General features: G+C 34.2%; 3 protein-coding genes and 2 long non-coding RNA genes across 14 annotated transcripts; 2 read left to right on the forward strand and 3 right to left on the reverse strand.

The window, feature by feature from the left end:
* Positions 1 to 13,367: 13,367 nt before the first annotated feature.
* Positions 13,368 to 19,961, reverse strand: LOC147384029 (uncharacterized). 4 transcript variants are annotated; one of them, XR_015173141.1, is made up of 7 exons: positions 19,409 to 19,961; positions 19,160 to 19,308; positions 17,405 to 17,532; positions 17,097 to 17,274; positions 15,435 to 15,586; positions 14,443 to 15,270; positions 13,368 to 13,716 (listed from the first exon to the last, which is right to left on the reverse strand). XR_015173141.1 is itself a non-coding variant. In XM_086426935.1 (4 exons), exons 1-4 carry the CDS (start codon positions 19,417 to 19,419, stop codon positions 17,200 to 17,202), a joined length of 363 nt encoding a protein of 120 aa, XP_086283061.1. In that variant the 5' UTR covers positions 19,420 to 19,960; the 3' UTR covers positions 15,622 to 17,199. The 4 variants fall into 4 exon arrangements, 1 of the variants encoding a protein (XP_086283061.1); XR_015173140.1 differs by having other exon boundaries at positions 13,368 to 15,270; XR_015173142.1 differs by having other exon boundaries at positions 13,368 to 15,270; positions 17,405 to 17,490; positions 19,409 to 19,958.
* Positions 19,962 to 26,708: 6,747 nt separating this feature from the next.
* On the reverse strand, positions 26,709 to 48,280 carry LOC147384030 (uncharacterized). The gene is made up of 3 exons (XR_015173059.1): positions 47,983 to 48,280; positions 47,734 to 47,882; positions 26,709 to 27,003 (listed from the first exon to the last, which is right to left on the reverse strand). It is a non-coding gene; the product is annotated as an uncharacterized LOC147384030 (long non-coding RNA).
* LOC147384031 (uncharacterized) lies at positions 29,864 to 46,786 on the reverse strand. Of its 6 annotated transcripts, XR_015172876.1 has the most exons (8): positions 46,231 to 46,786; positions 33,814 to 33,922; positions 33,268 to 33,384; positions 31,500 to 31,622; positions 31,230 to 31,351; positions 31,007 to 31,107; positions 30,535 to 30,670; positions 29,864 to 29,935 (listed from the first exon to the last, which is right to left on the reverse strand). It is a non-coding gene; the product is annotated as an uncharacterized LOC147384031 (long non-coding RNA). The 6 variants fall into 6 exon arrangements; XR_015172875.1 differs by having other exon boundaries at positions 31,007 to 31,351; XR_015172872.1 differs by having other exon boundaries at positions 31,230 to 31,622.
* A 9,756-nt stretch (positions 48,281 to 58,036) lies between the features above and the next one.
* On the forward strand, positions 58,037 to 80,426 carry LOC147384032 (V-type proton ATPase subunit a3-like). Its single transcript, XM_086426725.1, has 18 exons — positions 58,037 to 58,310; positions 60,504 to 60,548; positions 71,723 to 71,845; positions 71,927 to 72,034; positions 72,496 to 72,606; positions 72,700 to 72,873; positions 73,544 to 73,681; positions 73,987 to 74,094; positions 74,294 to 74,401; positions 74,495 to 74,643; positions 76,084 to 76,237; positions 77,435 to 77,595; positions 77,700 to 77,906; positions 78,212 to 78,395; positions 78,493 to 78,576; positions 78,668 to 78,861; positions 79,628 to 79,687; positions 79,827 to 80,426. The coding sequence occupies exons 1-18, from the start codon at positions 58,170 to 58,172 to the stop codon at positions 80,029 to 80,031; spliced, it is 2,454 nt and encodes an 817-aa protein (XP_086282851.1). The 5' UTR covers positions 58,037 to 58,169; the 3' UTR covers positions 80,032 to 80,426.
* An 8,068-nt stretch (positions 80,427 to 88,494) lies between these two features.
* On the forward strand, positions 88,495 to 102,794 carry LOC147384033 (putative methyltransferase PMT7). Of its 2 annotated transcripts, none has more exons than XM_086425419.1 (7): positions 88,495 to 88,903; positions 94,253 to 94,667; positions 95,026 to 95,315; positions 96,139 to 96,522; positions 99,773 to 100,019; positions 100,111 to 100,249; positions 102,206 to 102,794. In XM_086425419.1, the coding sequence occupies exons 1-7, from the start codon at positions 88,744 to 88,746 to the stop codon at positions 102,362 to 102,364; spliced, it is 1,794 nt and encodes a 597-aa protein (XP_086281545.1). In that variant the 5' UTR covers positions 88,495 to 88,743; the 3' UTR covers positions 102,365 to 102,794. The 2 variants fall into 2 exon arrangements, with proteins under 2 accessions (XP_086281545.1, XP_086281546.1); XM_086425420.1 differs by lacking the exon at positions 88,495 to 88,903 and adding an exon at positions 92,486 to 94,032.
* Positions 102,795 to 144,179: the final 41,385 nt, after the last annotated feature.

Raw genomic sequence — 144,179 nt, forward strand, 5'->3', positions numbered from 1 at the left:
AAACCAAAATTCATGTCTATTGGATCCACAAGCACAACTACACCATGAATGCCTTGGGTGACGAGGTGATGTCAGCATGATTTTTCTCGAGATTTGTACATCAGTAAGGAGGTGTGATTTATATCGAAACAAATTAGGTTTTTGGATTTTTATAAAACATGGAAGTAATTCAAATTCGAGATAAATCCTAATCTGGTCTTTATAAATAAGACCAAATCAGAGCCAAAGCTTCTCATCTCATTTCCTCTGAGATCATCTTCTCTAGTTTTCTTATATTTTCTATTTTTTAAGTTTTTAGGTTAATTTTGTGGAAGCTTTATAAATAGAAGGATACTCTACCAAATTCAAGATCAAGATCAATAAAGATAATTTTTTCCCTTCCCTAATCTCGTATCTTTTATTTCTATTATGATTGATATGATTTGTGACCAGATCTCCGTTAGAGAGGTCAATGAAATCCTAACAAAATCATCTTAAAGAGTATTTATTGTACGTGAATGTTTTATTATGATGTCAGTTTCTTAAGTAGTAATCATTAAATGGAATAAATAATCGTATGATTCTGATAGTTTAAATTTAGATAAGATCAAGTTAAATTATGCTTAATTAGAGATTAAATATTTTATCTTTGATTTTTTCTTATTAAATATTTTCCTAAAATTTTAGAATAATATATTTCATCTTTCAATCCAATAGCGTTAGCTTTGTTAATTGGATTGAGATAATAAGAAATAAATAACTTGATAAGATGAATTATTTTAGTGGATTGGACTGATCTAATTTTTTCATTGTGAAACACATTCCTGCTTATTTTAAATTAATTTTAATTTAATTCTTTTGCATACTTTGACCTGATTAACTGTTTTAAGTAAATAAATTGTTGGATCAACGTTATCTTTGTGGATCGATCCTTGATTACTAAAGTTTTTATATATTTTTGTTTTGCTATTTTCATTGATAATCTACATCAAACATCACCCCAACTTTTACTTACTATTACTATTTTTTTATTTGGTGTGTAATCAATAAGATTTGGGGTACCAATAGCAGCTCTCTAACTTTATGTATAAAAAAAATATTGATATAATTAAAATTAATTATTCAACTAACAATTTACAAAAAAAAAAATGATTTAAATAATTTTAAATTGGTTGGTAAAAATAATTAAATTTTTTTAATAATTTAAATATTTATTTTATAAATAAAATTGTGATTTTTTTTTTCATTTCATTTTTTGTGTGTTTTTCTTTATTTTGTTTAATTTTATTTATAAAAGAAATATTGATTTTGTTTGATTTGTCGTGTGCTAGCAAATCGTTTTTCAAGGAGGAGGGGGTAAGAAAATGATTTGCCATTAATAAAAAAAAGAGGTGTTCGTGAATCGTTTTTTGTGTAAATTTAGAGTTTTTGATGCATCAAACACTGAAAAATTGTCATTTTTCACGAAATTTCAATTTTCTCCTAATTTTCTATGCAATCAAATATACCCTTAAAATAAATGTCAAATGTATTATACATTATATTATGAATACATTTAGGCAACCAACGTTAGGGAGTCAACGTTATCTTATATGGCTTAAAAGTTTTTGGTTAAGTTCATTTTGTGATGACGATCTCTATGGTGATGAAATCATCCTGACAAACAATCAGCCTAATTTGAAACTTTTAAGTCCATAAAAAATGGTCTACACATTTTCAATTAAAAATTGACGGTCCACAATTTCTAAACTATTTTTGATGGGGTTAGAAGTTTTCAAATTGACTGATTTTTTGTGAGGATGATTTTCTCACCATAGATATCATCCTCACAAAAAATCAGTCCAATCTGTAACTTTCGAGTCATATAAGACAAATGTGTTGGCTGTCGAACCTAACTCACACACTTATATATGTCTAAATATTTATCATTTTTTTTCGATTTTTCTCATTTCTTTATTGTTTTCTCTATTTTTTTTCGAAGTCCTTTTCGTCTTAAAAATGTACTCCAACTTGGTGACTATGATGGATTCTAATAATCATTTTGAATATGATCAATCCAATAATTTGAGGTGTTTGATTCAGATTGTACATCATGATTCTCAATTTTGATTATGGATTGTCAAAATCGGATTATAAAAATTGATTTCCATAATCTAAAATCTCGTTTGGATAAAATTATTTATGAAAAATGATCTTGTGGGAAAAATTATCTAATTACACTTCTTGAGATTGAAAATGTGAGTAAAATACATGTCCTATAGAATTTAGGTAATTCAAAAAGCAGAAAAAAATATAATTCACTTGAAAATGTGGAAAAAGATGACATTTAGGTCATTTTCTAGTTGTTTTCAAATGAATTGTATATTAAGTAGTGTGTTAAGGTTAATATTACCCAAAAAATTATGACAATTTTATATTTTTATTCTACAAACTATTATTATTTTTGTTGTTGTTATTAATAATTATAATTATAAATAATTATATATTAATATTTATTATTATTATGCTTGCTGTTTTTAATTTTATTACTGCTACTATTGTTAGTAATTATAATTATATTGGTATTATTATTAGATATTATTGTTATTAATTATATTATTATTAAAATAATTTTATCATTATTGTCATTATTATCATCATCATTATTGTTGTTGTTGTTGTTGCAAGATGTATTTCAAGATCGTCATAAGTTTATAGCCTGTGACAATAAGAAAAAGCAATCTAAAAACTGTTTTTGATTCTTAATTATGAAAAAATCATGTCAATATCTGAACCAAATGATGCATCAGATTCTAGAATTCAATTTTGAGTAGAATCAAATTTTAGAATCCAAAACAAACACCCCTATTGTTTCACACCAAATATTTTTAAATTGAGTTACTAGGCTATTTGATCGATCAACGACCCAGCATCTCAAAATACTCAGTGAAAAATTAACATCATGTATCTTGATATTAGGTAAGCAAAGTCGTTAAATGACTAAAAGCTTTTCAAATCTTATACTCTTTCTTTCAGTTATTTTGTTCTTCTTCCTTATTATCATCACGTTCTTTCGAAATCTTTTTTTTTTCTTTGGATGATTTTTACAATTCTAATTCAACAACACTTCATGATTAACTACAAAACTATCATTTGGCGATAAGTATTATTTTTAAATGACTTATTTAGACACATTGGTAATTATATTAGGAATTTCAGATCATATAAGATAAATAATATTATTAGGTTGGGATTATTTTTTTTTATCAGTAAGCTGGGGTTGTAGTATCCCGTCTTTTTTTTTTTATAATTATTATTCATCTAACTCGAACATAATTACATGATAGATCATCAATTTCAATGTTCATGAGTTCTTGAGGCATTGAATCAAAATCCTCTACTATAAAAAATTCATTCCCACAAGTTCCAAGCTTTGCTAAAAAGTCTACCGTTCTAATAGTTTCCCTCTAATGGAAATCAAAAATGCAATTTTGAAATAAACATGCCAAAATTTGAATTTCCTCAATTGTTTCTTCATATGAAAAGTAAGGTGTCATCTATTTATTTAAGAAATTAATATAATACATTGAATCCGAACAAATTTGGATTTTAATGTATCATTTTCCTTTTACAAGCAACATAGGTTCTTTTATTGTTCGTAATTCTATGACAATTATATCATTATCATTCATTGAAGCCCATCTTGCTAACAACATCAGACTAACATGATTTCTACCAATGAATCCAATACCCACCCCCGTAACTGACACTGAATTATATGTGTTAATCTTCACAAACCCTTCTTGAGGACAAGACCAAAATATACTCATCAAAAAGCTTTGCATAAATGTTGTCGAGCAATCCCAACTATTTAAGAATGAATGACTCCCTTCATTAAGATCATTTTTAATTTCCACTCCATCAAAAATCCTAACATCCTCTCCACTTTTTGAAGAATATAGTATTTATCATTTACTATACCCTCGAAAATTCAATTATTCATTTCCCTCTACAAGTGATAAACTAGAGCACAAAATCTCAAGTTCAACATATTATGCACCATTTTGCTTGAAAATCAAATATTTGCAATTACCAAAAATTCTTCTCAAGATGTATCCACACCCACTCTACTAATCCTAAACTTCAAGAGGATTGTTCTCCATAATCATTCGCTAAACTCACATTCAAAGAAGATATGATCAAAAGGCTCCAATGATTTATAACATAAGGGACACCATGAAACAAAAGTAAAACCTCTTTTATGTAGATTATCCACCGTAAAAAGTCTTTTGTGCATAGCAAACCATATTATTATGGAATATATTAAAATTCTCCATTTATTTCACAAAATATTTTTTTAAACTACCTTTGATCTCTCCCTATCTATAACAACAAACACACTTTTAAAATAAAACAAGTCACTACTAATATACTTCCACATTACGTTATCCTCAATTATTAAGTAAAGGATACACATTTATAGCATCTACTATTTCTTTCTTTCGATTTGGGTCCCGTTCACCCACATACCTCCCTCCTTCTTGTACAAACTCACTTACCTTTGCATAAATTCGACTTCCAAAAAGATGAAATACTCTATACCCAAAATGATTAACCAAAGAATCCCCACTTAACCAAGGGTCCGTTTACATAAACGTATCTTTTCCATTACCCACAAAAAATTTAAGATGCTTTAACAATTTCTCCCTAACCTAAAAAATTCCCCTCCAAGCCAAAGAAATCATTTGCGGTGGTTAACATCGTCACAAATCTGAAATTTTCAAGTATATTTGTCTCATCCATGATTCCTATAAAGATTTATTCTCAACTAGGTTCCAAAAAAACTTCATCAACCCAATTTTGTTCCACACCCGAAGTCTTCCAATGACAGGACCTCTAAATTCCATAGGAGTACACACTCTATTTCAAGAAATAAAATGACTAGATCTATTTAAAATCGAACCACTCCAAAGGAATTTATTTAGAATTGACTCCGTTTTTTTAAGAACACTAATTGGAATACTGAAGGAAGACGACCAATGGATTTGAAAACTCGACAAAACCCAGATTTAATAAGTTCTAATTGACCAGTATAAGAAAGAAAATTTGATTCCCACCTTGAAATCCTTTCATACACTAACTTGAAAAAAAAATAAAGACAAACCCAAGTAAGTTATGAGAAAATTAACCTACTGGAATTCAAGACAATTTATGACATTTTCTTTGTTAGTACAACCATTACTAAAAACACCACACTTTTATTTACTTTAACCTCAAGACCCAAACAACTATGAAAAAGGTCAATAGATTTTCTCAATATTCACGGAATCAAATATCATTTCTAGAAAAAAAAAAAAATATCATCCATAAAAATTAGATGTGAAATTTTAAAGACCCTTTGGATTTTAGGAACCTTAATCAAATGTGAATAAATCCTTTCAGAATAATTGAAGAATTAATTTCATTGCCAAAGTAAATAGATAAGGAGAAGATAGTCTCATTATCGCATACCACGATCGCTCAACAAATAATCATGGGACGATCTATTAATTATTACTGAAAATTTAGTGGTCTTCACACATTCCATTACTAAACCCACCCAAGTAATAGGAAAATCCATTTCAATAAAACTAACTCTACGAACCTCCATTTCACACAATCATAAGCTTTTTGGATATCTATTTTAGCACATACAAGTTGTGGATAGTTGGAAAGATGAAAATTATGGACCATCTTGTGGACCAAAAGAATATTATTTGAATTCTTCTACCCTTAATAAAATTCAATTGATGGAGACTCACCATAGATGAGAGACATAAGGAAAGTCTATTCATTAGTATTATTGACACATGTAAAGAAAATTACAGAGAGAAATAGACCAAAACTTATCTAAGTCTTGGCATTTTCTTTTTTCAAGATCAAACAAAGAAAGTTGATTCACATTTTATTTTATATGATTTTTGTAGGATGAAGGACTGATATTTTTATTGTGGGAAGAATATCATAAATAAGTAGATGGATATCGTGGACCTTATCATAAGTCATTTAGATCCTACGAAGAGGCTAACATGCATTTTATTAAAGATAAATGTATTCATTATGGACTTGAAGATCAGTTCCTTGAAATGAAACATTTGAATGGATGCAAGAGGTTCCAACCATACTTTCTAATTTCTTTAGTTGTTTTTATCTTCTCTCTATTCTTGATTATGTATTTTCTTTAAACTTAACAGATCATTGGACCAAAACTTATTTATGTATTTTCTAGGAAAGCTTTTTTATGTTTTTTCTTAAGTTTTTTTTGCTTCTAATATTGTAATATATTCAACTTTCAAGACATTTTGTAGATTAGAACTTTTGCATATGTCTAACCATCTTATGTGTTGTGAAATATGGTCTCATTGTTAAGTATTTGAAGCATAAAATTACTGCACTATTTGCACATAATGTAAGAATGAATGATTATCTCATTTGAGTGAGGGATTACTAAAACTTTTATTAATTCATGACTCATTTCAAATTGTGACAAGGTAGTGTATGTGTGTGTTAGGCTTTGTTGCATGTTCCAGTATTTCTTTAGTATATGTATTGATATGTTTCTAGTTGTTAGCATGACTTCTCGAGTTCATTTTCCTCTTTCATACCTACATAGCATTAAAAAAGTACTCTATGGATAGAGTTATGGATGTTTATTTCTGTATAGTGTTAGAGGTTGGCTGCATTGTTCGATTACATTATTACATCGTTACATCCGCTCTTTTAATTTGTTTATGTTGCTTCAGTCACATAACACTGAAAAAACACATTAAGGTAATCTTCAGTATGTTGAAATCATATTTTTTTTTACATAAATAAAGCCATCCTTAGTAGAATGATAACACAATCCTATATGCTAGATAAAAAGTGTTAAAATCAATCTTTAAACATAATATTTGAAGTATCTGTATGCCTAAGACAAATACAATGCCAATTTTGATTGAAATGAAACCTAGTACTTAAGGAGTCAGAGCTAGTTTCAAGACTCAAAATTCATTAACAAAGAATTTCTATAAAATTGAACTGTACTTTTAGTCCTGGATAAAAAACAATTTCATAGAAAGACTAAAACCTTAGTAACATGGAAATTAGACTCTTGATGCCCATATTAACTGCAAGATCTCTAATGTTGTCAATAGTATTGGTAAAGGTCCAATATTTTCACCATTTTGTATGAAAAATATATTTTTAGTTTGTACATAGTATTCAATCTTTTCCACGAGATCACTAAATGGTCACATAATAAACTAGAATATCATACTTTTAATAAGAATTACCAACCTGAGTTATACACATCATCGTTCATTGCTATTATGCACATCATAGTACATGGTTCGGTAAAATTGCCTAAGTCCATGGCCAATGAGGAGACCCTTTCACTATATCCATGAAAACCAAGGTTACAATCTCTTTTCCTCTAAAAACAAATTGAAAAAAAATAAAAATTATTACAATTCAGACTAGTTATTATAAGATATGGTCTTAATAAAAATTGTTACAATTCAGACTAGATATTACAAAAGTTGTTTAGCAAAATAGTTTTATGCTCAAAATCAAGGATAACAAAAATGAAAAGGAAGTAATTTCTATCCATCTTACTAACCAAGGCCCTACAAAAGAAATTTCAATGGCAAGCTAAGATTGTCATATTAGATTTAAGGATCGTTATAATTTATAAATTAATTATAATTTAATAGCGTAATACTTACACAACACACATCCAAAGTGTTGATAGGTAGATTTGAGAAGCTCTAGAATGAAGATTTGTGACAAATTGATCCTTGATAGGGGAGCATAGATATAAGTATTGAATATGTGATTCAGCGATGATGTTAGCATTAGTTGAAGTACTCACATGACACACATGAGGGCACTGATAGATAGACTCTAACAAACTCAAACCTTGAGATTTAGCAATAGAAAATTAGTTTATATTGATTTTTGATGTGGTGAGAATGATAGAAACAAGAGTTATTTTCATTTACAGGGAAACTATTAATACTTGGCATACAAACAATGCATTGACAACTATTGTCTAACAACATCTAGGCATTGACAATTAACATCTAACTACCTCCAATATGAAGATTCCCTAACCTAAAATAAATTTGTATCAATCCTTGATGGGGCATTTTTATCTTTAACTCTTATCATGTTAAAATATTTCATACGTAACACACAGATTGCGCATAGACAACTAACGTTTGACGACCTCTACTAGAAAGATTCTCTAACCTAAAATAAATTTGTATCAACCTTTGATGAGGTTTTTTTTTTGTCTTTGAACACTTGACACATTCAAAAATTTCCTTTTTGCCTTAAAGAATTATCTTTCGAATTGCCCTAACAATATTTATTCTTTTTAGATTTCTCATTTGGGGGCACATTAGGTAGGCTAGTCTCTTACCAATTATAAGGAAAATGGGATGAAAATAATATTTTTTTCTTTCAAAACTTGAATTGGTTTCTTCTTTTTTTTTTATATATATATAAAGATTTTCTTGATACACACTTTAAAGATTGTAACATTTAGTATTTTACAAACATGCATGCATTAGCTCTCATGGATAGTCATGATTAATAATTTTGTTTAATTATAAACTCTTTATGTATTTTAAATTTTTTATTGAGTACCTTGGTAAAATAGGTATTTTTGTAAAATCAATACATGTGGTACCACAAAAGAGACTTTTCCAAGTGGCAAGCCTACGTACCGATTGTTGGGATATGATACGATGTATTGCAATATACCTTGTTACAATGCATTACATTGATTCTTTTGATTGATTTACAATTGACCCTAGTTAGGGTTATATAGAAAATCAAGAGTATTCATAGTTTGAAACAACACCAATCAGACTGATTTGTCAGCCAAAGTATTTATTTATAGGACTGTCACTGGACCGGGTTCGGGTCAGACTTTAAATGGCCGGGCATTTTAAGGTTAAAAAACTTGGCCCGAACCCAACCCATCTAAATATTGGGCCGGGCCAGGTCTGGCTTAAGAAATAAAAACCTTAGTCAAGCCTGGTCCACTAATAGCCCCCCTATATTCAGGCCATTTGCGGGCCGGGCCAAATCCGTTTTAATTTTACTCTTTTTTGTTATATCAAGACCATACCAAATAAAAATAAATTATCAAAATAATATTTTATTATCATATTTGACCAAATTAATTGCATTTTATACAATAAGATTTTATAGGCACCATTATTAATTTATAAAAAAATTAATATATTTTAATATAGTAAATGGGTCAGTCCACCCAACTGGCCTACATTCAAAACCCAAACCCGGCCCTGCAATAAAGTGGGTTTAGCCGGACACGATAACTAAATGGATTAAATTACCTTGTCCATGGCGGGCTGGGCCAGATTGGGCCACAACTTGGCCCATTGACAGCCCTACTAGACACACATCAAGGCCCTTATAGCTGGACGCAAACAAGCTAAAACCTTAAGATTTAGCAATAGGAAAGTAATTTACATTGATTCTTGATGAGGTGAGAGTGATATAAAAGTTATTTTCATTTATAATCAAAATACTCATATGTGGCACACATACATCACAAATTAAAAATAACTATTAATAATAATAATCAAATCTATATTATTATAAAATAAATAATAACAAAGTAAAAATTACATAATAATAATAATAATGAAACTTATATTACTATTTTATTAGAGTAATGTTAAAAGAAAAGATAATATATAATAAATAATAAAGAATTAGAATAATTATAAAACTAAAAATAATTAATAATAGTAAATCCTATATTATTATAAAATAAATAATAATAATAATAATAATTAAAAGAAATAAAAATAATAAAAATAATAAAAATAAAATAAAAAATAAGAATTTATCTTCAACCTTAATTAGGAATTGTGTTTGTTTGAAATTTTAGATATGTAAGGGTAATTTTGTCAATTTGTTAGAATCGAACAATTAACAGTTGTCGTCTAATGAAAAGCTTCTGTTGAAAGTAGCTTCTCAGACTTTGGGTTGCTACTTCTCCTAGAAGACAAGATTTAAGCTGAAACTCGAAAATGTAAAGAACATACCCTAAGTATCTGAAAGCGCCCTCGATCCGTGGGGTGCGCGGATCCGTTTTTGACCCTTGAGATTTGGGAGTCGCCACCTAGTTATTACGGTCTAGGAACCGGATACTGACTCTAAACAGATAAAAAAACTAATCTACTAAAGAAAAATTGAGTTCAGAGATCACATTACGGGGTTGGAAGGTGTTAGGCATCATCCTTGCCCGGCCAATACCGGTCTCTACTTATCCCAAATAAGATTACATTGCTAAAAAAAACCTAGATAAAAAAATAGAAATTTTACCTTTGATACGCAAAGATCTTATTCCCTCAGATCCGACAAAAAATTGCTCATTGTACCATACTCCTTGCTTCGTTCTGTTCCGGATTTGATTTCTGATCTCCGAGGGAAGGTATCTCTTTATTGGATCTGGATTCTTCGAATTTGTTATGGATTTTGGAGTGTTTTTGAAGGGCTTCTATGTATTTTTCAAGCAAAAATTGAAGTATGGGTGTTAGGTAAGGAGTTTGGGCTTCAAAATTAAGGTTTGTGGGAGGCTAGGGAAACTTTTTGACCTATTTCTCTTAAGATTTTTGACTTGATGCGAAAATAGAGTGTGAGAACCCCTATTTATAGATTTTTTTAAAGGTTGATTTAGATAGAATTAGTGTTTAATTAGAATTCTTTTAGTTAGAGTTGTATTTTAGTTAGAATTATTTTAGGTAGAGTTGTATTTTAATTAGAATTGTTTTAGGTAGAGTTATATTTTAGTTAGAATTCTTTTAGGTAAAGTTATTATTTAATTAGAACTCTATTAGGGTTTTGACTTTTGGTCTTATTTGATTGACTTTAAGATTTTGACTTTAGTCTTAATTGATTGACTTTAATACATTGACTTTAGTCTTAATTGATTGACTTTAGTCTTTCTTGATTGACTTTAATACCTTGACTTTAGTCTTGCTTGATTGACTTTAATTTTTTGGAGAACCACCCTCTATTATATCTTTAATTCTTTGAACCCCAAATAGAGGGGTCCTTAAAAAATATCTTGTGAACCCTCAACAATTTTACCTGAGAGCTTGATTGATCAATTTCTTTGGTTCAAAATTTTAAATTAATTTCATTAATGTTTCACTTTAATTATTTAATATTTTATTTATTAATTTAGAAAAATTTTATTATAAAAATTGTGAAATTATCGTTTTGCCCTTAGAGATGACTTTTCGCATTTTAAGTCGATTTTTAATGTTCTAAGATGTTTTGGAATTAGTTTTTCGTAAGGAATTTAATGGAAATATTGATTTGTATCATTTATGAAGTTTTTTGTGTGAAATGATCGTGAACTTTATGAGGGGCATTTTCGTAATTTTTTTAAATTCTGTTAAAATTGGCGGAATGATTTATTTAGTTTCGATTTGTTATTTTATGTGTTTGAATGAGTTTTCCTAATCGTAACGTAGGCTCTAAGGTTGTTTTGATGTTAGGGGTATTTTGGTAATTTGATCAATTTTAGTGATTTTTATCGTGAAGATTCTTTTTGGTCTGCAAGATGATGATTTATATGTTTCTGAGGTCAAATTTTCCTAGCGTAGTGTGATTTCTACAATTTTATCAGTTTGAGATACCTCTTCTGGATTTCTGAAACATATCTGGTAACAAAATAAAGCATTTGAATAGACATCCATCATTGGGAACCGTTGCGACTGGGTTGACGAGTTGATTAATCAGGCGAGTGCAAAAATGGGTGTCTACAGTATCTGATCGTCTTCTCTAACAAACTCAGACACTAATGTGGTGTCTCCTTAATAGACTCCGACAATCAAATTTATACAATAATCAACCTAGTAAATTGTAGGAAAAAATTGGTAAGAGGAGAGAGAATATTTGATTTTCTTGTCTCATTTCCGTCCCCTTGGATGGAGAGGCATGTCACCTTTTATAGACTTGGGTGGGTAGTTATGAGTTGATTCATTATTGCTTAATTCATAACAACTCACCGACTAACTTATGCTAGATTGTAACTGATGATCCTATAATTGCATTAATATCCACTAAATTTTTATAAAGTCATCACTATTTGTAGTGGGTTTTATTAGCACAATAGTCGAAATTCAATGTAAACTAATTTCTCATATTGACTCAATCGACGTATGCCCTTAATATTTGTTTGGATCAGTTCGCCAAATTGATTGGCTGTTTCGACGACATATGGTTTAACTCTTAAATAATGGTAGAGGCTTACACTTGATTAGTTAAATTATGTTAATTATTGCAAGGTCTAACTTTTTATACAAGAGTGTAGTAAGTTGGGTATTCATAGTTGAACTCTCTACATTAATGCATAGTGAGAGCGGCTAGCTTTATTGAACTCTCTATACTCTTGCGTGGTGAGTGGGGCTAGCATGGCTGTATTCCCTACACTCTTGCGTAGTGAGTGGGTCTAGCTTGACTGAGCTCCCTACACAAGAGTGTGGTTAGCTCGGCTAGCATGGTCAAACTCCTTACACTTGTGTGGTGAGTTCTACTAGCTTGGCCGAACTCCCAGTCTCGAATGTATGGAGTTGGGTCACACGCTCTTGTTGTTTGGACACAAATCTTGAGGATCTTCAATCATCCAATATTTAGAATCACGATGTGTAAAAATTTGATTCCCACAATTTCCCCCTCTTAAGGTATAAAATCTAGTAGGATTTTATAGGCTAAGAAATATATTTTTAAGTAATGGAGTTGGATTTTTAACACTTGTTTTGTAGTAGCCATTGAGAATTGTTCCTAAATAGTTTTGATGGGAAATCAATCTCCAATTAAGAGCATGATTGACGCCCCGTTGATATTTTGAAACAAGATTGCCTTGAGGAAATTTGGTTATGTAGTCGGTCTCCAATCATGGGCTTGGTTGTCGTCTCATCGATCCTTTGAACTATGGGTTGCCCCCTAGACAATTCAGTTGTGGAGTTTGTTTCTGATCATGAGCATGGTTGTCACCTCGCCGGTCCTTCGAACTGAGAGTTACCCTTAGACAGTCCGGTTGTGGAGTTAGTCTCCGATCGTGGGATTGGTGTTTGTCTAATCACTAGTACAAAAAAAAAAAAAAAAAAAAACTTTAGACATCGGAATAAAATCCGATGTTTATTCGACTGATGTCTTAAGTCTTCAACTTAAGACATCGTTTAAAAACCAATGTCTAAAGTAAAGTAAATTATAAAGTTTTATCAAAATCAATGTCAAAAGTTTTTTATTAATAATTTTTCAATTTTTCTGGACCTGACACCTGTATCTGAAATGTACCCAACCAAAAAATATTAAGGCACTGATAAAATTAAAAAAAGGACTTAGATTAAGTCAATAATTTACAAAATTACCTAGTAGTACTAAATAAATTCTTGAAAATATCAAAAAAAAGAAAGATCAAATTAATAGTACAAACAATTCCACACCACACTACAAAAATAAACCCATGACATACTTCTCAGTCCAACTCGTTGCAGTTGTCTCGTGCTTGCTTCAAACATTCAAAGATAGGTGACTTCATCTTCATCTTCATCGATCTCCAATAAGCCATTAATTATATTGTAACAGCTTTGTTGGCAATCTCACACATAGTCCTTTGACCAAAGCTCCATTGGCAATCTCATACACTTTCTATTGATGATTCAATGGAGCTCACAATTAGCAAAGCTATAAGAAAATGGTAGTAAAGGCAGAAACTATTGATTAATTATCAAGAATTATGGCTAAGGCAAAGATTCTTAATTTAACAACTACAACAGTGATTTTCAAACAACCAAAACAGAATACATCACTAAACACATGTTGTTTACAAATTTCTTTCTTTAGTAATGGATAAAAGTCTCTTATATTGAATAACATTGGTGCATCAAGCCAGTATATTTAATTTTATTGGACCAAAAAATAACTATTACACATTTTACTTATAAGAAAATCATCTAATAACCTACGATCCAAAGTTACACTCAAGAATCAACTCCTCATTAGGATGTAATGACATAGCCTAACAGCCCCATAATAAAATAAATCTAATAGGTTTTAAGGAACCTTTTCAAGAAGCCAACATAAAACCCGATGTTGCATGTATTCTTATGAAAGGGGGAAGCACCCATGTAGGACACATATCGGATTTTGACACTCCAATGATTAGTGCATGACTTCAGGTTTTTTTTTTTCCGGTCCAAATGGCATATCTCCTGCCACATGAAGGCATTACACAAATCCCCTTTTCCACAATTCACCCATGTAGTGAAGCAAGAAGTATGTTAGACTCTAGAGTTCAAGCATCAAACATTTAGAGTTTCATGAGTAAATGATCATCCCACTTAGTCAAGGAAAAAGGCATATTAAAGTAGGGCAATTAATAGGATTATATATTAAATTTGACATAAATACCTTGCGTAGATGTGTTTTGAAACTCGCTCACCAACTCCAACAGTAGAAAGAGAGAGAGGGTGTTGATGAAATGCATCAAATCATTGAGAAAGCAAAGCCAAACAAAGAATGTGAAATAATTGATTCTAATTTTTAAACATGGAGGGCTTCTACAATTATCTATATGAATATTTGTTTATTTTCCTTATTCAAGCTTTCACCAAGTCGTCTCATCACGAACTTCTATTACACCCTTTAAAATCGTCAGACCCAAGCTTCTAATGGCCTCTACTATCTCAAGAAAATGGATCCGTTCCTCACACAACATCGACACAGTTGACCAGGCAACCTCTATTCAGAAAAAAGATAAGAGGAGAAATACAATTATTTTTTTAAATATGATTGTTGGTTGATTGAGCTTACTATGTTGTAAAATACATATGAAATGAGGAACATATAAATTTTTGAGAAAGAGTTCATGAGATAATAGTAAAAATTGAAGTCATTTTCTACAGACCACTTGTGACAAGTGTTCAAAGGAAGATGTTGGCCTAGTAAGATGTTCCCTAGGGCATTCTATGCTTTTCTATGTTTTCCAATTAGATATTGCATGTTTTCTAAGTTTTAGTATAATTGCACATTGCAAAATCTAAGTAGATCTTCTTGGTGTTAGTCCAATTGGAATACTTTTATCATTCAAACACTTACCAACATTAGAGTTTTCAACTTGCTGAGGAGTAGACCATGAGGGGTTGTCAAAATTTGTGGATTGATTTTGGTTGAAGACAACCAAAAAATCATCCTTAAGAACTTTATCCTCTCTACATTGGGAGTTGACTAGATTCCACTCTGAAAATTTTCAGAAAGAGTCATAATTAATAAAAATAAATAAATATTGTAATTGCAGTATTGAATGTATAAGAATATTTTCTTGGTGTGGGTCCAATTAAATTATTTTCATCACTACTTGGAAAAAAATATGTAATTGCTTTCATCATCATTTAAACGCTTACCAACAGTAGAATTTTCATCTGGCTGAAGAGTATAACATGAGAGGAAGTCAAAATTTGTTGATTGATCTTGGTTAAATGCAGTAAGGTCATCTAGAAGATCATCCATATTAATGAGTTCATTGTGCCACGTTGAGAGTCAATTAAACTCAACTCTGAGAATGAAGATACAAGGAAGAATTATGGATTATTTACAAATTAGGGATATCAAAAAAACAAAAAACTAAAAGGCAAAAATTTTCAGGTAGAAACTGTTTTTTCCTATAACCTTGCTTCTATAAAAGTGAGGTCAACCTTTATCGTGTCCAGAAACATATCAATCTCATGATTTCCATTGGATATAAAACCAAATTGGTGATTGCAAGTGATGTCTATTTAAAAATAAGGCGATGTCTAAAGTGTTTTTTGTAGTAGTGAATACACCAAGTTTTATGCGTATCTCGAGGGAATTCGTAGGTCAAGCAATAGAATTTTTTCTTGAAGTTGGAGTTTGACAAATTCAATTGCACTATTAGATCCGCAACGAAAAAATAATTAAGATAGACTATAAGTTTGTGTAAATCGGAGTTTGGAATATAGACTTATTAAACGAAAAAAAACAATTATGTTAATGACCTTTCGGCTCTTTAAATATTAAACCTAATAAAATTTACAGATTTTCTGCTCTCGTACTTTGTGCCTCTAAAAATTAAAACCCTAGAGAAATCCTAGCCTCCACATGTGAGTGAGATATGTTTCCGGTAGTTGATGCAATTCCTGACCACGACATACTTTGCCACATAATTCACAAAAAAAAATTACATAATTTAAGTATTATTGTAACGACATTCTTGGACAGTGATCATGAAGTTTGATTTCGAATCCTAGTTTGAATAGGATTACGTAATTTTTTTTCAACAAAGATGTGAATTAGGAAGGATTGATTCACAAAATCTCAATCGGAGATTGAATCTTTTTACACCCCATAAGTTTTCATTTTTGTTACCCGATATATTGACTACTTTGAATTATTTCTCAATGATATCCCATAATTGAGGCAATTGGTTGAATCCTGTGAAACCATTTCATAGGTCATTGATATATATTGTACGTAATAACTTGCATGCTTGAATTCTATAGGTCCATATATGCACAAGTGAATCAAACTACCAAGATTAGGAACGATATTATCTCTACCTACCCATACAAATTGGACTCATTCTAACGTGACGAACATAAAAAAAAAAAAACCATGAAAGCAAATTCAAATGGAGCAGACCAATACTAGGCTAATGTGGCACAAACATGGAACCATAGATCTTTTTCCTTGGGTACACAACTACACATCCCCATAGAAGATGTGCAGTGAAAAGAGACGATCAAGACCAAGGATAGCCAAACAAGGAACCGAATACAATAAATTACCTATTTAGAACTTGAAGTTGTTGTACCCTCTCACACTAGAAAATCCATCTCCTAAGCAATGGTGGTGCCATGGATGAAGCTAGGTTAAAGGCATTCCTGAACCTTAAACTAGTATCTCCATGACCAGTTATGAGTTCTTGTTGGTCATTGATTAATTCTTATAGTCAAATAAGAATAGACTACCAATACTAAATAAGCGAGGTCCACTTTCCAACACTATATGTCAAATAACTAAAATGAATACAAAATAAAACCTCTTACATGTATAAGTTGTTCGGCATTCTGAACTTGAGATGAAGTGCCCTTAATTTCCACAAGGAACCCATCAGGCAACTCTAGACCATCTGGAAATGAGACGGTATCTCTACTGGTATGACTCTACATTTTCTCTCCCAAGGCCAATGATGTCCTTCGCATGCAAAAATGGTATTTTCATTATCTGCGTAATTTGATTGAAATGAAGCAGCAGTTCAGAGAATGGCATCACAATCGCATTGAACCACTAGCACAATTAACGATACCATTTAACTTCATAAAGATCATATCTTTACCAGAATGAATAAACTGACCTGAGTAATTGCAGGAGGAGCAACATCTCCAAGTCCCGAAGAACGTAGTCCAACAAGTGCAGGATCTTGTCCATACAACGATATGCCTAATGGAGAAGCAATGTGAAGCATCAACTGTATTTTATTACCTTGAAAAATGGACCCGTGACTTTAATTAGCACAAAATAGTCACTCAAATAGAAATAAACAAATTTAGGTCGTACAAAAATTCACTCTCTTTTCAAAAAAAGGAAATATTAACATGGCTTGTGATATTGGAAAAATACCCATATGAAACCAACTCCACATCTCTTTTGTGACCTAAATGGCATAATAACTACAATTGTCATTAGATCATAGCACTGAGGAGATCAAAAATTGATTTGATAATAATCAGATTTAATCATGATATACATTCAATACAATCTCTAATTTGATAGGTTCCTTATTTGATCTTATTCATGTTTTGATATGTAAACTAAACTTAAATCTCATAACCGAAAGATGAATGAACGAGTACTTCTCAGGAAGTCAGCAATCATAGTTTTATTCTCGCTTACTGCTAAGGAGATTTTATAGAGTTTGAAACTTTAAGGCTAGTATAATTTGAAATATGGTTTGACATAATCGGTCCTTATCAAAGTCAAAACCTTTAGCCAAACCCTAAAGTGTTGGATTAAATCAAAACCACAACAAAAAAATTTGACCGCATACTTGATTTTTATCAATTGGATTTGAGAATTTTCTATCCCAAATGTCAATTCATCAGGCATGTTGAAAATGGGCTCGAATATTCAAACACCAACCTAGCTGAGTTATAGTGTTTTTATTTACCAAAGAGTAGGAACTACAATATGGGTTAGAAGTCCTAAAAGAAAGTGGAAAATGAACTACCAAGTTGTGTAACTAACTAGAATACTAGAGTACAAAATCAAGTTTTTTTTTTCTATTATTTATTATTTATTTTTATAAATATAAAATTATAGTTGGTGAGCGAGCATAAACTATATGTAATGTAATTATAATATAAAAAAATAATTTCAATTTATTTGGACATTAATATATGTTTTAAGTGATAGTATGTAAGGAGATAAGATCGTCTACTATCGGGAGTTGAATTTGAAACTCAACTCAAGTTTACCAACACATATCCCATTAAGCCCAAATGACAATGGTTTAACTACTATATTAATGAACACATGTATTTCTCTTTTATAAGGTGTTCATTTTAATGTAGTTTAAATTATAGAAAATAGGTTTGAAAAATAACCTTAACAATAAAAAATAAAATGCAAATTAGAAGTAAAAAGACCATGACACAGAATTTACGTGATTCGGTAAAATTGCCTACGTCCACTGCCAATGAGGAGACCCTTTCATTGTATCCATGAAAAGCAACGTTACAATCTCTTTTCCTTAAAAAAAATTTGACAATTCAGACTAACATTGATCCGTACGTTATGAAATGGAGGAGTCCTCCCCAATGATATTTCTCACCACACAAGAAACCTAAATTGATGCTTAGCAAGAAAATCCATTTCTAGAACTTTATCTCCCTTTGTCCAATTGAAAAGGAAGTAAAGTTGGTTCCCTCATAAGTATCAATGCATCAATTAAAAATTAGAAGATTTCCTTCATTTGGGTTCAATTGGATTCTTCTTTGTGTGATTTGCTTTTCACACCAAGCACTAGACAATATAAGATTCAAAAACAAATATCGAAGTTGTTGATCAATTTTAATATTTCAATGAAAATTATTAAGATCAACAAACGTACCATGTGATGAAATAGCCTTGGAAGCCAGGATCGGATCTATGACCTCATAATTAAAACACTTGTTGTTTAGCGAAACAACTTTATGCTCAAAATCAAGGATAAAGAAAATGGAAAGGAAGCGATTTCCATCCATCATTCTAACCAAGGCCCTACAAAAGAAATTTCAATGGCAAACTAAGATCATCATATTAAACTTAAGGATTGTTATAATTTATGAAATTAATTATAACTCAATAGAAAAATACTCACACAACACACATCCAAATTGTTGATAGGTAGATTTGAGGAGCTCTAATCTGAAGATTTGTGGGAAATTGATCCTTAATAGAGGAAGAGAGATATAAGAACTGAATACGTGATTCAACGATGATCTTAGCATTAGTCGAAGTACTCACATAGCACACATGAGGGAACTGGTAGATAGACTCTAACAACTTCAAACCTTGAGATTTAACAATAGAAAACTAGTTTATATTGATTGTTGATGTGGTGAGAGTGATAGAAACAAGAGTTCTTTTCATTTACAGGGAAAAACTCATACTTGGCATACAAACAACGCATTGACAACTATTGTCTAACAACTTCCAGGAATTGACAACTAACGTTTGATGACCTCTAGTATAAAGATTCCCTAAACTAAAATAAATTTGTATCAATCCTTGATGGGGCAATGTTGTCTTTTAACTCTTAACACATTCAAATATTTCTTACATGGCACAGAGACTGCGCATTGACAACTAACGTCTGACGACCTCCAGTAGGAAGATTCCCTAACCTAAAATAAATTTGTATCAATCCTTGATGGGGCATTTTTGTCTTTTCACTCTTAGCATGTTCAAATATTTCATTCGTGGCACACATACTGCGCGTTGACAACTAACATCTAACAACCTCTAATAGGAAGATTTCCTAACCTAAAATAAATTTGTTTCAATCCTTGATGGGGCATTTAAAATTTTCCTTTTTTGCCTTAAAAGAATAATTTTTTAAAATGCCCTAACAATATTTATTCTTTTTTAAATTTATCCTTTAAGGGCATATTAGGGAGAGTACTCTCTTACCAATTATAATGAAAATGGCATGAAATGAATAATTTTTTTTCTTTGTAAAATTTTAATTGATTTCTTCTTTTTCTTTTTTTGTTGAAGATTTTCTGGATATACTCTTTAAAGATCATAACTTTTAATATGTTACGAAGATGCCTTCATTAGCTCTGATGGATAGTCGTGATTAATAATTTTCTTTAATAATAAAATATTTATGTATTTTAATTTTAATATTTTTATTGAGAACCTTGACAAAATAGGTAGTTTTGTAAAAGTATTGTACTGCTTGGTAATACCACTAAATAGATTTTGTCAAGTGGCAAGTCTACCAACCGATGGTTGGGGTATGATATGATGTATTGCAATATACTTTGTTACAACGTATTACATTGATTCTCTTGATTGATTTATAATGGACCCTAGTTAGGTTTATATAGAAAATCAAGGGTAATCTTAGTTAGAAATAACACCAATTAGGCTGATTTGTTAGCCAAAGTACTCACTTGATGCCAAGGTTGTCAATGGATCGGGCTGGGCCGAGTCAGGTAAGGCTTAAAATGGGCCGGGCCTTTTAAGGCTAAAAATTTTGGCCCAAACACCAGCCCACCTATATTCAGGCCATTTGCAGGTTGGGCCAAATCTGTTTTTTTACCCTTTTTTATTGTACCAAGAGCATACCAAATAACAATAAATTTATCAAAATAATATTTTATTAACATATTTGACAAAATTAATTGCATTCTAAACAATTATATTTTATTGGCACCATTATTAATTTATAATAAAAAAAATATTATTTAATATATTTTAATATAGTATAGCAGCCGGACCACCCAACATGCCTAAATTCAAAACCAAACCAGACCCTATAATAAAGCGGGCTTAGACCAGCCCCATAACCAAATTAACTAAATTACTAAACCCAAACTCGGTCCATTGTAGGCCGGGCCAAAACCTGGCCTATTGACAACCCTACTTGACACAGGTCAAGGAACAAACTCAAACCTTGAGATTTAGCAGTTAAAAAGTAATTTATATTGAATCTTAATCAGGTAAGAGTGATATAAACATGAGTTATTTTTTTTTACAATCAAAATACTCGTATGCGGCATTAACAATTAACATCTGACAACCTCAAGTCCAAAGACTCGTAACTTAAAAAAAATTGTAGTAGTCCTTGATAGGGCATTTTTGTCTTTTAACACTTGACATATCAAAAAAAAATTATTCTTTTTTCTCTTTTTATTTGTCAAAATTCCCTAATAATATTTATTCTTTCTTAGATTCTTCATTGAGGGCACGTTAAGTTTTGCATGAAAATCAATAAAGAAATCAACACAAATAAAATTCACCACAATAAAGATGGCGAAAGCAAAATATAAATTGATTAGATCCAAACTTAACTATTCAATAATCTACAAAAGAAATAGAGAGTGTACTTCAAAGGATTCAATAAGAGAGAAAGAGTACGCCAATCTCTGTCGCCTTGAAGTCATCTCCATCACCTTAGTTTTAATCCATCAGCCGTGATATATGCAATGGCCTTTTGGGTTTGGAATGGTATTTAGGATTTGTAGAGAGAGAGAGGGAGGGATGGTTCAAGGTTTGTGCACATGAGAGGGAGAAGGTTAGGAAAGTGAGTGAGAAGAGGAATCTAGTGAAGGGTTTTGTTCTAAACCACGATGTGGGTGAAAATTTTGTTTACCTACTCCTTAAATTACGTATTGTAAGATGTTTGATCTACATTTCGTCCTCGATGAAAGGCTAAGTATCCGATTGTCTTCTTCGACGACCTAAGACACTAGTGTGGTATATGCCTAATAGATTTCGATGATCAAGTTTGTATAAGAACCAAACTAGTAAATTGCAGGAAAAAATAGATAAGAGAGAGAGAGAATATTTGATTTCCTTCTCTTTTTCATCCCCTTGAATGGAGAGGCATGACTACTTTTATAGACTTGGGTGGGTAATTAAGAATTGGTTCATTATTGATCAATTCGTAACAGCTCACCCACTAGCCTATGCTAAACTATAACCGATAATCTCATAATTGCGTTAATTACAACTAAATTTTAATTAAGTCACCTTATTTCTCAAGTTGACTAAGTTGAAATATGTCCTTTCAATTAGTTTGGATCAGTTCATCAAGTTGATTGGCCGTTTCTACTACATATGATCTAACTCTTAAATAATGGTAGAGGCTTATACTTGATTAGTTAAATTATGCTAATTATTGCGGGGCATAACTTTCTACACAAGGGTGTAGTAAGTTGGGTATTCATGGCCGAACTCCATACACTATCTTATAGTGAAGGCAGTTAACATGGCTGAACCCTCTATACTCTTGCAAAGTGAGTCGGGCTAGCTTGGCCGCACTCCACATGCTCTTGTATAGTACATGGGGCTAGCTTGGTTATATTCCCTTCACTCTTGCGTGGTAAGTGGGGCTAGATTGGTTATATTCCCTACACTCTTGCGTAATGAGTGGGGCTAGCTTGACTGAATTCCCTACACAAGAGTGTGGTTAGTTCGGCTAGCATGGTCGAACTTATTACACAAGAGTGTGGTGAGTTTGGCTAGCATGACCGAACTCCCACTCTCAAATGTATGGAGTTGGATCACACTCTCTTGGTGTTTGAAAACAAATCTTGAGAATTTTTTGTCATTCAATAATTCGAATCACGACATGGAAAATTTTGACTCCCACAATTTCCCACTCTTCAAGTATAAAATCTAGTAGGATTTTGTAGCCTAAGAAAAATCTTTTAAGTTAGGGAGTGAGATTATTTTTTAACAAATGGCATATCTCCAACCACATGAAGACATTACACAAATCCCCTTTTCCACAATTCACTCATGTAGTGAAGCAAGAAGTATGTTAGACTCTAGGTATCACTTGTACAAAAAGACTTTAGAGTTCAAGCATCAACCACGTAGATTTCCATGAGTAAATAATCATCCCACTTAGTCAAGGAAAAAAGGCATATTACAGTGGGGAAACTAGTAGGATTATATATTAAATTTGACATAAATACCTTGGGTAGATGTGTTTTGAAACTCGCTCACCAACTCCTATAGTAGAAAGAGAGAGAGGGTGTTGATGAAATGCATCAAATCATTGAGTTACAATGGAGTACCTAAAGGTATTGCACCCTCGGGGTGCCATATCGCCATGTTCATTCTAGTTGCCTCCATTTGTAAACTTGGACGGCTTCTACAATTTATCTATACGAATATTTGTTAATTTTCATTATTCAAGTTTTCACCAAGCGATAATCAATTGATTAATTAGAAATTAGAATGATACCTCAAAAACAATGCATGCCCAAGTTGTCTCACCATGGACTTCTGTTACACCTTTTAAGATCACCAGACCCAAGCTTCTGCACAGTTGACCAGACAACCTCTATTTAGAGAAAAGATAAGAGGAGAAATACAATTTTTTTTAAATATGACTGTTGGTTAATTGAGCTTGCTATGTTGTAAAATACATATGAAATGAGGAACATATACATTTTTGAGAAAGAGTTTATGAGATAATAGTAAAAGCTGAAGTCATTTTCTACAGACCGCTTACGAAAAATGTTCAAAGGAAGATGTTGTTGGCCGAGTAAGATGTTCCCTGGGGCATTCTGTGCTTTTCTATATTTTCCAATTGGATATTGCACATTTTCTAAGTTTTAGTATAATTGCACATTGCAAAATCTAAGTAGATGTTCTTTGTGTTAGTCCAATTGGAATACTTTCATCATTCAAACACTTACCAACAGTAGAGTTTTCAACTTACTGAGGAGTACACTATGAGGAGTTGTCAAAATTTGTGGATTGATTTTGGTTGAAGACAGCCAAAAAATTATCCGAACTTCATTCTCTCTACATTGGAAGTTGACTAAATTACACTCTAAAATTTTTTCAAAAAGAGTTATAATTAATAGAAATTAAAAAAATTAAAAATATATATATGGGTGGGGTTCCGTAGACACATAAAGCTACTCATAAAGCAACAACGTTTTTGTCTTATATTGTTAAAAAGGCTCGGAATGGGCTGATTTTTTGTGAGGATGATCTCTGTGGTGAGGGGATCATCCTTGTTAAAAATCATTACATTCCAAAACTTCTAACCCCATCAAAAGTGATTTAAAAAAATTGGACAGTCTAAAATTTTTCAACTTGTAAACATGGGGCTAGAAGTTTCATAATGGGCTGATTTTTGGCAAGGATGATCTCCTCACCATAGAGATCATCCTCACAAAAAAATCAGCCCATTCCAAACATTTTTGCTCATATAAGACAAAACACGTTGAAGCTTTATGAGTAGCTTTATGTGTATACGGATCCTAATCCTATATATATATGGGAGCAGTTCGGCAACCATAAAGTTTGCCAAGTTTGGTGCCAAACATTTTTTGTAAATCACTTTTGACGGGGTTAGAAGTTTTGGAATAGGCTGATTTTCTATGAGGATGATCTCTACGGTGAAGAGATCATCCTCACAAAAAATCAGTTCATTTTGAAACTTCCAACCCTAGTTTACAAGTTGAGTGGACCGTCTAATTTTTGTAAATCACTTTTGATGGGGTTAGAAGTTTTGGAATAGGCTGATTTTTGATGACGATGATCTCCTCATCACAGAGATCATCCTCACAAAAAATCAGCTCATTCCAAAGCTTCTAACCCATATTTTGAAAAATGTTTGGCACCAAACTTGGCAAACTTTAGGGCTGCTGAACCGTCCCCTATATATTTATATATATTGCAATTGCACCATTGAATATATAAGAAGATTTTCTTGGTGCAGGTCCAATTAAATTATTTTCATCAATACTTAGAAAAATATGTAATTGCTTTTATCATCATTTAAACGCTTACCAACAATAGAATTTTCAATTGGCTAAGGAGTATAACATGTGAGGATGTCAAAATTTGTTGGTTGATCTTGGTTAAATGTAGTAAGGTCATCCAGAAGATCATCCATATTAATGAGCTCATTGTCGCCACATTGAGAGTCAACTAAATTCCACTCTGACAATTAAGATACATGGAAGAATTAAGGATTAAATACAAATTAGGGATGTAAAAAACATTAACAGGCAAAAAAATTCATGTAAAAACTATTTTATCCTATAACCCCGTGTCTATAAAAGTGAGGTCAACCTTTATCATGTCGAGAAACATACCAGTCTCATGATTTCCATTGGATATAAAACCAATTGGTGATTGCAAGTACCTACAAAATCCCTTAAATTGTATCTGACTAAACCCAGGTATTGTAAACATTCGCTCATTTCCATCATGTGATGTCTATTAAGAAAAAATAGGGTAATGTCTACATTGTTCTTTGTAGTAGTGAATACCCCAAGTTTTTATGCGTATCTCAAGAGAATTCATAGGTCAACCAATATGAATTTTTTTTAAGTTGGAATTTTACAAATTCGATTACACTATTAGACTCGCAACGAAAAATTAATTGTGACTGACTATAAGTTTGTGTAAATTAGAGTTCGGAACATAGACTTATTAAACAAAAGAAAACAATTATGTTAATGACAATTACGACTTTGGGCTCTATAAATATTAAACATAATAAAATTTACAGATTTTCTACTCTCGTACTTTGTACCTCTAAAAATTAAAATCCTAAAGAAACCCTAGCCTCCACAATATGAGTGAGATGCGTTTCCTGTAATCGATGTAATTCCTTAACACACTATACTTTGCCACATAATTCACGAAAGAAATTAAACAATTTAAGTATAATTGTAACAACATTCTTGGACAGTGATCATGAAGTTTGATTGCAAACCCTTGTTTGAATAGGATTGCATCATTTTTTTCAACAAAGATGTGAATTAGGAAGGATTGGTTCACGAAATCTCAATCGGAGATTGAATCTTCTTACACCCTGTAACTTTTCATCTTTGTTACCAGATATATTGACTACTTTGAATTATTTCTCAATGATATCCCATGATCGAGACAATTGGTTGAATCCTGTGAAACCATTTCATAGGTCATTGATATATATATTGTACGTAATAACTTGCATGCTTGAATTCTATAGAGGCATACATGCACAAGTGAATCAAACTACCGAGCTTAGGAACGACATTATCTTTACCTACCCATACAAATTGGACTCATTCTAACATGAAGAACATCAAAGAAGAACCCATGAAAGCAAATTCAAACGGAACGAACCAATAAACTAAGAGTGCTGATTTTCTAACTACAAAGTCTTCACTCGGTCCATACTAGGCTGATGTGGCACAAACACAGAACCATAGATCTTTTTCAATGGGATACACAACTGTACATCCCCATAAAAGATGTGGAGTGAAAGGAGATGATCAAGAGCAAGGATAGCCCAAACAAGGAATCGAATACGCTAAATTAGCTATTTAGAGCTTGAAGTTTTCGTACCCTCTCACACTAGAAGATCCATATCTCCCAAGCGATGGTGGTACCAAGGATGTAGCTAGGTTAAAGGTATTCCCGAACCCTAAACTAGTATCTCCATGACCAGTGGCCATCGATTAATTCATATAGTCAAATAAGAATAGACCAATAATACCAAATAAGCGAGATTCGCTTTCCAACACTATATGTTAAATAACTAAAATGAATACAAAATAGAATCTCTTACATGAACAAGTCGTTCAACATTCTAAACTTGAGATGAAGTGCCCTTAATTTCCACAAGGAACTCATCAGGCAATTCTGGACCTTTGGAAATGTGACGGTAGCTCTGTTGATATGCCGAATATACTTTACATTTGCTCCCCCAATCCCAATGATGTCCTTCGCATGCATAAATGGTATTTGTATAATCTGTGTAATTTGATTCAAAAGAAGCAACAGTTTAGAGAATGGCATCACAACCGCATTGAACCACTAGCACAATTAACAATAAGCGAAGAAAAAATAATAGAAATGATTGAAAAAAGTGAAACAAAGTAAAAAAAAAAATCTTGCACTCTCAAATAATTTTTGGGAAGAGTTTCTCTTCTGCAGAAAATAACTTAACATGCCACTAGCTTGATATAAAAAAATCAGCTCAGATAAATGCTCCAAACCCCTAAATGTGATGTGTCAGACACCATTTGACTTCCTAAATATCATATCTTCATCCTTGACACCACCACTGCTTGGGAGATATGGATCTTCTAGTGTGAGAGGGTACAACAACTTCAAGCTCTAAATAGGTAATTTAGTGTATTCGGTTCCTTGTTTGGGCTATCCTTGCTCTTGATCTTCTCCTTCTACTCCACATTTTTTATGGGGATATCTAAACTTGAGATGAACTGCTCTTAATTTCCATAAGGAACCCATCAGGCAATTCTGGATCCTCTAAAAATGTGACGGTAGCTTTACTGGTACACTGAATATACTCTACATTTGCTCCCCCAATCCCAATGATGTCATTTGCATGCATAAATGATATTTTTATAATCTGTGTAATTTGATTCAAAAGAAGCAACAATTCAAATAATGGCATCACAACCGCATTGATCCACTAGCACAATTAACGATAAGTGAAGAAAAAAATGATTTAAAAAAAAGTGAAACAAAGTATATAAAAAAAAAATCTTGCCCTCTCAATTGAATTTTGGGAGTTTCTCTTTTGTAGAAAATAATTTAACATGTCACTAGCTTGATAAAAAAAAATCAGCTCAAATAAATGCTCCAAACCCCTAAATGTGATGTGTCAGACACCATTTGACTTCCTAAAAATCATATCTTTACTAGAATGAATAAATCGACCTGAGTAACTGTAAGAGCAGCAACACGTTCAAGTCCTGAAAAACGTAGTTCAACAAGTGTAGGATGAAGAAGCAGTATGTAACATCGACTATGTTTTATTGCCTTGATAGCACAAAATAGTCACTCAAATATAAATAAACAGATTTAGGTTGTACAAAAATTCTCTCTTTTCAGAAAAAGGAAATATTAACATGTCTTGTGACATTGGAAGAATACCCATACCAAACCCACTTCATGTCTCTTTTTGGACCTAAATGGCATAATAATTACAATTGTCAATGGATCGTAGCACCTAGTAGATCTATATTTGGTTTAATAATAATCATACTGAATCATGAGATACATTCCAATCTATGATTGATAGGTTCCTTATTTGATCTAATTCATGTTTTGGTATGTAAACTGAACTTAAATCTTATAATCGAAAGATGGGTGGAAACTAGGACTTCTCAAGAAGTCAGAAATCATAGTTTTATTCTCACTTACTGTTAAGAAGATTTTATGGAGTTTGGAACTTTAATGCTAGTATAATTTGAAATATGGTCTGATATAATCAAGTCCTTACCAAACTCAAAACCTTTAGCCAAATCGTAAAGTCTTGGATTAAATAAAAAACACAACAATTGGATTTGAGAAATTTCTGTCTCAGATGTAAATTTTATTAGGCATGTTGAAAATGTGCTCGAATATTCCAACACCAATTTGGCTGAGTTATAGTGTTTTTATCCACCAAAGAAAAGGAACAACAATGTGTGTTAATAGGCCTAAAAGAAAGTGCAAGATGAACTACCAGGCACTACAAAATATGAGGTATTTAGAGGCGGTTTTAAACTGCCTCCAATTTCGACTAAACCGCCTCCAATATATTTAAGGGCGGTTTAGTAAACCGCCCACTATAGTGGCGTCGCTGATTCCTTTTAGTGGCCGACTAAGGGCGGTTTTAAAACCGCCTCTAAATAATGATTTAAGGGTGTTTTTTATATTTTTAGAGGCTATTTTAAAACCGCCTCTAATAATAATAATTTAATGGCGGTTTAAAAACCGCCTCTAAAGAATATGTTTTAAGGGCGGTTCTTATATTTTAGAGGCTATTTGAAAACCGCCTCTAATAATAATAATTTAAAGGCAGTTTTAAAACCGCCTCCAAATATTGTTATTTAAGGGCGGTTTCTACATTTTAGAGGCAATTTGAAAACCGCCCCTAATAATAAATTAGTTTTAAAAAAAAACAACATTAGAGGCAATTCAAAACCGTCTCTAATGTTGTAAAAAAAAAATTAATAAAATATTCATTCCAAAATAAAACCTGCAATTATATAAAGAAAAGGAACTGCTATTGGCACCCCACATTTCACTTATCACATGTTTATAAAAAGATGTCACAACCTATAAATGTGTTGTATGGAGATCTACGCTACATAAACTACAATGTACCAAACATATATCTACGAAATCCAAAAACAAAGTACGTATTCACGAATATTTTCACTATAAAATAAGAGGCAACTCTATGAATTATAAACAAAATAAGTAACTCAAACATTGATCGATAGACAACACTACCTTTCTAATGGTGTGATTTTTATATAGAACTAAACTAGTTCCCTTTGGAGCCAACCCATACTTATGTACATCAACCGATATCGATGTTACTCCTTCAATAGAAAAATTGCTGGGTAGAACCCTTTGAGTGTTGGATCGACCATCTTAGCCAAAGCATCAATGTCATGGAGCTAAAGCGTCACCCATCAAACCAAAGATTGCTCCAATCTCGGCCTTGAACTGTCAAGGTGCACATCCCTATAGTAATTAGGAAGTAAGAAAGAATGATATCAGAATATCATTTCATCTCCAAAAATTTGTAGTGAAATCATCTCTTGTATAATAGATAGCTTTACCTGTCAAAGGTTTTCGAAAATCTTAAGTCATCCATACACACATCGATTCAAACTTGAAAACCTGAAATCATCTATACACACAAGTGTTAGACTTGCTTTACCCACATATCTTTTGTTATTTTTAATATTATTATAAGGAAATTCTTTTTGCTATTTTCTTTTATTTTTCAATACAACTTTTTTACTTTAATATTACTCAATGTCAAATCTTTGGATTCAACTGAGCCTCAAGCAACAAGGATCCCATACCCATACCCACAACATAGATATACAAAGGGATATGAAGGGTCCAGGAAACATGGGTTTAGACAGTTTTCTCTACAAACAAATGTATGACAGAAAAAAAGTAATAAATAAGGTTATAGTGGAATATGACAGTCGAGTTACAAGAAGACTCCATGCACATACATCAAATGTACTGCGTAAGTGGGGTGGATTATATCTTCCTGTCCTAACATCCTGACGTTATTATTCCTTGAATACAGGAATATGAAAAGTTTAACATAGTGACTATAATAACAACTTGGTGCAGTAAAGATTGACAAAAGAGGGTATAATGAGTAACACCTAACCAGTAACATACTTCCAACATATTTCATTTTTTGATAATACATAAGGATATATTTTGGTCATGCACTAGAAATGAAACTTTGGAAGTATGAGTTTTTACCTGATGTTCTGCATTTGGAACAAAGCTTGCCAACCCACAATTTGAAAGGGGAGGATTGAGCTCTATGTCCAGTAAAATGTTGGCTGATTTGAAATTCTTGTGAACAACAGATGGTGAGCAAACTTTATGTAAATACCTGAATAGATTCCCTTTTGTAAGTACCAAGCAATTGATGAGTATCATTGGCAAAATCAGAACTATTACTTTGTAAGGATAAAAATAACAATGTTCAAACAAATAAATCAACTGAACAAGTTCTTTTAGGAATGCCAAAAGAACACTCATAAAAAATAAAAAAAAAGCTCCACTTTTCCACAACAAACACTAGGGGAAAAAAATAGTGCAATCTTCCTTCTTACGTTCTCATTAATAATTGTTATAATGACATGAAAGTATAGTCCTACGAAGGAGAAGATTCACACAATTTAAACTAAACCAAACAAGACCTGATGTATGTAGGAGAAATGTATACCTTTCCATCATCAAATTGAGCCTCATAAATACGTCCGATAGACCCTTCCCCAATGAGGTTTTCTACGCTGAAGCTGTTTGTAGCCATCTGTAGGTCAACAACTGAATACACCGTAGCATTAATGGGTATTGCATTAACTTTCTTGAAACCGACAGGCATATTTGAAAAATCTCACATACTTCAACCACGAAAACCAAACTAAGCCAAGGTATAAGAGACTGACCTTAACCAACTTTTATGTGATAGCACCAGATTAGAATCTAATTTGAAAATGTTGTTGGCCCTACCTGAAGCTCAAAATGAGTACTTATAACAAAACTATTTGTATGAAAGAACAAAACTGACCTGCATCATATGTAACATCATAATAACCTCTGCCAATTAGTACTAGCTTTCGCAAGAAATGATGATTACAATATGTACCTAGAATTTTAATTTTATTTTTGCTTACACAAGTGTCAATTGGAAGAAAAAAATGAACCATATCACTTACAACTATTGAAATATTAAATTGTGAAATTCTTGAATAATGAGAAGGTGAAAACTTATTCATCATGTTCCATTGACCAACTACTGGCAAGCACTCCTTTTCTTTTCATGTATCATGGTATTTAATCTGCATGAACAATACAACCAATCACGAACCATTAAAAAACCTGAACTGAAGTGGCAAAAGGTGGTTCCATATAATAGAAAAATGATATCGTGCAGATAAAAATTGTTGCACATTTACTACCCTGGGTGTAGGCAGAATGTGTGCTTCAACTGAAGTAAGTTTCTCACTGGTTTGGATGCCAAATTCCTTTGCGTAAGGGTCTTGATGGTAAGCATTATGATTAACAGTCTAATAGAAAAAATAAGCCTTAGGGCACCATACCCAAGAAGATTTTTCCATCATACAACATCTACGATATGTTTCTTAACTCAAGAACCCTCTTACTAAATGTAATAAAAGAACTAGTAGATCTGTTAAGCCCAAAATTCCAAAAATGCAACAACAAGTGCACTACCTATCTAAAAGGTTGTAGCCCGACTCACTGCTAAAAATAAAAAACGATTCGATCAGGTTCGAATTGGGCTTAGGTCATCAAGTATTGAAATAATAATATTTACTAGTTTTGTTTCCTGGGCATTATTAATGCATCTTTCATGTAGACAATAGGAGCCTTAACCAAAAACAGAAAGGGTTAAGATCCTCTATACTCAGCACAAGAAACTATTTTGTAAATTCACTTTGTGATGATTTTTTAATAACAAGAGGCTTTACTCACGAGAAAGGTCTCTTCTTTTGATATATCTCTAGTGTGCTTGGAAAATTTTATGAGCATTTAATCTATTACTACCAACATGAAAAATAACACTTCCTTTACTTTGTGAAATTAGTGAGTCACCCTTGACCATAGGTCAATGATGTTGACTCTTATTAAAACTTCATGCACCTTTGAAATTCATCAACTAACCAGACTAATAACAAGAAAAAATGTCCCATAAAGTCACAATTTATATGCCTATAATAATGTACAAGAAGAACATGCAAGCCTTGTGAGGGACGGGTGCATTTTGTAATTTGGCTAGGGAATCCAGACATTGTTGATGGGGTTCAAACACATTAACTTTCCACAAGTAAATGATGTCGATCAATGGTGAAGAGGATCCTTAAATTTTGAGAAGCATAGGATGCCTGTGTTCCACCAAGTAGTACTGAATTTCCATAAAAGCTTTGCTCAATCAATGAACTCAGGAAACAAAAATTCCATGTGGCACACTTTCCCTCGGTCAATGACCCCATGTAAGCCCCACTTCTTGGTAGACCAATATGGCAAACACTAAGCCTAATTGGTGATTTCCAACTATTGGAGTTGAGCATTCTTTTTAATTATAGAACAATAATTTATCCATAGACCATTATATCAATCCCAGGATGGAAAAAAAGACACCTGAATCCTATGAACAAAATTTAGTCAAGTGAGGTCTTACATTCATTCCTCCAGCAAACATAACAGGACAGAGTGTGTGTATTTTGATAGAATAAAATTCTGTCAAAAAGAAAGAGAAAACAAAATAGCAATAAAAAACAGAAGATTACAAGGCCCTTATGCATCCCAAAGCAAATCCCACTTAAAATGATAGGACATTGTTTGCCTAAGAAGCTACTGATAATAGCTTGTATGGAATTACATTTTCAACTTTCTTAAGCCACATTATATGTATGAAAAATAAGATAATGAGCAAAATACTAAATATTTTAAATAAAGACACACCTGTAAAATGTCAAGCTCTCTTTCTTGAGGATGCTGACAATTCACCTTCAGCAGAGCAGTAATCTGTCTATCATTCAATTTCTTGGAGGATCTTTGGCCCTCCACAATTTTGCATACCTGAATTCTTTTACAGATAATTACCTTTGCAACATTGCCAATAGTAAATCAAAAGACAAAATAGCTTCAATGTTCACAGCAGCAGGTTTTGATGAGACATTTCTACTAATAACCCCATTTGAGAATGTCCCAAGATAGAAAACTAGCAAGAAAGAAGCAAAATCATATTGAGGGCAGAGTGTCACTTGTGTGTACACCTAATCATTCTCCTTTTCATTGGATTGGAGAATGAAAAAAATTATAGTGTGCAAGCTATTGGATTGGAGAACAATAACGCAAAACAACATATTCCACATCTAACAGCTGGGATGAGATAATATTGTATTATTTATCAATGGGATTATGACATTAGTGTTCTCATCTAAATTATGAACTAACCCAAGAAGTAATAATCAAAGGAAGGATTATTCAGCATGTAAAGCTAAGTACTTGATGGTTAGTCAATGCTGCATAGAAGGGATTACGAGAATCACCCCATCACCCATGTGGGTATTGGTCCCAGCCTATGTTCCTTGTTATGTAGCTTGGACAATTGGCCCTGCCATCACCAATCCGAGAAGGTTAGAAGTTTTCCTCGAGTTCAGTATTGACTTATTAAGGACTAGTAGTTCACAAAGTGGCAAATTGTGCAGGTTCAATAGGTCTACGTCCCACACCCTCATGGTTGCTGGGCAGAATGACAACCAAGTAATTAACTTTGCCAAATCAAGAAAAATGTGAACTAAAACATAAAATTGGTATCTATAAAAATGATTGCATGCTCCCTTAAAACCCCCAACCAAAATACATAAATGTAAAATTAGTCCAAATACCCTATTCAACATGTCCAACCAAAAAGAGGTATAGACAAGAGAAAATGTTGTGGATTAGCTATTAAGTTTCAAAGTTCTCCAATTTTCGATATGAGAGAGTGTATATGACACACAAACTCTTTTTTAAAAGTTGGAGTGTATTAGCTATTAAGTTACAAAGCTCTCTGATTTTCGATCACCCAAAATCAGAACATAAAATCATCAAATTTCAATTACTTCCAGTATCAGTAAAACAATAAAGGCAAATTAATTCAGAACACAATTATATTAGTTAGGAGCTATTTCAATTAAATTTCAGAATAGTGTTACAACTGCAAACAAACGTCCCCTAAGGAATTTCAATCAAAAGGAGAATGTTTCATCCTCATATTATAACTGTCTGCATAAAGCACTGTACAAATGGATAGAAACAACTAAGGACCATTACCCCTCCAATTTATTAGAGAGATTTATCATTCCAACATTCCTCTTTTCTTAATTACCAAAGTAAATGGCAAATAGTTGACAAGGGATGGTAAGTAATTGAATTTAGAGAGATTTGGGAAACTACTGCAAAGATTGTAGGTAAGGAATGTGAGGTTCACTTTAACCTATTGTCTACATTATACAATCATCAAAGTAGATATCATCTAACCCATCTTCTACTTCGAATGGCAATAAAAATTCCATAAGGCGTATGAAAAATGCAATATTGGAAGACAAAAATGGTCGGTCTATATTAGGTTGAAAGCTAAAGAGCTTCAAAGTGCTGTTATACAAATTGAAGGGGAAAGTAAAAAAGACTAAGCAGAAAAAGCCCCATCCCAGCTTTCACCCATTTGTGACGTTCTTCAACACTTGCAGAAATTAAACTAGATGAAATGCAAGATGATAAGCTAGCTACTACCTTGACATCCCAATCATTGAAAGCTCTTCAAAAATATAAAACCCAAGCTCTTTCTACAGGTACTTTAATGGCCATGGGTGAATATGAATCAAATTACGATCTGTGCCTTAGGGAATTCTCTAAGTCTCTAACCAGTCTGACCTATAATTCGTATAACAATATATTTGCAACCTAGGTTCATCGCCTCTTGTAGTGGATGTTGTGAATTCCTTCCTCCATAAATTTTTTTCGTTGAAGAACAAGTTACCGTGGTGAATATGAGCCGCATAAGACAGGACGATCAGGAAACACTTACTGATTTTGTAAGGCGTTTATGTCAGGCTGTAACCAATTTCCACGAACCTGTAATGGCGGATTGTTTTATTGACATGTGCATTTCGGGCATGGAGCCTATTTACAGAGCGCACTTGGAGAATCTATGAATCCTAAGCTTCACTAAATTGCATGATGCCGTCAAACGCAAATGGGTACCCAAAAGCTAAATTTTTACACTTAAACCCACAATGATTAGCTTAAAATTAACCTAAAAAGTCAGGAAAAATTAAAATAATATAAACAAATAAAAAGAATGGGAATTTACAAAAGAGAAATCATGGAAAAATGAAAAAAAAATCAAACTATATTATAAAAAGAATAGAACAGAGATCATGGAAAACAAAGGAGAAATCAAAATAAAGAGAAAGAAGAAGAAAAAAACGATTTTTTCTCACTATGTTTGTGTTACCAGCAACATCTTGGCCACCATCTATTTAAATCTATATGGAGAGAACTTCACAAAGATTTTAACTAAACAAACAAACTATCCAAACAAAATTAAAGAAAGAAACAAGAAGAGAAAAATACTGTAAACATTCATCAGATTTAACCTTAAAAAACAAACTAAAATTCATACCTAGTGTGGGGGGAAATTCTTGAGCACGGACACGTGGCTCGATCAGGGGCCAAGATTAATGATTAGAGGTCGTGGCTCGGTTTATCAATCCCGACGAATGCATGTATTCGAAGATCGGAACTGTGCCATCAGCTCGTAGGTCGGTCTGACAGATGAGCCTGCAATAGACAGCCAATTCTAACCACCCACGTCATGTCAGACCAAATCTGACTTTCTCAGAAGCGATAGGGCAGTTGCAACAACTCCTGCAGCTGACATGTCAGGGAGTAGGCTAACTACCCCAAGTCACCTCAAGGGGTGGCACAGAAAACGAACAAGTCGAACACCTATATAAGGAAGAGGATTATGAGTAAAAGAGGTTCGAATTATTCTTCTCTAAGCACATTACACTGATCAATTTGGCTAACTTGATCGTCGGAGTGGGCTGTTTTGCAGGTCCCCCCGAGCTTAAAGAGAAGGAAAGTGTAGTGCCATTTCGAGCATCTACAATTTGGCGCCGTCCGTGGGAAACTTACAAGGAGAAAAACGACCAATATGGGAAGAGCTAGAGGCGAAAATCGTGGAGAGCCATCAAATCCACTACCAGCAGACTCGCCCCCAAACGCGCCGGATCCAATGCTAGCAATGTACAATTTACTCACAGAGATGAGAGAGGAAATGCGCAGGGGATTGGAGAAACAAAATGATGAGATAGTGAAAATAAGAAAGGAAAACGAAGAGCTCAGGCAAAGGTTAGGCGAGCGTGCGGAGACCGAGGAAGGCCCAGGGGCAGAGCAGAGTAGCGACCATCCTGTTCGAGCGACAAGAACGGAGGTGGATTGGACTGAAGATTCAGCAGCAGTAAAAACGCAGCAGGGAAGCTCCGAAGTTAAAGAAACCATGACGAGGAAGGAAGTGGAGGAGATGCTCAAGAGGAGGGATGAGGAATTCGCGCGAGGAAAGGATCCCGCGCAAAAGGTACGGAACGCAATTCGGGAACTCAAAGGGACACCATTCTCGCAGGCGATAATGAAGTCAGAACCACCCAGGTCGTTCCACATGCCAAAGTTTGAAACTTACGACGGGACGCGAGATCCCATGGACCATATACTGCATTACAGAAGTCAAATGGTGCTGTACCAAAATGATGATCCGTTGCTCTGCAAGCTGTTTCCGTCAACCTTGAGGCTCGGGGCCATGATGTGGTTCCAGGCCTTACCAGTCGGGTCCATTACGAACTTTTTCGAGCTGGAAGAAACGTTCGTTGGGCAGTTCGTGCACCTGCGAAGGAAGAAGGTCGGAGTTAACACTCTATTTAACCTTCGACAGGAGCCCGGGGAGAGTATTAGGTCGTTCATAACCCGTTTTCAAACGAGAGCCCTGGACGTAGAGGGCATGGACGAGGCCACAACATGCGCGGCTTGCATCGCTGCGGTGATCCCGGGAACACGGTTGCATGAGTCCTTGATCAAATCTGATCCTACCCGTTTAGAAGATTTGTATGCGAAGGTGGAAAAGTACATCCTGGTGGAGGAATCTGTGAAGGGCAGAAGAAGAAGCACCTAGACAGTGGCTAACAGCGAAGGAGGAGTAGGCGCTTCAAAGGTACCGACCCGCCCTGGAGTGGAAGGAAGTAAGAAAAGGCGGAGAGATTCGAACGAGCAGTCATGGTGGAAAAGAGGCCGGGTGTATACCCCACTCAACGAAAAACTATCCGTGATACTGAGGCACATAAGGGGGGAGCCCGATTTCGTTCAGCCGCCACGGGGGTATAAGGGGAAACCCGGGAAACCATTCTGCGAGTATCATGAGGCTGAGGATCACCCTACTGAGGACTGCTACAGGCTGCGCCATATCATCCAGGATATGATCGATGCAGGGAAGCTCAAAGGTTATGTTTCTGCGGGAGGAAGGAGAAGTGGGGAGACAACCGAGAGAGCTGAGCGAAAGCCCGAGCAAAGAAGGCCAGCTAAAGGAGGACGTCGAGAGACAGAAGAGCGCAGGATAATTCATACCATCACAGGGTTATTAGGGGCCGAAATACCGTCTAGGCGCAAGATTCGGGAGAGGGTAAAAAAGATCCGACATATGGTCGGGGTTAACAGTGTGGCGTCAGGAGTACGGGTAGTTGGAACGACAAACCACGGAGCAGATCCCCGGGCAATCGTATTCACAGAGAATGACCTAAGGGGGACGGCAGGGCCCCATCAGGACGCGTTAGTAATCGCGCTTCCAGTAGGAAACGTCGAGCTCCGAAGAATACTCGTGGATTCGGGGAGCGCGGTGGACATTCTCTTCCTAAGCGCGGCTAAGAGAATGGGGGTTTCAGGAAGTTTGGAGCCAACGCCGACCCTCGTCTATGGGTTCAACGGTGCCGCTAGCAGTTCGGTGGGAGAAATCACACTCCCGATTTCAGCAGGATCTAAAGTGGTAATGACAAGATTTGTGGTAATAGATGCAGACTCGGCTTATAACGCGATCTTGGGCCGGAGATGGATACACGAGATGAAAGCAGTCCCGTCAACCTATCATCAAGTTATTCGTTTCCCGGGTAAGGAAGGAATAATGGAAATCAGGGGAGATCAGGAGATGGCGCAGAGGTGTTTTCACCTGGCTTTGAAGCAAGACCGAGGCCCCGAGGCCGTCCCACCGAAGAAGAGAAAGGTAACTCCAACTGTTAATGAATCTTCGTAGCAATTACAGAAGTAGCCGCTGCGCGAGCAGCGAGTAACAGTTGAGGAAGTCGAAACCGTGGATCTCGGGGGCGATGGAGGACAGATAGTTAGTGTTGGTACCACGATGTTGCAGGAGGAGAGGGCAGCACTACTCCAACTCCTGAGGGCAAACAAGGATGTATTCGCATGGTCATTGGAGGACATGCCTGGGATAGACCCGTCGGTGGCGTGCCATAGATTAAATGTTGATGAAAGCTTCCGACCTATTAGGTAGAAACCACGGAGGCTGTCGCCGCGCCTCAGGCAGGGGGTGAATGAGGAAATCGAAAAGCTTTTGAAGGCCGGGTTTATCAGAGAAGTAGAGTACCCAGAATGGATAGCGAACATAGTAGCAGTGCCGAAGAAGGATGGAAGGGTGAGAGTGTGCATCGACTTCACGAACCTGAATAAGGCGTGCCCAAAGGATAGCTTCCCGCTGCCAAGGATTGATAGGTTGGTCGATGCCACTGCTGGACATGAGAGAATGTCGTTTATGGACGGATATTCGGGGTATAACCAGATCCCCCTAGCAGTGGAAGACCAGGAACGGACATCATTCATTACCGAGCAAGGGCTGTTCTGTTTTAAAGTTATGCCGTTCGGTTTGAGAAATGCCGGGGCAACCTACCAAAGACTCGTGACAAAAATGTTCGAAGGATTGATCGGGAAGATTGTGGAGGTATATATCGACGATCTGTTGGTAAAAAGCAAGAGAGCGGGAGACCATCTGGCAGACCTTAAGCAGACATTTGATCGGCTGAGGAGTTTCAAGATGAAGTTGAATCCGAAGAAGTGTGTCTTCGCCGTTTCCTCTGGGAAATTCCTCGGGCACGTTATCACCAGGAAAGGGATCGAGGCAAACCCAGACCAGATCCGGGCATTGGTAGAGATGCCGAGCCCCGCTAACCAAAAGCAGGTGCAGAAGTTGGCAGGGAGAATAGCTGCGCTAAACAGGTTTATCTCCCGGGTATCCGATCGATGCCGCCCGCTCTTCGCGTTATTGCAGAAGGAGAAGAATTTTGCATGGAGTACGGAGTGCGAGGTAGCCTTTAGCGACCTAAAGAGGTATTTGGGGCAGCCACCGATCCTTAGCTCTCCGGAAGAAGGAGAGGAGCTGGGGATTTATCTGGCGACCAGTCCATCATCGGTAAGCTCCGTTCTCTTTAAAGTTGAAATGGGACGGGAATATCCCATTTATTACGTTAGCAAAACGTTGGGCGTATCGGAGGTTAAGTACACCAGGACGGAGAAGGTGGGATTGTCGCTCGTTTACTCGGCGCACAAGCTCAGGCCCTACTTCCTTTCCCACCGCATACGAGTTGTGACGGACACCCCGCTGAAAGAGATGATGCACAGATCCGAAAAGTCAAGGAGGATGGCGAGGTGGGCTGTAATCCTCGGAGAGTACGACTTACAGTTTGAATCCCGGACAGCGATAAAGGGGCAGGTGTTGGCAGATTTCCTTGCGGACTTCCCGGTTGAGGATCCTAACTGGATAGAATTGGAAAATGAAGACGAAGGGGCAGAAGAAGTGGAGCTATGGGACAAGCAGGCAGGATGGAGAATTTTTGTCGATGGATCGTCAAACTACTCAGGCTCGGGGGTGGGAATAGTAATTGTAACACCGAGCAATGATAGATTGGAAAAGGTCATCAAACTCGGGTATGGGGCATCAAATAACGAAGCAGAGTACGAGGCAGTCATCCACGGGCTAAGAATGGCGAGCGAGTTGAAAATCGGCCGGGTAAAACTATGTACCGACTCCCAACTTATAGCCAACCAATGCAATGGGAAATTTGAAGCGAAGGATGAACGCATGGCGAGATACCTGATCTCAGTTAAACGAGAGATTGAGAAGTTCGACCGAGTGGAGATATGCCAGATTCCCAGGGATGAGAACAGGCATGCAGATTCATTGGCATACATTGCCTCAATGCTAGGGGAGACGGAGGGACGGTCTTTACCTGTGGAATACCTGCCTAAAGCAAGTATCGAACATGTGGAAAGGGAGTGCGCGCAGATCGATAGAACGACGGGATGGATAGAAAAATTCACTCAGTATCTGCGCTCAGAGGTTCTGCCAGCAGACAAGGGAGAGGCCAGAAAGTTGCTTCGGCAGGTCGGTAAATACACTCTCGTTGGGGAGGAGCTGTATAGAATGTCTTTCGGGGGACCACTTCTTAAGTGCCTTTCTAAAGAAGAGTCCGAGCTCATAATGGCGGAAATCCACGAGGGAATCTGCGGCAATCATTCGGGAGGACGGTCACTCGCCAATAAGGTTATCAGTCAGGGCTATTTCTGGCCGAGGATGCAGGAAGACTGTAAGAAGTATGTAAAGACCTGTGATCAATGCCAAAAACATGCCCCCATGCATCTGCAGCCAGCCAGTGAACTCCACCCTATGAAATCACCCTGGCCGTTCTCGATATGGGGAATGGACATTGTGGGACCTCTGCCTCGGGGAAAGGGGGGCAAGCTATTCATCCTAGTAGCCACGGATTACTTTACTAAGTGGGTGGAAGCTGTTCCCCTTACACGGATTCGGGAGGAAGAAGTTATCAAATTCACGTGGGAGCATATCATAACGCGGTTCGGGATCCCTTATGCACTAATCTCGGACAATGGAACTCAGTTCAAGGGGCAACCGCGTGCAATCGTACTTCAAGGAATACGGAATCCGTTCTCTGCAATCATCGCCAAGATATCCACAGGGAAATGGCCAAGCTGAAGCATCAAACAAAACAATCCTCGCAAACTTGAAGAAGAAGCTGGAGGAACACAAGGGAAGATGGGTAGACGAGCTACACAGCGTCTTATGGGCATACCGAACCACGGCAAGAAGGGCGACAGGTTTCACTCCGTTCGCACTAGCCTATGGAACAGAAGCTGTCATTCCCACCGAGATACAGATTCCTACAACAAGGACGCTGGTGGCCGAGACAGAATTCAACGACGAAATGGTGGCTCGGAATTTGGACTGGTTGGATGAGACGCGGGAAAGGGTCATAGAGAGGTTGGCACGGTACCAACAGGTGTTGAAGAGATCTTATGACCGGAAGATACGTTGCAGGGAGTTCAAAGTCGGAGATATGGTGTTACGAAAGGTATTTTCTAATACCAAGGAAATTAATAGTGGGAAGCTCGGCTGCAACTGGGAAGGACCGTATATTGTGCGAAAGGTCGGGGAAAATGGCGCTTACTACTTGGAGACTCCGACCGGTGATGAAATTCAATCACCATGGAATGTATTCAATTTAAAGAAATACTATCAATAAAGTCATCTTTGCCCAACAGCCCTGCTATCTAAGGAAAAGCCTCGGCCCCTCCATAGGAGCCGAGCCCAACTGAGGAGTTGGTTCGGAGGAAAGCCTTGGTCCCACCACGGGGACCAAGCCCAACTGGGGAGTTGGTCTAAGGAAAAGCCTCGGCCCCTCCATAGGAGCCGAGCCCAACTGAGGAGTTGGTTCGGAGGAAAGCCTTGGTCCCACCACAGGGATCAAGCCCAACTGGGGAGTTGGTCTAAGGAAAAGCCTCGGCCCCTCCATAGGAGCCGAGCCCAACTGAGGAGTTGGTTCGGAGGAAAGCCTTAGTCCCACCACGGGGACCAAGCCCAACTGGGGAGTTGGTCTAAGGAAAAGCCTCGGCCCCTCCATAGGAGCCGAGCCCAACTGAGGAGTTGGTTCGGAGGAAAGCCTTGGTCCCACCACGGGGACCAAGCCCAACTGGGGAGTTGGTCTAAGGAAAAGCCTCGGCCCCTCCATAGGAGCCGAGCCCAACTGAGGAGTTGGTTCGGAGGAAAGCCTTAGTCCCACCACGGGGATCAAGCCCAACTGGGGAGTTGGTCTAAGGAAAAGCCTCGGCCCCTCCATAGGAGTCGAGCCCAACTGAGGAGTTGGTTCGGAGGAAAGCCTTAGTCCCACCACGGGGACCAAGCCCAACTGGGGAGTTGGTCTAAGGAAAAGCCTCGACCCCTCCATAGGAGCCGAGCCCAACTGAGGAGTTGGTTCGGAGGAAAGCCTTGGTCCCACCACGGGGACCAAGCCCAACTGGGGAGTTGGTCTAAGGAAAAGCCTCGGCCCCTCCATAGGAGCCGAGCCCAACTGAGGAGTTGGTTCAGAGGAAAGCCTTGGTCCCACCACAGGGATCAAGCCCAACTGGGGAGTTGGTCTAAGGAAAAGCCTCGGCCCCTCCATAGGAGCCGAGCCCAACTGAGGAGTTGGTTCGGAGGAAAGCCTTGGTCCCACCACGGGGACCAAGCCCAACTGGGGAGTTGGTCTAAGGAAAAGCCTCGGCTCCTCCATAGGAGCCGAGCCCAGCTGGGGAGTCGGTTTGAAGGAAAAGCTTTAGCTCCTATACGGGAGCCAAGATAAACTATGGAGTCTAGTTCGGAATCGGAGCTCCGGTTCTTTGCTAGCATCAAATCCATGGAAAAATCCTATGATCGAACCTAAGGAGCTAGGTATAGGTAATTATTTCACTTGTTTCTTAAGCAATAGACCTCAATATGATAAACAAAAAAAAAAGAATGCAGAACAGCAAAGGACACAAAAATTTCAGAAAAATATCTATTCATATATACTTTCGTTGATTACATATGGGATTACAAAAATGGGTCACAAAAAGGGGAGAAAGTAAAATCTATACATCTGCTTCGACAGTAGCCACGGCGTCATCGGGGGCCTGATCTTCAGCTGGGGCAGTTGGTGCAGCTGGGGCTTCAAGACTCGGCTCGGGAGGAGCAGTTTGTGTGGCTTCTGGGATCACTTCCGGCCTCTTTGCCGCGGCCTCAGCTTAGCCTTTAGCTTGTTGTAAGCTGCCTCCCAGGCTTCCTCTGAAGAATCTAGCTGGGCTTGGAGGGAGTTAAGCTGATCTTGAAGCGCTCTCTCCTGCTCCGCCTCCTTTGACCTCACCAGCTCTTCCAGGGAAGAGATCTTCCCCTCCGCCAGGGCCAGCTTGTCTTTATTCTGCTCCAGCTCGGATAGTGCGCTATCCAAGCTAGATTGGAGCTTCTGGGAGTTGGCCGCAGCCGCATCCCTGTCAGCTTGTAGCTGAAGAAGGCGACCTTCCGCGGACCGAAGGCTGTCCACGGAAGCATCGCGGGATTCCACAAGCTTGGCCATGGCGTGTTGAGCCTAATCAGGAAGAAAGAAACTGCGTTAGAGGAATGAAGGAAGAATATATATATGCAGCAGATTAGAAGAAAGGAATTAAGTAACTTACCACGGCCAGGGCTCGGAACGCGTCGCGAGAGAATTTCGCCGAGTCTGCAGCAAAACTTCGGCGAACCTTCTCGACGTCGCGCGGGAGCGCAGACGCATCAAATACTGCCCGGGCTATTTCCGGGTCGGATAAGGCAGAGTCCTTATCAGACACCGGCCTCCCCCGGATCGTGGGTTGTACCACCCATGGAGAGGGAGGGGGCAGGCTCCCCCTTCGTGCCGATCCAGCCGACGACGCCTGTGATGGCTCGGCTGGATGGATGGGTTCCTCGGGTGTGGGAGGTGGTGGCAGCTGGAGTATTGGGGCCGGAGAACGAGGCCCCCTCCTCAACCTCTTGAGAAGAGGTTGGTGTTCTTCTTCTTCTTCTTCGTCTATTAGGGCGGCGCGCCTCATCTCGGTAGCTCCTGTAGGTATGGCGGGGGGGACCTCGGCAATGTCGTCCTCGGAATATGAGCCGAGGATCGGTGGAGGGCGCTTAGATCGAAGCGCCATGTCGGATTGGCGTATGGTGGGGGGAAGAAGAGCTGTCACCCGGTTGTAGAGTTCGGGGCTTGCAAGGAGATGAGCGATCACCACCGACTCCCCGGGGAACTTATCCTTGATCGGACCTGCAGTATCGTTCAACCAACTGATCAGAGAAACGCAGAAAAAGGGCATGACAAGAATCAGGGCGGGAACAATTAGTAAAGCTCACCTTGGGGGTTGAAGGATGAGAAGGCAAGAGGGGGAAGCTCGTCCCCTGGAGCGCTTTCCCATTGCCCGGCCATCTGGATCGGGAACAAGAACCATTCCTTGTCCGAGTCCGGCAGCTCGACCAAGGACGGCTTCCCTTTCCTCTTTGACAAGTAAAAGAAGCCCGGCCTATTCGGGCACTTCTTTAGGGCAAACTGGGCCCTGATGTCCCAGAGCCCGAGCTGAAGGCCCTCCTCCAAACTTATGTTCATGTGCTCAAAAGCACTGATGAGACGGAAGAAGTTTCCGCTCATTTGGCCAGGGGCCCTCCTATAAAAGTTTAGGACCTCCCGAGTCAACCTACTTAGAGGGACTCTGAGGCCCGCTCTTAGTTGCCCCCAGTGCACCACTGTGGTGCCCGGGGCACTACCTCTGAGCAGCGTGGCATCATCCGCATAGGACATGCCCACGCTGTCAGGGATACCAAATGTATCCCTAACCAGCTCAAGGGGAGGGCAGGCGGGGGAATAAGATTTCCCCCTGGCCATTTAAAGAAAGGAAGGGAAGGGGTGAAGGAGTTTAGGAGGAAAGGGAAAGGGGCCCTGGCCGCTGTACCTTTTTCTTTTTCTTTTTCTTTCAGTCCTCTCTGATTTCTTCCCTCGCGAGAAGGATGGATGGATGCTTCTAGTCACCGGTCGTGCAGCGGCGCTGCGAAGGCAGGAGTAGGCGCGCGAGAGGGCAAATGGGCAGCGTAACAGTAAGGAAAGCAAGAGTGAGAATGAAAGTAGGAGGTGAGGGGGATATTTATAGACAAGGAAGGCCTCGAGATGCGCGTTTAGGATCAACGGACAGGGTTTTCCCAGGTCAATAATGAGGCATTAAATGCTGAGAAACCCAATACGACCGTTCGACCCTTTACACACGAATCGATGCCACTCTCCGGGCGCCACGTGTACTCCTTGTAATAATTGCGCCGTTTAAACCAACAGACAGGGCGCGAATTGCGATAATAGCCCAACCGACCGCCGCCCTCGAGAAGTGAGAACGATATCTTTATTCGCCATAAAGATATCATTAATCTTAGCTGAGACCCAATGAGACGCATCCACGTGTCAATTTTTGTTATTAATATTCCCGAGTACCCGATCATTCTGACCGAGCCCACGGGAGGGGGTATTGTGGGGGGAAATTCTTGAGCACGGACACGTGGCTCGATCAGGGGCCAAGATTAATGATTAGAGGTCGTGGCTCGGTTTATCAATCCCGACGAATGCATGTATTCGAAGATCGGAACTGTGCCATCAGCTCGTAGGTCGGTCTGACGGGTCTGACAGATGAGCCTGCAATAGACAGCCAGTTCTAACCACCCACGTCATGTCAGACCAAATCTGACTTTCTCAGAAGCGATAGGGCAGTTGCAACAACTCCTGCAGCTGACATGTCAGGGAGTAGGCTAACTACCCCAAGTCACCTCAAGGGGTGGCACAGAAAACGAACAAGTCGAACACCTATATAAGGAAGAGGATTATGAGTAAAAGAGGTTCGAATTCTTCTTCTCTAAGCACATTACACTGATCAATTTGGCTAACTTGATCGTCGGAGTGGGCTGTTTTGCAGGTCCCCCCGAGCTTAAAGAGAAGGAAAGTGTAGTGCCATTTCGAGCATCTACACCTAGAAAGTGCAACAGACGAGCTGGTATGAAGTTCTTCGAAGATGATGATGGCAATGAACTTTGTTGAAGACTAGGTTGAGATGAACTTCTTTGATCATTGTCGTCGGATGAGATATATAATCGTAAATTATAGAGTAAGAGAGAAGAGAACAGAGGAGATGAGGTGAAGCCGTCTTCGTCGTCGTCGTTGAGTGGAGAAGACAACGAAACTAGGGTTTGGGGTTAGGGCTTATAGAAGAGAATAAGGGAGAAGAGAAGAGAAGAGACCCAAATAGAAATCTGAGTCGTCGTCGTCATCGTCACAATAGAGAGTAAGAGGGTTAGGGTTTTCGTCGGCGGTTTCGCAAAATTGCCTCTACTACTCATCCCTTTGGAGGCGTTTTACCAAAAATCGCCACTATTTTCCGATCGTTTGAGGCGTTTCTCACCAAACGCCATTGATTTAATCTGTTCGGAGGCACTCCATGTAAAACCGCCGTTGATGTACATATATAGGTGGCGCTTCACTAAATCGCCCAAAAAACAGCCTCTAAAACCTCTTTGTTTTGTAGTGAGGTTGGATAACTAACCAAAATCCTGGAGTACAGAATTAAACTTTTTTTTCTATTATTTATAATTTATAAATATAAATTTATAGTTGGTGAGCAAGCATAAATTATATGTAATGTAATTATAATATAAAAATAATAATTTTAATTTATTTGGACATTAATTTATGTTTTAAGTGATAGTATCTAAGGAGATAAGATTGTTTACTATTGGGAACTGAATTTGAAACTCAACTCCTTCAGCCAGTTTACCACCACACATCCCACTAAGCCTAAATGACAATTGTTTAAGTACTATATTAATGAACTTATGTATTTCTCTTTTATCAGGTGTTCATTTTAATGTAGTTTAAATTATAGAAAATAGGTTTCAGAAATAACCTTAACAATAAAAAATAAAACACAAATTAGAAGTAAAGAAACCATGACATAAAATTTACGTGGTTCGGTAAAATTGCCTACGTCAACAGCTAATGAGGATATCCTTTCACTATATCCTTGAAAACCAAGGTTACAATCTCTTTCTCTAAAAAGAAATTGAAAAAATAAAAATTATTACAATTCAGACTAACATTGTCCCGGACGTTATGAGATGAAGGAGTCATCCCCAATGATATTTCTCACCACACAAGAAGTCTTAATTGATGCTTAGCAAGGCAGAATATTTCCAGAACTTTCTTTCTTTTTGTCCAATTGTAAAGGATATAAATTTGGTATCCTTCATAAGTATTAAAGCATCAATTAAAAATTAGAAGATTTCCTTCTTTTGGGTTTAATTTGATTCTTCTTTGTGTGATTTGCTTTTCATACCAAGCACTAGACAATATAAGATTCAAAAACAAATATCGAAGGTTGAATAAAGATTAAATAAAGTGCTAGTAAAGAAAAGAAAATATCATAATTGTTGATTAATTTTAATATTTCAATGAAAATTATTAAGATCAACAAACGTACCATAAGATGAAATAGCATTGGAAATCGGGATCGGATCTATGACCTCATAATTAAAACACAAGTTGTTTAGCGAAACAACTTTATGCCCAAAATCAAGGATACAAATAATGGAAGGGAAGCAATTTCCATCCATCATATTAACCAAGGCCCTACAAAAGAAATTTCAATGGCAAGCTAAGATCGTCATATTAGACTTAAGGATTGTTATAATTTATGAAATTAATTATAATTCAATAGAAAAATACTCACACAACACACATCCAAATTTTTGATAGATAGATTCGAGGAGCTCTAGTCTAAAGATTTGTGGGAAACTGATCCTTGATAGAGGAAGAGAGATATAAGAACTGAATACATGAGGGAACTGATAGATAGACTCTAACAACTTCAAACCTCTAGATGTAGCAATAGAAAACTAGTTTATATTGATTGTTGATGTGGTGAGAGTGATAGAAACAAGAGTTCATTTCATTTACAGGGAAAATACTCATACTTGGCATACAAACAACGCATTGACAACTATTGTCTAACAACTTCCAGGCATTGACAACTAACGTCTGACAGCCTCCAGTATGAATATTCCCTAACCTAAAATAAATTTTTATTAATCCTTGATGGGGCAATGTTGTCTTTTAACTCTTAACATGTTCAAATATTTCTTACGTGTCACAGAGACTGCGCATTGACAACTAACGTCTGATGACCTCCAGTAGGAAGATTCTCTCATCTAAAATATATTTGTATCAATCTTTGATGGGGCATTTTTGTCTTTTAACTCTTAACACGTTCAAATATTGCATACGTGGCACACAAACTGCACATTGACAACTAACATCTAGCGACCTCCAGTAGGAAGATTCCCTAACTGAAAATAAATTTGTATCAATCCTTGATGGGGTATTCACAAATTTCGTTTTTTTGCCTTAAAGAATAATTTTTCAAAATACCCTTTGTTCTTTTAGATTTCTCTTTTGAGGGAGTATCAGGTAGAGTACTCTCTTACCAATTATAATGAAAATGGGATAAAAAGAATAATTTTTTTTTTCTTTCTAAAATTTTAATTGATTTTTTTTATAAAGATTTTCGTAATATACTCTTTAAAGATCGTAACTTTTAATATTTTACAAATATGCATGCATTAGCTCTCATGGATAGTCATGATTAATAAATTTCTTTAATTATAAAATCTTTATGTATTTTAATTTTACTATTTTTATTGAGTACCTTGACAAAATAGGTAGTTTTGTAAAAGTATTATCTTGTGATACCACAAAATAGATTTTGCTAAGTGGCAAGCCTACCAACCAATGCTTGGGATATGATATGATGTATTGCAATATATATTGTTACAATGCATTACATTGATTCTCTTGATTGATTTACAATAGACCCTAGTTAGGTTTATATAGAAAATCAAGAGTAATCTTAGTTAGAAACTAAACCAATCAGACTGATTTGTTAGTCAAAGTAATCACTTAACGCTAGGGTTATCAATGGATTGAGCTGGGTCGGATTCAGGTAAGGCTCTAAATGGGCTTTTTAAGGCTAAAAAACTTGTCCCGAACCCTGGTCCACCTATATTCATGCCATGAGCAGGTTGGGCCAAATTTGTTTTTTACTCTTTTTTATTGTATCAAGAGCATACCAAATAACAATATGTTAATCAAAATAATATTTTATTATCATATTTTGACAAAATTAATTGCATTCTAAACAATAATATTTTATGGGCACCATTATTAATTTATAAAAAAATTATTATGTAATATATTTTAATATAATATAGCGGGCCGGGCCACCCAACGTGCCTAAATTCAAAACCCAAACCTGGTACATTGTAGGCCGAGCCAAAATCCGGCCCATTTATAACCCTACTTGAAACAAGCCAAGGCATTGATAGCTAGACTTGAACAAACTCAAACCTTGAGATTTAGCAATAGAAAAGTAATTTACATTGATTCTTGATCAGGTGAAAGTGATATAAACATGAGTTATTTTCAATTACAAATACTCTTTTTACTGAATAGTGAAAATAAGATTCGATTGATAAATGAGAGATTTTCTGAGAATTGGGAGTTGCCACTTAGTTTAGTTCTAAGAATAAAAAATAACTCTAAAATGGATCCGGATTAGTCCACAGATAAAAGAAATGGGTAAGTGATCAGATTACAAGTTTCGGAAGGTGTTAGGCACCAAATCCACCCGATCGAGATGATTGGTCTCTACTATGATTTAAAACTATCCTACGGTTAACATGTAAGGGATAGAGTTAAACTAGGGTCCAATTTCATCAATTTATATCGGATTTGCTAAATGAATCTTTCAGCCAAGATACCTCCAAATATTATATGATTTCTCGATTTTCACACAAAAGAATTTTTTTTGAAAAAGTTCTAATTTCATCCCATGTTTAAAGTTCACGTGACAATATTTTTCAATTAAAAATCTACATATGCAAATATTTTCCAAATAAGATAAAATGGGAATTTGTGAACATTTTCAAATTAGAAAATGTTGATTTTAGTAAGATTATTAAATAGGTAAAAATAGTCATTTTGTGAATTTTCAAATTAGAAAATTATGAATGAGAAATTTCTAAATTGGTAATTTATGAAGTTTCTAAATTAAGAACATGGAATTTCCTAAATTAGAAATTTTCAAGTATGAATTTTCCAAGATACACACATGAAATTTCCGTATTAGAAAGTCATAAAGTTCCATGAACATGAGATTTCTAAATAAGAAAAGTGCAAAATTCCAAAATTAGAAAATTACAAAAAAGAGAAAATTATGAACTCATAGTAACTCAACAAATCGGCAAAATTCAATATCGCACAAAACCACCAAATTAATGAAATATAAATATACATGAATATCAAAATTCGCCAAAATCAATACCATGTAAAATCATCAAATCGCAAAAATATGATCATATATGGAACTCAAAATTGGCAAATTGGAGATTCATACATGTCGATTTTCTAAGTTGTGAACATTGTGAATACATAGCAAATCAACGAAACAAGAGTTCATACACATACATAAAATTCTTGAATGTTCACATTAGAAATGCATGGCAAATCAGTGAATTGAAAATTCATCTATGTATGTAAAATTTTAATATCAAAATGTTAGAAACATGTGGCAAATCAGTGAATCAAAAATTCATTTATAGGTGCAAAATTCTTATATCAAAACTTTATGGATACATGGTAAATCAATGAATCAAAAACTCGTGTATATATGTAAAATTCTTGAATCCAAAAAATTATGAGTACATGGCAAATCAATAAATTAGAAATTCATGCATATATATATATATATATGTAATTTTTAAATCCAAAAAATTATGAATATGTGATGACCATCATGAACACGTCAATGAATGTCGAACAATCATTAACACAAAATACAAAATGAGAAAATGAGGAGAAAGAAAAATAAAAAGATAAACAAAAATAAAACCACACTTACCTTTACGACAGAATGGTGGCTACTGTGCTTTCCTTCAGGTGCAACCCAGGCCAACTTGTAAGTGTCGCACCAATAGAAGATGTAATTTAGGGATAAAAAAGAGAAAAGAGAGTTAACTTTGAGGCAATGAAAAGAAGGAGAAATAACAACAGTAATTATTGTCGAGATGTTGTAGAAAAAAAGAAAGACGAAGAGGACTGACGTTGGATGTTTAAGAGAAAAAAAAGTGATGTTGTTGTGACATTCAAGAGAAGAAAAAGATGGAGATATAGCTATTATTGGAGTGCTCGAGAGAATAAGATCAAAGGGCAGAGATGTTGCTGTTATATACCACAGAAGAAAATTAAAGGGATGTTGCTGCCATTGGGGTGTTCAAAAGGAAAAAAAAAAAGAGTGACTGCGTTTTTTCTTTTTTTAATCTTTTTTCATTCCTTTTTTTTTTCTTCTTTCTTCTTCTTACTGTGTTTTTTTTTTCAGAAGATGTTCTTCACCTAAACAGCCAGTCGAGAGAAAGAAAAATGGCTAGAGTGAGAGATAACATGGGGGAGAGAGTCAACGTGGGAAGTGAAAGCAAGTGTAAACGGAATGTAGGAGAGAGAGAGAGAGAGAGAGAGAGAGCCTATAGTAGAGACGTCTAAAGGAGATACCAAACGTGGGAGAGATGGAGAATGAGAGCCTATAGTAGAGACGTCTCTCTAAGAGCGAACGTGAGAGCTTTTATAGAAAAAATGTTTTTATTTTTTTTCTTTCCTTTTTTTTTTATCCACGTTTTTTTCTTTTCCTTCCTACTTTTTTTTTAAGAGAATGGGAGTTGCGATCCTATGCTACTTATGACTTAATAGTCCTCCATCGCTTATGTCTTGATTGGTTGATCTTAAGTCTATTTTTAATCTTGAATGGTTGATTTAATTTTAATTGGTTGATTAATTTTTTAATTCAACTTTTAACTTGATTTTGATTTGAATTTTAATTGGTTAATTAATTTTTAATTTAATTTTGATTAAATTTTGATTTGAATTTTTAACTTTTTAGATTTCCAATGCACATAATTCTTTTGATAAATTTCTATCATGTTTTCCTAATAATCAAGGTCTCTAGATCAAAGTTAGACATTGAGGATGTTTAGGCCATTTTTGTGATTTCTCGTAAATTTTTTCGTTTTCGTTGAGTTGAATCCCATTAGACTCGAAATCATATTCTAAACGCAATGAAGGTACTTTCAAGATTTTTTGGAGGTCCAAGATTCATGAGAGGTATTTTTATCATTTTGTTGATTTTTACAAGTTTTTATGAATTTTGGCATGAGGTTTCCTTCAATCCCAATGTGATTATTTATAAGTCTTGAAGTTTTATTTTCCTAGCATCGTGAGGTCTTCAAATTATCAAAATATGTAGTAAACCTAAGTGTACATACTTGCTAAATCGGGTGTAAGGTGTAACGATCCTAAACATGCATAATTTTCTATGTCGAATCGTAATGAGTAAGGGAGATAAAAGGACTAGAAATGGGAGAAATCAGAGACGATATTCTCAAGCTTTCGAGTTCTTTGTGCTCATCATTAGGAATCCACTACATCGCAGTGACAAATTGTCGAATTAGGCAGATACAAAAATAGGGTGTTTACAATTAATGGCACATTAAGTTCTGAATGAAAATCAATAAAGAAATCAACACAAATAAAATTCACTACAATAAAAATGGAAAAATCAAAATATAAAATATATTTTGATTAGATCCCAAACTTAACCGTTCAATAATCTACAAAAGAAATCGAGAGTGTACTTTAAAAGATTCTATAAGAGAGAAAGAGTAGGCCAAAATCTCAGTCGCCTTGAAGTCGTCTCCATCACCTGAGTTTCAATCCATCAATCGTGATATATGTGATGGTCTTTTGGGTTTAGAATGGTATTTAGGGTTTGAAGAGAGAAAGGGGGAAGGGTTCGAGAATAGGGTGCAAACATAGTTGAAGGGGAGGCATCGTGCGTTGTTGCCTGATATGAAGGTTTGTCGTGGTTTGTGTACATGAGAGGGAAATGGTTAAGGAAGAGAGTGAGAAGAGGGATCTGGTGAATGGTTTTGTTCTAAAATACGATGTGGGTGAAAATTTTATTTGTCCATTCCTTGAATTACGTATTGTAGGATGTTTGATCTACATTTCTTCCTCGATGAATTTGGCCGACTTCTCCAATGAAAGGCTAAGTATTCGATCGTCTTCTTTGACAAGTTGAGATACTAGTGTGGTATCTACCTAATAGATTTCGACGATCAAGTTTATACAAGAACCAAACTAGTAAATTGCAGAAAAAAATATATAAGAGTGAGAAATAGAATATTTTATTTCTTTTTCTCTTTTCTATCTCATTGAATGAAGAGGCATGACTCGTTTTATAGACTTGGGTGAGCAATTATGACTTGATTCATTATTGCCCAATTCATAACAGCTCTCCCACTAGCCTATGCTATACTATAACTGATGATCTCATAATTGCATTAATTACAACTAAATTTTAATTAAGTTACCAATACTTGTAGTGAGTTTTATTAGTGTAACAATTGAAACTCCATATCAACTCATTTCTCGAGTTAACTAAATACAAGACCATAAACATAACATGCTAGAATTCTCTTTGGGGAGTGTAAGGTGGTGGCCACCTAGCCTATTTTCAAATCAAATGCATCAATTTATTTAGAGAAATTATATTGACACTCTAACTATTTCTTATTACACCAAGATTACTAAAATTATATTTCACTTCCCAACTAAAACTAACATATGCCATTTAAAATAGGAATTAACATTTTCACATCAAAATTATCTTCATAATACTTGCGCAAGATTAAAAAGCCATAAATTGCCAATATCAACAATAATCAGTAAAAAAGAACAAGTTGACATAAATGACGGTTGTATACTCCTACCTCTTGATGTTGATCTCATGTTCTTCGTTCTTCGATATCTCTCCATCAACTAGGAGAAAATATTCAGACGTATTGTTCTTTCCTCAAGTAAAGAGTGATGTTTGTTAGGAAATTAATGTATTGACAATCTTTTGTTTCCAAAACTAGTTGAGTCTAGTCATCTTGAAGTTGGAGATCAAATAGAACCACAAGTCAAAGTCAAGTGTGAAGTTAAAGAATTCTTTCAAAGCTATTCAATTCCATGTATAAGATGCTAAGTGACTTAGATATCTATTAAACTATAGGTGATTAGAATCTTTTTAGTTAGAAAGTCCAATCTTGTATTGAATGTTTAAAGAAAAATTTGAAAACTAATTAATTGACCTTTTGGTTTGATTAATATGTCAAATCTATCTTCAGCTCACGAAAAATTCCTAATTTTAAGAATTTAAGCCCATGAAAAACTCTTTGATCTCTTTTTGTAAAAAAGACTTTTGATCTAGGATTTAAGGACATTTTCTTAGAAAATAGCTCACAAGAAATAATTTAATATTCCGAGTAACCCGAGAATTACTCAAACTATTTTTCAATCTTATATTGATGAGCGTTTGAGAGAGTTCAATCAAACAACTAAAACAAGATTCAATTTGTGATTAGCTCGTGAAATTGAGTGTGTGGTTCATGGATTTAGATTGTGTTGGTGATCGTGATTATATGAGTGATTTGTGGAATCAGATCATGAAGTTCTACAAATGGCGTATTGAAGCAAGAAAAGATGTAAATTGTGCATTCGAGTTTGTCTATTGTCTTGTGCGTGAGTAACTTTGGTAAACTCATAATTCTATAGTGGATTGTTCTGGACGAGATCCGGTGATTTTTTTTTTCCAGAAGGATTTTCCATGTAAAAATTTGGTGTGTCGTGATTGCATGAATCTCTGATTTATTTTTTTGCTTTATATTGCTATCAATTAGATTTGGCTAATTGCACAAATTAATTTAATAAAATTCTATAATCATCAGTTAAGGAGAATTTCAATATTCTTACCTAGTTAATTTTTGATTTATTAAATTTAGTTGTGGTGTAATAAGCAGAAGTTGGGGCGTCAATAGAAGTTTTCTTTATTAAATTTGGTGGATGATGGACCACCAATTAAATGAGACTTCATTAAAAAAAAATAGTCATGTCAAATAGTCTAATTATGTAAAAACTATTTTATTGAATGTCTTTTTTCCTTTATTAATTCTATTGTTATTTGTCTAATTAAATGAGTCTAACCATGCGTGAAACTTAATAGATTGTTCAGAATGGGTCTGGGATTGTTTGTTTTTACTTAGTGACCCATGCACAAAGCAGGTACAAGTGCAAGAATGGGATAATTTGAGACAAGCCGCTTGACTCCCACCTAAAGGTGTCAATGGGTACCCAACTACCTGATGTAGTCGAAATCAATCAATCAATTTTGGTTCTAAAATCGTGGACCCGATCATTTTAGGGTGATCTGGTCCTAAAATGATCGGGTCCGATCACGGTAGCTATTTAAGGGCTCGATAAGCATCAGGTCTCCTTTGGTACTTGACGTCGGTACCTAATTACTACATTTATTTTATTTATCACATTTATAATAAAATTAGTGGTTTAGATAAATACCAATCAAGATATACCTTGAATTAAATATATTTTAACAAAAAATAAGTATAAATAGAACGTGAAATCTTTAATTGTTACCTTCTCCTTAAGTGAATGTCCATTTGTTTTCTATATTCTTATTCTACTTCAACATCAAATAAATGGTCCAACAATAAGTTTTAATATTTAATTCTCAACGTTTCATTGTTGATTTTAACTCTCAACCAAGAAATTAGAAGTTGGATTCTTATATTTATACATAATTTTACTCTTTTTATCGAATATATTTTTATTTTTCTCATTGGAAAAAACATTACCTACCTTAATAGGTACTCGACTTGTATCAACTATTTGTAGGGTCAGTTATGGTTCCAATGATCTCATACCTAGAATCGAAACCAAGATTTTATTTAAGTTTCAATTATGATTATATCGAAAATCGACCTGTTGACACCCTTCCTCCTTCTCGAGCCTTATTCTTTATTTAAATGAGTCTAGTCCTTCCCTTCATGAAACCTAGTGGGACCTAGTTTTACTATCCAAACCCAAACCTTAGTAGGTTGGCTAAGATCCAACCAATTCATGACCATATGATAAAGGTTAATATTTTCTTCTTTCTTTGATCCAAGATGTCCAAATTATAGATTAAATGGAAGGTTTATAATAAGTCTAATTCACTTCAATTGTATGATTCTAGTAATTCTAGTAATTATTTTCTTTTTAAAGGGGCGTATCAAATTGATTTGTTAACTAAAGTGGTCTCACACGTGAGATCCATTGCTGATTGGTGGGGAGGTGTTGTCGGTCAGCTCGGGTGAACAGTCGTCCCTATATCTCACCCTAAGGATTATTAGTACCCAAGTAATCCTCTTGAGACATTCTTTTGGCACCCTAAAAATTTCTTATTACACACCAATTATTAAATAATTTTTCCTTTTTCATTAAAAAATTAACACATATCACTTGAAACAGAAATAACATTTTCACATGGTAAACCTCTTGAGAAATTCTTTTGGTACCCCAAAAATTTCTTATTACACACCAATTACAAAAATTATTTTCCCTTTTCCATTAAAAAATTAAAACATATCATTTGAAATAGAAATAACATTTTCACAAATCCGATTTTTCTTTATAATACTTCCACAAGATTGAAAAAAAGCTATTAATTGCCTTCATACTACAATAACCCATAAAAAAGAGTAAATTGTATAAACGACGATCGTCAAATTTGATCTTTGTTTTTGATCTCGTTCTCTTCTCTTTTTCCATCTCTCTCCATAAATAAATAAATAAAAAGAAGCAATTATCTGGATTTATTAATTTTGAGAAAAACTTTCCTTACTCACTTAGCAAATTTCAAATCTTATTAAGGGTTATGTTAAGTTCAAATGAATTACCATATTGGCAATTTAAAACCACAACCGTCTAGATTTCATGGAAAAACTCGAATTAAAGAAAAAAAAAAAAACAATTTTTTTTGGGCATTATTAAAGATCTTTTAAGGTTCTTAGAAATTTTTCCTCAACATCCATGTGGGATCAGATCATGTTTTTATGCTCCATGATTAACTTAACGAACCTTAGTAAGATTTGAGACCTTATTAAGTTAATAAGACTAGCTTACTCATTAGTTTTGGGTGATTTAGACATGCCCCTTATGTTTGTCTGAATATTAGAGATACCTCTCTATGTTTTGAAATTGATAACATGCATCTCTTGACTCCAGTCTTCTAAATAGATTAAGAGGAAAAGACTCAAATACCCTCATATTTAATCACTAGTCAAAATCTATATTTTTCTTTTCCAAAACCAATTATCTTTAAGTTCTTCAACTCCAAGATACCTTTAATCTATTCAACTTTATTTCATCCATCATTTTTTATCTTGCCTCGTTTTATAAAACATCTTAGATTTTTCTATCTAAAATCTCATCATTTTATATTTTCTCTAAAATTGAATCTTGCCTTAAGATTTTAATGTTGAAGACTTAAAGTAGATACAATCTTCAAATAGACGATGAGGTTTAACATTTGTATCTGAAAGAGATTGAAGATGATTGATTTGGAGAAGAAAAATCTAGATATTTGACTAAAAATTAAAGATGAGGGCATTTATTTTTCTCTTAGTCTATTTAAAAAACTGTGGTCAAGGATGAATCATCGGAGGGTCTCTTTACTATTTTATCTAAATCATCCATGACATTTTATTTTTTTTTAAATTTAACTGGGATGTAACAAGTAAAAGTTAGGGTGCCAATAGAAGATCTCCACCTCTTTTAAGAGGCTACGGGGCGACAGGTCACACGTCCCAGAGAACACAGATCCAAAGCAATAAAACGAGAGATCTAGAAATTTTGGGGGCGAAGGAAGAAAAAAAAAAAAAATCTCAGTTTTTGGGGAAAATTTTCTGAGAATCAATTGAGAGGGCAACAGCAATGGGGGAGGGCGGTTGTTGTCCAACCATGGATCTGTTCCGCTCGGAGCCGATGCAGCTGGTTCAGCTCATCGTCCCCATCGAGTCTGCCCATCTGACCGTATCGTATCTTGGAGATCTTGGTCTCATTCAATTCAAAGATGTAATCATCTCTCTCTCTCTCTCTCTCTGTTATTGATCTTGAATTGTGATAGTTCGTGTTCTTGATGACTTTATGGTTAATTAAACCCTCGATTTGGTTGAAATTTATTTATTTTTTTATTTTTTTTGGGGGGGGGTGGTTTCTAAGCTGAACGAACCATTTTATTATATCTCAAGTCTCAATTAGGTTTTTTTGATTAATTATTATTATTTTTCCCTCAATTTCTGATTGGTGATTTTTTAATGAATTCGTCAGTTTTGGAGAGCAATATGGTTCCACATTCTTGATCGTGTAGAGAAATATAATCCAGGATGATTAGACCCTAAAATGATCTTTTTTTAATTTAAAAAAAAAAAAAACTTTTTTCAGTGGTCTGTTGTATTTCATGCCATTGAATCCAGTCAATAGTCACTTGTGGAGTCAATCTTTGTATAGGTAGAAGTATTGTTGCCTGGTCTTCCTCTATGCTGAGGTACCTAGATTGTTAAGGTATCAAGTACGCATCATGGGAATCAATTGGAACTGATTATGCCAAATTTAAAGTTCAAGAAAATTGTTGTTTTACTTACCTGTTATTTGTGCAATTTCAAAGACTTCAAAATTGATGCTATAACTGGTTCCGAGTCTCCGTTTTGAGTGAAAATGCTGTCTCTTCCATACAGCCCATAAGAACACTCCACATGGAGAAAAATAAAAATGCTAAAGTGACTTCCTACGACACTGCACTGATGTGGAGGCGTGTTGAGAACCATAGTTGTTTTTTCTCGAGATACGAGTGAAAAGTGATTCTGAGCACATTTCCACATCAGCTGTGTTGAAGTCAGTGTCCCATGCAGTAGCTCTGGCATTGTTTGGATAAAATTTATCTTGGGTGTTCGGGGGTGGAGAGTAAAAGAAGGCAATTCTCATTCTTCTATATTGGTCAAAGGGATTGTTGGTTGAAAATATGATGGTAGGATTTATATTGGATGATCCTGACTCCTAATTTGAGGGAGGGCTTGGTCATTGATTGATCATACATGGTAAAATTTTGATTAAAAAGGCTAAAAGTTGATAAACGTTAACCCAAATCCGATCCAAAGGAAATGGATGGATAACTTTTCTAAGATAGGACATACATATATTCAGGACATGAACGATAAGATGCCCATTGGAGAGATTTAAAATAAATAAATAAGTAAAACTACGTATTTTGGAATTGTTCTTCACGAATTGCTTACCCTCAACATTGTTGTTTGACAAGTTTAGTATAACCACTGTGATGATTCACAAGTTGTTAAGTGTATCCAAGGAGTGCTTTGACAGATGATCCCTTTTTTATTCCAAAAGAAGCCTTTAGTGGATGCAAACCCTGGATGAGAAAGCAGGAGCTAACCAACTCCTCTAGACATCCACCTCTGAGTTTGGCATAGTGTTAAAATTCCTGAATGGAGAGACAAAAAAATCCCAAAATAATCTCCTCTTGACCTCAATGAAGAAGTAGATGATTGCAGATTCTCTAACCACCTTACTCATGGACGAGAAATCCGCAATGAATCCCTTAAGACTGATAAGGTGATTAACAGTAAGATCTTGTCCAACAAAGCCATCCAAGTGAAGCACACCAATTTGGAAGGAATGTTTGAGCCCCACATAACTGTCCATGTTTGAAGCAACTTGTCTTCATTTTAAGGAGAAATAGGGAAATTACTGGCGGCAGTGATTTCCCTTCTATTCGACTTCAAATGCTATTTCAGGCTTTTAGTTGTTAATGTTTGATTATCACTTTTACGATCATTTGTGTTTCGTTGGTGCTTTATAGAGTCTTTTGCATGCACTATGATGTGGGAGAGGTGGTGCTTGATGTGTGTGGCAATTTGGACTAGTTGAGGTTGTTTCAAGTTATTGGTGTTGCCCTCATACTTCATTATGTGTTTCTAATTTTTGAGATATCTTTAATCCTCTTTTTTTCAAGACTAAAACACAAGAAGCTTAATTTACTTGGTTGAAGAGTCTGGATTAAGTTATGAGCCAACTTATAATTCAGGCTCTTATTGATTATGAAGTTAGTTTTGAATTTCTTAATCCGGTCTAGTTGCCAAATGTGTCAAGCATAACTATTAAATCGTGCTTTAGGTATTTTCTGCTCTGCTTTTCTTTTTCCTTTTTTTTTTTCCATTCAATAGTTTTGACAAATTTTATGTATACCTTCAGCTCAATGCAGAAAAGAGCCCCTTTCAGCGGACATATGCTACTCAGGTACATTATGCTCATCCATATTTAATTTGTTTCTCTTATATTGTCCTAAAATTGCAAGGTGTCAAATAATTGTTTCATTCTTGCCCTATATGCTGATTTACTTACAATTAGTTGTTATTAACTTACAATTAACTTTTATGTGAGCTGATTCTTAATCCTCTCTTCCTAACAAATCCATAATGACCTACTAAATCTATGTGGTTTTTACATTGGAATCTTATGATACCTCAATCTAAACAAAGTGGATTTTGATACCTAAATTATGTTTGAGATGTTCGGAGTCTGTTGGGACTTTCCAAATAGTTTCGTAGAGCTCTTGCTTAATATGATACACTATTGATTTGGTTGGATGAAATGGACAAAGCTTGATTGGAAGATGATTTCATTTTGAGTGGGTGGTGTGTTAGGAAAAAAGAAGCATAGTCTCTGAAGATTAGCACTAAAGTTGTCAGAAAAAATGAAAGCATCATGCATTAGGCTATCGTCCTCAAGAGTTCAATGGTGTATCTTTGTCAATTTGTGAAGAATTTGGAATCCTTGGCCTTGGTAATACTTTTTTTTTGTTGTTGCTTGTATTAAGCCAATGAGTCTTCAAAGGAATTTTCTTTGGGGACTTTGTTGCTAGGTGGGATATGGTTTGTAATTTGGAGGAGGCTTAATTGGCCCTCGCTTCTTTTTGATAAGTTTGTATTTTGGGGCCATCTTGTCCCATTTTTTAAATAAAATTTTAACTTATAAAAAAAAAAAAAAAAAAAAAAATTTCCCGTCGGCTCTTCGACATCTCAAACCAGGGAAGCCGATCAATATTCCAAGGAATCATCAAAAGGGGGAGGCTACTTTAGAGACTGATGTAGAATGGAGTAAGTGGCGATCAAGGCAAAATAAATCTTGGGATGAAGGACGACAATTCCTAGTGACCCATTCTCGAGGGCTCCTAGCCATAATGTAGAGAGGAAAAAAGGTGGAGATATTCAATCCACTCGTCGGGCTAATGAGCAGTAGATGGAATCAAAGGTTGCCAGCTTAGGTCAAATTTAGACCACGGAAAGCTTCTGATAAGGGATTGGTTGAAGTGTGAGGTAGACATATGATCAAACATGTTCTTAATGATTGTGAATCAGTAGATAACCTAGAAACATCGGTTTCTTCATTTTCATTGCAAAGTTTGGGATATATTCTGGCTCTAAGGTGACGGAAACACAATATTCAATTGGAGATACAACTTGTGACATATGAGGATAGGGTTGTTGAAGCTAGTAGAAGATTATAAAATACTCATGGTGACATCTCGATAAAAAAATTGAAATTAATTACCGTAGTGAGTTGATTCCTTAGCTTATTGGCTAAAGCATAGAGCACGTAACGGTACAAGAATGGGGGTCGGGAACTTGAGAGCACCATGTTCAAAAATATCTTAGGGTGTGGAGTGCCTTCAGAGCATTATATATTAACTAAATATGTCTACCATACATCCACTTTTTATGAGGTTTTTGACCCTATTTAAATATTAACTTGGTCCTTGCTTGTTTTTCATTGCTTTATATGTTTCGTCACCACTTATTCTCTTATACTAAAACAATAAAAAATTCTTTTTTTACAGCTTAAAAATGACAATCTCTAAGAAAATAAACAGTTTGATCTAATGGAGTTATGCTTTTGAAAATATATCTTTTTTTAAAGACTTTTGAGAAGATATCATGTGCTCTATTCTTGTTGATATCTTATTTATTTTCTCACTCATCCCATATCCATAGCTTGTTGAGTTTTCTCTCACCTTTGTTATGGCTAAACTAGTATCATTAATCTTGCTATTCAATCAATCTCACAACTTCCAACTAGGTGCATCCAAACAATTCTTGATCTATATTATTACTTGTTGGTAATAAACATTTGATGTATTCTTAACAATTGAAAGTTTTTTGTATTTGATTTAAGCATAATAAAGAATCAAGATTTACTAAAAATAGAAGAAAAGTAGTTAACAAGGTGGATGAAACACAATTATTCATGGAGAATGGGTTTCTAGGGATCCAATATTTAGGAGCGGGGTTTGGAGAAGGATCAATTCCCAAAGCATCAATGCAAGGTTTGAGAGCAAGAGCAACACCCCTGATAGAAGGATACAATCACTTAGTTTCTAACGCAGATAGGGTAGTCACAAAAAAGGGCATGGCTCGCAATGATTGAGCATATTCAGTCAATAAAACTGATTTCAAATGAGGTGTCAAATTTTGTTCAATCTGTGATGTTAATTTTTGTTAATTTTTTGAAACATCTTGTAGGTGTAAGGATAGGTAGATCGATTGGTGACATAGAAATCTATAAAAATTGATCAAGTTTCGTTTGAACATTAAGGGATTTAATCAAAAGTAATCAAGTGTAGATGTAGATAAATATGATGACTAAGTTCTAGATGTATAGTTGCTACCTCAAAGTGCAATCCACAACAAAAAGAGGAAAGGCCTAAAGGAACCAAACAAATGCGACATTTGTTGTTCCATGCAAAATTTTAGTTGTTGTTGGATATTGGGGGTGATTGTAAACGTGCAACTTTGTTGGATATTGGGGGTGAAGTTATTTGATGGGTTTTGAGGGTTAGGAGAAACGTTTTCTGGGGGCGGATATGTGGCTGTTGGAGGGTAAGGGATTTTATTTTGAGGGTATAGGAGTGATGCAATATGGTTAGAAGGTTGAGAGAGGGTGGTATGAGGTGTGGGAAGTGGTACGGTTTGGTTAAAACCAAAATTATGGGTAAGGTTCTGGTTTTGAGGGAATTTGGCTTCTCTAGAAGAGTTTCTAGGGGCTGAATTATGAAGGGAGTTGTGGGAGGGATGGTGGGAATCTTTTGGGTCTTCTTCTCCAAAAGTTTTCTTACCTTTTTCCTTCTCAATGGTGTTGAGAACCATGCCTTGAACACGAGACTCCAACATAGCCATAATTTTGTTGGTGATTCTTTATTCAAACTTCTCCAATTTGGCTTCCAATTGAGTTTCTAGATAAGATTCTGTGATAAAATCACTTTCACCATCCATCTTTTGTGGATCGTAGTAAGAGCTCTGATACCACTTGACGTAGCGGAAGCGTGTGAATCAATAGATTCGATAGATCGTGTTCAATGGAACACTCAAAATCAATTTGAATCAATAGATTCAATTGATAAACAAGCAAAGGCTTGAAAGAAAATAAAGTATAAAACTAAAAGAAGTAATTAAAAGAGAAAAGATAATTGAATTGATTTTCGGATTTGAAACTCCTTATTATAGATAACTCCATCATAACAACTTGTAATCCTATTAAAATACTAAAAATTAATATTCCTAACCTATCTATAACATAATACTAACTTTCTAATCCTATTAGAACTCAAATTGGAGACTTCTAAGCATTTCTAATTATAGTATAAATAATAAAAATGAATTTAAAACAAATTAGAAACTAACAAGGAATTGTACTCCTAACATAACTATGAAATAAAAATCCTATTAGAAGTAGAAATAGAAATCCTACTAGAAGTAGAAATAGAAATAGAAATACTAGTAAAGCTCTAACTAGGATTGTAGATGTCCTACATCAGAATGTGGTTCCAAGATACTAGCATGGTAAACAAAATAGGTGATTGATTCCCATTTTGTAGAGAAACCTAGCTTTTTGTTGTGGTGGAAAATGAAAATGCTCAAAAGGGCCATTTTTTATAATGAGGTTTTATTGGAAGAGGCATATAAGATTTGCGATGTTGTTGTTGACTTCTGTAAGAGTTGTATGCTAAGGACCATGTGAATCACCTATGTCTTGTCAACATCGTCTTTGTGTCCATCCTTGTGGATTTGAAATGATGGTTTGAGATACCCTTTGAAGAAGATGAAATTATCTAGTTATTATGGGGATTTGTGGTTACAAAGCCTTGGGATCTGATGGGTTCTCAATGACTTTCGAAAATCTGGTTGGGAAATTATCAAGGAAGACCTGATGTTGTCAATTAAGGACTTACAGTTTTCTTGAATTTGGATCGAAATCTACTTTCATATCCAATCCCAAAGAAATTCAGGGCGTATGAGTTGACAGATTTTAAGTCTATAAGTCTTGTCAATTATGCATATAAGATCTTGTCCAAGTCTTAAAGTGTGTCCATCCTTTAGATTATTAGCCATGAAGAAGGATATTTCACTCAGTGATTGAATCCTTCTATTAGGGGTGCCTCTCTCGCTCTCAAACTTTGGTCCGACACTTTGGGAGCTAATTTTTCTCCATACTTCTCTCCCAAAATATTGGATCCCGCTTCCAAATGTTTGAAACACATTCTCCAGAAACACGTTTCATCCATTTTGTTAATTGTTTTTTCTTGTTTTAAACATACCTTGGTTTTTTAAAAGTAGTGATTGTCACAAAATATTTGTGATTATAACTATTAGGAGGTAAAAATGGTTTAATAATGTAAAAAAATTAAAATGTTACTGAAATTGAAAAATCCATTAAATATTTTCCAAGTACAAGAAAATTTCAATTGTGCAAAATATATTAAATATTATTACTAAAAAATAACAATATTGATTGAGAGCTATTTCGTTGTACCTAATTAATGGTTGTAAGATTGATAGAGTTGCAACATCGGTGATAATAGTCAATTCATTAGAAGGATGAGTGGAAATGCAACATGCTATAAACATGGGATGAGTAAAAGTATAATTCAGTTATGAACAAGTGGAGCACATGATTCTCTATTTGAAGGAAAGATCAATGAAGGGAAATTTGTTTGCTTTCTTAAAGATATTGTCATTTTCAAGTTATAAAAGAGAATTCTATTGTTTTAATACAAAAGAATAAATAAAGATGTAATAGGTAAAGCAAATAGGTGAAAAAAAAAAAAGACCAATTTAATATTTGAGTAGTGTCAAAAGGTTTGTGAAAATTGAATGTATGATAGGTATGTTAATATATAACGTTTTGAAGGTGCTCCACATTGTAAGATATTTTTAAACATGGTGCTCCCGCGTTCCCGCTCTCGTGCCCGTCCTATGCTTTCGTGAATAAGGACTTTCGTCAAGGGTTGTTAGATTTAAATGTTGTTTGATTACCAAAAAAAAGATGCATTGATTCGAGAAGGAGATATGGAAACTAGGGGATCGTTTGTGAAATTCTTGAAAGAAATCCTACGATCATGTTAATCGAGAGTTCTTGAGGTATATGTTTTGTTGGATGGGATTTGGGAATAGATGGATAATCTAGATTATGAAATGTGTTTCCTCCCCATTGTTATCAATCCTTGTGAATGGTAATTCAATATGTTTTTTTGAATTTCTGGGGAGCTTAGACAAGGCTTTCCATTTTTTTATTATTTTTAATTGATTTTGTTGTGAAAGATTTTGGTTTCAACAAGGATGGTCATATGGTTTCTCATCCTTGGTTTGTTGATAACACTTTTGTTTTATTGGATGTGGTGAATGATCATATTTGTTTTCTATGTGTTCTTCTAACAATGTTAGTTATTTTATGGAACAATGAGGATGGTAATTGCGAGTTTTATAATGGTGATGATTTTAATGGCAACTAGACAAATTCTTGTAGGTTTTATAAATTAATCTAATTAATTAATCAGATTAATCATATAATCATAAGATCTTGTAATATAGAGTAATTTAGTAAAAACCCCCAATGAAATGGGTGATATTAGTGCTACCCCCTTGCGAAATGCAAGATGCCGTCTACTCCCTTGACTTTTGTTGACTTGGTCAAACCGTTAATTAAATGATTGTCAGTTAATAGAGGTGGTAAAATGTCCAAAATACCTTTGTATTGAAATTACGAAAATATCCTTCGAGTAGAACAACCCGACTATGTTCGATCTAATCTTTCTAAATACAATAACCTTAGGAACCCCAATTGTTTTTAACACTATTTCTCATTAATTTAAATGTAAATATTGTAGTTTTGAAGCTTAATCTCATCGTTTCCAACCCTTTCTCATCATTTTTAACTTAATTTCATATTTTTCAACCTAAAATCACTGTGTTCATCTCAATCTCATTGTTTTAATCTCATACCAAAGGCATTCTTTGATCCAATGCTTAGAATTTCCACATGGAACACAATGAAATAAAAAGAAACAAAGAAAAATAAAAAAATCGAGAGAAAATACGAAACAATGAAGAAAATGAAAATAGAAAACCCCCTCCTATAAATATTAATATTAGTTCTATCCCCCTGCAGTTTAAAACAAAAACTTTTTTTTTAATGATTTTTTTCACTGAAACATAAGCCTTGAGGTCAAAATTGTTAAAAGAGCTCATATAAGAATTCAAACCTCCACCTAATCCACGAAAAATGAGATTTTTAACTTGATTAATCAAAATCTAACCCAAAATCAAAATTGGATTCAAAGATGTTAATGATAGTGTTTCAAAGCAATGGGTTTAAGGAATAGAACCCTAACACTCTTAAGAACATTCGAACATTAGTGGAATAAGTGAGATAATTGTAAAACCCTAACTTCATCCTCATCTTCTTCAAGAAGGTGAAGGTAGGGGTTTCTTTTAATCCAATGGTGTAAAATATTTTGATCGAATGGTTGAGATTAGATTAGATTTTTTACTCTTTCAATTAAAAAATGGTATTTTGGTAATTTAAATGCTATAAGGGTAGTTTGGGTATTCAAAAATTAGATTGTCAATTGAACAAACGTGGGTAATGGTTTGACCAGGTCAACTAAAGTCCAAAGGGGTAGATCTCATCTTGTATTTTGTAGGGGGGTAGCACTGATATCGCTTATTTCGCATGGGGTGTTACTAAAATACCCAATAATATACCATAGAGATAGATATGAAAAACAGTAAATGAGAGATACCCCCAATTGGACTAGCATGAAAATCCCATTCTGTATGTTATCTAATAATCGTACAAAAGGTCCCTACTACAGATCTTTGCCTTTCCACCTCTCTCTATTTAAGTGGTTAGTTTGATTCGGCATTGGCATACAAGGCTACAAATTGAGAATGTTGAAAAGTTCAAATGAGAGAGAGAGAGAGAGAGAGAGAGAGAGAGAGAGAGAGAGAGAGAGAGTAATGGCCTGAAGTTGAGTTTTGAATCAAGTGGGAAGGAGAAAAAATAATTTCGCATGTTTGGTACATTTCTTTAAGAATTGATTTTTCTTTAATGACTTTTGGGAGAGCCAATTCTGAAAATATAATCAATTTCAAAATAATGATTGCCGAGGGTAGATCTAAAGATAGTGGACCCACTTATCAAAAAAAAAAAAAAAATGTGAACCCACTGAATAAGATTTTATCTTTAGATAGAAAGGAATAAGTGGAACGTTTTGATAGTAATAAGAGTAATAGATAAAGCGAAATAAACAAATTGTGAAAAGTTGTCAAATGGGAAGCGATCAATTTGAGTCATAAATTTAAGGGTAACTGACTCAAGGAAGGTGGTAAACTTTTTTATGAGAGGAGGTTATATAGGTAGTAAGAAATTTGAAGGGAGATGGAGTATGGGGCTCAAATGATTTACTGATCTATTTTTTTAGATATGTTGGCACATGATAGGTGCAACTATTAGGGGTTGGTGAAGTAGGATTGTTTTCTCAATTGCAGGAACAAGTGTAGTTTCATTACGTTCTTGAAAGTTGAGGGGGCGAGGAGTTAAAGATTTTGAACCATCAGCCTTGTGGGGGGTTTATGTAAAATCATTTCAAGGTTCTATCAGCCAAAATGAGGTAGCTGTTTTGAGTCGGCTATATTTCTATTCCAAGGGGCCTTCATGATGGGTAGATAAATCCTTCATGGGGTGTTTATCCACAAAATGAATATGTTTGACTCTCTAGAATCTGACTAGAACCTGAAATACTTGTAAAATTAATGTGGAGAATGTGTATCATCACATTAGTAGGTTCTTTCTAGACTATATGTTGATTAAGTGGGGTAAGAATTTATGCTAAATTCCTCCTTTTTGTATTGGTTAATGGGTCCTCCTTTGGCTTCTTCTAAAGTTCTATGGTATTGGACAAGGGGATCCATGGTCCCCATTATTATTTATAATAGTTGTAGAAGCTTGAAGCAGAATGTCTTGCATGTTATAGTGGGAGGGGTGATTATGGGGTTCAAGTGGTGGGTTGCAGATCGATTATTTCTCAACTTCAACTTGTGGATGGCATATTTGTTTATGATTTTTCTAAACCATTGAAATACTAAAGATGCCTCTAGAGATGTTTCAAGTGCGCTGCTTCTAGACTCTGAATGAACTTGTGCAATGGTCAAATCTTTGGAGATTGGGGACTTGGCACTTTAAGCAGTTTGTTTGGGTTGCCAAATAGGCAGATCGATTATTTCTCAACTTCAACTTGTGGATGGCATATTTGTTTATGATTTTTCTAAACCATTGAAATACTAAAGATGCCTCTTGAGATGTTTCAAGTGCGCTGCTTCTAGACTCTGAATGAACTTGTGCAATGGTCAAATCTTTGGAGATTGGGGACTTGGCGCTTTAAGCAGTTTGTTTGGGTTGCCAAATAGGCAGATCGAGGCACATTGCCACTGTTTTTTTGGCTTCTTTCTAGGGCTAGTCATAAGGAAGGCTAATTGAGAATCGGTAAGTTTGTGGTTTGGCTTTATGGAAGAGAAAGTACGTATCAAAAGGAGATAGATTGGGCAAATGGCTTTGGCGGTTTGGGGGGGAAAGGGATAGTTTGTGGAGGAGGGTTGTTAAAGCTAAATATGGGGAACAGAGTTTTGGTTGGCATAGTAGAGAGGCAACAAGTTCGTATGGTTGTAGCGTGTGGAAGGCGATCCTCAAGGTAGTTGAGCAGTTTGATAGGGGAGTCAGTTTCAAAATGGGGTTAGGAAACAAGGTTAGGTTTTGGGAGGATGGGCGGTGCGGTAACAACCGTGCCTGATTGTTTGGTTCAGCAATGTCTGATTTGCGATGGGAACACTTTTTATTGGGATCTGGACTTCAGGTGAAATTTCAATGACTGAGAGATAATTGAGATAACTTCTCTTCAAGATCTCCTAAATTGTTTCCAACTTAGAGAGAATGATTGGGATAGGTGAGAATGATTCACGGGTAAGAATAAGAAAATTTTCGATTTTTTATGTGGTTAGCCTCCTTACGGAGGATTTTTACTATGGACAACTTGATTTTCCGTGGTTGGATTGTTCCGAACTTTTGTTCTCTCTGCAAGAGTGATGGTGAATCTGTTAATCACATCTTAATTCATTGTTCTTTCTCTTGGGATATTTGGATATTTTTTCTTTCTTGTTTTCAAGTGAAGTGGGTTTTGCCAATAACTTTCTTATCGGTCTTGGAAGGGTGGACTTTTAATATTTTTTTCTCAAAAAAAGACATCTTTGGACTATTCTTCCATCGGCCATTACTTGGGGTTTACGGAAAGAGAGAAATACTAGAGTGTTCCAGGGCAAGGAAATTACGACCCAAGTCGTATTTTTGGAGATTTTGGGGACACTTTACCTTTGGTCCAAGTTGAGCATCGATTTTGAGGGGGTCTTTTTTCAGGATTTTATGTTCAGATGAGATACTCTTTGTGATTCGTAGTTAGTTTTTGTTGATTCTTTCTAGTTGTTTGTACTTGTTTTCTTTTCTTTTTTCCTTGTATGGGGCTATCTCAGCCGCTTTTTTTTTTACTCTTTCATTTTCAATAAAATTTTACACTTGTCAAAAAAAGAAGAGGATAGGTTGGTTATGATTCCCTTTCAAGTGTACACGTATACTACTTATCTATTTTCTCGATTCCTATGAGTGGCGAATCAATTAGAGAGTAGGTATAAATTTTATTTAGGGCGATGGGTAGAATTGGAGGAAATTTAATTTGGTAGAGTGGAACATTTGTCAGTCAAAGGGCAAGGGTGGTCTTGGGTTAAGACATCTCAGGAAAGAGGTATTCAATTGAGGAGGGTGCTTAATTGCAAATTGGAGCAGTGGGTGATTCCTCCTTTTCCATCATCTTTGTGCATGACAGGTGTTTAGAAGGCATAGCCAAGCACATTCATTTCTTCTGGAATGTGATCCAAATTAAAGTGTGTTCAGGTACTTTTATTTAGATTCGGTGAGGACGACGACTATCCTCTTTGCTCTGAGTTCCCCCACCACCTTCTCATTTTCAGAATCTAAAATTAGGATATTGGCATTTCATGGGACCCGGGGGATTAGAAGAACCTTAATAGTTGGCTGTAGATGGTAGAACTTCCTTTGAACCAGTGGCTATCATATTTCACCTATTGAGGTGTACAATGTCTTCCAGTAGCAGTTTGTTGGTGAGATTTTCCAAAGGGAAATTTTGTGCAAGGACTTTCATCTCTTTCCGGCCAAAAAGGATTGGAAATCTCCCATCCCATCCTTTCACCATAGACAATTTGATCAATGGTGGATTTATTATTCCCAAAAGGTGCATAATGTGTTAATTTGTGGAAGAAAGGATGTAGCCTTTTCTTTTTGTCATCCTTTGCTTGAGGGATTTTGGTGGGTTTCTTCTTTCTATTTTGGATCATCTGGACTATGCTTTGACTGTTTATGATCTCTTCAAGTGTTGGTCCGCTAAATCATACTCAAGGAGAGGCAGACTGCTTTGGGAGTTATTTTGTCTGAAGGAAGGAATCAATAATTTAAAAAAAAAGAAGAAGGAATATTGAGGTTATGGTAATTAAGACTAAAGCTTTGTTGTATTTGTTTGATATAGGAAGAATTCAGGGGTTGTTGGTTCAACGATTTTATGTTAAGATTTGACAGGTTGGTTGGTTTTTGATTTCTATGTCTGTGTTGGGAGTTTCCATACATAGTGATTACCTCTATAACTAGGATGGCATTGCACACTATTAGGTTTTTTGACCTTTGTTTTTCTAATATAATTATTCTTTTACTGATAAAAAGAGAAAAAAAGACAAAAAGGAATCATTCGCAGGAATAATGTCAAAAACTTGACAGTCTTCTTCATTGTCATTGTTGTTCTCAGGCTATTTTGTTGAGTTGTTCAGGTCATTTGTTATTTATTTTTCTTGGTCTCAAGTTCCAGGAGGCATGGCATTCCATCTGTTAGGATAGTTAGTATGCTCTATAAAATTGTCAATAATTTGCAAACGCATCTTTCATCAATATGTATGCATATTGTGTGCGTGAGCATGTATAGATGGATGTATAGGTAATAGATTCGTAATTTTCCATGCTTGTAGATAAAAAGATGTGGAGAGATGGCACGGAAGCTACGTTTTTTCAAGGACCAAATGACAAAGGCAGGCGTTTCTCCTTCAGCAAGGCCTATGACACATGTTGACATTGATCTGGACGACTTGGAGGTACATTTACTGTGGAGTACTTAGCAAAAGAAGCTTGCCATATTTATGTATTTTGACACTTTTTGTTGCTCATTTGACTAGCTAAAACTTGGAGAACTTGAAGCTGAGTTGGTAGAAATTAATGCTAACAGTGAAAAGCTGCAACGTGCTCATAGTGAGCTTTTAGAATATAAGCTTGTTCTGCAGAAGGTACTTCCTGACAGCTCTACATAGTGGGGTAAACCAGAAACAGAACTGTGTACTTAGAATATTCAGTGATCCATTTTTATATTTTATATTTTATTTTAGAAGTATGTGAAATAATCCACTTGTGCTCAAGGCATAAGTAATAGTTGGCTGTTCGCACCATCTCGTATATTTTAGAATCACAATTTTAAAATGAGTTTCAGAGTATGCTTGGTCTAGCTCTCTGTGTCTTCTTTTATGCTTTGGGGAGAATTAATCAATCTCATATCCATGCATTCATTTACTAATCCTCAGGCTCTATTCAATTAGTTCTTTGGATGGGCAATATGATGTGCCCATTCTACATGTTCCATGAATTAGCTTTACATGCTTATGGGTCTTCCATGATCTTCAAAGCATGGCACAATGTCACATACATGAAATGCAATGCTTTCTTTCTCATGGATTTTTCAATGATCTTTCAGGCTGGTGAGTTCTTTTACTCAGCTCTAAGTAATGCTACAATTCAGCAGCGAGAAATTGAAGTACAACATGTTGGTGAAGGCTCCATCGACAGTCCTTTACTATTGGAGCAAGTATAATTTTGTGAATGCTATTTCGTTTCCTAGTATTAACTGATATCTGTCCTGCTGTCTCTGAATAATGCATTCAAATCGACTGTTGTGTAGGAAATGTCGACAGATCTGTCCAAGCAAGTTAAACTGGGGTATGTCAGTGGCCTTGTACCCAGAGACAAGTCGATGGCATTTGAAAGGATTCTATTTCGTGCCACCAGAGGTAACATGTTTCTCAAGCAAGCTGAGGTTGGAGAGCCTGTCACTGATCCAGTGTCAGGGGAGAAGGTATTAAGACTTCCTTATTTTTAAGAGAGTTTCTATTGCCACACCAACTTTTGCTAATGCCACTCCAAGATGTTTGCTAATTCTTGGTGAAAAAGGAAGGGGACCTATATTTCATATTTTTCTCTTATTCTTACTGTTGTAACTGTTGCATGCCTAGCTACTTTCAGTTCTTGTTTCCTGCTACATTTTGTGTTATATCGATGGTACCAGAGCATTAATTGGTAGCAGTGAGTGTTTTCAGTTAATTAGTTTACACTTAAATTTCGATTATCATTGCTGAACGGTTGTACATGGTAATTTTTATTTCTGGTTTGGCATCGTACCATGCCTATGCATCATCATCACAGAAATATTTAAGCACCAAATAGAAACTAACTATAGAAAATGGTATATATGGGATTCCAGTCCATCTTCTAGTTAACTGTACGGATTCACTAAATGCTTTCTGGTTTATGTCATGCTATTCATTAACATCATAATTCTATGATTCCTTGCTATTTTATGATTTTTTGGAGTTGTTTACTTTACCTTTTTTTTCGACTATAATTATATATATTTAAAAAAAAAAGCTTGTTTTTAGCATAGTTTTCAACTTGTGAAAGTGCAGCTTCCACTTTTTGTTTTATTATGCTTGATACTTATTCTCTAACTCAAACTTCTTGACTTCCAGGTTGAGAAAAATGTATTTGTGATTTTCTATTCTGGAGAAAGAGCAAAGACCAAGATTATGAAGATATGTGAAGCCTTTGGTGCAAATCGTTACCCATTCACGGATGAAATGGGCAAACAAGTACAGATGATCGCAGAAGTATGTAGTGTTTGTCTTCGGTTGCTTGACTCCTTTTTATTTTTCTGTAGATAAAGAGGCTTGGCCTTCAATAGTTGTATGTTCCTTACTTTCAAATTTCAATAAATAGCTTAGCATTTTGCATTCTACATGTCACATGAGCTAGTTTCAACATTTATAAGGCCACTTATTGTGGATTTAAGGTATCTTCGTTTTTTATATGATACCTCACCTTCATCAAAAGTTCAAAACAGTTGGCTTTAGATTAAATTATGGTTACAAATAGAGACATTACTGATGTAATTCTGCATCCCTTTCAATCATAGGTTTCTGGAAAACTAGCAGAGCTGAGGACTACAATAGATATTGGACTGATCCACCGGGACAATCTGTTGAAGACAATTGGCTATCAGTTTGAACAGTGGGACCTCTTGGTAAGCTCCGATTTTCCATATTTGATAATGTCTCTAATATCTTAAAAACTGGAGCTTGAATATTTTTTCTTTTTTCGCGATACTTTTTCTTTGTTTGTGTTGAAAGCAGTTAGTCATGGAAATTGGATTGTAGGTTCTATATTTGTTTTGTTGAAATCATGTACAGAGATTCCACTTTTATTTCTTTGAAATTGTGAAGGTTAGAAAAGAGAAATCCATTTATCACACCCTGAACATGCTTAGCATGGATGTGACAAAAAAATGTCTTGTGGCTGAGGGATGGAGCCCTGTTTTTGCCGCAAATCAGGTATTTATTTTCTCAAATCTTCATAAACTAGCGATGAGATCAATGTTTTATATTCTAGATCATTTTTAACAAGTCTAGGCTTGATTCGTGCAGATTCAGGATGCATTGCAGCGGGCAACCTTTGACAGCAACTCTCAAGTTGGGGCTATTTTCCAAGTTTTGCTTACAAAGGAATTACCACCAACGTATTTTCGGACAAACAAATTTACTTCCGCTTTTCAAGAAATTGTTGATGCATATGGGTGAGTTGTCTTCAGATCATTTGCTAATAGCTTGTATGCCTAGACACTAAATTGATAATTTCAATGTAATTTGCATGGAAATGCGAGTCGGGTGAATCTCTTATGGAAAAATATTTTGTAAGTAGCTTGCTTGATAACTAAAGTATTTCAAGGTTCAGCGAATGATTGAACGATTTAAGGTCATCTTTTTCTACATGGGCTGGATTATGGAGAATGCAAGAAGTTGGCAAAAAAATGTGAATTCAACAGAGCCACAATTTCAGTTTTCTTTGGTTCTTTTGTGTTCTTTTTTATTAATTGCATTATGTTTGTAGATATAGAAAGATGTGTTACATAACACAGAGATAAAGGTAATGAGTTCAATGGAAGGAAAGCCAAAGTAGGGGTAGAGAACTCATCCTAAACTTGCAAGAAAAACCTTTTAATGGGAGTGCATTAGACCGTGTAGTGTGTTCATGTAAAAATTTCATAAACAGAACTGAATCACGGAATCCCCCCCCTCTTCATGAAACGGCTCTGCTGCAATGGATGGCAGAGGGTCCGTAGTACCCGAAGCACTGGAGTGATCCAGTAGCCGGGAAGGGGCCTAGAAGTGCCTACTACTACACCACACTACACTTGGCTCTACACATTTACAGAGCTAACCCCTGTCCAGTGCCTGGCAGAGCTAAGGGGGGCTTCAATCCTTACTCCTTATCCCCATCTCAGCCCAGGCTAACGGGGCCTTACTTATTCAGGGGGGAGAGTGGAGCCTCGAGAAGCACTGTTGAGAGGAAGATCCTTGGCCCCTCTTCATTCTCTACAGGGGTCTCTGCCCACACACAGAAACAAAAGTAAAAGAAAAGAGGGATCTGTTGATGCTTAAAGATTACAATTGATCCTCTTTTCCAAGGCTGAAAGTTTTGCACAGTGGCAGCAAAAAGAGGAAACTAAATCAACGATGATTTCCATACAAATAGAACTAAGTCTTTGCCTGTTCAATAAGCACATTGGACCAGCTCTCCTAAACGTAATGAAAGATTCTCTGCAACCCCTTGTAGTCAGAGGCACAAAAATGGCATTGCTAGGGTTAACTTCAACCATGATTATCTCTCTAAGTGCAATCTCTTGTCCAATGTTTAAGCCATGGAGGAGATTAAGTGCATCTGCTTACTTGAGTCACCATCCTCAATGAGCCCCAAATACCCATGAAAGATCTCTCCTATGGATTTGTGGAAACACTGCAAATGCCTGACAGCATTGTAGTTTTTGTGTGTGCTGATACCTTTCTCAACTGTCATCATTAATTCGTGCAAGAAGGAACACAAGTATATCTTATTAATAAGTGTGATATTTTTATGTACTTATTTTACCTGTTTGGTTTGTCATTTACCATGAAAAATCGTGTCAACCTGCTAACTTTTCAATAGTATCCAACTAATGCGGTTGTTGTAATTGCAGAGTGGCCAAGTATCAAGAGGCAAACCCTGGTGTATACACTGTTGTTACATTCCCATTTCTGTTTGCGGTCATGTTTGGCGATTGGGGCCATGGTATATGCCTATTACTTGGGACATTGTTCTTTATAATCAGAGAAAAGAAACTTTCCAGTCAGGTGATCACCTCACAACCTTCTGTAATTGACTATAAGCTCTATAAATTTCACAAGTTGTAAAATTCTGATAACAAAACATTATTTATGAATATATTCATCTCATATTGATATCATAGGTTATATATCTATACTTGTATCCATTCATTATCTTGACTTCAATCCCTTTATAACAATGGGGTCTTTTTTTCGCCTACAGTTCTCATCTTCTATTTGATTTACTAGAACAGTTGTAATAAATATTTAATCAAAGGAAAGTAATGAATGAAAGCTAGGGGATATCATCCCCAATGTACAAAAAGGCATAAAAGTGCGTAGGGCTTTCCATCCTGAGGTCCACTCTATTCGTTAATGCTTCTGAGTGAATGGCTGTAGAAAATGTCTGACCCATCTACTTAGTCCCTAATGCTCTTAAGTGTGTTAGTGAGCTTCTTAGGGTAGTCCCCTTTACCTTCCTTCCAAAGTAATATATTAGTCAAATGTCCTTTGGTAATCAGACCCAAGTTTTGTTCAAGAGAAGATCGAGATTATCTCGAAACTGATGGAGACAAAAGGGATAACGATGCAACGTTCAATGATGCCTAGATAGTTGGATTGGGCTTAATTTCTGACAAATTTCTGACTGAAATGTTTTTAGTAGGAGTGTAAATGAGAGATTATTGAAGTACAAGTTGTGTGCAGGGACTCACAAAGCTTTGGATTTCATTTCCATCACTTTGCACCTCACAATTTCTATTTATTTCTTCCTTGTTTGGCCTAAGTGTTCCATATGTCCCTTTTGGATGCGAATTTGTTTGTGTATTGGCCTTTTGGTTTGTTTTTCTTCGTTGTACATTTGATGGTTCAGACTACGTTTGCCTTGATAATTGAGGCACATGCTCCACCATCTGAAGGATTTACTCTTACTAAAATGTACTGTTACAAGTATTTTAATTCATGTAGCGAGACAGGAACATAGAGTTTTAAATAAAATATCTTCTTTACTGTTAGATGCTCTTGCTATGTGGACATTCCTGTTCAAAGCTTTGATTTCATCCACTTATTGTTTCGTCTTGGGTACCTTATGGTTTCTACATATGATACACACTGATTTGAGAATGTTAGGCTTTACCTATTTGACCTGAAGTCACAGATTTTGTGGTTGATGTTTTTAGTTTCTTAGATTCTTGTACTCACTCGTGTACTTATTTTTGGTAGCAGAAGCTTGGAGACATCACAGAAATGACTTTTGGTGGTCGTTATGTTATTATGATGATGGCACTGTTCTCAATTTACACGGGTCTGATCTATAATGAATTCTTTTCAGTACCATTTGAACTTTTTGGCCGCTCTGCATATGCATGTCGTGACCCTTCCTGCGGGTATTGAACAAGCTCCTTAGATGTTGCTTAGTTTCTTATATATGTTTCTTAATTTATTCAACACAGAATCTCTGCCATTATTTACTATAACCTCTTTGTTGCAGCGATTCTACTACGATGGGCTTAATTAAGGTGCGCCGTACTTATCCGTTTGGTGTGGATCCTGAGTGGCATGGTTCCCGCAGTGAGTTGCCATTCCTCAACTCATTGAAGATGAAGATGTCAATTCTTCTTGGGGTAGCTCAAATGAATCTTGGAATCGTATTGAGCTATTTCAATGCAATATTCTTTCGAAATAGTGTGAATGTTTGGTAAGCTACTTGGATACATGCATACATGCACAGAAGCACTTTTTGATATGCAAACTAATTGGAAACTTGTATGATTATGAGTCAATCCTTTGGTGATGTAACAATCACCGTAATGTCAGTTTCAAGCTTTCTTTCCATCTTTTGCATAAGTATGGAGTGAATAAAACATATATGTGCACGATTCACGTATGTATACGTACTCACATAGATGTGGAGACACATCTACATCTGGTGTTAGTAGTGTCAATATTATATGGATGTCTATTGATCCTGATTTGCTCGTGATCACTTTTTTTTTTTTTTAGGTTCCAATTTCTTCCCCAGATAATATTTTTAAACAGCCTGTTTGGTTACCTTTCCCTCCTCATCATTGTGAAGTGGTGCACTGGTTCAAAAGCTGATTTATACCATGTGATGATATATATGTTTCTGAGTCCAACAGATGATCTCGGGGAGAATCAGCTTTTCGTTGGCCAGAAAACCCTTCAGGTTTGGTCCTTGTTCATCTTTCCATACATATAATCTCCCTTCTTGGATTGAAATACAGAGATGTTCCACTCATTCATTTCTTTTATTCATTTACCAGCTTGTGTTACTATTGCTGGCCTTTGTTGCTGTGCCATGGATGCTACTTCCAAAGCCTTTTATTTTGAAGAAACAACACCAAGATGTATGATCATAGTAGCCCCACTTTCTTATTTTTTGAGTCAATAGTTTTTGTTTCTTTTCCTCCCTAATAGGGTGTGATGTTTATGTTTCAGAGGCACCAAGGTGAATCCTATGAATTGCTTCACAGCACTGATGACTCTCTTGAAGTGGAGGCACATCATGATTCACATGGCCATGAGGAATTTGAGTTTAGTGAAGTTTTCGTTCACCAACTCATTCACACCATAGAGTTTGTCCTTGGTGCAGTCTCTAATACGGCTTCATATCTTCGGTTGTGGGCCCTCAGGTATGCAGCTGCCAACTTGATTTAATTTTTTTTGTCTGAGCTATATTTTAGCTTATAATGCATGCATTTGCATGTGATGACATGCCCACATGATGTGCAGTATTCCTCATCATCAAAGCTTTATCCCAAATATCTGAAATCATTTTATTTTATATATATATATATATAAAATAAAGCACAATGGTGGTTCCCACCCCAGCTACAGTAGAGTGGGGTCCACACTACCCCCTTCATTAATATCTCTCTTATTTTACTATCTTTTCTCTTTTACCCTCTTTTTCAATAATGTCCCTCTAACTTTACTATCTTTCCTCTTTTATCCCTTTAACCCCAAAGAGGATGACCGTCCGTAGGCACGAGCAAGCTCTAGTATATATATGGGATACATGTAGCCACATGTAGCTGGTTGGGACCATTTGATGGGACTCACCTTCGAACATCTACTAAGCTGTAAATTGACCTGACAGCTTCATCTTAACCATTCAATCTATTGCTCTGAAAGGGATGTTTGAAGTTTGATGGCACAAGTTACAAAAAGGAATCCATGGTTCTGATCTTGGTAGTCTTCTTGGTGAGACCCATCACTTTTTGGATCCTAAAATCCCTACTTCTGTGTTACATTTGGCAAAATGACCACATGCATAACAACAGATTCTTCCTTTCCTTCGGCCTGAAACTAGTGTTCATTCTATATATTCTACAGCTCCTTTTTGTGTTGTCACCAGTAGAGACCACTCATGCAATGTTCTGATTTGTTTTGGTTCAGTCTCGCTCATTCGGAATTGTCGAGTGTGTTCTACGAGAAGGTTCTACTACTTGCTTGGGGGTAAGTTTTGCCACATTTTCAGGTGTAGAATTTTCCATTATGTAATTAATTTAACAAATATTAATCAATGAATCGATAGATGATTTTATTAGAGATTCCAAAATTTAAAATATGACATTTGTTTGGGTCTTACTCACAGGTACAACAATGTCATAATCCTTGTCATTGGCATCATTGTGTTCCTTTGTGCGACTGTCGGCGTATTATTAGTGATGGAAACTTTGAGTGCATTCCTACATGCCTTGCGGCTTCACTGGGTGGAGTTCCAGAACAAATTCTACGAGGGAGACGGGTATAAGTTCTATCCATACTCATTTGCTTTGCTCTCTGCCGAGGAAGAATGAAGCACATCATGGAGCTTATTCAACACTTGAGAACAATGAATGTGCTTCGGTATGGATCTATCCATTCTTTCATTTTAAACCAGAAGCTTAAAAGTAACAATGAGATGAAGGCTGGTTTTGGCCTTTGCACTTCCCCCTATAATTCTGCGATGCTTGGCTTGTTTGTAGTTATTAGCAATAAATAGTCGTCGAGAAAGATTGGTTATTTATGTGCTTTTGGGGTTGAGCTGATATGTATTATTGGTACTTCTCTTGGGTTTAATGAGTGCCCGCGAAAACAGGGTTGGGTTGAATCTGTAGCTAAATATATTAGTTGAATCTGTTGCTAAACCTGTAATAAACATTTGTGGCATTTTACTTATCAAAAAAAACATTTGTGGCATTTTCAATTTCAATTACTCTATTTTGTTTTAGGAAACTTTTGTTAATTTTATTGATTTTTATTTATTTATTATGGAGTTGGCCTTCTATGGTTTCCAACATGAAGTATAATCTATTCACCCAACTTTAGACTGTTCCCACAGGAAATCCCCTGTTTTGAAATTGATGACATGCCCCTCTTGAGTTTGATATTCTCTAAGAGATCATTTTAAAATGACCAAATTGCCCTTGATTTTTCTCTCCAAAATTTATCCTTGTCAGCCGAAGATTCTCTCATTCAACCATCAAACCTCAAGAACAAGATAGGATTTTGGGGGTAGTCGACAACAAATGGAATTTTGGATAGAGTAATCGACGGTATGTCCAATTATGCGTGGAAAATGGGTGGGAACTGCTTTTTTATAGAAATGTATTTTTGGTTGTTTGATTGCCCATCTTCCATGGAAAATGAATTTTCACTCATGTCTAAAAATCTCTTCTCAGCTTTATTTGTATATTAAGGGATGTAACAGTTAATATGACATTATCATTCTAATTTTAATGGAAAGAATAATGACAAATGCACGCTGTTGGTACACTGCTGATGTGGCAAGGGCACAGAACCGTGGATCTTTTTCTTGTGTATCCTGAAGGAAAAGATCTATGGTTCTGTGCTCTTGCCACGTCAGTCGCGGACTAACTGCATACCAAAAACCACATGCATTCATCACTACTAATGAAAAATGTAATTGTGTTTTACAATGAAACACTCAAATACTTGCTCCAGTATGTCGAGGAATGCTACAAATCTTCAAGACAAGGTTGACTTAGTCCTAATCTTTAGTATTATAATGAGGGAAGGGGATGCATTGTTGACTTAAATTCACATTATTAAAATTTTAAATTTCAAAAAGTACCCTTACACTAGTTAGTATGCAAATTTTAATTAAAATAATATTAAATTTAATTTTAACATAATCAAATACTCATATTTTGGATCTTTTACGACACTAGTAGACCCCGCACGTGCAGGTTGCATGTATGGTCATATCATAAACGTCACACTTGCTCCTAAATCTATTAGACATTTCTTAACCACTTGATTACTAATGTGAATAGAAATCATCGGACAAGACGAAAGTGTAATATGAGGTTTGATCTTAAAGTTCCTCCAGCTTGACTACTTTAAAAGAAAAAAACAGAATTGAAAACTTGAGTTTTTTCCTCGTTAAAAGTATATTAGAAAATTCTAACTTTGTAAGGGTCATAAATTTTGTAATTACTAATTGTATAAAATCATTAAGAATTCCTTTCTATTTATCAACTTATTTTGTTTCTTGACAGAAGATGACTTCTTGTTACTTGCCTTTCAAAATAGTCTTTTAAGTTTGTTGTCCTAACCAATGGTTCAAGCCTTTTCAAAGCCATAAAAAATTTAATTGTGCAATACTGGGAAAATGGTGATATTACAATGGAACCTCTAAATTTTTAGCAGAAACAAATAATCTGCTACTGTTAGATTCCTCTCAATATCACCATTTTCCACTTACCATTCATTCTTCTTATGGAAAGTGCAATTTTAGTGTTCCAAGATTTGGGACTGCTAAATCTCTAAATTCTAGAAAAGGAATATAATTATGCCCATTCCCCAAAACAGAACAAGAACCATACACCCTTTAAAAAAAAAAAATCCAAATCCTTTAACTCGAAAATAAATCCTTACATTTTATCCTCCTGCCCATTCTTTTTTAATTTTTTTGGGCACCTTTACCTTTGTCCAATAGAACATATTTACGTGTACGAACAACTTTAGAGTTTTTTAGATCAAATTGATTTAGGAATTTCAAGTTATAAATCCTAAATGATTCTCATATCGACTCTGGTCTTTGTATGCATGAAATTTGCTTCTACATTACATGAGGAAAAGAGCAATTATCCATTATTAGTAGTTTGTAGATAATTTATATATCAATAAATCAAGGTCCGGAGCTATTATCACAATTCGCATATTAACACCATTACGTAAAATGATATGAAAAATGGAGATAATACCAATCCACACAATGATATGAGAAATGGGGATAATACACTGTGAAAATTGAAGTATTAATGGATGTTTGGAGCTTAATGTGAAATTCATAATATGGGTAATGTAATATTATAGTTTGTTTACTATTAAGGATAAGCTTTCCACTAAACTTACTCTACAAATGATGAAAAATATTATAATTAGAAACTACAAGCATATTACATTTGTAAAAGTTGGCCCATAAAAATGTGGAAAAATGAAGGTATTCTTACACTTCTTCAAGGACATTCAAGTGGACTGGGAACTTTCAATGTAAAATTGTTGCAAGAAATATCCCTGCATGGCTTAGGGCATGAAACGGCTTGAGTTCGAACCGGATACGAGTATATCCATATCCGAATCTTTTATTCTAATCCATATCTGGATCCGAATCTAACTCGGATCCTATTAGCTAAAATCATATTCGAACCATTTTATTTTTATCAAACGAATATGCAGATCTGACCAAATTAATTGATTTGGGTCGATCAGATAATTTCGAACCGTTCAAGGTAATTTAAATAAAAATCACTAAAGGTGTGACTTGAATTCAAGACCTATTTATTTACTGAGGGAGGCCTAAGTTGTTGTGGTTTGTGGAGTTTGATAGTACTAGTCAACAAGCAGGTATTGTAAATCAAGCCATGCTTTCATGCTAGTCGAACTTGCTAGGGGGTTTGAGGGGGGTCAGTAACCCTGAATTTTTTTCCTAAGGATATTATCTTAATTTTACTAATAGTATGTAAAACCTTAGTTAGGCTTCTGGGGTGTTTATATTTCTCGTTTTGGTGAAAGGGTGTAATCTATAATTGCGAGTTTTCTCTTTATAGTGGAATTAGTGTGATCCGTAGACGTACCTCAATCTTGAGGGAGCCACGTAAAATCTCTGTGTTTCTTTGTGTGATTGCATCTTATGTTTGTTTTTTGATTCGTTTTCTTATTTCGATTGCAACTGTTTTCTTGACAAAAGTCATTATACCCAACATTTATTATTTGTAAAAAATTATCTTGAAAAATATAAAATATAACTTACAAAGTAATATATCATTCGGATCTAGGTAAATATAATGATAGATCCGGATCTAACTCGGTTCAAGAGACATCAACCCATATTCGATTCATTTTTTAATTTGTATATATTTGAAGAAATCAAACCCACTAAATTCGGATCACTCGGATTTCATATAAAATCCGACCCATTTCAAGCCCTAATTGCATGCCAACAAGCATATGTTGACTTAAACCAGAACAAATTCAAGGAGTAAAAGAATGCATGATTAATGAAAAAAAAATATTAACTCAACATAAAACCTTACGTTTGCTTGAATGCAAACATGCCAAGAGAAGGAAAATGATCAAAGCCACAAGAATCCCAAACACTAGTCCAATAGAAGCTTACGATTAGATATTCCCAACAAATATTCCCAATACCATGTACTTGTCTCTTTTGACAAATTGATTCAAGTGAAAATGATATCAGAAGAGGAAACTTAAGATGGATGATACGCTAAACGACAAACCACTATCTACCTACATAAATTAAATTTCATTTCTTGCATGGATCACCATACTGGCAGTCAAACACTACAGGCCTCTAAATTTCAATAAAAACCTCAAATTAAATTAAATATAAATTACTAAATAACTTAGTAAGAAAAATTGTAACAAATAAAAAACTATACAATTGAAGATAGAATAATAATAATAATAATAACATAAAAAATAATCAATTATTAAAAAAAAAAATAGATTTTTATGTTTTTTCTCAAAATCAACCATCTTCAACCCCTGAATCAGATTTTAAGGTTGAAAAGAAGAAGAAGACGAAGACTCACACTTATGTTGATGTCGATATCGTCAACATCAATCCAACTAAACCCTTGATTTTTCTCCTAAAGTTTTTCTGGCAAGCAAAACCTTTGATTTTCTCCCCCAAAATCTGTCATCTTCAACATCTAACAAAACTCATGATTTTTCTCCTACAATATTGTGTGCCTACTTAAATAGGATCACAAAAATAATAATAAAAGAAGATAAAAGATTGAGATTGATCTCGTTCAAGGGAGATCAGACCACCTAAGCCACCAATTTGAGATGATAAATCTCTAATCCAATTAAGGACTAAATGTCTTTTCTTTGTCCCTTTCATTAACCTCACAATGAATTTAAATACAGAAAAATACTACCTTAACTACCCACTTATCCAAACTACACACTCTCCTATTCATTCAAGGAACTATCCCATAATCATAACTCCTACACAATTCGTAACTACCCTTACACGTTACATACTCATAACCTAAGATTCCTTAACTAATTGAAACTCTAAAATAATTAAAATAAAATACATTAAGATGCATCAAATCTTGATACAAGAGAATAATTTCTAGACATATAACATTCCCTACCCCTTGTAAAAAAATCTTATCCTCAAGGTTTCAATCTAGAAAGTATTCCCTCCCCTTTCATCTTCAATTTCATCTCCATCATCTTGCCCGTCGGTTTCTCCCATTTCCTCTGACCAATTCCCCTCTAAAAGGAAAAGTTTCTGAACTTTGCATTTATAGCATTGGGAGAATTTCTCATCGCAATTATAACATAACACACGGTCTCTATGCTCTTTTATCTCTATAGGTGAGAGTCGTTTGAGAGAAACTGATAATGGTTTTCTTAAAGGAATGATTATGTTGGTGTCATTTGTAGGGTTGTTCAGCCTCCTTCGAACCAATATTTTTTCTTCTTGCATGCAAGCGAGGCCGATTGTATCAATGAGTGTTGTTGGTTTCAACATCTGAGCACTCAAATGAATTTCTTCCTTTAATCCTTCCACAAAATAGCTCACCATGAAGGACTCATTAAGACCTTCAGTTATGTTTGCTAACTCTTCAAACTGAGTTTGATATTGCTCCACTGAAGACATTTGTCGCAGTTTAGATAACATAGTCGTTGGATCCTCGTATGGTGAAGGGCCGAATCTAACTTACAAAGCTAAAGCAAAGAACTCCTAATTTGAAATCGCTCCTGACCATTCCATCCAATGAAACCATTGGAGTGCCTTCCCCTTCCATGTGAAAGGAGGCTATAAGCAACCTTTGTGTGGAGGGTGTCTACTAGTGTAAGGAGAATTGCTCTGCCTTATAAAGCCAACCATCTGGATCCATCCTAGTAAACTTTGGAAATTTCATGTGTATAGTCCAAGTCTGAATTCCCCTGTCAACATCAAATTGATGAGGTTCACTTGGTCGGTTAACGGTTATGTTGGAACTCTCCTTTATCTTCTTGCCTTGTTCTTTGGAGAAGTGCTCAAATTTGGTGTTCATACTCAAAACCTTCATCATTAGTTTATTAAGCATCTTCTCATGGATTTCTATGGTTTCTTTCAAGATACCCATCATTTTATCGAGTTTGGCATTTTATGTTCCTTCTGCTATTCCATAATTTACTACTCTGATACCAATGTTGCGTGCCTACTTAGATCGGATGACAAAAGTAATAAAAGAGAAGAAAAATATTAAAATTGATCTCGTTCGAGGGAGATCGGACCTCCTAAGTCACCAATTCAAGATGGTGAATCTCCAATCCAATTAAGGACTAAATATATTTTCTCTGTCCCTTTCATTAATCTCACAATGAATTTAAATATAGAGAAAAACTATCTTAACTACCCACTTATCCAAACTACCCACTCTCCTATTCATTCAAGGAACTATCCCATAACCATAACTCCTACACAATTTGTAACTACACTTCACGTTACATACCCATTACCTAAGACTCCTTAATAATTGAAACTCTAAAACAATTAAAATAAAATACATCAAGATGCATCAAATCTTGATACAAAAAAATAGTTTTTAGATACATAATACACAATCTGTCATTTTCAACCTCTAACCACCAAAACCCTTGTTTTTCTCTTAAAATCTCAAGGGCGTTGTTGTTGTTGGCTAATTGAAGGATTAAAAAATGGGAGAGAAGATTGAGCGTCACATTTCTCGATTTCTTATGTGTTGGCCTCCCATTTGAGAATGAATCGGTGGTGCAAGAAGAAGTAAATACATTTTTTTAATTAAAAAAAACAAAGAAGCAAGTCGATAGGAAAGAAAATAAATTTTCAAGGTACAGACATGAGTCAAAAAACCTGTCATTCTCTTTCTTTCTCTCTTATTTAAGATTTTCTTTTCATTTTTATTACTAGTAAATGATAGACTAAGATGAAACCAATGAAGATATCTAATAGTTTATCAGGATATAGACATGAGACAAAGAAACCTTATCATCTTATTTCTTTCTCTCTTATTGAGGAATTTCTTTCTATTTTTATTACTAGTAAATGATAGATGATAGACTACGATAAAACCAATAGAGATAGTAATTTGATTATGTCATTGTTGGCAACAAAGGTTGATTACAAACTTAAAAAGGAATATCCAAGTTCAAGATTCTAAGATTGAGCATATGTACGAGCATGAAACCACACCGATGTATGTTTGCATGTAAACTGCGTTGATTCCCACTACGTATTCATGCAAACAAAGTACTTGTCAAAGTCCTATGATTGAAGGAGGGATAATCACCTACTAGGAGAGGAAGAGTTGGAATACACAGTAAGAACAACACTTAAACACACACACACACACACACACACACACACACACTTTATTTGTTTTTTTAGCAAAATGGATATTCATTGTGTAGTTGTAGAGAAATCAAAATAGATCAAGATACAATCAAACACAAAAAAAAAAATACATAGATTTTTACGTGGTTCCCTCAAAATTAAGGTACATTCACAAATCATATTGATTCGACTATGACGATTAAATTCTTAATTACAGATTATACCCTTTCATTAGAAAAAGAGAAAAGATACCCCGAGAAAATATAACTATGATTTTACATAGTAACAATGAAATTATAAAAATACCCTTAAAAATTTTCTTTTGGGGCTCCTCCCCTGAACCCCTATCTTTTGATGCCTCCCCTGCAACCCCCTAATGAGTTCATCGATAAGCTCGATCAGCAAGAAATATTGTCAAATGATGAACACTACTCTCTGTTGACCAGTACCATCTATATATATAATTATGAGAAATTGTATTTAAGGTTTAAGTTGTATTTCATATTGAAAATAAAGATAAAGGTAATTTAAGTTAAATAATTCATTTCTCAAAAAAAAAAAAAAAAAATTAGTTTGTTTGTTTGTTTGAATTTGGAAAAAAAATGTGTAAAGAGACATTCGACTTAATGTCCATGAAATACAAAATGTGATCTATTCCCTTGACAAAATCTCGACAACATTCACCATAATAGATTTTTATATATGTATAATAAATTAAAACTAAAAATTAAAAATAGCTACACCATTGATCATGATCTTCATCTTCTTCATCTAAACCCAAATTTGTTCCTCATTTAAATAATCATTACTTTGAAAATTATATTTTTAAGTTTTTCAAAATATCATTTTTCTACTACTTTAGTACAACATGACTTGTTATAAAATAAAAGGATTATATCGGTAAAATAAAATAGTTTAGCAATTAACAAAGAAGTATAATAGAAAATAAAAAATAAAAAAAAAATTAAACAGACCATAATTGTCTTATCGGCCTTACCCGAATCAAGCAATTCAGGTTGGGTCGGATTCAGATTACGAGAAAGTCAAATAATTTAATACGGTTTTATCCGGTAGGATCTGGGTCAATTTCGGATACAAACTCAGATCCTGATAAAAATTAGTCTGGATCTGACTATATATGGATTTACTCAGATCCGGCCTGGGTCCAATCCATTTTATGCCCTAATTACAAGAGCAAGGCCTTGAAGTCCCTCAGTTCTCATAGAAATAAACCGGAAACTAAAATAATGGTTCAAGACCCAATATTATTGGATCGGGTTAGTAGTTGATCCGATCTATTGACAGCTGTACGTCTCATAATAGTCGGTAGAGAATTAAATGTATCTCGATGTTAATTAATTTAACTGGCAAATTGACAGAATGCTCTTCGAATCTCACTCTCTCTCTCAGTTGCTTTGCTCTTGTTCCTTTCTTCTACTTTGTTGTCGTCGTCTTTCGAGATCTGTTTTTATTTATTTAATTAATTAATAAATTTTTTTTTACTTTTTATTTTATCTATCGATCGATGATCTCCACAACAGTTGAGGATCAATCTCTCTAAGAATTTAATGGAAGAAAAAATCTGAAATAAAGAGAAGATCAGAGAGAGAGAGAGAGAGAGAGAGAGAGAGAGAGAGAGAGAGAGAGAAACAAAGACGTAATCATGTTGTCTTCAGCGTTCGATTCAAAGTCAGGACAGCTGATAATGGTGTGTCTTGTTCTAATGGCGGTTTCTTTCTACACTGGTACTCTCTTTGGTTCCAAAAGTGTGATTTTAACACCACAGACACCTTCCTCTGCTTCTTCATCATCATCCCTTACTGGTACGCTTCGTTCCATATTCGATAACTCAGAAAAATAAACAAACAAACATTTGCTCGGCATTCTTTACTTAAGATCTTATTAGTTTCAGTTTTGATGTTGTGGACTTGTGATGCTTTCTTTGACTCTTTTTTTTTTCCCCAAAAATATTGGGCCTTTTTAGTGTTAGTTTTCGTTTCTGAAATTTTATGGTTTAGGGTTCTTTTTTTATTTTATTTATTTTATATATATTTACTTTGATTATGTCAATGTGGTAAAATTGAGTTTTTTTTAAAAACTAATTCTTGAGAGTTAATGGGCAATAAGAGACTATAGAAAGCCTTTTAGTGTTAGTTTTTGTTTCTGAATTGTGTGGTCTAGGGTTCTTTTTTTTTTTTTTTTTTTTTTTTTTTAATTTCCTTTGATTATGTGAATGTGGTAAAAATGAGCCTTTTTTTATGGGTTAAAAAGATGACCTTTTTTTTTTCACTAGTTTTTGAGGGTTAACTGGCAATAAGAGGGAATAGGCGAGAATGAACCAATTATCAGAAAATTGGATATAGACTTGGTTGGGTGAGTAATAATGGAGAGAAATTTTTTGCAGGAATTAAGGATAGATCTAGTCAACATTGACTGAAAATTAATACATGTATTTTGTAAAAAGTATAGGTATGAATAAAATTTATTGAAATTCTGGATGATGATTACATTAGCCTCATTGGGTTCACATAGATTTTAAAAGTTATACTAATTGGTAAGGCATCAAACAATGAATCCAATCTAATATATGTAATTGATGCCAATTTAATTTTTTAGGACACATGGTGAGATGCACCATAGCAATGATGCAATGCATGCTTGCATCTCAGGCACATTACTATTATGCATATAGCTTATCTCTACCACCCTTATGCAATTACATAGTCCTTTGAAGAAGAAACATGCAATTGAGTATATTGACTACTAGCTCTTGATCTCATGAAATGAGTTCTTGATTGATGGCCAAAAACGTCCAATCACGCATGCTGGTACTCACCTACTATCTGATTTTTGAGTGTGCCGGAGCTGGTGGTCCATTAGATCAGATTTGTCATGATCACTCCCAGGAGTATAGGTTGTGCGGTTTGAACAAAAAACTCTTTTGAAGAGGTCTTAGATAAAACGAAATAGAAGATCATGAGGTATGAGTTTATGTATTGGGAGGGGTCATAGAGATATATATGAAGGTATAGTTCCTATTGAAAGAAAGAAAAGCTTAGCCAATGAAAAAGCAACTGAAATATTTAGATAAGACGATGATGGGGTCAACACCACTAAATAGTGGTGTACCATGAATGACCTCTCAATAGAGTTTGTGTTATGATACCATGAAAAACAGACTTTATTGAAATTCTAGGTGATGATTTCATTAACCTTATTGGGTCTATATAGATTCAAAAGGTCTACTATTATTCCTAATTTATGCCAATTTAAATTACTAAGATATGTGATGACATGGACCATAGCAATTGTACAATGCATCTCATGCACATTACTATTATGCTTATAGCAAAGTTGGTTCATAGTGGGTTTTGGGTTTAGTACTTGTTTGAGGAAAAAAAGGTAAAGTGGAAGGGAGATAACTGATGAACTATATAGTTTAGAACATAAAGGAAATTAATTGAAATAGAGAAAAGAGATTTGAGATTTAAAAGAATTCCATGGATGAAGAAGATTCAGTAAAAGTAAATTTTTGGTGGAAAAAATAAGGATGTTGAGATAGATGGTGGAAAGACTAGGAAGGGCATAATCAAGAATGAGCATATATATATATATATATTTGTTAGGCAAAGGGTTAGTGACCAACGTGAAGGTGAATTCAATGGGTTTTGAACCTAAGACGTGGTATCAACACTCCATAAACTTTACCAACTTAACTAGGTTGGTGCCTTCAGAATGAGCATATCTTAGGGGATCTAGAAGTAGCCTTGATAGAGAATAATATTAAGGAAAGTTGATTGAGATGGGTGGGCATTTTCAATGAACACCAATGTGGTGGCACCAATGGAAATGAGCACCTTGGTTTAGGTTGAAGGCTTTAGAATGATGTGGAACTGAGAGAAGATTTGATTATACATGGTTTAGCAGAAAATAATACATCAGATATAATTAAAGGGCAGAACAAGATATATGTTGTTGACAGTAAATAGTTAAGGCACTATTGATCCCAAACCCTCATGCAATGGTAGCTTGGCATCTTTTGATATAGGAAGAATAAGGCCGTGTTTTAACTTAGTTAGCATTGAATGAGGCAACCTTTGTTTCCTAGTTATGCCTCGGATATGGCCATGACACAAACACATATACGACATTTATACTTGAAGTAATCAACACACATGTACTTGGATACCATATTTGAAAACGAAAGTAGGCTGAAAATTCAGCAAACTCAAATTTTTTGATAGGAATCTCTTCACTATTCATAAGTCACCAAAACGTTTTCTACACCAAATGATATATGACCTTTCCTAATAGAGAAAGGCCGATCAGAGGAATTGATCCAAGTCCTACTAGATTCTTGGTTGATAGCACAATAGTGAACGCATAGAGAGAGAATGATAGGTTATTAAATCAGAAGTTTTCCAATCAGGTAAACCACCTTGGTTGGAGTAAGTGCACGTTCCCCGTATGAATCAGGAAGGTATTGTATGCAATGATGATTGTAGAGACAAGGGTTAAACACCATGTCTGGGATTCTCCAATGGACAAGAGAGAATTCTGATATAGACAAGGCATTGAGGAGGGAACGAGAAAGGGAGATGCACATGGCTATTGGACCGTATTACTAAGATTGTAATCTCTCTTGGAATATTAGAATCAAGGATGCAGTTTCGCACGATCCTTTTATGTCAATATCAACTTAAGTTGATTCCCATCGTTGTTTTATCTCTATTGAAACTTGACAAATAAAAATCAGGCTTTTAATAAAGATGGAATGATCTTCCTTTGAGGCTTGGGCATACATCGAAGATTAGTGGACTCCCATTCAATGACATCAGTGGATTCTTCTTCTCTTTGATTCATTTAGGATTGGTGATGGTTCCTAGTCTGTTATATGTTTGTCTCATGGTTTAAAATACCAGAATGTATCGGTTGATAGTATTAGTGCAGGTTGAAACTATTGACCTTGAAACATTAAATGCTTCTGGAATATATCGGGTATGTATCGGTTTGTATTGAATGAATCGGCCGATACTGTATAGATTTTTTCATTAACCGAAACATTCAATTGATATGATATTTTAAACCTTGGTTCCTCTTACTAAAAGTATAACAAATATAAACTGATGTCACTTCAAGTCTTCAACTTTTGAGTATTCTGCAATTATTTGTTGAAGTGCTCTGAGATATTCCGTTGCTATCCAATTACGAAAGCTAGCTCTCGAATCCACGAAAAAAACTCGCTCTGACACTATTTTTTGATGTAGGTAACTGGAAGAATGGTAGAAGAAGTAAGTGATAAATCCTTAATCACTGTCGAAGCTTGGATTTCTTAGAGGGAAATTTTGGCAAATCTTTGGTCGGGTTCTAAATAAATAAAAATATTAAGAGTTCACAAAGGATTGAAAAGCCCAAATAATTAGAAGTCTTTCCTTTGACAATGCTTTCATTACATCTATTTATGAGAAAATAAAATATGAAAGCCTAAATGCCTACGTAGCAATTATTAGCCGTCCATTTAAAGCAACATAAAATTTTCCCTAATGACTAAGGTACTCCTAATTTTTTACTTCTTGTTTTTTTCACAAGTGTAAATTTTATTAAAATCATATAAGGCGATTGAGGTGACCCTCCTTGATTACAGAAGAACCAATTGGCTTTTACCTACCTTGCACACTTTTTCACCATCTCCATTATACTAGCACTTTCAACATAATTTTGATGCTCAAAACATCAAATTCGTGAAACAACTACTGTGGAATGTGGAACGAGCTTTCTGATACTTTTGATTATTCTCTAGAGGATATCTGAGTATAGAAGTGTCTCTTAGAAGTTAGCGATATCCAGGCCCAAAGGGTTTTGAGAACCTAGTCCTCTTTTCTCAACGTCTATTCGCTATAGGTTGTGGCTTCAGACAGGTCTTGATCTTTGATCAATGGCAATATGATATAGAAGACCTACTTTCTGGTCTTCTAGTTGATCAATAGTTCTTACATTGTGTCTATCATATGGGCTTGAGGCTTAGAAGGCATCAAGTCAAACCCATCTTATGATAATTGTTCGTAAACAACTTCTAAGAAAGGTCTTCTTTTGGTCCAATTCATGGGTAATTATATGCGAATTTTGTTTTCCACCTTATATATTTCACTTTCCAATGGATTCACCACCCAACTCCCATATGAGATTTCATGACTGCATTTAAAACTTGGAATTTGCCATTTGCTGATGCACGTATGAGACATTACGTTTCATTGATTAATTATATAGGATCCGTTCCTGATAGTTAGCTGCATCTATATGTGAATGCAATTTTTTTAGGTGAGATAATGTTGTTAGGGTTTATGAGAAAGACTTGGACAGATTTGGTCCATTGTAGATAGTTAGAACCGTTTAACAATTAGGCTTAACAACTAAAGTAATTGGTCCACTCAACATATAATCGATAGAGGATATTCCCACTTTAGAATCAGTTCTTTCCCGTTTGAAGTAATTTAGGGGAATAACACACTAGAAACAACTTCTTAGGACGTGGATGTGATTGCTCCACACAAATCTTGATTCCCACTATTTTAGGACATACACGTTCATGAAGTACAATTACCCCATCACACGGTCCCCAACGAGCATCACATCACCACTGAGGAACCTTACATGCAACCAACAATCCTCCTTTGTAGGGTGAAAAGTAACAACGCATACTTCCATGGAAACCATTACTTCAAATGACCATATGGTTGTTGTACCAAAAATATGTGGGAAACCTAGATCTGTTGATAGAAAATCTGCTTTGGAAAGATTATCTAGGTTTTTATAGAATAAATGAACATAGAGGAGAAGAGAGAGAGGAGAAAATGGGAGGGAGAAAAAGAAGTTGATGGGATGATTGGTTTTGGTGTAAGTCTTCCACAGATGCCGCCACACTCCTTAATTGATGATACTACCATACCCCTATGTAAGTGATACAAATAAAAACCCTATTCTACCCTAAAAATGGTTTTAAATACCATTAAATAAATGTTAACTCTGGACTATTTTTAGTAGGAAGAAACTCATTTTGGTTCTATGCAGTTCTCTAAACTTGTGCATAGTTTGCCTCCATGCAAGGTTGTGTGGAGCTAAGTTTCTACAATTTAGCATTGGGTCTCTTACAAATCGATCTTTTCTTCTTGCAGGTTATTCAAGCTTTACAAACAAAGTTGCTCTTACTTTTAGAACAATACCTATTTCAATACCTGAAACCGGGGTGAATGTATGCCCATTGATGTACAATGAGTATATCCCTTGTCATGATGCATCTTATATAAAAGGCTTGCTTCCTTTGTTAGATCTTTCTAGAAGAGAAGAACTTGAAAGGCATTGTCCTCCAATTGAAAAACGATTGTTTTGCTTGGTGCCCCCACCCGAAGATTATAAAATACCAATAAGATGGCCAATTAGTAGGGACTACGTCTGGCGAAGCAATGTGAATCATACACATCTGGCTGAAGTCAAAGGAGGACAAAATTGGGTGCATGAGAAAGATAAACTGTGGTGGTTCCCCGGTGGTGGTACTCATTTCAAGCACGGGGCTCCTGAGTACATTCAGAGGTACCTTCTCATTGCTTTGTGTACTAGCTTCTTCAAAAGTTTGTTCGTGAACTTGCATTTCATTTTCTATTTGGCTCCATAATGCACATTGTGAACTTTGTTCCCTTGGTGGTTTTCATTGTAAATTGGCATTCTGTTTTATTTTCATATTTTTAAAAAATAATTTTAATGTATATCAGGTATCTATATTTATATTATTCCAGATTAATACCAATTTGCTATTGTTCTTTTAAATTCAAATGGTTAGATCGAATCATGATTCTATCTGTTATTTGTTTCTAGTTGGCTTTATTTTGGATGTATAAAACCCTTACCATGTACTAGTGAATTTTTTTGTCTGGACTTGTGGTGAATGTAGGTTAGGAAATATGACAACCAAAGAGACAGGTGATCTGCGTTCAGCAGGGGTATTTCAAGTTTTGGATGTTGGTTGTGGGGTCGCCAGCTTCTCAGCTTATTTACTTCCATTAGACATACAAACAATGTCATTTGCTCCCAAAGATGGTCATGAGAATCAGATACAATTCGCTTTAGAGAGAGGAATTAGTGCTATGATTTCTGCATTATCCACAAAACAACTACCATTTCCTGCAAACTCATTTGAAATGGTTCACTGTTCAAGATGCCGTGTTGATTGGCATGAGAATGGTAAATTGTCCTATCCCAGTAATATGTTTGAGAAATCTTATCTGCTTTATTTTTATTTATTTATCTTTTGTTTACGTTTTCATCATATTTCGAGGCAATTTTCTTATCATTGTATGTTATAGATATCATTAACTCTCAAAATAGAAAAGAAATTTGTTTTTGTATTTCCCCCCCTCTTTGGACTTGAAATGGAAGCAGGGTTGAAAAGAAAAATTGTGTGAAATTTCATGTGATTCAGTAAACATAATTTACATTCCATCATTGTTATATTGATCCATATGGTACGGATTTTCTATGCAATCTTGATGTGCCAATTCATCAATAAAGCTGAATGGCACATTTGTAAGGTTGTACAAACATCCATCTCATCATTCTTATCTCAGCCTATGTACTTTTATTTCCTTGTCTTGCCAAACATCCATCTCAGCATAGGAAACTACCTCAATTGCTACTTGAGGTTTTTCAGACCTTGCATTATACCAATGTTTGTAACCTTTGTGTGACATCTGCACATCCTCTTTATTCTTTGAAAAAAAAAACTAACGTATGTGGGCTGAAGTTAATTGACATATAACAGATTTTAAAACAATACTAGAGAAGTATACTCTCATATTTTCATGATATTGTAATTAGTTATGATGAGTTTCTAACTACTATTAATTACCATTTATGCGTGTATAAATCCCAAACATTGATACATTTTAGACAGTTTCAATAACTACCCTAATGACTGTGGCTTCTTATTTTCATGCCATACTATGCTGTTGTTGGTAGTGGCACATCAGATATGATTTCCATTAATTTTCATTCCTTTTTTTTGTAGATGGTGTCTTGCTAAAAGAAGTGGATCGTATTTTGCGATTCAATGGGTATTTCGTGTATTCGGCTCCACCTGCTTATAGAAAAGATAAAGATTATCCACTTATATGGGATAAGTTGTTGAATTTAACTTCAGCAATGTGCTGGAAACTCATTGCTCGACAGGTTCAGACAGCAATCTGGATTAAACAAGAAAATAGGGCTTGCCGACTGCAGAATGGAGAAAGGAAGCTAGTGAATATATGCGATGCTATGGACAATTCTGGAAAATCATGGAAAACACCGATGAAAAACTGTATAGGGCTAAATAGTGGGCAAGCAGATATTCAGATACTCCCTCCAAGACCTCAACGTCTCTCAGTATATTCGATGAGTCTCAATAATCAAGGTTGGTCTTGTGAACTTATAACAGATCTAGTCTATTGGTCTATTATTTTCTGTTTTTCTTTATGACCCCGGATAATTTCTTGTTATGTTAACTCTTTATCACTGCATTTTTTTTAAGTTGCCATTTCCAAGGTTTTTGATTGCTATCCCCGTTCTAATGTTGAAGTTTGGGCTTATGTAGTTTTCAACAACTTGGTAAATTATAAAACTGACATGTCATGTAAGGATCTTGTCATTGTTTGTCAGTTAAGAGTTCTTAAGAATTTTTTTTAGTTAGCATTTCCTAGTTCTGCAGAATATATTAAGAGATGATTGACCCTTCATTTGACCCATACAGAATCCAACCGTTTGGGATCATTATCTTTTGGTGGTTTAGAGTGTCAAATGTGGGGAATTGTCTAACACCACGTGCCAAATAAATGCTTAAGATCTTGGGGAACTGGTTTAGGAAGGAAACTCCCCTCCAACCTTCACCAAACTTGAAATAGACGATTTTGCTAATAATTCACCCTTGAGATCTCTTCTCTAGTTGCTTGTATCTTCTCTTTCTTGATTGATTTTATTTCTTCAAGTCGGCAATGGAGGGCTGGACATTCTTTAGTCTCCCTATCTAGAAGATTCCTTCTAAAGATAGGTTGCCAAATCATCGTGTCACCCCATGAGCAAAGCAAATCACTTGGAGCCTTTTGTTGGAATGAGTCCAACCTATTCCAATCACCTTCCTGGAAATGAATTCTTTTTCATTATTGAATTTGAGCTTCCTGTCTAACTGTATCTTCATAAATTTTTGATGATGCTCTTCCATGCCCCCTCCATATCAGGGAAGTCCACTTACTTCTAGCGAGTCCCAATTTCCTCTTTTCATGGGTGAAAATTCTTCTCCACCAAACTAGCTTCTCCTTGCTAAACCTGTGGTCATTCCCAGGGACCTTTTTACATGAATTATTCTTCTCTGATCCAAAACTCATTGCTTTTCCACTATGCACCAATTTCTAATTTATTGTGTGAAATTTCTTTTTCTCTCCTCTATTGTTTGACAAGAAGTTTCTCTGAATCTTCTAAATGCAATTAACCATTGACACCTGGTTCTTGAAGAATGACATGAAGTTAGGGAATAAAATGGGTTGGACTTGACCACCCGAAATCCGACTTATCTGAAGAGTAGATCCGAAACAAAAAACGGATCAAATATGGTTTAATGTCTCTTGAACTGACTCTGATCCGGGTTGGATACAGATCCATCCCTAGATCCATTGGATTTGAATATATATTGCTTTGAAGACTATATTTTTAGATTTTACAAAATATCTTTTTCTACAACATGAATTCTTATAAAATGGAAGTGTATAATCATAAAATAGAATACTGTTATAAGCTTGAAAATATGTAGAATAGCTAAAAAAATTCAAATATTTTAGAATTATCCGACCTGAGCTAATTTGTGTCGGATTCGGATGTAGTATTTGTTAGTAAGATTCTAGTTGGATCTAGATCCAATTAGTATAAAAATCCAGATCTGAATATGGATATACTTAGATTTGATCTGGGTTCGACCCATTTTATGCCCTACATGAAGTAAACCAAAATATTAACCAGAATGCTTTTAGTCAATGTAGTTTTTCCTCAAATGATAGATTTATCATCTTCCATCTAGAAAGTCCTTCCGTCACTCGTCTGCATCAACTTCCTATTTATTAGGTGGATTTTTTTACTCTCTCCTCTATCATTCCTCAAAAATACTTTTTTCTTAAATGCAATTAGCCATTGACATTTTCATTTTGAAACATGTCATGCTGTAGATAGAAGGACTAACTAGGGTACTTTCAATCATCGTTTTTAAACACTTAAGGCGTGAGGTGAACCGTTTCACTAGCCAAAGCCTTGAAGCTTAAGCCTTACAAGTTTGAATTTTTTAAATAAATAGTAAAAAATTATAATAAAAGAAAAAACTAGGAAAATTCTGAAAGATGGGGAAAAAAAATATTACAATCAAATTTCATATTCCTAACTTTCATATCCAAATTTCAAAAACGTTAAATCAGATTAAATTATAGCACATCCATACTTTCATACTTTCTTATTTTTAATTTTAAGATCTTAATAAATAAAAAAGCTGCACTTTCAGTGTAACAATCAATCTCAACTAAAAAAGCATAACACCACTCTCATAATAGAAAGATAATGGAGATGTAAGTTTGGCAATGCATTGATTTTAGGTCAAGACTAGAAGCCTTGGGATTGTTTGTAAGATGAACTTGGAAAAGGCCTAGGATCATATCAATTGGTAGTTCTTAAAATATTTGTTGAGGAAAATGGGGTTTAGAGAAAGATGGATTAGTTAGGTTGTGAAATGCATTTCTTCGATCTCTTTCTCCATTTTAGTAAATGGGAGTCCAACTAGATATGTCAAGAGTTCTAGAGGTCTTAGACAATGAGATCCGTTATCCCCATTTTTATTTAATATCATAGTTAAGACCTTTGGGAAAATGATGGTGAGGGGGATGGCCATTGGAGCATTGAGAGGTTTTATTGTTGAAGCAGCAGGTGCCATGGTATCTCACATGCAATTTGCAGATGATATGTTGGTTTTCATTGAAGAGTCAATCGAAAAGATTAGATTTTTTTAGAGGGTTCCTGTGTTGTTTTGAGGTGATCTCTGGTTTGTCTACTACCCTCCTCAAGAGCAAGGACTTTGGGGGTAGGATGTATCCCCCAATTGCATACATTGGCTATGAGCCTAGGGTGTCAGGTAGCCTCTTTCCTTGTGTCCTATTTGGGTCTTCCTTTCGGTGTGCTCTATAGGGCTTATAGCATTTTTGGACCCCATGATTGACAGGTTAGGGAGAAGATTGGGATGTTGGAAGTGTAGATATCTCTCAGAAGGGGACAAATGACTTTAATCAACCTAAGCCTTCCTGCAATGTCTCATCCTGGTCACAACCAAAACCAAAATGTCTCAGGCTCTCAACTGAAACATTTTGAGACATTATGAATTTGATGTACAAAACCACCTCTTTTTGTGTACGCTTCAAAACCACACATAATCCTTCACTTTCCATGAAATTGATACCGTTTATTTTTTTGTGTAGATTGCATTATTATCCTTTGTGAGATTTTTTCATATAATTGTTTATGTTCAATCCCATGGATCGTCATTTTTTGGTACTAGTGTCAAATGTATACTTGACATGTTTTTACAGGTTTCAGAGTACATTTTTTTTCTTTTTTTTTGATTTGATATTTTTTTATAGGCATCAATCATGACAAGTTCACTTCAGACACTCTCTTTTGGCAAGAGCAAGTTCCCCATTATTGGAGGCTGATGAATATCGATACAACAGAGATTCGAAATGTTATGGACATGAATGCTTACTGTGGTGGATTTGCTGTGGCTTTGAGTTCCTTACCTATGTGGGTTATGAATATAGTTCCTATAAGTATGAATAACACCTTGTCGGCTATATACAATCGGGGTTTGCTAGGTGCTTTTCATGATTGGTAGGTTTTGCTCATCTCTTTTTGGTTGGCATATGGTAATCTTACTCTATCATCTGATTTTTGACTGCTATTATAATTGTTTTACCTCTAGGTGTGAGCCCTTCTCCACATATCCACGCACATATGATTTATTGCATGCGGCCCACCTCTTTTCTCACTACAAAGACTGTGGTGAAGGTTGCTTACTGGAAGATATCATGCTTGAGATGGACCGTATCATTCGCCCTCAGGTATCAGCTTTTTTTCTTTAGCTGCCTTTAATGCTACATGAATTTTTTTAGTTTTTTTAACATTACATATATAATTGATTGAGCCATAAATATGGAAAAAAAGCAATCTACCGAAACATTAGGCCTCTGAAGCCCTTGGGTATCCATTTATCTTTTTCGTAATTTTCTTCCTATTTAAATGTGATGCCTTGATTTCTCTAAGCTTGCAAAGGGCCAAATTCTTAAGAAATCCATGAGATTACATTATTGAGCAGGTGATGGGTACAAAGCATGAAAATCAGGACCACAACAGTTCTTACCATCACCCTTACCAATGTCTATTAATCACATCCTTGGGCTCCAACATACTTTTCACTAATTTGACTATTTGAAATCGTTCTTTCTTTCAAGATGTACAAAAATACATTAAATGAGGCCTAAAATGACAAGATTTCTTTTTCAAAATTTTCTGAACATTCCACAACGTATCAAATATTTTAGACCTTAGAATTCGTTATATTTATAATTGAGAAAATGATATAACTATATGGTAAGTTGACCATACACAAGGGATTGACCTCATTGAGTGCAGAGAACTAGAGTATTACTCTAAATTAAAATTTTCCACATCACCTTCATCAAGGCACAATCATTTTGTAATTGAAGGAAAGACTTCTTTAACCATTCAAGATAGTCCATCACACATAGTTTTGTATTGGGTTTCTGTTTTTGAAAGCCTTAAATTGAGTTCTAATTACTAGGTTCCATAATGGCACCCCAATTCAATCTAAGTAGATTAATCTCTATTTACATTAGCTTGTATAACCTCTTATTGTGAGGTAAGTCAAATGTATTTGCAAATGATGTGATCAATACTATTAAATATTGTTTATGTTATATCATCAGAAGTATGAATGGGCATAAAAATCCATGGTTTTTATAAAAACCTGTTAGGATCTGATCAAAGTTTGCCTTGTGTGAGATAGAAGATTTTCAACAAGTTATTTTTTTGGATTACGGCTCAAACAACACTTTGTGGTCCTTGCTCCTAAGAAATATGGAGAAGACATCTCGGCCTTTTCTCTCATTAGCCTATGGGGACTATTTGCAAAATTATTGCTAAATTTTTGGCCTCTAGGATCAAAGCTGTTCTCTCTCATATCATTGCATCGAAGCAAGATGCCTTTGTTAGAGGGAAACAAAATTTTGATGGGTCCTAGTTACTAAAGGCCATGTATCTTTTGTAAGATAAACATGGAAAATGGGCATGACCATGTGAATTGGGAGTTCTTGGACCATATGCTACAACCATGATTTCTTTGGTTAATGGGTGCCTGGCTTTGTAGTTTAGATTATTTAAGAAGTTGAAGAGGGCCAAATTAAGGAGACCCCTTAACCCCATCTTTATTCGTAGTGTTGGTGGTAGCCTTTGAGAGAATGGTTGCTAAAGCTGGTGTAGTTATGATTATATCATAACTGAGAGATTCAGAGGCAGAATAATGCATACGGAAGGTCATATAACTAATGTTGGTGCACATCTTTACTATTATAAGAGAGAAGGCAGAGTAGAAGTGGTTTGAAACCAAAATTTGGATCTCATAAATGCCCCTACCTTGACATCTAAACTTAATATAATCAAAGGTAATTTTGGTCAGAAACCAAGAGAATCGCAATCCCACAGCCCGATAATCACGTTGGTTGGTTTTCAAAATTACAAAAATATCCTTTTTCATTATCTAGTCTTTAAAAACCCCTTTAATTAATATTTTAAATTACAAATAAGCCCTTCTGATACATGTGCATTTGCCCATGCCACCTTATAGTATACATTTAATGAAGTGAAAAGAAAAGCAACTACATGTATATCCTTTAGCTAGAAACATTTTCTAGGTATTAGCTCACAGTTTTACTTGGAAGTGATGACATGCATGAATAAATTGCTTACGATCCAGATCTCATTGAGAATCTTAAATGCAGGGTTTTATTATTATTAGAGATGAGGAATCCATTGTCTCAAGAATCAAAGCCCTTGCCCCTAAATTTCTTTGGGATGTTGAACTACACATGTTACAAGATGAACAACAAAAGATAGCACCTGTGCTTTTTTGCAGAAAGAAGTTTTGGGCAATTGTCTAAGGTATTATTTCTTGCATTTTTATGCACTAGAGTTTCTGTTTGCACCCATAGTTGTGTTGCCTATGTTATGACTTCAAAAATGCTGAAGCTTGGGTATATGAGGTCAAACTTAGGCTTCCATTCTTTTTGTCACCATACTCCAACCTTGCAAAACGATGCAAGGTTGCCATGTAGTTTCTTAATTTTATTTTTTTCATCAATTTATTAACCTTTCATTTGTACATGTTTAGTGTCCTATTTTATGTCTGTGTAGACAACAGGAACACATACGTTTGTGCATTATTGCTTGGTCAGAAAAATATTAGTTTCTCATGCAAGTGAGTTGTATTCAGGTTTAACGTGACTTGGTAATTATCTGAAATCTTGATAACTAAAGCTGGAGATTTGAGTCTGATCAAATAGAAAATATGATAACAAAGATGTTATTGCACATCAATTAGTCTTTTGTAGTTAAGCTGTGTATCCTGCTTGGATGTGCCATGTTAATTAGTTTTCGGCAAAAAGTGCATTTAATAAAGTGGTTTCAAACAGGCCCTTCGTGCTATCTCTTTCATTAGATCATAGGATTCCCTCTATTGGGAGCTGTGATTTCTAACATGCAGTCCTTGGAATTTTATTTATTTATTCTTGGAAGACGAGCTGTGCTTGGCACACGGTGGTTAAAAGCGTTAGGCGGAGCCTAAGCGGTGGACCTCCTTATGGACTAGGTGGGGCTTATCCGACAAAGAAAAGTTTAATATTTCAAAATTTTTTTTTTTTTTTTTTTAACGTAGTAAGTGTAATACAAAAAAGAGCAAAAAATAAATGAAAATGTCCTTACCAAGATAATAATAAGTTATCAACTGCTGAGCAAACTTTAAGTTGGCACAACTAATATGTAAGAAAAATGAAAATAATTTACCTGCAAATACTGAAATAATTCGATGCCCCTATCAAATCTTTGCTATTATAATAAGATAAAGCTGAATAAATGTTTATTGACACTAAAATTTAGAAGATCAAAAGTGCCCCCATCTTTTCATCTAACTTATTATTATCTAGGTCATCCTTGTCAAAGTGAATAAATTTACAATCCCATGACCCTAAAAGGCTATAATCACATTAATTAATTTTTAGTTTCCTAAAATAATATAAATATCTTTTTATTATATTATTTCGAAATAGTTAATATTTTAAATTATAAAATGATAAAATATGAAAATATAAGATTATCTATTTAAAATTTTAAAAATTAATTTTTTGAAGTAATTTTAATCATGTATAAATTGATCCATACATGTGCACGTGTCACCTACTAGTGTTTTTAAACCTCAAACACACCTCACAAGTTTAGCTAAATATTTGAGAATCCCGAATGTTCTAAAATTGATAAAATACCCATAAAAACATAATTTATACAAAATCATTTCATAAAAGTATCATTTTAACCCTAATTTTTGAAATCCCGCTTAAAGTGGGTTAGGCTTAGGCGCTTGGATGGTCTAGGCGTGAAAAGTAGGGCTATGCGGGGTCTAGGTTGGGCTTTTGGCGTGAAAAGCGGGGTTATGCGGGGTCTAGGTGGGGCTTTTGACAACAAAGAGTTGGTTGGCATCATCGTTATCATCGTCATCACCTTACCCTAATTAATGGGTCTAACAATATGAATTCTATTTCACCATTTAATTTTGTTATGAACCATTCTCTGAAGGTGGGTTCCTTTTATTTATATTTATATATATATATATATATATATATATATATATATAGGGTCGGGTTCCGTAGACTCACGTTACGACTCACATTGCGACACACCGTTTTGTCTTATATGGGCAAAAATGTTTGGAATGGGCTGATTTTTTGTGAGGATGATCTCTATGGTGAGGAGATCATCCTTACCAAAAATCAGCTCATTATGAAACTTCTAGCTCCATGTTTACAAGTTAAAAATTTAAGACCGTCCAATTTTTGTAAATCAATTTTGATGGGGTTAGAAGTTTTGGAATTGGATGATTTTTTGCCAGGATGATCCCCTCATCACAGAGATCATTCTCACAAAAAATCAGCTCATTCCAAACATTTTTGCCCATATAAGATAAACGGTGTGTCGCAATGTGAGTCGTAATAGGGATCGTAATAACGCTATCCATATATATATATATAGGTAAAAGCTGGACATCCAAATAAAAATTGTTTACAAGGAAAAAGCCTTATCCCAAAGGCTTGGATTTGGTTAAACAAATCATGTTCTTCCATTTCATTATGTCCAAAGTTGATACTTTTGTTTATTGAGAGATTTCATATGTGAGTTCAATGTCACCATTATGTTCTTTTGGGTTCAACTTCAATATTTCTACTAATTAGACTGTACTCGGGCTTCGTTGAATACATCCAAACCATCTTTGCTCACTTTCTTATAGTTTATCGCCTATTGGAGTTGCTCTCACATTATTCCTAGTGCGGTCATTATAATTTATTTTTCAGTCTTTCCACTCGTTCATCTCCACATTCTCACCTTTGTTACACTTAATTTATTAACGTGATGTTTTTCTTATTATTATCCAAGATTCAGCTTTTTAAAATATAATCTGTCTTTCATCATATAAAATTTTCCTTTTATTTTGATTGGTATGCCTTTGTCGCTCCAAAATTGCGTACTTTTCAAAAATATCAACTGATTTTGAATTGATTGGTCCAAGTACAATCAGGGATCGAGCCGAGTTTTAGAAACCATGTTATATCTATTTTGATTTTAAATTTACCATCACCTGATTGTTTTTACTGGAAGCAACTTCATCACTGCAACCAAAAGCTCTGAAGTTCAGGTCATGGTATCAACAACAATATCAGCAACTATTTGCTTTTAAATTTTAAATGATAATTTTGCATAATATTAAAAAAAAAAAAAAAAAGGATTTTTAAATGAATAAGTTCAAGTTTGTGAAAAAAATTTAGCTGTGGCAACTGAAAATGGTAATTGTGTTGCAAACAGCCCAGCAGCCCACTGGTATGATGGGGTGGATCCTTTTAAACATGGGCCTATCTGTAAGAATCTGTTCTTGGGATATCAAATTAATGGGTTAGCATGAATTTATCCATGTGGTTATGCACTCTTCGAATAAGAATCCATTTTATGAACAATTCTAACTTTCGTGAAGTGGAGGTCCAATTACAAATCTTTTCATTGACCTATGTGTGTTGAAGGAATTCCTATATATGATCGGATCGATTGTATGTTAGCCCTCCACGATAGCGAGAGTTTTGAAAAGTATATAGAAATAATGATTCTTTATTGTTATGCTAGTATTAGTTAGCGATCCAAGCTCGATGAGTCCTTTTTAGCACTAGTTCTATAGAACCGATCAAATTGCTTTTGCTCCAAGAAAAGAAGATTGTGTAGGTTGTAAGAGGTACAAATCTGCTTGTCCAATGGATTTCTCGAGTGTTCGGGTTTATTTATTGATACATTTAAAAAAAATAAAAAATCATTCTCAATATAACTGAAAACTAGATTATTCAAGTGTGGAGTTGTGTTAAATTTATATCTATTTTTACTCTCTTTTCTTACTCCTAGTATAGGATCCATGTATTAGAGAATTTTATTTGATTATTTGTTCATAATTTAAGGCCCACATCTCAAAATCAGTCAATTTAATATTCCTAATCTCTTGAAAATATGGTTTGAAAATAGAAACCCAAGCCATTCAATTTCAAATATTATTCAAAGTCAAACTTTTCTTACAATTACTAAAGTAAGAGAGGAACTATTGTTGTTGTGATCGATATTGTGGAGATACTAACTTATATAATTGATTATCCACCATGATTTTCATGTGGTCTCAACACGGGATTAAAAATGGGAATAATATTAATTATATAAGACTATTTGGATCTAGTGCAGATGTTGTAGGACGTGTATGCCCCTATAATTTGGCAATGAAGAATATATTTGTTGTGATATACTGCGAATCGAGAGCAAATTTATTTGATTAATTATATTGTTTTGGTTGATTCAATCGATCACCGTTATAAAAATTTGTAGATTAGTTGAAACGGACATTGAAAGTATTCATAAGGATCTACCCAAAACAATTACTTTGATTAAAAATACGAAATCAATTTGAAATCATGTCGTGGTTTTAAATAAAGCATAAACCCTAGATTCAACATCTAATTCATGTTTTCACGTTAGTTGATGGGGTGGACTGGTCGGGTCAAATTCATAATTTGACAATCTTGAGACTAGGTAGAGGGTACGATTTGGTGGTCGTGGAGTTCACCTATAATAAATGAATAATACTAAAGTGACCTCAAGATTGTACTTCATATCGTACTTTCCAGACGTGGAAGTATGTAGGAACCGTAATATTAAGTTACAATGTATGTCAATATTGACGACATTAGTTATAGAATCAAGGATATCATTCTCCTTTTATATCATCTTAAATATTTACAAATAAGATCTTGAAACTTTCTTAAAAGAAATAAATTTAGATCAATAAAATTTAACTTCAATCTTTGAGAATTCTTATGATACAAGGTGGAGCAAGTAAGGAGACATTGGGTGCAATTGCCCCCACTCAATTTTTTTGGACATTTTAGATACCCTTGAATTTATCCTTAAATTTGAGATACCCCTATAGTTTGAACTACCGACATGCCTCGTTCGACTCTGTTGCCCCCACTCTCTGATCATCTTATAATTTTTGCTCCCTCCCTTTTCAATTAACTATAAGTTTTAATATATATATATATATTTGGATGAGTAATATAGAAACAATATGTACCCATTTTTGTACTCTTCTCTTTACTCTAAAGGGAGACAAAAACACACACGTGCGTGCCGTGCATCCAAATATAAGTTAAAAACCTAAAAAGAAATTAGAGGTCCCATAATATTAACTTGTACAAAAAGGGTAATATGGTCATTTGAAAAGATATATGGAAGGGACAGGAGAGGAGTTGAGATGGAGAGAGATGGAAACCACTAAAAGAGGATGATTTGACAAGACAACCCCACGCTTGTCGGCTTGGCCCCATTTTCCCTCCATAATTTCTTACTTGTTGCCGTAGTCCGTAAGTTCAGTGGACCTTAATTTCATCTCTCTCTCTCTCTCTCTTATTCTCTCACTCTCCTCTCTTATTTACCTATGGACATTACATGGCTTAAATGCACTTCGATAGTCTCAAATGAGCCTACCATTCATTCACTTTGACTGGTCCCGCATGCCAAAATTGTTTTGGCATATGTAATGGTGTCAATGGATATGCAATTGCCCGATATCGATTAATCGATTTTGAGTGTATTATTAGAGATCTGATCATTTTGGATCTGAGTTGGATAATTATATTAGAGATTCGATAAGAATCAGATCTCTTTCAGATAAAATTTTAATTAGATCTTAATCAAGAGGTATCTTTAAGCATTTACATAATTAATGTTCTTTTAAGAACCTCAAAGTGTAGGAGAGATGATCAAGACCATGCCTCAAGTTTGGGTTTGAATCTCTCATTAAGACTACTCTGACAGAATTTATCCCACAAATTACTTGGTGTGGGGGGAGAGTGATTTTTTGCTCACAATTCAATGATCGTTTGACATGTGGTGTGAATGATATCAGCAATGAGAGGTCTCTCTTGTTTATAGTGAAAAAAGAATACTTTCTGACTTGATCACCTTGTGACATTTAGAAACATGATTTGACACAATGGGGTTGTAGAGGACAAAATTATATAAACTTTAAAAAAATAATTATTTTTCATTGTAGAATTTTATTTTTAAATTTGTATGTTCGACAACCGTCAATTTTCAACACTTTGGATCAAACTTGAAAAATAATTATTTTTGAATATGAATATTTTCATGAAATCTAAAAGGGTATGTTGTTGGATTGTCAATGCGATAATCAATGTAGGCTCAACGACTCTTTTTAGGATTTGAAATTAAAAAAAAAAATAAATCTACAGGCAGAAGATGTGTGGGCAAGAGAGAGAAACTTTCTCTCTATTGTTGATGTCACTCATGCCACATGTTAAACTTTTGTTGGTCTAAGAGAAAATTTCCTCAAAGTACTATGAGCAAGGGGAGGAGGGGTCTATATGTTAGAGAGATCCGGACACCTCAGTTACAAAAAAAAATGTTTTTTAAGCATACAATTAGGTGGCCCGATGTGGTGGATATTGGATGATAAATCGAGCTTCAACAACAAAACTGATCCAGTGAGGTCTCGATACCATTTTTATCGGATTAATTCCAAGTTTGATCCAATTTTTATTGGATTGGTCCAAATTGACCTCGATCTAATCTAGACCCAATCTATTGTGGGAGTCTTAGTTGAATTTTGTGTGAGTTAATAAAAAATGTCATGAAAAAATTCATCACTTGGTACCTCGTTAACAATTTGGAATATGACAAAAATTTGATTTGTGAAAATTTTGAGTTTTATTTGATTTTGGACTGCAAAAATCCGATCTAAAATTCGGCCAACATTCAATAAATGAAAAATATTCAGCATATATTTCATACATGTATTATCAGTTTCATTTCAAAAATTCAAAAATAAAAAATTCGGCCATATGATAGTGATGTTAATAATGATGTTGACGGTGATGGTAAGAATGATGGTTGTGATAAAGAGGACATTGTGGTTATTGTTCCATTGCTTTTTTAAAGAAGACTAAAGTTAAGGGACAAATCATCAATTTGAAAAATTAAGGTGTAATCTCAAATAAATGTAGAAGGTCATGTCCTTATTTTTTTAAAAGATAAAAGGAACATTTGTCACGTAAAAATGTGGATTCCTCCATAATTCTGAAGAATGGCCGCTTCAAAGTCGACTTATGTTACACGTCACAACTTATACGTTTACACTTTGCAAGATACACCAACTTATAGTAGCATTTTTTTCCATTGAGCTTTATAAAATTTGTATAATTTGAATTCTCAAAAGATATAAATAAAACAAATTGACAAAAAACTTGTGGGAACAAATTTCTAGTTCGCATAGATTTATTGAGTTTTGTATAAAATCTCAAAATTGATCTAATTGGGATGAAGAGCCCAACAATATTTTAAAGCTTGTAAAAGCTCGATGTTAAATGATGCATCATGTTCTAAAGCTCAGCTATCTATTTAAATTTTTTAAAATAATCTCTTAAATTAATTATAAAGATAATTTTAACCTTATTAAAAAACTAATTTTTGTAACTTACGTGTAGTTGCACATAAGGGTGTCAATGGGAACCCAATTATTCACTTACCCAATGTACCCAAAATCGATTAGTCGGTTTTGGGTCTACCAACATGGACTCAATCATTTATGGGTTTAGATCTTGATAGCTATCTTAAGAACCCGACAAGAATCAGGTCTCATTCAAGTACCCAATGGGTATCCGAGTAATAAATTTATAATATTATTAAATTAAAAGATAGTCTAATTAAATGCATACATAGAGATATCTTGAAGTAAATATAGTTGAAGTAAAATTAAAAATAAAGAAAATGTGAAGTCTTTAATTTTTAACTTTTCTCTACATGTACTTCTATTCACTTTTAATATTTTTATAAAAGTTTAATGACAAATAAATGATTCATATTACCGTGTTCTACGATTTATTCTCAAAAGTTTGATTTGTTTGAAGAATTTATTTTTGACCTTAAATTTCAATTGAGGATTACAAGTTAAATTGTTACATTTATAAATAATTATCTATTTTATTAGATACTCATATTTTTTTACTCATTCAAAAAAAAAAAAAAAAAATCTATCTTTGTGGGTACCCAATGGGTAGCGTGTATTTGTCAGGTCGGATTTAGTTCCAAGGATCCCATAGCTAGAATCAAAATCAATAAGAACCAAAACTAAGATTTTATTTAGGTTTCGGTTCTGTGTATATGTGGAGCCGACACATTGACTACCTTGGTTGCACATGCCTAAGAAAAGATTCTATGCACAAAGACCCATAATTATTATTAATTTTTTTTAAGGGTACTAAGACCCATAATTGTTCCAATTAGATGAGTCGTGCAAGTCCAAAGGTTTAAATTTATTTATTTATTTTTGAAAAATGCACTCATACATCGAGAAAATTACATTTTGAAGAAAAATCATTTTCCTGCCCATTTTCTATGCACAATCATATACATACTCAAAGAAAGGCATGACTTTAGACGAAAAAGATAAACGTGCTTCACTCATCTTTGACACTAGATTTTCGCGATTTTTCACGATAAAAGCCTTGATGAAGAGGATATATACATAAATAGTGATCAATCATTTTAGCCCATCTACATTTTTTCCCCACTAAGATTTTCAAGATCTAATGGACCCCAAAGAGCCCATTTTGCTATAGGACCAATTTCAACATATAAAGCTAAAAAGACTAGTCTGATTTTTTTTATTTTTGCTCAAAAAGGATCTCTTATATGTGGAAGCCACTTGAGCATCACATGTAATGTACCTGAAACATTATATGGATAATACAATGGATCCTAACCCATGTGCCTTATGCTTTACCAAACCCTAGCACATACCTATCTCCTCTCTCTTTGCCAAGCATGTTCAATTTTCATATTTTCTTTCCATCTTGCCTAAAGTTTGGGCTTTTGCTTCCAATTTGAGACAAAGGCTTAGTACCCTGTAAAGGAAAAAAGAGTTAAAGAAGGATTTGGAAAAAGTGGGCCAAGGTCTATATGAATTGTTGAGAATTTGTTTTCAAGGGAATATGAATTCCTCAAAACGATAATCGCTAGTTAGTAAATGAATTTCAACATTTGATTGCACATGGGAAATTTTTAAAAAGATAATTGGATAATCAAGAGAGAATGAAATTGGAAGGTGGAAAAATAAGTTTCCTAGGAGTTGGAAAACATTTTCACTCCTCAAGTGGAAAATTGCATTTTTTAAGAAAAATAATTTTCTCACCCTTTTACCATGCATAATCATACACAAACTTAATTCATCAATTTCCTCGTAAAAAAGATGCCATACATTGGCCTATGTGACGCCTTTAATGTTAAAATAGTGTATGACAAGTTTGTGGATCCAACTCAAAATCAATTGACAAAGAATGGAGAGGCCCAGGAGCTTATAAGGAGAGAGACAAAGTAATGAGTGTTCGATGTGGGACTAAACTCAACATGCCTTCATATGTGTGGGCTGGATTGGGTCAAAGCATGTGAAGATAAAAGTGAGTTCAATTAAGAATAAACATGTCAAACTTGAATTCAAAGACACATTGGACAACTCGAGGCCAAACCTAGGTTTCTAGGGAACATGTCTTCCAATTTCAAAACTAGAGTTAATCTCGTCAATGTCTTATTAATCGTATAACTTACATAGCCAAAACACTATTATACATATGAAAAATAAGAAAATAAATGAACAAGATAGTTTCTTTTACTTTTCTTATTAAGACGGTGAAAAAATTTCAGAATAATTATTTTCAATTACCCAATGAGTAACTTAGATTCTGAAAAATCTTTCACCACAAAATCTTCGAAACATTCTGAACTCAGATAAAAAATATCACAAATATAAAAGATCGTTTTAAATTTTTTTTTACATCCACATCATTTTATTTGTCGCATATTATTATTATTATTTTTTAAATATATTTTTTAAAATTTTCTCTCAAAAATTTTAATTTGTAGTCATGGAAAAAATAATATTTATTGAACAATCATGTATATTAATAGACATTCATTATGGCAAGTGTTAAAAAAAAAAAAAAAAAAATTGGCCACGTGGCACATAGGATAGAGTCTTTCCCGCCAAAATCATAAAATTGCTTAATTTTTATTATTAAAAATAAGAGGCAAAAGGAATTAGACGACGGAAGCTTAGGTGTGTCGTCAGGCCTGGCCTATTCACGAGAGGTTAAGATTGTGTCAGGATCTTAACTGACACATTATCTGACCCACACATGCGAGTCAGTGCCAACTGAACCTTATCAGACTCTCTCTCTCTCTCTTCTCACTCAGTTCTTGTCGATAATAAAATTATAATAATTTGACACGTGTCAAGATCTTATGATAGTTAGACGGACCTACATCCTTCTGTGGTGTACGGTAAACCGTTCCAAAGTCAGGAGTTGAGGACAGTTATGATGAATTTGGTCAAAGTGGACTTAAGTCACATCCCATCATTTCACATCATCCGTATCAAATACAAGACCTAATGATTCAGTGCGTCGGTTGCAAGTTGCGTAAACTAGAGATTCTTTTCTGTGATGTTCCATCAGTCCAAATTTGTTTGATTGATTGATTGACTGATTGACTGATTTGATTTGACATCGATTTACTTCGTTAAATAAACCTTTAGAATAATTTTTGGGTTTCGAGTACAAGTATTTTGCGACATTAATCTTCTGTGTGAGAATCCAAAAAATCAGGATCGATTAACTGATTTTAACAAGTCATTTGTAAATATGTGGAATTTACATTTACTTTTGTTAATTATTATTACATTTTTTTTTTAATTTTATAAATTTTAAAATAGAATAAATCTATTTTGTCCCAATATCTTAAAATAGAGAATTAGTTCAAGGTTGAAATCAATTCAATTGGGTTTTAAATTTGTTTAAGTTTGTATAAATTTTACTTATTAAATAGATCATGTTATTACAAAGTATTTAAGGGGCAGATCGTCTGTAGTTGATTTTTTATATAATTTTGTATAGTGTTTTTGAAGGATTGAGGTATCATCACATTAACAACACATTTAATCAAAATCACTTAAATTAAAGAGTTTAGTGATTGTTGATTTTCAAAACCCTTGCTCAAGATATATATATATATATATATATATATATATATATATATATATATATATATATATGGGGGGCGTTCAATGGCTAACTTTTTAGCAAACTTTTTGGCAAAACATTTTTTAAAACATGAGTTAGAGATTTTGGAATTGGCTGATTTTTTGTGAGGATGATCTCTATGGTGAGGAGATCATCATCACCAAAAATCAGCCCATTCCAAAACTTCTAACCCCATCAAAAATAGTTTACAAAAAATGGACGGTCCACGATTTTTCAACTGGTAAACATGGGTTAGAAGTTTTGGAATGGGCTGATTTTTGGTGAGGATGATCTACTCACCGTAGAGATCATCCTCACCAAAAATCAGCCCATTCCAAAACCTCTAACCCATGTTTTGAAAAATGTTTTGCCAAAAAGTTTGCTAAAAAGTTTGCCCTTGAACGCTACCCTATATATATATATGGGAGCGGTTCAGCAGTCCTAAAGTTTGCCAAGTTTGGTGCCAAACATTTTTTGTAAATCACTTTTGATGGGATTAGAAGTTTTGAAATAGGCTGATTTTTTGTGAGGATGATCTCTACGGTGAAGAGATCATCCTCACAAAAAATCAGCTCATTTTGAAACTTCTAACCCTAGTTTACAAGTTGAAGAATCGTGGACTGTCCAATTTTTGTAAATCAATTTTGATGGGGTTAGAAGTTTTGGAATAGGCTGATTTTTGGTGAGGATGATCTCCTCATTATAGAGATCATCCTCACAAAAAATCAGCTCATTCCAAAGCTTCTAACTCATATTTTGAAAAATGTTTGGCACCAAACTTGGCAAATTTTAAGGTTGCTGAACCGTCCCCTATATATATATATATATATATATATATATATATATATATTAAATCTATAAATTTCTTTTTTTAAATTTGATCTATAGTATGAAAACAAGAGGATTTGAGTGTTATTGATTTTCAAAGTGACCTAATCAAGATTATAAGAAAATCACTACTGGAAACTACAAGAAAAATTTATCATAGAGGATCTTCTCCCAGTATTTAAGCGGTTTGATTTTTTGTATTTATTATATATCTATATAATATTTTAGCCCATTATGAAATTTATAATCACATGATTTTTTTTTTTATATTTTTAAATCTTATTTTATTTGAGAATTGCTATTGGCACCTCAACTTTTACGTGTACTAGAACCCACTTTCTGAAATTATTTTACAACCTAATTAAATATTAAAACACACCATTCAAACATTACAAAAGTTTGATTCAAGTTATTATTTCAACATTATAAAGCCTTTTAACACATTGAAACAACTTCACTTGTTTACAATTAGGATTATGACCATATAAAACCCTAAATCTAACAAAAGTTATATAAAAAGAAAGACACTTTCTATTGGCACCATAACTTTTACTTATTCTCAACTATTGCACAACATGAAAAAAACTTATATTTAATGGCCCAATCCGTCATATTTCATAAAATTTGACCGGTCAAGGAGTCAAATTTTTTTTTACAGACCGAAACCGTCAAATTAATGGAGGATGAGATGAATTTGAAGACTCCAAGCTATCAAATTGGGGAACATGCAAAATTTCAATGGCCATGGACCGTCGAAATTTGATTTCTAAAATTTGTGGGCTTTGGCCCATTGATTCTTCTCATTAAAAATTTTCAGTTTTCACAGAGTGTTGATTTATTCTTTTTATTTTAATTGGAGTATAATGCATAAAAGTTGGGTTGCCAATAGGAACTCTTTTAGATTAAATTTTCTTATGATCAGCAATGTCGAAATATAACTTGGCACAATAATTCTTGAACATGAATTGCCTTCCACACTACCCAATTTCAAATCCCATTTTACATACACCTTTGTTGTGAGTGAGTTCATGTTTGATTCTAAAAGCAAGTAGTTAGACATACTCGATAAATGATTTCTTGTCAAATATTAGGTCTGTGGCATTAAAAAGGATTTTGTTGAAAAAACTTATTAGTTTAGAATAAATTTTTGTACACATAGCAATCTCCCACTGAAAAATATGTTTTATGAGTAAAATAATCGAACTTGATCTATGCCGAACATGTGTGACATTGAGATACATATAGCTATATCTGAATACTTGAAAAGTTGAAAAGAGGTATTATTGAACTTGTTGATCAACTTTATTATCTATTCTAAAATATGCTATTTAAATATCTCAAAATCGTCACCCATCAAAAGAAAAAATTGGAAGGAGGGGGATCTTGTACAACTACGGATATAGTAGACTTGGTTTAGAAGTCCAATTTTCGATTATTAAGGTTCGATTCGTTAAATCATGAAGAAAAACATGAAATCCAACTATCACGATAAAACTCGTGAATATATGTCATGTATCCCCAAAGATAAAATCTTAATAATTGTATTTCGAGTTTAATTGATAAAGATTTCATGCTTTTGCACGTAATTAATCCAACCCTTATCTTATTTTATTGAGTTTTGTTAATGTGTCCAAAGGACACATGTTTAGATGCAATAATACGCCTTGGAAATAAGTATTTGAGGTTATTAAAATTTGGAGGTGTATTTAATGCATCTTAAGGTGTGCCTTTAAGACACATGTTAAGAAAACACAATTTTATGAGGGCACTATTAATGCATGCCCTAAAGCCACATGATAAAAGCCTTTCCTTCAATGAATTATTTTCTATTAATTCTCAAAATGTCCTGAAACGTCAATAGGCCTCTTTATGAGATTGTGTTTGTTCGAACTCTTCTCACATCGCCTAAGCAGTCAGGCTGCGGGAGCAAGTCATGGCAGTTATCGTTTGGTCACTTTGGAAACACTTCATCTCTTAGAAAGTACTGAAGCTTGAAGGCTTTATTAGTTAAAAGAAGAGTAATTAAATGAAAAGTAGAAGACAGTTGGAATAGGAATGTAGGATAGATTTAAAAAAATATATATTTAGATTGGGGTGCAATCAGTAATACTAGGTGACATGAAATAAGTCAGGCCCCAAAATTAAATACAAAGATGTCTATCGACTTAATTAGGCCCAAGGAGTTGTAGCCTTCCATGACCATGTAGTTGAGGTCATGTTTCAGTGCCCCTACCCCACTTTATTTTATACTTGAGATCCTCACCATATGTAAAAAAAAATTAAAAAAAACTCTCATTTAATCTTTTAGATCAGATTGAAGAAATCTACTTCTATTGAGAATTCTTAAATGGATATAAAATTTCTTTTTTTGCTAATTGAGTGTCCGGGCCAGCTTGCGCGCAACACGACTAATCTCGGGGAGGACTACCGCAGCAATCCACTGTCATGGTCTCCAAGTTAAATCATGAGAAAACCCAAGAGGGGAATCGAACCTATGATGTGCACCTAACCCACACTTCACGTGCTCGCCCTTACCACTTAGGCAACCCATTGGTGGGAATTCTTAAATGAATATTACATAAACTGCTGCAAGGTATTTATAAACATTATATTAACCAAGATATATGGAAACTAGCTTAATAAAAATATTTTAGAATATCTTAATTGATATATTCTAAATATATCATCTCCCGTCACAATCTTCCATGTGTGATGAAATACAGTGGGAATAATACGGTATATCTCATGCACTTTAATACAATGCTTCTTATTCTCTAACATACTCCCTCAATTGCATAGTCCTTTGAAGAAGGAATATGCAATTGATTATAGTTGTTCTTGATATCAGAAAGTAACATGTTCATTGATGGTAAATTATTCAATTGTGTTTGTTGGAGATCACAAACATCTGTGAAGTCCATCACTGTCGCATTCCGCTCATTTTTTGTGTCTATCGGAGTTGGTGGCCCATTAGATCAGATCTATTATGATTCTTCAAGAAAGTATATGAAGTTGGATCATACAGCTTATAAAAGAACTCTCATTGGAGAGGTTTAAGATAAAAAAGAAAATAGAGATTCTGAGATCCAAGTGAATGGACTAGGGAGGTTAATAAAGATATAAAGGAATGTGTGATTTTTATTGAATAAAACTAAAATAATAACATAATAGAAGAAAAAAAAGAAGATAGGTTTAACGATGGCAATGACACCATCGTTGAAGAATGATGCACCAGAATCGATGTGCTTAGGAAAGCTTGAGCTTTGATACCATGAATAAATCTAATTTTATTGAGAATTCTTGGATGAATATTACAAAAACTCCTACATAGTATTTATAAACATTACATCAACCAAGATATATGAAAACTAACCTAATATAAATATTCTAGAATATTGGCAATTCATAGAATCGAACCAAAGCAAACCAAGCTGGTCTGTTTGATTCGGTTTGATTCGGTACTAATTTATCCACAAATCGAACCAAGTTGTGCCCCTAAGATCAGATACATGTACCTTTAGATGCATGTATATCGAATTTGTATAACCTAGGTTGAGGCAATCCCATTTCTAATTGAGAGGCTGCCTAATTGGAACTCAGTCTATATATCCTGATACTCATGAAGCAACCTAGTTTATGGTACCGGCGAGGTAGGTAGTCCTAATCTTGGAAGGCAGCCTAATCATGCACAGTCCTTGAAAAATAACCTATTTATGGTCATCAAAAGGCATATCGTAGACCGAATCCACATAAAGCAGCATAATTCTAACCTTTGGAGGCAGCATATAGTGCTAGTCCTCTGGAGGGACACTAGTTTTAGTTAGAAATTGGGACACAACACAAGAGTCTATTAAAGGTGTGATGAGATGAGGCAAATTTCATTATTAACTTGTCAAAATTATTCCTTTACCATACTTATTGAATCAATTGGAAAAAATCCTAATTCGACATTGATGTGATATCTTATCGATCACATTCATCAATTTGTAATATGTAATGTGAAACATGATGTACCAGTGAATTTATTGCTCCATGGAACTCAGGGATGTAATGTTAATTTAGACGATGAACCTTAAAAAAAATGGTGTGCTCGACTATCTCATTTTCTCTCTTTATCTCTTCAACATGTATATGGGTTGGTATCAGGTGACAATCCTTATTTAAGGATCTAGTCGACAATCCTTTGTCTTATATGAGTTAAAATTTTTGGAATGGGATGATTTTTTGTGAGGATCATCTTCGTCTTCACAAAAAATCATCCCATATTGAAATTTCGTACCCAATCAAATGTTGTTTCTTCAACAACTTGTAAACTACTTTCGATGGGGGTTAGAAGTTTTAGAATGGGCCTATGTTTTGTGAGGATGATCTCCTCGTCATAAAGATCATTTTTGCAAATAATCAGCCTATTGAAAACTCCAAACCCAATAAAACAAAGGGTTGTTGATTAAATTGTCAAATGTGTGAGAACATCATAATTATATGGATCAAATCTCGAGACAGGAACAATAGTTGGATTTTCATCCCTCAACAACTGCTAGATCCAAAATGTTAAGTCTATTTATCTTTTGTTATTGTCCAGTTTGCTCGGTGAACATAAGTTGAAGCAATTTATTATCTCTTTGAAAAATATCCAAACTCATAATCTTACCTATATTTTTTCATTCGCTTTATTTGATGCATTTGAGTTGTACTTCTATATACACTAATCATACTTATTGGATGGCTTTCAACCAATCATACATGTTGTTCAGATCAACAATTAGAAACATATCTCTGAAGAATAATGCTGAAGTGACCTCAAGATTGGACCTTACATTGCACACTGACGTGAAATTGTATGGGAACCATAAATGCTTTTCTCGAGATACAAGTGAAAAGCAGCTTTAGTTCCTATCCACTTTCATGTTAGGGTGTGCGATATAAGGTCCAATCTTGAGGTCACTCCAACACAACTCATATAAAAAATGTCATAATTTGATAAAATATTATCTTGATCAATGATTTTCGAATCCATACAAACTACAGACATAATCTTTAATATTATATTAAAACAAAAAACAGAAGGTGCCCCCAGGTCAGTTTGTAAAGTCTATAGGTGATGATACTTTCATTTCCCGCCATCACTGAATTGCTAATCTCATTGAAAACAGACTTACCAATATATTAAAAATAGTTCTCAAAACAACCCAACATTTATTTTTATATTTTTTTAACATATCTCGCAATTGAAGGATTTAACCCCCTCCCCCTTGTTGCACATTTTGTTATTTGTTAACAGAATTGAAAAAAAATCAATTATTTTATTTTATATTATTATAGAAGATTATTTCAAATACATTACAAATCTATCTAATAACACTTTTGTAAATTTTAAATTCATTTAATGTGAGCTTCACCAATACTCATTTATTCTTAAAGATTATTTTTAAGGCATTAATGAATTTATCGAAGAACATTTTTCAAAATTTAAAAATGTATTTAATTCAAAAAGGTCATTGAACTTATTCAAGCCCATGCGTTTTAAGCTATCAAACATTGAATGATTGCAATTATATCACCATGCCCCATGAAATTAAACTTTCTCGTAGAATCAAGATCCTCTCATATCTTAATATTGATATATTACTTTGGTTGGATCCTACAATTTTCTAATGTACTATCTGTGTAATGACAATTTGATTTATGTTATTAGGCCTTGAGTTTAATGTAGGTTCACAGGAAGGGTGGATAAGTAAATAGCAAATGTGATGGTATACTACATAACCGTTTTGATAAAAATCGCTATCTAGTATGGTGTCATGTTCCTCTGGATGAGAATATTAGGCCTTGTTCTTTTGAGTTTCAGGAGTATTTTTTTCTTCTTTTTTCTAGCTTTTAAGTCAAAAAACCAAATAAATGATATTCGTTTGGGCTTTGTTGTCTCCCGCGGATTTCAATTGAAGCCTAAAAGTAGCTCCTAAAAGAAATCATCTAAGAAAGGCTTTTTCAAATGATTTTTGCGAGAAGTCAAAAATGTAAAACGGTTCAAGTGTAGTTATTAAAATACCCTTCATCTTTAATCAAATTTTCAATCAAACTTAACATTAAAAAATGAAATGAGATTACCAAAATACCCTTCATTTTTTTAAAAATACCCTTAATCTTTAATCAAAATTTCAATCAAATTTAACTTTAAAAAATAAAAAGTAATTACCAAAGTACTATTCATCTTTATCAATTATCAAAATACCCTTCATCTTTAATCAAATTTTCAACTAAACTTAACCTTAAAAACTAAAAGAGAATTATCAAAATACCATTTATCTTTATCAAAATACTCATCATCTTTATTAATTACCAAAATACCTTTTATCTTTAATCAAATTTCCAACCAAACTTAACCTTGAAAAATATAAAGGAATTACTAAAATACCCTTCATTTTTCAAAATACCCTTGATCTTTAATCAAAATTTCAACCAAACTTAACCTTAAAAAAATAAAAAGAGAATTACTAAAATACCCTTCATCTTTATCAATTAATAAAATATCCTTTATATTTACTAAAATACCCTTCATCTTCAAAATTACCCTCATCTTTACCAAAATGCCCTTCATCTTTAATCAATTTTTCAACTAAACTTAATTTTAAAAAATAAAAGGGAATTATCAAAATACCTTTCATCCTTATTACCAAGACCAAAAGTAATTCATCATCACTACTTTATTATCAAAATACCATTTATCTTTATATGGATATTGGATTGTATATTATGTAGGTATTTTCTTTATCATATGTTCATTTTTAAGAGGAGATGCTGCTAAAATTTCGATAGAATTATAAAATTTATATATTTATTTAAATTAAAAATAATTATTTTTATAAGTTTTTAATATAAATTTATTAAGGTATTCTATTCATTTTTGGTGCATTATAACCATTAAGGGTATTCTAGTCATTTTATTAGAATCCAGCAATAAAAAATTATTAAACGAATATCAATTTCTAGTTTATATGCTCTTGTAATGAACAAACTTCTCCTGGATGTGGCTTTTTAGGTTCTAGACTTCTATTTCTTTCAGAAGCCAACTTCTGAAGTTAGAACTGGCTTTTATAAAGAACATACCCTTAGTGTCTGTGTGGCATGTTTTTTTTAAAGATTTTAAACATTGGGTCCAATTTGTATATCGATGCTCTAATACTTAATCAATGTGGAACTCACCATTAGTTTCTGATTTTATGGTTGTTTGGACAATTTACCTTAATTAGTTGACCGTATTTTTTGACTTGGGCTACCAAGTCGCTTGACTATTATAGACTGTAAATGATCATTTGACAAGCTAGTTTCATCGTATTTCTGTGGTATGTATGTGTCTTCAATCAATCTAGTTATGTACAAACCATCTTTACAATACAATTTGTTATTTTCCAATAAATATAAGATAAAAATTTCCTGAATAGTAGGTATAAAGATATTCTAAAGTGTTATCTCATAATACCAAATAAAATATCAAATTCATATTATTCTCAATTAATTAGTTGCTTCTGGAAAGAACTATCGATTAATTTTATGGGCATTCATCACCCCTTTAATAGATAATAAAAATAAAAATTATATTTTTCAAAATTCATTTGAAATAAATTAAAATAAATTTATAAGTGTGACGATATTCTTAAATATTATAGAATTATAAATATGCAGTAGTATATCGAAAGTAATAAATCATAAAGTAGTAAACATGCAGGTACACCATCCTAATTGCACCCCATGCTCTATTACACAATGTTCAAAAGCACTTTAAACTTGAAAATTCCTCAACATAAGCACATACAGTCGAGAATCTCATTCTTGATTATAAACAATCGAGACTTTCATTTTCAATTTCAAATTTAAACTTAAACATTTTATTTTTTTAATAAATAATCATCCAAAGAAAATATTTTTTTTTAAACAAGGCGTCTTAAAATTTTTTAAAATGAACACTCTATGAAAATTATTATGAAAATCAATTTTTCAAACAAGTTAATTTTCTAGTTACACTCAACTAAATTCATTTATTTTTATTTCACGATATTTAAATATCAGAGAAAAGATATAAAACAAATTATTCTATAATTCGATGCATGAATTTTAAATTTAAATCATAATAAATTGAAACTAACTATCAAAATTGAAATAAAATAGATTTCATTGAAAATTATATTACGAATTTGAAATTATAAGTTTCCTACCTTCACAAATAGGTTTTAGGCGTCCCTACGACATAAAAATAATTTTTCTAGTTAATTCTCTCAGTGATTCGACCAAATAATCTAGTGACTAAGTAAATCTTGAAGTCTTTGATACTTTTTTTCTCAATGCTGGATCTTAATTCTTATCCTAAACACGTTTAAATCTCGATTGAATGTAACGTGCGTGAACCCACTTTCGAACTCACTCGTCTCTGTTTCGATTTCAATTTCACGGATATAATGAACATCAGTTTGCTTTTAATTTTATAATAATATAATATTTTGTATTATAATATATAAATGAAATTGTGTATCACATATTCTTACACACTTTAACTTATAATATATTATATAATATAATAATATATAATAATATTTATTTTTATTTTAATTACATTTTACCCCTTTAACATTTTAAAATTTTCAAATCTATCATTTTTATATAAATAATTATAATTAAATCCAATTTTAATAAAATAATTTATTTTAGTAATATAAAAATAATTAAATAACATTTTTTCCATATATTTTTCTTTTCTCTGTTATGTTTATTACATTAAATCGATTTGGATTATGTATCTTGGATTTTCAAAATTTCTCATCGATTTTCCTCTATTAACCAAAAGAACTCTTACACCCTAAGTTTTCTTAAAAAAATTATTATTTTCATAACTTATCATATTAAACTTGAATTTAAACATGTTGACAGTCTAAACTATGTTTTTGATACTTTAAAATTCAACGGTAACATCCGTTTGACCAAAAGAACTTCCTATAAAATTTTGAGTTTTATCTACTTCAACTAAATGTTCTAATTCTTCGATAATAATTATGATAAGGTTCTCTGAATAGTACATTTCATTTAGCAAATTTTCATTCTAGAAATTTTTATTTTAAATCGATAATATCATGATTTATATATATTTTTAATGGAGGCGATTCATGGGATATATGTAAAAACAATGATTTTTCAAAATATGGGTTAGAGGTTTTAGATTGAGCTGATTTGTAGTGAGGATGGTCACTATGATGAGAATATCATCCTTACAAAAAATCAGCTCGATCTAAAACTTCTAAATCCATCAAAAGTGATTTACAAATTATTGGCAAAAAATCGACAGTCCACATTTTAAATCACTTTTAATGGGGTTAGAAGTTTCAGATTGGACTGATTTTTTTTTTTCGGATGATCATCTCATCATAGAGATCATTCTTACAAAAAATCAGCTAATCCGAAACTTCTAACAAATATTTTGAAAATTTATTAATGTTACATTGTTTTTACATATGTTTTTTCATATGTCCCTTGATTCATTCCCATTTTTAATAATTTATTTATTTATTTTAATAGGAAAATAGGTCAATATAATTGACTTAATTCCTCGATATACATAATAAATTTTATGACGCTATAGGAAATTTTGTTAAAAATCAATAAATATTGAAAAAAAAAAGTTAGGAAAAAATTGAGCTATGTAATGTCCCTACTAGCGGGTGTTTTCATATTAAATGGTTAAGTTCCATATTAAACTAGAATGATAAATCAAGAGTTCCCATGTTGATATCATTTATGCATTTATCCACAACAAGTAACCACAGATTCACAACATATTCCAGGTTTATACCATTCAAAATATATATAAAAAAAAAAAAAAAAAAATCACACTCATGTGTCATTAGCACATCAAATCAATGTCAGTCTCATTTACATCCTCATTATTCATGATTTAATCGCGAATTTCATAAAAGTCAATTATTATTGAAAAAGTCGTGATTAAATCAGTGAAAGAAAAACTCATGATTTATCATGACTTTTCCAATAAGACGGAGGCATTGATGACTATGTCTCATACATTGCAATACATTCCCATGTTGATATCATTTATGCATTTATCCACAACAAGTAACTACAGATTCACAACATATTTCAGGTTTATACTATTCAAAATATATATAAAAAAAAAAAAAAAAAAAAAAAAAAAAAAAAAAAAAAAACCACACTCATGTGTCATTAGCACATCAAATCAATGTCAGTCTCATTTACATCCTCATTATTTTATGCATTATTCATGATTTAATCGCAAATTTCATAAAAGTCAATTATTATTGAAAAAATCGTAATTAAATCAGTGAAAGAAAAACTCATGATTTATCATGACTTTTCCAATAAGTCGGAGACATTGATGACTATGTCTCGTGCATTGCAATACATTCCTTTCCACTACCCATACCTGAGGTGGGGCCCTTTGATAGAGTTGGGGTTTGAGACACACACCCGGCCCAAGGGGAGTACTACACTACTATCATTGAAACAATGGGTTAAGACCCACACATGGCCCATCACCACCAAGACAACCATGATGAACTTGTCTAGCCCAATAAATCTTTGTTGCTGAGGTAATTGACTATTGTTGCCTAGGTGGAGTCCACCATAAGGGGATGATAGGGCCTAGTCTTGATAGAATTTATTTTATCAAAATTAAAATTCATTCGAATGTAAATAAAATCAAAACCGATATTTGGAAGTTCAAAAGACCAACTTAACCAAAATTTTAATAGTAAAAGTTCTCCATGTATCCAATCCATGTGGGAGTATCCATCTTGAGAGAAGATAAGCTTTAAATGCTTGTCTTTCCTCATAAAAAACGCATTCACACTGGTCTCCCTTTTTAAATAAGAGAGAGAACGAAAAAGACAAGAAGAGAGGACAAAAGAAAAATAATATATATTTGTATTAAAATATATCAATAATATAGGGTAAGAGGAGATTTTTTTGTTGAGCAGAGCAAACGAGAAATATGGTCGATAGTGTCCACTTCACGGACTTTGTGAGTTCGGCAAACAAGACATTTAGGTATTTAGATAAAAGTTTTAGTGTCCACTTCACGGACTTTTTGAGTTTGGCAAACAAGACACGGAGTTTATGAGTTTGGCAAACAAGACATTTACGTATTTTGATAAAAGTTTTAGTAAATTATTGATGGTAGTGTCAACTTCATGGTGTGCTCTTCTTGATGAATTTCAATCTTCAATAACCTTTTTTCTTTGTATGGCTTGGATTTCTTGATTAGAAAATTACACGTACATAGGAGAGTAGATTTGTGACTTTTATAGATAGGAGTAGAAGGCTTAGATCTTCTCTAAATTAGAAACCTACCTATAATAGAATTTTAATTCTTTCCATAATAAAGATTTTTCAAAAAAATTAAAAACTCTCAACTGATCCATTCATATTACTAACTTAATTCTTTAATGAGGAAACTCATCTTATTAAAATACTTAAACTGCCCGGCTTAATTGCCCAACATTCTCCCACTTTGCCTAAAAAGTCGATTACAATATCTTAAATAAAAACTTTTATTTTGAAAATCCTTTTTTGTTGGGTTTTCTCCTCTTACAAAACTTGACACACGTATAAAATTTAAAAAAATGTCGATAAATTCATAATAATATTATATTAATGTAAGTCTAGGTGGTGGTTATATGTCATCTATGCCATACTCCCCTCTATGCATTACGCCATTGAAAATTCTCCCTAGTATAATATTTAATTGAAAAATTATTAGGCTTTTCAACTCTAAAATTTAAAAATCTAAAATTAATAATTAAAATATTAATTAACGTAAAGTAAAATTATAATAAATCAAATTAAAATTTTTTGAACAAATAAATTCAATTAATCAAGCCCATTGGCCAAATTTTAAGTGGTGCCCCATTTATTCAAGTGGGGCATACTTGATATTTAATAAAGAACTCTTCACCGGGGGTCTCAAAGAATTCAAAATAATTTAATAAAAAAACCTCCATTAGGGGGTTCTCCAAAATTTAAAAAATTTTCATTTTACGTAAGTTTAAAAATTTAAATAAAACCTAACTAAATCATAATCTAAACAACTTAATAGATTAGTTAGAGATAGACCTTATTTCGTAGGTCAAGAGAAATCCTAGAAAATCAAGGTAAAAAACTCTCCCAATACTACCGAAAATCCTAAATCTGAAGCCCCAAGTCTATACCTAACCCCCAAGCCCCAAATTTCAACTTAAAAAATACTTAAAAATCCTAAAAAATACCCCAAAAAATCGGTAAAATATCTAGATCTAGAAGAATGAAGTTTCATTTTGAAGATCGAAGGTAGATCTAGTAATAAAGATTAAATGAGAAGATTCACATCAAGAATGATATCCGTCAATTTCTGAGGAAATAGACCGTTGCAATCGCTTAGGTAAAAACAAAGGTAATTTTTTATTTATTCTAGACCTAGGCTATTTTGTAATGTAAATCTTTGGGAAGAGTAAAGACTGACTTTCGTCAGGTGGGATTGGTGTTTAACACCTTCTAATCCCATAGCCTGATTCCTGTACCCAAGATCTTTTTGTAATTTAGTATTTCTTATCCATTTAGAGTCATTGTTTTTAGTTCCTAGACCATAAAACTAGGTGAAGACTTTTAATAATAAAAGTAGATCACCACTCGTAGATCAAGGGTATTTTCAACTAGGTTTTCCTAACACTCTAGATAGAGAAGATGATCAACTCTTATTCCATAAAATATTTTTTTTTACTTAGTTAGAAGTGTTGTGAATTTTTAAAATATTTTTTTGATTTTCTTAATGAGGAATAAAAAGAATGCATGATAAAAAAATTTAGAGCATGAGCCTGAGATTTGATATTCATATGTAAAGGAATATACAAAGTTTTTGAAGAAAATATTTTAAAAGTGTTATATATATATATATATATATACATATATATTGAAAATTTGCAAATAAATTAATAATGCAATTGGGAACTAACCTAATATACCCAAACCTAAATAAAATATTATCCTCAATATTCAAACAGTAAGGAAAGAGAGAAAAAAAGTTAGATCACATTTGAAACAGATTGGGCATTTGATGTACAAACTTTGGCTATGACTAATCTTAAAAAAATTAAAGTTATAACAATGATAATTTTTAAAATAGTTTTGCATAAAAAACATCCTACATAAGAATAGAAAAAAATCTAACTAAATTAGAACATCCTAATCTAAAAAAGAAAGAAATCTTAATCTAAGAAAGATATCCTAATCTAAATTTGAACTCTTAGCGGCCTATACACTCGTACATGCCTTCTTTTCCTCAATATAGGTCAACATCTGTCTTTACTGCTCAATCAATAAATGTTGACTAGTCTGTACATCCTAATAGCACTGGTTGACTAGTTTGGTGGAGAGTTGGGTTGGAAAAAAAGAGAATAAGAAAAATATTAGGGTTTGAGGGTTTTTAAGTATAATTTTTCCTGGAAAATAAATGTTCTTCTTTGGAAAATCCCAAGAAAAATTTGCCAAGAATTTTTTTAAGAAAAATCCTTGAAAATTTCAACCCTTGTACTCCATTTTGATGAGTTCAAATTGAGATAAAGAGAAAAGACTAAAGTCTTAAGTAGAAGCCTATAATCATAAAAAAAGAAATCCTTATTATACTACTCATTAAAAAATAATACATGAGTTGCCTCCCAAGCAACGTTAAATTTAACGTCTTTAGCTGGACTTATCAAAATATTCGATTCATAAGTATTTTTCTAGCATTTAATTTGACACACACAATGATCGACTTCTTACCCTAAATGATAGGCAGACAGATTTTGATCATTATAATGACATGAAAATGATTAAGTAAAATGATCAACATTCTTCATTTGTCCTTAGTTCCTAGTGTTATTACTTTTTCGAAATAGTTTTCAACTATCATATTCCCTAAGAGAATGGAAGTTATAAGACAGAAAGGGTTTTTACAATCTCGTCAAAGGATAGGTCAGATGGGGTACGAAGTTGGATTGGTAGTGGTTGAAATTGATGTAACTAATAAATTAGAGTTGATCTTTGATTCCTCTTGGACAATAGTCTCCTCTGATAGTGGATCAGTAGTTTCCTTAGTCAAATTTGTAAAATTGACTAAATCATTAGAAATTTGAAACATGGGTTGGCTCTTAGGGGTTATCTTATTTGAAAAATAATCATTTTCTCTTTCTTCTGAGGGCACGATTAGTTGACTTAGTTGGACTTCAATTGATGAAGTGCTATCAGTCATTAATAGACAATCATCAAATTCCTCAAAATAATGGAATTAGTCGCTAAGGGTATTTTGAAAGAATGATGGATTTTCAAGGATTGAGATATCCAATTGATCAATTTTCCCTAGGATAATTAAAGCTTGATCCAAGTCTTGTTGTTGTTGATGGAGTTTCTATTATTGGATGAACTGTTGTTGTTGATTTAACAATCCAATCATCAATGACTCTAATGATGAAGTTAGAGGAGAGGAAAAAAAAATGAGTGATTGAATGTTGACTATGACTTTTTAGTTATATATTCAGAGAAATGTTGTGAATCATAAGATTGTTGGATAATTATGATTGGATTCATCATCGAGGTATCGTGCATATAAAAATCTTCATGATTACCAAAGTGACTATCCAGAGTGAATTCATTCTGACAAGCTATGGTATCTGAGGGAAACCAATTATCTATGTGGTATGGTTGGTCGAACGAATAAGGTGTTGACATCTAATAAGAATTTTGAGAACTATGCATATTGGCCTGCATAGCACGAAACGTGGGTAGACTCGAACAACATTCAGGAGAATGACAGTAATTATCATATAAGATGCATGGGATCCATGATTCTCTCCTAATCTCAATGACGATGCAAAATCAACTTGAGGTTCTGTATCTACTTTTTCTTACTATGGACTCGTATAGAAAATATGGAGAAATTCACATAGTGTTTAATGGGTTCTATAGATTAGACAGCTTCTAACTATTTCAAAAGAATAATCTGAGCTTCTAACCTAGTTCTATGGAATCAGAGTCAACCGGTTTAATCCCTAGATGATAGGCGGTGCACACTACGAAGTAAGAGCACTCTTAAATCATTTCTTCATTTAGAATATACGTAGTCTATTCCCCTAGTACGGTAAGGTACAATGGGACATGATCTCCCTTAGTCACTAACCTTGATTAATAAGTGCAATTGGAGTAACTCGCATTAGTTTTGCCTATTGAGCTCGATGGGACTTACAGTCAAGTCTAAATTTTTATATATTAATTTTGGACTTATTGTGAATTCAATTTCCTAAAGGGCAAGAGATTGGTGGTGAAATCTGATTCTTATCTTATTTGTGCCATCCTCGTTAGGGTGCCTTTTTTTATTATGTGCAATTAGAAGTGTGTAATTATTTTCATCCAAAGTCAATATAGAAGTCTACTTGCACAAGTTACGTAGGGGGTTAGAATCTTACCTTCCATTCTAAACAAGGGATGAGTGAGTTAAGTCGACTCGGGTTACCGATTCCAATTTCGGTGTACGAACTCGAGGGATCGAGACATTTAAGTCTCACTGTCATCTTTTCCTAAATCTATTACAGTCTGAGCTTTCTCGGATTAATCAATTAAAAATTAATTTCTAAAATTAGAACTTTGTAAAAAAAAAATCCTACTATAAATCTAATTTAAAAAGGAAATAACAAAAAATAAATCTATCTTTCTTTGTCAAGGAATCAGATTCAGGTGGTAGAAGAAAAATTTTCAACCACGTTATCTTTTGTCGAATCCTTCGACTGAAACAGAAGAGAAATCAAAGTTAGAATTCTAGAAAAATTATTTGCTCATTTGGTTCCTATAGTCTGAAACAAGATTCTGTAAAAATTTGAAACACTAATTTTGAGGTTTGACTGCGCTACTCTAGTTGATTAAGGAGTTACGGTAAAATTCTGATGAAATTCGATGAAATTTTAAAGTTTTGTTTGTACTAACTTGAGGAATCCAATGAATTTTTATTTGGATTTTTTAGAAAAATAAAACTTCGATTGTAGAAAATCGAATCAGATTTTTGGACAAAGTTATTGGATCACACCATTGTCCCCGGCAGAATCACCAATTTATTTGGTGTAGATTATCAATTTAAAATAAATAACAAAGTTACCTTGGCAAGCAACGATCGATCCGAAGAGATGACGTTAATCTGGTAATTTTTTTTTACTTCAAATCCAATTCAAATTTACGCATCCGATTAAAAATAGTTTTCAAAAATAAATTATCTAAAATAAAACTCTAAAAGAAGATATTTAAAATACTTTGTAGAAGTGTAGATTGGTCTGACCTACCATTGCAACTCCTATTAACAATCTTTAGATGTCTTTTATTTATCTTGATCCACTATACAAAGCTAATGTTTGTGGATAGGAAAATCGATTATTTATATTACTCATGAATTCAAAAATATGTGATCAATGATTAATTCAAGATTATAAGAGAACTACTGAAGGTTCTTTGCAAATCATGATTTATCTTGAATTGATTAAAGTATAAACCATTATAACATTTAGAACAATCAACATCCCAACTGATAATATTTACTTAAAGAAATTTCATAATAAACAATAAAGCATAGCCATGAGAACAGTAAAAAAAAGTTAACATAATTTTGCTTAGGTTTCCTCGACTGATCTAATTGAGAGTTTAGTTGATAGTCATTTTAAGAACAATAAAGTTTAAAAAAAAAAACAAAATGAAAGTGAGAGAGTAGAGATGAGAGAAAATAAAATCTTCTTTAGTACTTATTTATTTTAAAATTAACAGAGTTTCTTCGATTAAAACTACTTCTAAAGCAAGATTAAAAGAAAAATACTAAAGTAAAGCTACTAAAATTCTAGGATATTTTCAACTTTTTTTTGGTCTCTTATTTATAGAGATCATAGTAGGGTTTTGAAAATTTTTCATAATTATAATAATTCAAAAATCCTAATTCAATATGAATGAGCTTCAATCGCCAATCTTCTACACAAATTTCGAGACTTGACTCACCGATATGACCATGCCGCCCTAGTTTAATAAGGTGTCATGGTCAAAGTGGGTCCAATAGACTTGGATATTGGTTAGTTGACTTCTCTCGGGTCCTTGATCGTAGTGACTTTTTCAAATTTTCTAAATTATTTTCGAAAATTTATGACTTTTTTTTGTTACCCAAAAATAATAGTAATTAGTTTCAATATATATTATTGAATGAAAATCAATGATAAATATGGACTAACAATGCATTATGTCTAATAAGGGGATTTAGTGCATATTTTTCCCATAAAGTTTATGAAATAAGGGTTTTAGAAACCACTTTCTAGACCTTGATCAATTCACCAAATGGTGATCTAGATGAGGAAATCTATATGATTCATCCTGAAGAAAGTATAATTGTAGGTAATGAGCACAAAGTATATAAATTAGTAAAATCTTTGTATGAATTTAAGCAAGCTCCTAAGCAATGCATGAAAAGTTTGATAAAGTGTTATTATCTAATGATTATGTGATTAATGAATCATATAAATCTATTTATAATAAGTTAGTTGATAATGTTAGTGTGCTTATTTACTTATATGTTGATGATATGCTTATTATGGGAACCAATCTTGACATTGTAATTGAAACTAAAAATTTTTGTCTTCCAATTTTGATATGAAGGACATGGGTGGAGCAAATGTTATATTAGGTATTAAAATTGTTAGATCATCTGAAAGTATAATCATTTCACAAAAATATTATAAACTAGTGTCTACACCTTATGATGCTAACTCTAAATTAAAGAATAACAAAGAACATTGTGTAACACAATCTGAGTATGCTCAAATTATTAGTAACATTATGAATTTTTTGAATTGCACCTGTCCTAATATTGCTTATGCGGTAAGAAGATTAAGTCAATATACACATAGTCCTAATAAGGACCATTGGAATGATTTATATAAAGTATTTAAGTACTTAAGAGGAACCATGAATTATGATTTGGTTTATAATGGATTTCCTGTTGTATTAGAAGGATACATTGATGCTAACTGGATTTCTAATTCAGATGAGACGAAATTCACAAGTGGTCACCCTTGGAGGAGGTGTAGTGTCTTGAAAATCTTCCAAGCAAACTTGTATAACTCGTTTTACTATGGAGTCAGAGTTTATTACTTTAGAGAAAGCTGGTTCTGAGGCTGAGTGATTTAGAAACCTCTTCGTTGATATTCCTTTGTGGATAAGACTAATTTCATCTGTGTCGTTACATTGTGATAATCAAGCTATAATAGCTCGAGCTAAGAATCAAATCCTATAATGGGAAGAGTAGGCACATACCTAAGACGTAATATTATACATCAACTAGTTGATGGTGGGATTATATCCCTTAATTTTGTGAGGCCAGAGTTGAACTTGGCCGATCCTTTGATAAAACCACTAGGTAAAAAGCTAGTGAATGATACATCGAGAAGAATGAGACTTATGCTTATATCAAATGATCAACAATGATGTTACTATGTGATTGGAGATCCCAAGAATCAGGTTCATATGGGTAATAACAAACCACTAATTGATCTAATAGCTCACTATCACTAATTAGTCCTTTCCTATGGTGTAGATAGTGCAAACTGTAGTGTATGAGGTTGAGTTACACTGCCACATTCTTTTATAGATGGTGTGTTTAAGTGTAGTGCAAACTTGTTGGTTCCACCTATATGAGTGTGGGAATAGCGCCATTTCTTATAAAAGTTTAGGCAAACTCTCTAGAATACTCATGAATATCTAGGCATGGTGCATGACCTATTGGTGCCAACCTAGTTAAAATAACTCTGATTTTGAGAAGTCAATGTTGATTGTGAGTAGACTGATTTGTACTAAAGAATTATGATTCATAGAAATTATTAGTTTCACCAAATTCTTATGGATCACTACTTACTTGACCTAGGTGTTGGTTCATAGTCCAAAAGACACCAACTCAGAAACATTGAATTTTCACTCCTTAAAAAATTTCCTAATTTGTATTTTGAAAATTCTGGGGGATTGTTGTAATTTTAACTATTTTAAGATTTCCAAATACAAAGTGATTTTAGATATTTTGGTTATAAAGTGGTGTCTCTTAACTTTTATCTATTTTGGTGTTATCAAACACTAAAGTGAATTTTTTACTTGTTTAACTATATGAGGTATATCCAACCATTATTGATGAGTATTTAACTTGTTATGTAAAACATTTAGTCTCATATTGACTATGATAAAGACTAGCTATGTCTTTATATACTATCTTGCTTTACTTGTGTAGTATGGTTAGAAATGATAGGAGCCCCGTACACACATGAGGGCCCAAGAGAAAAACCCAAGGTTTTAATTAGAATTTGGATTCGTTGATCCAAAAACCTTAATGCGTGTGCACGTACAACGTGGGTGCAAGGGGGAGGGTGCAAATCCTCACTTTCTAGCCTTGTGTGCGTGTGCGGGATTGGCTCGTTTATGCTAATCAAAGAATTATTTTTAAACCGGATTTTATTTGATTTAAACCGTTTCAATCCGATCCATTTATTTTAATTAATTAAATCATTTTAATTTAGCCATTGTGCTAATTAGCAATTAGAACATTTTAATCTACTAGTTAATTTACCATTTTAATTAAAATAATTGGATGGTCATGGGGTGGTCAAACTGATCTATAAAAAATGATTTTTTTCTAACCCAATAGACAGAGAAATTTTCTGATTTCTCTTCTTCTTTTTTTAGTTTCCTTAAATTTACTTTTCTTCTCATCTTTTTCAAAAGGAGTAATCTGAGCTATTTTACTTTCTCAGCCATTGCAAGTGTATGCTTAGTTTGGAATTCTGATTGCTGTACCCTAGAGGGTATTCCGTTATACCGATTGCACTGAGATATAATTTTTGTGGGGGGCAATATACCCTTGTAATAAAGGTGGAGTTCGTTACCAACAATGAGAAAAGCTTGTTAGTTAAGTAGAACTTGATATATTCACACTAGATGGTGTTAGAAATATGTGCCCATGCGATGTCATTTTTCTCACAAATATTTAACTAATTCTAATGAATATAAAAAAATACCATGTTTATGCATAAGAACCATTGTAAGACTTTTTTATTTTTATTGTGGCGCCCCGCCAAACACTAACACAAATCCCCATGTCAGATCTCGAGATACTAGGTGGCACCTCGAAATTTCGGCATGATCTCCTTTGTTTATGTTAGCATTCTAAGGCGTTCAACTTGCACCTGATAGACGACATACAATCCGGCATAAATACATATAAAATATAATATTAGCGGAAGCCTATATACATCTAATAACGTACGATAGATCAGAGTAGGGAAGAAGAAATTTATATACAGGATTATACAGAAATTTCTCACTCTAACAAAATTCCTAACGCTCAGAACAAAATCTAAATACTTTTAGACAAGTTGACACCACTAGGGTTATAACCAACTAAACATTTTAAAACTGATATTACATCAATCAACAGTACTCACTATATCATTTTCTTTTTATACAAATCTAATTAATCAAATAGAAACATTAAACTTGCATTTCATTTTATATATTAAAATAAGGCAACATAAACGTAATACACATGGTGGAGTAGTAGAATTAGAGAGTTGGGATTCACGACTGGATCGCACCCATTCGGCACATGATGTTACAATTCTTTACAGGCTTTTAGTTCCTGATTTTGTGGTCGGTCGCTGCATTTACTACGTTTGACGTGACCGTTAGCAATGGATCTCTTTTCGATGTTTCAGAACGTTCGACTATTATAGATTGTTAGTGATTACTGACTAATCATCTTCGTCTATGCCTATCAGGTGTCATGTGATTCCCAAATATATAAACCATTCGTATATGACTATCTTTACAGTACAAGTTCACTGATAAAGATAGAGAGACATAAATCCGGATTTCAATTGTGACTCCACTCTCATACGCGTCTCATACCACGTATAAGCTTGGTGGTTCCTACCGTACATCCCAGGATAGTACACCACTCCGGATGCTATGATGCATTATCCCTTCAGGCATTCACAGACTCTTTAACAGCTCACAAAATATATATAGTTATATATATATATATATTATTTTCATTTGAAAACAAAAGAGAAATTAACAATACAAGGTTGAGAATGGATATCCAGTTTCCTACCATGCAAATGTGGCATGGGACTAAAATAAATAACAGAACAAAAAAGTAAACAGCACCTCGCACTAACAGAAAGTAAATAAACATGGAACCAGTAATATTCTCCCTAGATATCCGTTCACCAACCTACACACAACACAACAATGTAAAATGTAGACGTCACCCCTCGGGTGTGACTCTAACATTTTACCGTTTCATATTCTTTTTCCCTTTTTTTGATTTTTACAATTTTTAATATTTCAAACAAAATATCTATTTTCTGATATTCATCAACTCAATTTGAGTTTATTGAATATTAAAATCATTTTTTCAACTATGAAATTTATTTTTATCAATAACATTGAAAAAAAATATCAAAACTTAGATCAAAACAGGGTTTGAACGATGTACATGACCCAACTGACGGAAATAACCCGGTGAAATATCCTACCCACGTATAATTTGTTATAAAATACAGTTAAACATATCAAACATGCAAGTTTTTGCATGAATTTGAAATAACCAATTGAATTCGATATTTTTTGGAAACTCACCACAAATTTTTTAATAAAATCCTAAATGAAATTTTCATAATCTACGATTACTAATAGAAATTGAGAGTTCCTTACTATCTTTATGCGAAGGAATTGTAACACGTGCACAGAAATCAAGGAGATCGATACGAAAATCGAGGTGGGTCGGATTTCGAGATGATTGATTTTTTATTCTAACTCGATGGTTTCAAAGATCTCGACGCGGTCGTTTTTTCTCCCTTCTGCGACGGAAGACGATTTGATCCTGAAACGGATGAAATCCGAGGTTGAAGTTGCGAAACCCTTGTATATATATATACGGCTGATTTTTGACGATACGAGGTAAAAAAATGAAAAAATGGAAGAAACTTGGGTGAATTTTGTAGAGAATACGGCTGCAGATGTTTCTCCCTTCTGCGTTGGTCGTCGACGGCGAGCCGTTTGTCGTGAATCTGAGGTTGAAGAATTGAGGGAAAACCAAAATTAAAAAAAAAAGCCGTTGGCTGGTTTGGACAGGTTGGGGAAGATGAATAGTGAAAAAAAATTAAAAAAATTATTTATATAAAGTCTTGGGACGAAATTGGTATTTTAGTTATTGTTTCGATCGACGATAACTTGATCGTTCGGACTCCAAAACTGACAAATGGATACTCTATTTTATCTAATTTTTAATTCCGGATCTAATGGTATGGTTAATTTCTACAAATTTTATATCTAACAAAATTTTACATTTTTATCCTGATGTGACTCCTAAAATTGATGTCATTTTCGTTTTTGACGATAATTCGACTTTCTATGCTCCAAAAATGACAAATAAACAGTCCATATTCAATAATTTTTTGTTAAGAATCTAATGGTTTAATCGAATCTTAATAATTTTTGCTCTAGCAAAAAGTCATTATTTTAGCTTGGCTCGACTCGATAATCGAAGATTTTGTAACTTTTATATTCGGACTCGCATTTGAGCGTGTTTACAGGCGAAAATATGTTTTTCAATCATTTTGAATCCAATGGTGATGTTGAATTTCATTAAAAATGATCAGAAACATCCTAAAGTTCCCTTTCAAGATTTTCTCAAAATTTCATTATTTATTTTTTCTCGAGATAGGAATCAGAAATTCGAGATTTTACATTCTCCCCCTTAATAAAAATTTCGACCTCAAAATTAAAATCATACCTTATCAAACTTCATCATCACCATACTAACACAATATGTATAATGAACAATACATATTTTCGATTATCATCTATTCTTGGTCCCAAGTCAATCTCATTTATAATTCATAACCTTATGTCTCTCATACTCTATCAACTCAACACATTCATTAATTAACCACTCTAATTCAAACTCATACTCCAACTAATCCATTATTTGTATAACCCTAAGATAACAATCAATTCAGCTTTTATCACTTCCCTACCAATGTCTATCAACAATAGTCCTTTCACATCTTCTCTATTCTTTATATTTATTTCTCTCATCAATTATACACCGTCTATTATGTTTTACTCATATTTGCTATGAATATTACTCCTTAATGCATAGTCTTACCATAAACACACTACTATCTTTATATTTAATTCAATATTATATTTTCTATTTATTGTGATATTTCCTCAAAACCTCTGTCATAACCTTTATAATTTAAAATCTTACTCGAGGGGATAAATCCTACATCTATTTTCTCACAATTCCATTAAGTCATCATTAATGCAACATTGTCACAAGATTATTCTTTTTCACATTTTACATCGACCCACCTCCTAACTTATACTCTACTAAATCTTTTTTTCTTTTTTTACATATGACATATTCTTTCAAAATTGTACGATACCTTTTTCCAAATTTCACCAGTTCCTCAACTCAATCATATATAGTATTAGTTATTACCCATACCTTCACTTGTTATATAGTCACATTACTAGTCTTATAAATCGTACTCGCCTTCTTACACTTCACAATAATCCTTACACCTAAAACCTACCTATCAATTATCAAAACACAGTCCAGTCATGTAAAATCCCAAATTTTTAATTCGTATCTCGAGGAAAAAATAAATAGTGAAATTTTAATAAAATCTTGAAAGTGGGACTTAGGGGTAAAATTTTAGGATATTTCTGATCATTTTTAATGGAATCTGACTTCACCATTAGATTCAAAATGATTGAAAAACATAGTTTAGCCTGTAAGCACGCTCAAATGCGAGTCCGAATATAAAAGTTGCAAGATCCTCTATTACCGGGTCGGACCAGGCTAAAACAGTGATTTTGTGTTAGAGCAATAATTTTTAAAATTTGATTATATCATTGGGTTCGTAACGAAAAATTATTGAATATGGATTATTTATTTGTCATTTTTGGAGACCAGGAAGTCGGATTATCGTCAAAAACGAGAACGACATCAAGTTTAGGGGTCACCTCAGGCCAAAAATGTAACTTTTTTATGGAGACATAATTTGTAGAAATTGACTACACCATTAGATCCAGAACGAAAAATTAGGTAAAATAGAGTATTCATTTGTCAGTTTTGGAATCCGGATGATCAAATTATCATCGATCGAAATAATTGACAAAATACCGAATTCGTCCCACATTTTATTTAAATAACATTTTTAAATTTTTTTTTTTCTCTCATCTTCCCCACTCGTCCAAACAGTACGAAAAAAAAAAACGAAAAAAAAAAAAAGAAATTTGTTTTTCCTCTGATTTTTCCACTTCAGATCTCTCGCAAACGGTCTATTTTCGACGGTCGCCGTAGAAAAGAAAAAGGTCCGCAGCTACGTTCTCTACAAAACCCATCCAACCTTTCTTCATTTCACTTTCTATTTCACTCGATATCATCAAAAATCAGCCGTATTTAGATACGGAAATTTTGAAACTTTGACCTCGGATTTCGTCCGTTTCGGGGTCAAATCGCTTTCCGACGCAGAAGGGAGAAACGTCCGCAGCTTCATTCTCTACATAACCCAATCAAATTCCTTCCGTTTTCTCGTATTTTTCACCCCATATAGTCAAAAATCAGCCGTATTTTTATACGGAGATTTTCGTAACTTCGACCTCGATTTTCATCGGTTTCGGGGTCAAACCGTCTTTCGCCGTAGAAGGGAGAAGAGACGAGCACATCGAGATCTTCAAAACCACCAGGTCGATTTCAAAAATCAGCCGCTTCGAAGTTCGGTCCGTCTTGATTTCCGCGCCGATCGCCTCGATTTTCGCGCACACGCTGTGATCATTTCGCCTAGACATTGTAAGGAACTCTCAATTTCTATTAGTAATCTAGATTGTGAAAATTGCATTTAGGATTTTATCGAAAAATTTGGATGTATTTTTAAAATATAGAATTATTTTGTTATTTCAAAAAAATTCACGCTAGAAATTGCATGTTTGATATGTTTAATTGTATTTTTAATAAATTATACGTGGGTAGGGTGTTTTAACGGGTTGTTGCCATAAATTGGGTCTTGTGCACTGCTCGGACCCCGTTTTTATATGAAATTTGTATTTTTTTTAATATTATTGATAGAAATAAATTCTATAGTTGAAAAATGTGATTTAATATTCAATGAACTCATATTGAGTTGATGAATATCAGAAAATGGATATTTTATGAAGAGATTGAAAACTGTAAAAGTCGAAAAAAGGGAAAAAGGGTATGAAACGGTAAAATGTCAGAGTTACACCCGAGGGGTGATGTCTGCATTTTACGTTGTTGTGTTGTATGCAGGTTGGTGAACGGATATCCAGGGATAATGTTACTGGTTGCATGTTTATTTACTTTCTGTTAGCGCGAGGCGCTCTGTTATGTTATTTATTTTAGGCCGGGTGGCCACACTTGCATGGTAGGAAACTGGATATCTATTCTCAACCTTGTATTGTTAATTTCTCTTTTATTTTCAAATGAAAATAATATATATATGTAGCTATTTTGTGAGCTGTTAAAGAGTTTGTGAATGCCTGAAGGGATAGTGCGTCATATCATCCGGAGTGGTGTACTATCCTGGGATGTACGGTAGGGACCACCAAGCTCATACGTGGTATGGGACGCGTATGAGAGTGGAGTCACAACTGGAATCCGGGTTTATTCCTCTCTATCTTTACCAGTGAACTTGTATTGTAAAGGTGGTCGTATACGAATGGTTTGTATATTTGGGAATCGCATGTACGCCTGATAGGCATAGACGAAGATGATTGGTCAGTGATCACTAACAATCTATAGTAGTCGAACGTTCTGACACATCGAAAAGAGACCCATTGCTTACGGTCACGTCAAACGGCCAGCCTGAGCCGGATAAATGGTCAACCAAGCGTGGTAAACAGCGACCAGCCACAAAATCAGGAACTAAAAGCCAGAGAAGAATTGTAACATCATGTCCCGACTGGGAGCGATCCAGTCGTGAATCCCAACTCTCTAATTCCAATACTCCACCATTGTGTATTATGTATCGGTTGCTTATTTTGATATATAAAATGAAATGCATGTTTATTGTTTCCATTTGATCAATTAGATTTATATAAAAAGAGAATGTTATAGTGAGTACTGCTGATCGATGTAATGTGAGTTTTAAAATATTTAGTTGCTCATCCCTGGCTATATGTACCAGTTAATCGTAGTTTTCTTCTGTAAAACTTTGCTTATTTTAAAATGATTCAGTATGTTTATTCGTTCATGTTAGGAGAGGTTATTGGCAGAAATTGTTGCTTCCTTACTGGGTAACCATTGTTACTCACCCTTTCCTTTTCCATTTTTTTTTAGTTTCAGATCTGAAGCTTGGCGAAACAAGTGTAGAAAACGAATGAGGATCATCTGGTTGGTCAGATAGACAACTAGAGTCCGTCACCTGGTAAGTACTGGGACTATACCCCCTAATGGTGTCAGTTTCTCCAAGTAGTCTTATGGATTTGTCTTGAGTGTTAGGAATTCTGTTAGAGTGAAGAATTTTGTATAATCCTGTATATAATTTTTCTTCTTCCGCACTCTGATCTATCGAACATTATTAGACGTATATAGGCTTCCGCTAGTATTATATTTTGTTTGTTATATGCAGGATTGTATGTCGTTTATCAGGTGCAGGTTGAATCGCCTTGGAATGCTAACATAAACAGAGGAGACCATGCCGAAATTTCGAGGTGCCACCTCGTACCTTGAAATCTGACATGGGGATTTGTGTTAGTGTTCGGCGGGGCGCCACAAGTTAGTTCACGATTAGTTTTTTTTTTAAGCTTGCACCTTTTCATTCTAGTTCCGAATTAGTTTCATTGCTTCACCCCCTTACTATTAGTTGAGTAGTTTCTACTCCGTCCACTTCCAGAAGTTTCGCAGTTCTAAATTATAATAAATATCAAATCGCTAGAAAAAGGGTAAGGTTAAAGATGAGGATGGGATGATAGCATAGAAAGTGGAAAGCGGTAAGAGAAAGATTGGTTGTTTAGTCCATTCCAAATATTATACTAGAATAATGAATAGTGGGAAGAACAGCTCTAGCAAGTATGTAAACTTTCAGCAGAATTATATGATCTAGAAGAACCAGTATTGAATAGAACTCCAATTTCTAACATTATAATTAGAAATCGTACTTTTCAAAACTTCATTGAAGACAGGTACTTTCTCCTGGGTCATAACCCTTGCTCGCGCCTGTGATAGAGGACATTCTCTCTTTATATGTCTCAACTGATCACACGCGTAACATGTCAACGATCTTGTCTTTGTAGATCTTTATGGAGTAGACAGTTGGTAAACTGGGGTTTGTAGGCTCTGAACCTACCTTGTTGATTCCTTTGGCCCTATTGGCATCATTGGAGCTCCAACTACTCTCTAACTCAGTGATGGAAAACTCTACAACTCAGTAGTGGAGGAGTTTTATATTATAGATACATTGATCCGGAGGAGATTGGCCTCGAATACATCGGCCTCTTGCCCGATGTAGACACCCCATTTTTGCACTCACCTGATTAATCAACTCGTCAACCCGATCGCAACGGTTCCTAATGATGGATGTCTATTCCAATGCTTTATTTTGTTACCAGATATATTTCAGAAATCCGGATGAGGTATCTCGAACTGACAAAACTTAAAAACCACGCTACGCTAAGAAAATACGACCCTAGAAACATAAAAATCATCATCTTGCAGACCAAAAAGAAGCTTCACGATAAAAATCACTAAAAATTACCAAATTACCAAAATACCTCTAACATCAAAACAACTTTAGAGCCTACATTATGATTAGGAAAACTCATTCAAACACATAAAATAACAAATTGAAACCAAATAAATCATTTCGTCAATTTTCACAAAATTCGACAAAATTACGAAAATGCTCCTCATAAAGTTCACGACCATTTCATACAAAAAACTTCATAAATGACAAAAACAAATTTTTCCAGGGTAAAACGGTAATAAAAGGGGGTTCTTCAAAAGTTAATCAAGTAAGACTAAAGTAAATATTAAAGTCAATCAAGTAAGGCTAAAGTCAAGATATTAAAAGTCAATCAAGAAAGACTAAAGTCAAAGTATTAAAGTCAATCTAATAAGACTAAAGTCAAAACCCTAAATCAAAACCCTAATTTAAACTAATCAAGTCAATCTCATAAGATTAAAGTCAAAATCCTAAATTAAAACCCTAATCTAAATTAATCAAGTCAATCTCATAAGACTAAAGTCAAAACCCTAAATTAAAATCCTAAATACTAAGTCAATCTCATAAGACCAAAGTCAAAACCCTAATTAAAACTCTAAAAGAAACCCTAATCAAACCCTAATGCTTCTAAAATTTTTTATAAATAGGAGCCTCCACACCCTATTTTCGTATAAAAAAAATCCTAAAAAAAGTAGGTGAAGAAGCCTCCACAACCTCCCCAAAATCTTAATTTTGAAGCCCCAACTCCTTACCTAGCACCCATACTTCAATTTTAGCCCGAAAAAAACCTATAAGCCTTTGAAAAACACCCCAAAATTCATAACAAATTCGAAGACTCCAGATCCAAGAAGGAGATACCTTGCCTCGGAGATCAAAAATCAGATCCGGAGACAGAACGAAGTAAGGAGTACGGTACAAGTAGCAGTTTCATCAGATCTGAGGGACTAGAACCTTTGCGTATCGAAGGTAAAATTTCGGTTATTTTTTTTCTAGGTTTTATCATTAGCAATGTAGTTTTATTTGGGATAAGTAGAGACCGCCATTGGCCAGGCGGGATTGGTGCCTAACACCTTCCAACCCCGTAATGTGATCATCGGATTCAGTTTTTCTGTAGCAGATTAGTTTTTTATTTTTTTAGAGTCATTGATCGGTTCCTAGACCGTAATAACTAGGTGGCGACTCCCAAACCTCAAGGGTCAAAAGCGGATCGGCGCACCCCGCAAATCGAGGGCTCTTTCAGTGGCGACTCCATTGGAGATTCTTGAGGATCAAACTTGAAAAACCCCCAAGTATGGGATCATCGCTAACATGACTTAGGATTTATTTTTTATTATTTATTTATTTATTATTTGTTTATTTGTTTATTCCTTATTATATTTTGCATATTTGTTTTTTGTTATTTTTTGTTCGATCATTGAGCATGTGTTTTAACTTTAAATATTTGGCTTCGACATACTATTCTTGTGAGTTAATCAAGGGTCATCTAACGTGATCCTAAATAATGAAGAGTTGTGGAATGGTTGGTTTTATTGAAGATAATATGGTGATTGGTGGACCATTGGCATTTAATTTTTATGTGTAGATTTTTATTTTTTATTTTTTAGGGTGCGTGCCATTGATCATTGGACAGTGTTTTGTTTTCTTAGTTTTTTTTTTTTTAAAAAGTGTGTAATTAGTTTTTTTAGATAAAATAATTTTTTTGGGTTAGGAAAGTAGTGCTGTCCATTGACAGCAAGAGGAAAATTAAAAAAAAAAAATTTTAACAAAAAAATAGAGGAAAATTTTTCGTTTTGAGGTTCTGTCAACAAGATGTTTGGGTTGGTGTGTTATGAATAATGACATTAACTTTCGGTTTACACACCAACTTAACAACAGCGTTTGAGAATGTGGAATGGTGTGTAATAAATTAAATATATTTTTTCTAGTCCCACATCGTCTTCTCTAAGAGAAAACGTTGGTTTCACTATTTTTTCAACAGAGACTAATTCGGCCTCTCAGTTGATCAGTTGGAAGTCAGTCCAAATTGACTTGAAATTCTACCAAAATCTTCATTTCCTCCTGCTTTAAATCGTCCTCTCCATTTGAAATCAAATATAACTTAAACGATTTTGTAAAAGAAAATAAAATGAAACCGATTTCGCTTCTTGCTGTTGAAGAAAATTTTGAGTTTAACCGGATCAAATCGTTAAAAGTTTGAAGTTTGGAAGGCCAGATCAAATCCAAATCAGTTCGTAATAGTGTCTAAAAGATTTTTAACTTCGGAGATCAACCCAATCGATGGTTCTCGTTGGTTCATTCGATCAAATTGCATGATCGTTTGAATCTGAAAATCGATGATTGATGTTCGTTTTGAGAAG

Source organism: Akebia trifoliata, chromosome 15, assembly GCF_017979445.1.
Source record: "Akebia trifoliata isolate Shusen 1 chromosome 15, ASM1797944v1, whole genome shotgun sequence".
Taxonomy (NCBI): domain Eukaryota; kingdom Viridiplantae; phylum Streptophyta; class Magnoliopsida; order Ranunculales; family Lardizabalaceae; genus Akebia; species Akebia trifoliata.

What these genes read in the sequence shown, in the direction of transcription:
- LOC147384029 (XM_086426935.1), bottom strand. An exon ending in CAAGGCTATTTCATCACATG is followed by an intron (nt 17,533 to 19,159) that starts GTACGTTTGTTG and finishes CCATTTTTCAAG; the next exon opens with GTAATAAAATACAGTTGATG. An exon ending in CTCCTCCTGCAATTACTCAG is followed by an intron (nt 17,275 to 17,404) that starts GTCAGTTTATTC and finishes CAAATTACGCAG; the next exon opens with ATAATGAAAATACCATTTTT.
- LOC147384032 (XM_086426725.1), top strand. Translation starts at nt 58,170, where the DNA reads ATGGGGGAGGGCGGTTGTTGTCCAACCATGGATCTGTTCCGCTCGGAG. An exon ending in TTGGCCAGAAAACCCTTCAG is followed by an intron (nt 78,396 to 78,492) that starts GTTTGGTCCTTG and finishes TTCATTTACCAG; the next exon opens with CTTGTGTTACTATTGCTGGC. An exon ending in CTTCGGTTGTGGGCCCTCAG is followed by an intron (nt 78,862 to 79,627) that starts GTATGCAGCTGC and finishes GTTTTGGTTCAG; the next exon opens with TCTCGCTCATTCGGAATTGT.
- LOC147384033 (XM_086425419.1), top strand. Translation starts at nt 88,744, where the DNA reads ATGTTGTCTTCAGCGTTCGATTCAAAGTCAGGACAGCTGATAATGGTG. An exon ending in GCTCCTGAGTACATTCAGAG is followed by an intron (nt 94,668 to 95,025) that starts GTACCTTCTCAT and finishes TGGTGAATGTAG; the next exon opens with GTTAGGAAATATGACAACCA. An exon ending in GATGAGTCTCAATAATCAAG is followed by an intron (nt 96,523 to 99,772) that starts GTTGGTCTTGTG and finishes ATTTTTTTATAG; the next exon opens with GCATCAATCATGACAAGTTC.